This window comes from Patiria miniata, unplaced genomic scaffold (assembly GCF_015706575.1).
Source record: "Patiria miniata isolate m_02_andy unplaced genomic scaffold, ASM1570657v1 HiC_scaffold_14, whole genome shotgun sequence".
Classification (NCBI taxonomy): Eukaryota; Metazoa; Echinodermata; class Asteroidea; order Valvatida; family Asterinidae; genus Patiria; species Patiria miniata.
The window spans coordinates 13813018-13957196 of NW_024037052.1; the positions used below are offsets into that span (position 1 = coordinate 13813018).

The following is a 144179-nucleotide window of genomic DNA, read 5'->3' on the forward strand; positions in this document are numbered from 1 at the left end:
ATAGAAAGTAAATCGCAAACTAAAATACAAACCAATATGCATTATGATTTCGACTTTCGTTTTATTTCAAAATAACTATCAGAGACCTCTTACACAATGGACTCTTGGCCATACGCATCACATATCATGCTGTACACGGAGTGTTTGTACTTCCGCATGAGAAAGTTCCCTTATAATGATTGCAGAGCGATTGCGAACGTTGCGCTATCGCTGAACTCGTCTTGGGTGCAGAATTGTCCATTACTCCCACCATCTTCAAGTACTGGAAGCTTCCTTATTATTTTAAGGCCAAAATTTATAGACGGGTTTCCAAGACGCAATCCATAGTTTACGACCAATGACTTCTGCTCATATCTTTCCGTTCGAAAGAAATGACGTGGATCATGTACCGCTTTGTCTTTTTATTTATCGCATTGTGGATACAAATTGTCTGAACAAAGTTCAAGTTTATCGTACATTTCCAGTATATTTTAAGTAAAACTTGCGTGCATTTATGTACCGAAATAAATAGTCTCTACGCAAGCGCCATATGTATTCCTCAGCTGCTGGAGTGGACTTATAGAGTCGCAAGTAAATGATGCCACCTCACCTTCAGACACGGTCAGTGAAGGACAAGGAGTGATGGGGACAATTGTGGGCACCTGTAGCGGGGTGATGGTGCACCGGGGCCCTTTGTCCCGATCTCGGCCAGCTACGCAGGTGAACTCCTTGTTGTTATCTCTCTCGGTAATCTGTAGATTCACGGTGAAGTCTTCTCCAGGATTGGTTGGACCCGTCGGTCCTGGAGGAACTATTTGACCGGACTCTGACTCGAACCAGGTCAGTGGGCTTGGCGGATCCTGCGATGAAAGTTGGCATCTTAATTCAACAGTCATCCCAAAAGAGGGCGCTCTCGGAAGAACTTCACACGAAGGAGGGTAACTTGGTAGTGCATTTACTGTCAAAAGAGCAGTCTCTGAATTGTACGTGTAACCATCATAAATGCCGTCGTAATATATATAACAAGAGTAATAGCCAGTATCTTCGGGGCGTACTTTGTGAATATTGAGAGTGTAAAGACCATCGTCTTTTGTAACTGTCATTCGATCATTGTAAGCAGTTTCAACTGAGATACAGTTTGTGAGGTATTCCACCAAAGAAGTTGGGGTATCGCTCCTCCTCCAGTAGTATTTATACCTAGCGCACGAAGATTGAGCATCATAGTGGCTTGTTTCTTCACAGGTCAAAGTAACATTGTCTCCTTCATTCACTGTCACACTCTCAGGGTTTCTTACGAATTCGGCTCCAATGGCCGTACACAAGGCGACCAAGATAACCACAGACAACATGGTTAATCCGGTACCAATTTCACAAACACGTCGATGCGTCTTGGTGGTAAAACCTCGGAACGAGCAGTTTGAAATCTTTGAGTTTTTATCTATTGTACACTCGGTAATCAAACTCCAACAAGTTGCAGGACCTTGGTTGTTTCATCTGAAATTCACTGTGCTTTATACTGAGTATAAGTCAGATGTCAGTTTCATACGGGAAGTGAAACAACTAGCGTCCACGCACACGAAGGTTATAGCCGTCTGGTAGTTGATTTCGAAACACCCCCCATTTATAGCACTGCGGTGGTAGGAACAATCACCACCGGAAGTGTGCCACATTCCCTTGAAACGTGAAACAAAGGAAACTGGTTTCAATAGTTTTACTCTTTGTTTTTGCATAATTCTTTTTCCAAGTACAGCTTTGTTCCCATAGTCTCTTCCTCCAGTCCTTTGCATATGCAGAAGCGTCGATTTCTTGTCAGCAATAGAGCCTGAAAGTACGCCATTTGTCTTTGAGCTTCCGGACCTTCCGTGACCCTTCTATGGGCATTTTACACGGCATTGCCCCTTCTCTTGCTATAATTTTTGACAGAATGTTTTTAACCGTAATCAGCCCCGAGTAATATTCATGTTGGGATTTGATCTTGGCGGGCACAAAATTATGAATAATCAGTTTCAGATTGGTAAAAAAGGAATTTTACTTACGACCTTCAAATCCAGATTTTCGTACTGACGTCTCCTTGTTCGATCTCGTTTGTATTCACATTGCGTACTTGCATGAGGACAAAAAAAAACGATGCGAAGATTTATACCTCAACCTCGTCTCCAGTGCTTACTTTATTTTCAACCTCATTTCCAATAGTAAACGCTGGGATTGGAACTTACTTCATGAATCCAGATTCGAAACTTCAATTATCAAGAAATGGAATTATATCGTGTACTTGGTGCTGTTATTTCGTGTATTACGTGTTTTCACGTTCATTGCAATTATTACGTTTACACCTTCTTAAAAATAATCATTTCGTATCCAATTTGCTCATATTAATATGAAATGTGATACTGCATATTGACTGGCTAAGATTGTGACATTTCAACTTGAAAAAAAGTTTTTCGAAACTCACGCCATGCTCACGCAGCGACGAATTGATTCTGTGTTTACCCCAGACACCACGTACTAAAACAAACGCTTATGTAAGGCACAGCACGGCGCCAGACTATTCCTCATTTGCAAACGTGTTCAGGGTGAGAGAGCAGGTAGTGGTGGGAGCGTACTGTTCGACACCCTGGGAACGAGGCTGTTACCTACCTACATCCAATGGATTCTAGATCTAGCCTGGTTTGTTTGAATTACGCTTTAATACAGTTCTTATCAACGGTCATTATATATTTATGTATAAATGACAATTAGTCCTTCAAGTTTAATCAAACAAATTGTGTGTCCCAAAAGACATTTTAGTCTCCTAATTAAAGTTGAAGTTTTTACCCAATGACTGCCACAAAAATTGTTTCATAAAAGTTCAACTAGTTGGCCTGTATTTTAGATTTTCGGAAGTGAGAGGCAATTTTTTGGCATGATATGTCTCGTTCTCGTCATGCGATTTTTCAGTTACCATAAATTGAGTTGCTAGTTAAAATTGTGCAAAAACCTTTTCCGAGGGTGATTTTCTTAAGAAATAAATGTACCAAAAATAATTTCAAAAACTCCGACTTTTACACACTATTTTTTTTATCCTAGGGGTTTCGCTCGTACCCCCCGCCCTGCAAACAAGACGCTGGGAAGGGCATATGAATTCACGCTCTGATTGGATAGATTTTGCGCGACCTGTGACCCACGCGTCATCACGGTCATGACTCTGCAAAGTTTGAAACTGCAGTTAATACTGATTCATTACTCTTTTATTCCAGTTAAAAAAAAACTATTCTGGTTTTGGGTTAAACTTGAAAATAGCACCGACATTACACTTTTACGCGCAAAGTGAATGCGGTGAGCAGTTCTGTCAATACACGTCATATAGGCATCAGTCTTGGAACACGCACGTTTAAATTACCTTTGACATAACAAAAGTGTAAAGGAAACTGTTTTGTTGTTGATAATCTCTTCCTATTTGAAACAGTGCTGTTATTCAAAAATTTCAGCTAACCCCTCCCCAGAAATTTTCCCCTAATGTCCGGTGTCTCTCTAAGGTATCATTTATATGACGACAAAATGTCTCCTATAAGGTATCAAAAAATGACTGTCAAAGTTTTAATAGGCCTCTTTCATTTAATGTTCCTTTTTACTTCCAATCTTATCCTGTATATAATACCCTCTCATACTTAAACACATTTACAACAAAAGCTATCAGTTTTACGCACACAGCTAACTACAAAGCTATTTAACAATGTTCAGTTAAAAATAAGAGTTAAGTCATCCGTATAATCATTGTCCTATAATGTCACCTTTGCCTTTTGCCTTTTGCAATGATCTTTCAGAGGTATACATATTTGCCAAAGTACCGGGTTCAAAACATTAATTACAATACTCTATATTCCTAAAAGCAATTAATAGTACAACTGTGTGGATAATTGCAGATAAATATAACTATTCATTTCACTTTGCTCATATTGCTCACGAAAATGTACAAATAACGATACAAATGCAATCTGGACAAATAAGTTTGAAACTCAGTGGACTCATATAATTTGTGTGTGTACACAAAAAAACTCATACATGTACTTGCATGATTTTCGAGTGAGGTTATTGATGTAAAATCCCACCATACAAAGTTTTAACTCATATTCAATTCGTTTGATATTTGAAATCAATGTTTGGATTTGTAAAAACACGAACAATTCGCACCATGTTTTATTTAATTAAATGTCAACTCGCCTGGTGGAATTTTCTTCAATATTGAAATATAATGTATTTCAACCAAGTAACTCTTCCGTTGCAATCTGTAACCTATATGTCATATCTTTTATCTGTTTCCACACTAGATTAATACATTTATTAAATGCGAATGAATATTTAATAATCAATATTGCAAATTACACCTTCAGATTAAGTTTACATCTCAAGCCCTCGGAAAAGAAGAAGAAACAAAAAGCAAAAAAGAGGCGCGAAGTCATAGTGGTGTTAATTTAATGGGTTGGGGAGGGGGCAAAATGTCCCTGCCTCCCTCTAAAACTGATAAATCGAGAATATGTTGAGAAATGCAGGAATTTATTTGAGAAAAATATGTTTTGCCCTCCTCCAGAAAAAATCCTGGCGATGCCCATGTGCATTAACTCAAGTTGTGAACATTAAGCTACAAAATTCTTTCAAAGGCGTAAATCCGAAGAAAGATGGGGAGGATGTCCCTTTTCTCGACTTCACCTGGAATGGGCCGTACGATCACCCCTCGGGTTTTGTACTGAACTCAAAATATGCCGTGATAGTTGTGTTTTTCCCCAAAAAAATACCGAGATCTTTCTCAGATATTCTTCATCAGGGTTTCATTTGATTTAATGCATGTATGAGGTATAAGAAGAAATGAAAAGTTTGTTATTTTTTCCCTTGATGAATTTTCACCTTGTATGATTTAATAAAACAAAACATACTACATGCAGTTTTCTAATCTAGACGTCTGAAACCTTCTAAATAAGGTGTTTAACGTTGTTTTGGGGGCTGCCTTTGCGCGCAAACAGAATCCGCCAGCGATTTTTTTATTTTATTTACATAACAGTCTGGGGTATACCGTGTATTTTCCTACCAGACCATTGCATATCAGCGCTTATTGAGCCGAGACTATAGTATCCATATGGTATTTGCGTTGAACTTGTTATACAAAGAGTGAACACTACACAACTGAGTTTATATTCAAAATGACAATTTGCAATTAAAGGTTAAATTATCTCCCATACATGAAAAGTGTATTGAAAATGTAGTTATTTCAACTAAGTTACTCCTCCGTTGTAATTATTTGTAGCGTTTTCTTATCTTTTATTCTTTTTACTAAATAAATGCAGCATGTATTGTGCCGTAGTGCTCCAATTGTTTTAATTGCATTATTAGATAACAAAGAACGTTGAATTTCAATATGCAAATTACACTCACAGTGTTACCTCTACTATACAATGAAAGCAGTAACATGCACATTAAATAAACAATATTCTTTCTATCAACCAATTCTTACAAAAATGTATCTCAAGGGCTTTAATTAGGGGGAAATTGTATTTTCCCCATTTTTTTTACCGGAAGGGTCGGGTCGTAGGATAATCATGAAAGTAACTTCCTCCTGCCTTTTTTTCTATTTTTACATACCCTTATGAACTGAAACGAAAATGAGAGTACGAAAGAAAATGTTATGGTGTACTATTTACGACACACTGCGTTGCCTCTTCACAATGGCGTACAGGGGGTTGGGCACGGGGGGGGGGGGGGCACGTGCCCCCAGCGAATGTTCATGTTCCATCGGGTGCCCCCCCCCCCCCATTTACAATTTTGAATTGAACAAATGTATATATATCCCACGTGCCCCTAAGTCGCGTGTTGAATAGGCGACGCGGCGTGTCATCTATAGTACACCATAAAACTGTGATGAGGACTAGAACCAACGGGGGCCGCCCGATAGTCCGAAGGTTCGATAGTCCGAATGCACCAAATTTCCATAAGAGGGAGTTCGTTAGTCCGAAAATGAAATAAGGTTCGTTAATCCGAACATTTGATGCAATAGTCCGAAGGTTGATTAATCCGAAGGTTCATTAGTCCGAAGGTTACTTTATCCGAAGGTTCGATAGTCTGAATTTAGAATAAGGTTAATCATTCCGAAGTTCAATAGTCCGAAACAAAAATAAGGTTCAATAGTCCGAAGGTTCATTATTCCGAATTGACAATAAGGTTCGTTAGTCCGAAAAGACAATAAAGTCCGATAGTCAGAATCGACAATCAGGTCCGATAGTCCGATAGACTATCGAACCTTATTGTCAATTCGGACTATCGAACCCTACCGTATATTCGGTCTATCGAACCTTATCATCTATTCGGACTATCGAACCTTATTGTCGATTCTGGCTATCGAATCCCATCGTCTATTCGGACTAACGAACCTTCGGACTAATGACCCTTCGGACTAAAGAACTTCGGACTATCGAACCTTCGGACTATCGGGCTGTAACCGAACCAACACGTATATGTTCGACAGTAGCCGCGTCTGTTGTGTGGTGTAGATATAAACTTGAGGTGAAAATGAAAGTATAATTTAACTTGTCTGGGCCCACATGTCATCTTGACATTGTGCCAAGTTCAACACGTCTCATCCTGTTTACCAGACATTACTCACATTTTGTACAAGGAAATAAAAAATATCTATGTCATCATGATTGTCTAAACAGACATGGTATGTAAGAGCGGTTAGTCTATAAGCCCATGATATATTAGGGGTACAAACACTCAATCCCTAAGTTCGTAACATATTGTAAGGCGAATGTGAAACAGTTAATTATGAAATTTGTTTTAACCTTCGGTCGTGTCGTTTGAAGGAAAATACAATTTTATCCTGATTGTCTAATTAACAGAAATCGTATGCAAGAGCGATTCTTATATAAGCCCATGAAAGATTAGGGACACAAACACTCCGTCCTCAACATTTGCAATGCCACTGTAAAACAATTAATTAAAAAATTAAGGATAATACTTGAAAAATATTTTGGATAATACCTACCACAATGCATCATCCATAACTACGGTGTCCCGCAGAACATTGGTCACTTTTAGATTCGTTTAGATGCGTTCATACATTAAAAACAAATAATTGACCATAATATCACTTGATTAAGTTACTTCTAAATATGAGATCAATTCAAACTAATTGATGCCAGTTGAAAACGTTTGAAACGACAGTACTTCAAAGACCACCGCCTATGCTTTCCATTATTAAAGCTACAGAATGTCTCATTGGATATATCGTTATAAGCTGTAAACCCTTGTGTGTGATTTTTGTGTTCAACGTGTAAGGAGAGGTAATAGTGAGGTTGAATCAACAGTTCTCCACAATCAATTGTCAGGTTCTGGTATAGAATATAATGTGACTTAAAAGCTTTAATAGCCAGCTGATCCTCAGCTGATTCGAGATTATTGCGTTAATTATTGCAGTAATTCCCATTTCCCCTAATACAAAATCACACCCAATGGTTTTACAAACTTATGTTTTGCTTAAAATACGCGTGGAAGCCTATAACACTGTTGGTTACATTAGACCTATAATTGCAGTTTTTAATACTTTCGTAAGGGGTTTTATACATCACCACGAACTTCAGCGTAAAGTGTCTCCTCAGCGCGGTCGTGAATCATCTGATTGGCCTCTGTTTGCTCCTTGAGATCCAAGTCAGCGTAAACGAGTCCCTCAGCATTCATGTGCTGTCGACCTGTGTCTTCTGGCCGGGCATGCTCACCATCTGTCCCGTCTGCTCCTGCCGTATCCCGTGCGGAGGTAGAGTGGCAGGTTGCGTAGATGACTGGGCCGCTACTCGCTGCGTCTGTCCCCTCGGTGCTTGGAGACTGGCCGCTCACATTATGGCTGTCGGGGTTGGTTGGAGATGATACCGCGTAGTGTTGTACCACTCCTCGTTTAGACTCGTCGACAGCGGCATACAAAACGGCCTGACTCTCTACCGCTGCCTCTGGTGATGTCTGACTGTTACAAGGACCGAGGTGTACCGTCGATTCTTGCGGCGGTTCTTCGTATGTGGGCGAAATTTCTGGTGCTGTCGTGAAACCGGCGCGTCTGTCTTCTCGAGAGGGTCTCTGGGCTTGGCTGGTTCCGTCAGCATTTTGTTTATTCTTCTTCAAGTAGCACGAGAGTACGATTATAGTGAAGATCAGGAAACTCACCCCAAGGGTACCTGCCATGATCACCCCCGAGGGAAGACCTTCAGACGCATCATCAGCACCGGAATCACTGTCGTCGGTATTTTCTTCAGTTTTCATTACTCTAGTGGTTTTTGGATATGTTCGTGCAGGCGGAGTTGTCGATGGAGATGGAAGAACAACCAGTAGGGACTCATTCTCACATCGTTTGGATTCGCCGTCGAGAACTACAAAGCATATTACACGAGAGTTGTTGTGTTCTTCAGCTGACACTTCAATAATCTCTAGAGTCTGACCGTGTCGACTTAAGTTAAATTGACCCTCATAATCGACCAAATTTGAGAGGCTAACCCTCTTTGCATCTTTTCCATCGTGTGGTTTAACACGCCATTTGTAGTCGTCTACCATCACTTGGGGTGTCGCCTCTACGTAACAGGTAAAAGTCGCCTTCTGCCCCTCATGCAAAGTGACCGATGGAGGGGAGACAGAAACAACTGTTGGTATTTGGAGAGGTGTCAGGGAGCAGTTTGGACCACTGATATCGGGACCGGCTACACATGTGAACTCCTTCATGTTGTCAGTTTTGTTCAGCATGAGCTCAATCGAACTGACATTTCCTGGATTCGTTTCACGTGCAGGACCTATTTGCTCAGCAGGACCATATGATGGTGTTTGGTACCATGTCAAGATGCTCGGTGGATCTTCCTGGGAGAGAGTGCATCTCAATGAGATATTTGTACCGATGGTGGGATGTGGAGGGTCTACCTCACACGAAGGAGGAATCCTTGGTGGTAGATTATTGACTGTCAGTGAGATCTCATCAGACATATAACTACCGCCATTGTAAAGATAACACCAGTATTGCCCACTGTCTTCTGGCTTTACGTTACGGATATCAATCTGGTAATGTCTATTTTCATTATCACGGGCGTCTATTCGAGGTGTTATCCGTTTCTGAAGCCCGGCAATTAGCACATTTGTACAAGAGACTAAATTGTCTTCGGTTGTTTGCCTGTTTCGTCTGTAGAACCACGATAATCCAAAGGGACAGGAACTGGTTGCAAACTCGGACCAACAAGTCAGTGTGACATTGCTGCCAGCATCAACCGTCAAACTGGATGGCTCTGAAATTCGGGTGAAAAGGTTGTTTGCATTACAAAGCGCTGCTCCGATAAGCAGCAACGTGATAAACGTAATTTTGGATACCATTTTTGATATACGTTTATTTTGTTTGAACAGCAGGTTCTAAGAAAAATAAACCTTCCAGTTTCCCGTGAAGGTAAGCTGAACTGTGGACACCTCTGTGTGACTAGTTTGAAGTAACGGCATTCCAAAGCGTGAATAAATGTCCTAAAAAGTCATACGCCAAGGACAACATCAATTGCCTGAACCGAATACAGCTCTGGGCTCAATGCTCCCTGCCCATCGTCACATCCGTAATGCCACAATAACTGACAGTATTTCCTAACATACATCTACTGCTGGAAAACTATTAAGTGTAACCGGAAACAATGTCATGACAAGCGGAAGCCCTTGGTTTTTATGAGCCCATTTTCAGTTCCTGGTTCAGTTGTATATACATTCTTTCATCTCTCCAGCTATGAGGAAATTTGAAGGATGAGGTTTTGCAGGATTTTGCCACTGAGTGTGATCTTGTTATTAATTCGATTATTTATTATCAATTTGTGTTCAATAAACATTTGCAAACCGCATATTTTTTGATGTAGTATGGTTATGTACGAAATCCCCGTTAGTACCAACATTTTTATTTTGAAATTGTTTTTTTTTTTTTTTTGGAATTTCCTTTGGGGGGGGGGATTTTTTTTTTTTTTTTTTTTTATTCATTTTTTTAATTTTTTTTTTAAATTTTTTTTGTGACACTTTACGAAACGAAGGTTTGGTACGCGGGCATTGCCGTACTTCATGTCTACTATGTACAAGAACGATTTCAGGCCATAGCGGAAGTGTCGTACGGTCCATGGTTTCATAAAGGCCGCGCGGTCTATATTAAGTAACTTTTGGAAATTTGGGGTTTTTTTTTAATTTTTATTTTTTTTACCTACCTGCCGTCAGCGGTGCCCTTCCCCTGAGTAGTCTGGTTCCAGATTCATCAGGAATATTCAGAATCTTTGGTCTGGGAACCAGACTTCTCAGGCCGGAAGGGCGCCGCTGACGGCAGGTAGGTAAAAAAAATTCCAAAAAAGAAAAACATTTAAAAAAAAAAAAACAAATCGAAAAATACCCAAATTTCAAAAAAAAAATCAAAAAATCAAAAAAACTAAAACCTTTTCAAAAAAAAAAAGTTGGCACTAACGGGCTTTCGTAGGATTGTAATCTGATTCATGATTGTATATAGCTCCACCGCGCCTGGTTTCCATTAGCCCAAAACAAATCAGATTATTCTGACAAATTTAAGGTCAGATAGCCGCCACCGTTAATGACCCAAAAAGGGAAAGTGTCCGAAATACATTTCGTTGAAACTCCGATTATGCTCGCAATAGTTCGAGTATTTCCGGTCATAAATATTTATTATACATATTTATCTACAACAAAATACCTGTCATGTTTGCTACCGATAAAGTTCTTAGCTTATTGCTTGCACATAGATATTTCAATGCCGTGCGTATAATGTTGTATTAATTGTCCGAACAGACGTTGTGCCTTTATATGCACCCAAAAGAGGGCGGGCTTTGCAGACTTGTATGACTCGTGACTTGGACTCGGACTTGAGTCACGATGACAAATGACTCGGACTTGGACTCGGACTCGACCTGGGCGACTCGGGACTCGACCAAAATTATCATAAATGGCTTATTATTTTTCAATAATCACAAATTATTTTGAAGACGATCCGCTCCTGAGCAAGCGATACAGTCTGTGTAGTGGCGATATGATGCGCATCTAACATACACTGCGCATGCGGCCGGTTAGTTTCCGATATATTGATTTGGGAAATCAACGTATCGAAACATGTACCCCAGCATCCACACTTGATATTGCGTAAATGCAAGCTTGATGGTGTTCGGTACCAGATTATCCTCTCCAGACACTGTTGTCTTGCCTGTACATGTATTACCAGTTCATTAACTTACGGAAAAGCTGTGAAAAATGGAAACATTTATTCTTTGAAGTTTTAGCAGTGCCTCCAAATCGGACTCGGATTCGACATTTGTGACTCGTGACTCGGACTCGACCTGCATGACTCGGGACTCGGACTTGGGAAAGGTGACTCGGACTCGGATTCCATGTTTTTTTTTACTCGAATACAAGTCTGGGACTCTGTACGTCATGTTTTAGTTTTTGAGTGTGACGGTTACTGTCGCTGGAATGCTGCGATCCCACCTTGAGAATGTACATTTAAAGTCTCCACATATATAACATTCTTGGTAGCTTGTCACTCTAGAAGTAAGTTAATTATTCTAGAACTAAAGTTAATTATTCACGCAAGCCGTACACATCACGTAACACACATTCATGGGTTCTTAGGAACTTTTATTCGTGTTTAATCAATGTGACTGAATGGTCCCTTATAAACCTGGGCGTGTCGTGATCACGCTAGAGGTACTATTCCTCACGAGGGATATGTCATCGCTGCCGCTCTCCAGCCAAATACCACGGTCCGGCCGTCTACATGGTCCAAGTCCAACGGACCCATGATCAAGCCAAGACCAAGACCAAGACCATTACCATGAAGGCCAAGACCATGATGTCCAAGATCCAAGCCTGAGGCCCTACCATGCCGGGGAACCAAGACCTGACTCTCTGATGACCTCAAGCCAACAACACGGATCTCAAGCCGACACACCGCTCCGTCCACGCCCCTCATTACACCCCTCTTTCGTTATGGATACCGGTATCCCCTTAGTTTATTTATAATTCATTGTATTGTATTTTGGGATTTAATGTAGAAGTGTTAATTTTCTTGATTTGAGAGAAGGTAATTTAATTTCGTTCTTTGAAACTTAATCTTCGTCTCAGTCGTCCTTTCTTTATGGGTTCTGTTTTGTCCGTCTCATTTTACATTATTTATATTCAACCCGAAAACCACAACAGCAAATATCTGACTTCGTAACAGTTACGGTTACCCGACCTAATAATTCTCAGAACAGTCTGAATATTTTGTTCTCGGAAACAGAGTACATTGCACTTTGCTGTATCGAAAGATTTAGGGTAGGCTTACCGTATGAAAATAAATTAAATACAAAGATGTTTGGTTTACAACTTTCTGTTTGGAAAACAAATCACGCGGATCGTGTACCGTTTTGCTTTACTAAGGGAATAAATGTGTGCTCCGGAGGTTTTTATCACTCTGTTTAATACCACTTAGAGTCTGGGTGCTGATAATTACCCGAGCTGGAGGCGAGGGTAATTATCAGCACCCAGACTCGAAGTGGTATTAAACAGAGTGATAAATACCGACGGAGTACATATTTATTCCCATTCATAAATACCTTTTCGGTAAAAAAAAATCATATAATTCGTTCAAAACATCCCGATTTTGTTCAACAAATTCACTTTATGCTTTTTGAATCATCCCTCCTGCAAAATAATGGAGTGTTCAGCTGGCGAGTAAGATGAAAACAACCCTTTTATGGAGATTGACGCGCGCGTATCATGTTCTATGCGATGTCGCGCAGAACGCACCTGGCGCGTTGCGTTTTGAATTTAGAACTATAAAATTCTAACTCCCTGGTAGTGTTGCGCATGCCTACGTGAGGATTGTGAACGTTCAACCAATGAAACGATAAGAGGCACTGGATTTTTAGGAGTCCACATTTTATTGTGACACTGGAAAAGTGTTTAAGACCAGCTAGCCATGTCTTTATCATCCGTTTAATACCGGCCACGTGACGGGCTCTCGACCAATAGGAATTTCTAAACTGTCTGAAGTATTTATGAATTTTGCTTAATGTCTTAGAAATACTGAAGTTCGCCGCTTGGCTCCACAATGTGGATACCCGCGCACTTCGCGCTGATTCTTTAGTGATGATAATAAAACATAAACTTTTGGTCATCACATTCTGTGGAAATGGTCACAAGTATCAAGAAACAAGTGACACAAGTATCAAGTGTTAGGTCTCCAGGTTTTTTCATTAAACATCATGACTGTGCGAGAAAAAGTAGAATTACTTAATTGTTAAAAAAAAAAGTTTGATTACTCAGTCCGTGTTTTATTTTCACTCAGAAAAAAAGAGTTAAATTCTTAAACCGCTGTTTTGTAGCAACGCAAAAGTTATTTTGAACGAGACGCCCAACATCGAATGAAATTGCAAACTATACACAAGTTGAAAAAAGTCAGGAGAAAAATAATCCAGTTTGTTGGAGAGCACGAAAGTGCAACTGTAACAAAAGTTACCAATACAAGGCCGTGGGAAGTCGAGAAAGGTACGTGTTTACAAAGTGCTTCGCTACGTTGACGATCTGTTATTTCCTGCTTCCTTCAATTTGATCTTGCTTTTGACTTTTGTTTTAGTATCAGTAGCCTCTTTCGCAATATTCATGTTACTCTTGCCCATACAAATCGCATACCACGCTGATGTACACCACAGCACAGTGTTTTACGCGTGAGAAAGTGCCATTTCGAATGATCGCTGATCGAGTGCGAACGTTACTCTAGCTCTGAGATCGTATTCGACGCAGACGTTTTCATTACTTGTTTTAATCCCATCATCAGGTAAGTACTGATAACTTGAATTTCCTCATTATTTTCCTAAAATCATTCATGGGGTTTTCAAGGCGCGATCCAAGGTTACAACCAATGATTTATGTTCATATCTTTCTCTTCGAAAGAAATGACGTCGGGTCATGTACCTGTGTTGTAGCCCATGTTTACATTGCATTGTGCACTACTTTCGTTTGAAGCAACAAAATTGCTCAAAATCTTCAGTAGGGCGCATAGCAGCAAACATGCGGAAATTTCAGCTCAGTGGTTTATATTATGCATTTTTTGGAAAAGAGGGAAAACATTTAGGGGTCTCGTAAAAAGGTGTGCCCGCCACCTTCACGATTGCTTCTTCCAAAACGATACTATTTCAGGCGGAATAATTTCACAGGGTATCTAGTAGTATTTATCTGAGTTCCCTTTTAGCGGGGATTTTCTCTGTAAATGGGTATAGATCCGTAATTATCAGTGACGCTGTATGAGCCTTAAATGAACTAATCTACCGAAAGCTGAGGTTCAGGAAAATTCTTTTTGGTAATTTATGTTCACAGGCTAGTCTGGCGATGGCATCCCTTGTTGTTAGTTTGTTGATTCTGGTCTGGTTCCTAGAACCATCGACTCTGGGTTCCGCTTCACCGCTAGACCATCAATCCCTATGCGACATTGACGCGTGTGAGTGCGAGTTTGAATACAACCAAACCGCCGTGACTTGCAAGGTGCTCTATGCCGGCTTTGACTTCACCAACTTACGGAGTGTGAGCCAAGTTCCATCAGGTCCATGGACTCTCAAGTTCCAGGCAGCGCTCTATAACGGATTTGGCACGCCGAGCGCGAACGGTTCTTGGTATCCCCTTGCCATACCAAGCACCGTGTTCCCCTCACTGGATGAAGCATCACTTCCCAAGTTCAAGTTGGTCATTGAAGGGGTCAACTTGATATCAGTGGCAAACGGAGCCTTTTCTGGCCTGGCTTTGGACAGTGTTGAGTTCAGTGATGTCCGGATGACCGATTTACCCTTAGATAGTTTCTTGGATCAGAGCGCGTCGTTGAAACGCATCCGCGTCTTCAAAGTGCTCCAGCTCAATGATACTTCAATAAGACCTCCAATGTTTCACTCTTTCCAAGCTCTCGAGGAAATCGAAATCGACCACGTGCAATTGCCTTTCCAGTATCTCCGCAATCACTCTTTCTACAACTTGCCATCCCTGAATTACGTTCGTCTCATCTATTCACCGCTAGCAGCAATATCGCCGAACGCATTCGATGGCGTCCCAAACTTGGCGTTCCTAGAGTTAAGCAATTGCGAACTCCAACGTGTACCCACTGCCCTACTGAGCAAGCTGGACAATTTGACTCTGCTGAATCTCGCCTGGAACAACATCAAAAATGTAGGCCCAGCTGACGTGGAAGCCGTGAAGCAAGCACCGTCACTCTTTACGTTTATCGTGATAGAGAATCCTTTCAGTTGTACATGCGAGCTGCTTGAATTTGTGAATCTGCTTAACGATGATATTATTCTGGATTTCATGGGATGGTATGGCTACCTGTACGATGCCAGCCGTGATGCATTTGGTATCGGTAAGCCGCGGCCTGGATACCACTGCGCTAGCCCCGTACAGACTTTCGGAAAGTCCCTTCTGGATTTCAGTCTTGTGGAATACTTGAAATCCAACTGTGACTTAAGAAGCACAGCACAACCCGTAAATAATGTATCGCCTCCTAGACAGGATTTCGTAGACTCCTCTACAGTCAAACGATTGGCTGTGTCCATCATTTCCGCTCTTGTGGCGTTAGGTATCGTAGTTGTAGCAGTGGCGGTTATATTGCACAGAAAGATAAAGATAAGATGGGTAGGGTTGTTTAGACGATATGAGCGTCAATATGACGTCTTGAATGAAGTCAATCATGAGGAATACACATATGACGCTTACATCTGTCATCATGAAGATATGGACATATTTATCGCTGAAAAGATGATTCCACGCCTGGAGGAGGAGCCTAATAACTTCCGGCTGTGTCTGTCGTTTAGAGATTTCCTCGTTGGTGCAGACAAGCTGGACAACGTGGCGACTGCAATGGCGAATAGCCGCCTAGTGATCGCTCTCCTGGATGCCAATTTCATCGCCAGTGGCCAGTGTATGCTTGAATTGAACATGGCGTGTTCACGCATGCTGGAGGCCGGCGTAGGCGCCTATCCAGCCGCAGCCGAGGCCATCCCTCCACATGCTCCAGCCCAGGGCACGACTAGTCTTCTGCTTGTGTTGCTTGACGCACTTCCAGTAGACGCATTACCAGGCACCGTGGCGGCGCTTCGGGACAAGATCACGTGTCTCGAATGGAAGGAGAATGAAGAAGAGAGATGCTGGCAGCAGTTATCAACCTCGATCCAAGCCGTGCGACCCCAGGCAATTCAGCAAGTGGACATTGCGGAAAACACCTAAACTTTTGACTTGGGCCTAACTGCACAGACTGCACAGGCTGAGAAATTGCCAGGGCAAATAGCAATGAACCAAATATCACAGATATTTGAATAATTTTGTACATATGCAAAAGATAATGTAAGTTCACCCTTGGTGCCGCGCTTCTGGAACCCTCGAATAGAGTAAAGTGTGAAAGTTTGTAGACTTTGCATTTACTTTGTATTAATTGATTCAACCCCAAAACGGTATTTGTAAATTACACAACACTTACTGAACTGATAAATTACTTTATTTGTAAGATATTTGTCGTGCCAAACATGATCTCTCGCTTATGGTGAATACATGCAGGCTTTCAGCAAATAATCACATTCCTAAATCGGTGTACGTAGGGAGAATAGGATTTGGGTGGTCATCGGGTGTCAATTGAAAGTAAGTGAAATAGAAAACTAAAATACCTTGGCACGGTTTTCATTATTGTCTGAATAAAATTGAAAGAGCAAATATGTATCAAACAAAATCTAAACTTATTGATTTATCCTTGGTTCCAATGAGTCGTTTACATGAGTTCACCAATACGCCTAATTTGCTCAGGCCAAACCCACCAAACGTAAAACACATCGGCTTTAGGTGGGTAAATCTTTGCATCGTTCAACATCCTCTTTTTCACGCATTAAAAATTGAAAACAAGAATACGTCGCCGGTTAGGAGACAAAGGGTCAAGATATGAAAGTTCGTAGGTCTCGATGAAATTCGTTTTCTCCGATCTCCAAGTTATTATTTTTTTCCAAACGGAATGTATTTTGTGGTTTGTTAAAACTCGTTCTACCAAAAGCCGGGCCCACACCTTCCCAAATTTACCGCTTTCCCGGATCACCCTACCACTGGTATGTTTTTTCACCGTTGTGGTTAGACCGCAACGTATACCCGCACACATTGCCCGATTCCGTCCTTTACTCGGTCACATGACAATCAGTCACATGATGACCAGTCACATGATGTCAACCATGTGACTTCCTTTTTTAATCGGATTGGCAAACATAAGTATTGCGTCCAGTGAAATCGGAAACAGTGAAATCGGATGAGAAAAGAAATCAAACATGTTTGATTTCATCGGGTCGCCCGGTACGTACACGGTCAGATCGGTACGAATTTTCAGCGCACACCTGTTTACGATTGCCCGATGATCTGGGAAACCGGTAAAATCGGGAAGGTGTGCGTTGGGCTAAAAATGACAAATCAGTCATTGTATTAGTACAACTGTGTTGATAATGGAAGATAATTATAGAGATTCATTTTCATATTGCTCCTGAAAATAAATACAAATAACGACACAAATGAAAATTAAAAATTTAATCATAATAGTCTTTACAAAGTCAAGTAGTGAACAATATATTTGTGTGAAATCTTTCAGAGATATTCCTTATTTGAGTTTAGACTTGACATTGAACGTTTTGCGTGAATAACAAAACTTCTTATCCTTAAATATGAGTAATTAAGTGAATTTGTAAAAGCATCTTTTTCCGCAATACCCTAGCAAAAAACAAATATTTTCCAACCCGAGCTTTTCTGACTGTTTAGCCTCCAGTCTTGCGCATCTTTTGATACCAAAAAATTCTGACCATGGGTTACCGCGCAGCGAAAATTACTGAATTTCCCCATATGTAGTGTATACAAAGCAGAATTACCATTGGTGATATGGATAATTAATTAGCCATAATTCCAAAACCCTTGAACTTTTAGTTCTGAAATTTCTTGGTTATGTTTATATTAAGTTGTTATATGCATGCACAGAGTTTCATAATTGTTCGTCACTCGATGGCCGAGATAAGAGGAGGGGGCCTGAACTTTTGGGTGAAAAGCGTTTTAAAAAGTGAACAATACACACCTGACTTTTTATACAACATGACAATTTGCAAGGTTGAACTATCGTAATTATTGTAACCAACTTACTTGTTCGTTGATATTTGTAGCCTTTTGCTTTTCATTTGACTTATCCTTTTCCAAACTAACTAAATGCAGTATATTGTGACTATGACGGAGTACTCAATTTTTTATTGCATTATTAAACAACACACTGTCGAAATTTACAATATGCAATTACAGACTCAGCATTACCTTTACTATATGATGAAAGCGATATAACATGAACATGAAATAAGCAAGTTATTCTTTCTAATAACCGGTTCTTACAAACATTTACGTCAAGGGTTTTAATTTGGGGAGATTATAATATCCCCATTTTTTTTCGGACGGGCTGTAGGATAAATTCCCAGATTTTGTTTTAACTGAAGTAAAACTCTGTTGAACATGAACTTCACTTCCTCCTACCAATTGTTTTCAACATACGTTCGTGCTCTCGGCACCCGGGTGCCCCCTCCCCAACCAATTGAACATTTTGAATTGAAAAAAATGCGCATATCATTTGCCTTCAGTGCTCCCTCCCCTTGAAAAATATGTGCACCCCACGTGCCCCTCAGAAGTGCAACCCTAGTTACGCCACTGCCTCTTGAACTCGTTGCTCCATTTATATATTTATTTTTCTATTTCAAAATATTTATACAGGATACAAAATATCAGCTCAAAGGCTGTTTTTTTTACATAATGGTCCTGTGATAAGAAATAAAACTAAATATTGAGAGAAAAAATAAAATGGTAAAATAGTAAAATGGACAATTACGATCGACAATTAAGAGGCGACGCAGTGTGTCGTCTATAGTGCACCATATGAAACTGTGTTGATGACTTAAACCAACACGTATAAAGGACAGAATATATTGGACACTAGCCGCGTCTATTGTGTGTTAATGTTGTGGATAACTTGAGGTGAAAATGAAAGTATAATTACACTTGTCTGGGCCCACATGTCATCTTGGCATTGTGCCAAGTTCAACACGTCTCATCCTGTTTGCCAGACATTACTCACATTTGTACAAGGAAATGAAAACTATCTATGTCATCATGATTGTTAAAACAGACATGGTATGTAAGAGCGGTTATTCTATAAGCTCATTAAATCTTAGGGGCACCAACACCCAGTCCCTTAGTTCTTAACATATTGTAAGGCCAATCTGAAACAATTAATTATGAAATTTGCTTTAACCTTCGGTCATGTCCTTTGAAGGAAAATACAATTTTATCATGATTGTCTAATTAACAGAAATCGTATGCAAGAGCGATTCTTATATAAGCCCATGAAAGATTAGGGACACAAACACTCCGTCCTCAACATTTGCAATGCCACTGTAAAACAATTAATTAAAAAAATATGAAATTCGGTTTAACCTTAGTCATTTTCTTTGAAGAAAAAAATAGAATTAAGGATTTTATATTTCCTTGTGTGTGACCCTTGACTGATAATCAATGGAATTATTTTGGATAATACCTACCACAATGCATCATCCATAACTACGGTGTCCCGCAGAACATTGGTCACTTTTAGATTCGTTTAGATGCGTTCATACATTAAAAACAAATAATTGACCATAATATCACTTGATTAAGTTACTTCTAAATATGAGATCAATTCAAACTAATTTATGCCAGTTACTTTGAAACGACAGTTCTTCAAAGATAATGACCACCGCCTATGCTTTCCATTATTAAAGGTAAAGAATGTCTCATTGGATATATCGTTATAAGCTGTAAACCCCTGTGTGTGTGATTTTTGTGTTCAATGTGTAAGGAGAGATAATTGTGAGGTTGAATCAACAGTTCTCCACAATCAATTGTCAGGTTCTGGTATAGAATATAATGTGAATTAAAAGCTTTAATAGCCAGCTGTTCCTCGGCTGATTCGAGATTATTGCGTTGTTAAGATCTCGTCCAGTAATTCCCATTTCCCTAAGTACAAAATCACACCCAATGGTTTTACAAACTTATGTTTTGCTTAAAATACGCGTGGAAGCCTATAACACTGTTGGTTACATTAGCCTGTAAATGCATTTCTTAATACTTTCTTAAGGGGTTTTATACATCACCACGAACATCAGCGTAGAGTGTCTTCTCAGCGCGGTCGTGAATCATCTGGCTGGCCTCTGTTTGCTCCTTGAGATCCAAGTCAGCGTATACGAGCCCCTCAGCATTCTTTTGTTGTCGACCTGTGTCTTCTGGCCGGGCATGCTCACCATCTGTCCCGTCTGCTCCTGCTGTGCCCCGTGCGGAGGTAGGGTTGCAGGTTGCGTAGATGACTGGGCCGCTACTCGCTGCGTCTTTCCCCTCGGTGCTTGGAGATTGGCCGCTCACATGGCTATCGGGGTTAGTTGGAGATGATACCGCGTAGTGTTGTACCACTCCACGTTTAGACTCGTCTACAGCGGCATACAAAACGGCCTGACTCTCTAACGCTGCCTTGGGTGATTCCTGGCTGCTAGAAGGACCGACGTGTATTCTCGGTTCTTGTGGAGGCTCTTCGTATATGGGGGAAATCTCTGGTGTTGTCGTGGAACCGGCGCGTCCGTCTTCTCGAGATAGTCTCTCGGCTGGGCTCGATCCGTCAGCATTCTGTTTACTCTTCTTCAAGTAGCATGAGAGTACGGTTATAGTGAAGATGAGGAAACTCACCCCAAGGGTACCTGCAATGATTACACCCGAGGGAAGACCTTCAGACGCATCATCACCACGGAAATCACTGTCGTTGTTGGTTTCTCCCGTTTTCTTTCCTCTAGTGGTCGTTGGATATGTTCGTGCAGGCGGAGTTGTCGATGGAGATGGAAGAACAACCAAAAATGACTCATTTACAATTCGATTTGATTCTCCTGTTGGAACCTCAGAACATCTTATACGAGAGTTGTTGTGTTCTTCGGCTGACAAGTCAAGAATCTTTAGAGTCCGACCTCGTGGACCAAGCTCATATTTACCCTCATACTTGTTCAAGTTGGAGAGATGTACGGACACTGATGTTTTTTTCACCAGCCACTTATATATTGAAACTTTCGCTTCAGGTGTTGCGTTGAGGTGGCAGGTAAACGTTGCTTCTTGCCCCTCGTGCAAAGTGACTGATGAAGGGGAGACGTAAACAACTGTTGGTATTTGGAGAGGTGTCAGGGAGCAGTTTGGACCACTGCTATCGGGCCCCGCCACACATGTGAACTCCTTCATGTTGTCAGTTTCGTTCAGGACGAGCTCACTCGAATGGACATGTCCCGGCTCTATTGTACGTGAAATGTCTTTTCGTTCACTTCGATCACTCGGTAGCGATTCAAACCAGGTCAAGAGGCTCGGTGAGTCTTCGGGTGAGAGAGTGCATCTTAACAAGATCCTTGTGCCGATGGTCGGATGCGAAGGGTGTATCTCACACGAAGGAGGGAACTTTGGTGGTAGACGATTGACTATCAGTGAGATCTCATCAGACATGTATGGACGATCAGTGTAAAGGAAACAGCTGTATTGCCCACTGTCTTCTGGTTGTGCGTTACGGATGTCAATCCGGTAATGTCTATTTTCATAAACACTGTCGTCTATTCGAGCTGTTATCCGTGTCCCAAGCCCAGTAATTTGCACCGTGGTACAAGACACTAATCTTTGTTCTGTCGTTTGCCTGTTTCGTCTGTAGTACCACGATAGATGATCGTTACAGTCACGGGTTGCATACACGGACCAACAAGTCAGTGTGATATTGCTGCCAGCATCGACCATCAAACTGGGTGGAGAAATTCCTTTAAAGTAGCCATCCGCGTTACAGAGAGTTGCTCCAATAAGCAGGAACGTAAAAAAAAGCATTTTGTATTCCATCTGTTTTATAAGTGTTACCTTCTTTTGTTTTAAAAGCAAGTTTTAAGAAGAAAAAAACAGTTCATGTTTTATGAGTTTTGGCTCAACGCTCAATTGTAGATGCAGCTCTGCGTATTTGGTTTGAACTAACGACATTTCCAACGCTTGAGCAACGTCCTAAAAAAGTCACAAATCAACGACAATTTCTCGCTGTGCATTAATAGTATAGTTCAAAGGAAGATCGGTCGCCTGAATCGAAAGCAGCTCTGAGTTCATTGCTCCCTCCCCCTTCCCATCATCACATCCGTAACGTCACAGTCACTGACATTATTCCCTCAAAATACATTCTTTTTGGCTGGAAATCTATCAAGTGTAACCGGAAACAATGTTATGACAAGCGGAAGCCTTAAGCCCATTTAAGTACGAACGTTCCTTGTTGTATATATATTCTCTCATCTCTCCAGCTATACGGAACCGCTCCGTAGAAGTTTTGGGGACGATTTTGCCACCCGTATGATGCTGAGTATTAATGAACAGGGTTTTTTTTATTATTAATTAACAGTTTTCGTAAAATATAAAGAACCGTTAGCGAACAGCAAGCTCATTTAAAGTAGTTATGTAATGTAATCTGATCTAAGTTTGTAGGCATATAAGAAGTGGCGTAAATCTGTGCCAGCGAGTGGGGGGGGGGGGGGGGATGGGGGATGACCAAAATCCAAAAATTGCACGGCCGTGGAAATTCAAAAGGGGGGGGGGTTGTATTCTGTTTGTATTCTGACAAAGATTAGTCAGTTATTGGCCCAAAACGGGAAAATGTCCAGTTACATTCACCGACACCACGAACTGACATCCGGTGGTCAGCGATGCAGAAATACAAATCGGAGAAAAACGCTTTTAAAGGTTGGACACGAATTTACTCAGTAAAATAATCATCTATTTTAGAGGTTTTAGTATCACTTAACGTGAAAATGCTTTAACTACTCAATTATAAACGTTATATTGTGAAAATATGCTTAGTTAATTAGCAACTAAATGATTAAGATGGGTGTCAGTTCGTGAAAACGAAAGCTTAAATGTTTTTGGAGAGTGCATGCATGCAATAGCGTTAGGGAGTGTCAGTTCGTGAAAACAAAAATTGACGTGTTTTTCTCCAACACGTCAATTTTCGTTTTCACGAACTGACACTCCCTAACGCTTTGCATTCGCGCACTCTCCGAAAACACGTAAATTGTTGTTTTCACGAACTGACACCCTGTGCAGTGTCACTTCGTGGTAACCAAAAACACCAGAATTAACCAATTTCTTGAAAATTCATCAGTAAAATTGCTTATTTTAGATGATTTCAGCAATTTTAACTTCGTCATGTTAAACCTCATGATACAAACTGCTAATATCGGCCAAAAAAAAAAATTTGAATTTTGCAAATTTTTTGTACACATGTGATGCAGTTCGTGGTGTCGGTGACGATTTTGTTGACAATCCGATATGTTCACAATACACACAGCTGGGATAAAGGGTACATTTTGAGTTCATCAATTCATTGATTGCATTAAAAAAAAATTCTATGCCAGGCGTTCTACCCAGTGTCTTTATTGAGTGTCCTAAGTAGACGTTGTGCCTTATATGTACATGTATATGCACTCGTAAGAGGACGGGCTTTGTGCGTCACGTTTTACTTTTAGAGTGTGACGGTTACCTCACCTAGGATTGGTCAGAATAGTCTGAATCTTTGGTGTGTGAAACAGTTACCACACTTTGCTGTATCGAACGATTTAGGGTACCGTAGGAAAATAAGAAAGATAATTCATACCAAAGATGTTTGCAACTTTCTGTCGGCGGACAAACATGATGCGGATCCTGTATCTTTTGTGTGTGTGTGTGTGTGCTTACCAAACTGACTTCAAAATATTCAAGTTTGCTGCTTGGCTCCAGATTGTGAATATGTCATTGTCATTGTGAATATGTCAGTGTCAGAATATAATAATCTTTGGTCTCCGAAGTGTTTTTTTTTTTAAAGTATAGCCTATTGAAGACATATGCCAAAAAGTAGAATAACTTAATTGTTTTATTAAAGATGCTGTGTGTTTTATTTGAGTTCCAATCAGAAAACAAGAGGTAAATTCTTAAACCGCTGTTTTTGTAGCAGTGCAAAAGTTGTTTACTTTTGGACGAGACATCAAAGGCAAAAACTCGGTCCACGTTTAATAATGGGATGACTACTTTACAAATGTTGTTTTAAATCAGTTCTCTTTATAGGGAGATACAACATACAACGAAATGATGAAATTATCACAAACCAGCGTTGGAGAAAACTGTTTTTTTTTTAAACTGCTTGCAAACTCTTTGCTGCAAAAACTGTGCAAATACTCTTTGTAATTGATCATGTGAAAGGGTACAAGTGCTAGACTGATTCTCTGACCTTACAATTCCCTGAGTCTATAAATACTCCGTTTCGTCTTAAGTGGGTCAGGGAACCAGACTACACGAACATGAATGATTTTTTTCCCCAGCATCTACAAGCCCAATACGTGAAACAAGTCATTCTAACAATATTTGTAAATACATACTAATCCTCCAAATCTATTTATTTCTAAAAATTGAAGCAAAAGCAAAGTAAGTTCTTTTTAAGGTAGACTGCTTCCAGACCCCTATCCGAATTTAATAAAATATTGACTGGGAACCAGTTTCACTCTCAAAACTGATCTGTTTGTGCACAAGAGCAACCCAAAAAGTTGAAAAACGTCAGGAGAAAAAAAATCGAACGAAAGTGCAACTGTAACGAAAGTTACCAGTAAAAGGTCGTAGGAAATCAAGAAAGGCGCGTGTTTACAATGTGCTACGGAACGATGACGATCTGTTGTTTCATTTCCTGCTTCCTTTAACTTGATCTTGGCAAAGTCTCTTCTTTTATTTCAAAATAACTATCCGTGATCTCTTTCGCAATGTACTCTTGGCCATACAAATCACATACCTCGCTGATGTACATGGATTGTTTTACTTCCGCATGAGAAAGTGCCATTTCGAATGATCGCTGAAGTTTTCATTACTCCTTTTTTATCCCATCATCATCAGGTAAGTACTGGTAACTTGAACTTCCTCATTATTCTAAGACCTAAAATCATATTGTTACATATTGCTTTGTGCATTTTTTTGTTTGAAGCAACACAATTGCTCAAAATATTATGTGTAGGGTGTATAGCAGGGGTCAAAGGGTTAGGATGGGAGGGATGGGAGGGAGAGTTGAGCAGCTCCCTGTCCACGAAATATCCCATATGACCGGCGTCTCAAATAGCCTCTCCTAGCCAAACTCCTACTGCTTGGCTTCTCGTGCCGGCCCCTGTTCATAACCGATGGCAGAGGTGTGAAAGGCGAGTTTCTGGCGCCTTAAAACCAGATCGCTCCGGGCAGGTAGGACTCGTTAGCCATAAGCGGCAACCTACCTATAGGAGAAGGACAACTCTGATCGCTAACCCGGTTAGATGGAGCTCGTTAGCCTAGGTCGGCAGTCCATCTAGGAGAAGGAAAACTCTGATTCCAAACCCGGGCATATGGAGCCCGGTAACGTTAAATCGCATCCACATTTCCAGCTATGGGTTAAATAGTGAAGCCACGGCAGCAGGTGGTGGATTCTCCTCCCTGGCGTCTTTGACATTTCGGAGTAGCGACAGGAGGACTTTGGCCAGGTGTCTTTATCGTTTGAAGTAGCAACTGGGCGAGATCATCAGCATCATGAGTCTGATACTGCGGGGCAGTCATGTCGCTGGCCAAGTCGTCTGGTTCTTTTTCCTGCCACTTGATTCCCCAGCCACATGACCCAGAGGGTGGGAGAGTACCTGCAAGATGCTCTCCCTACCTAATCCTTGTGCAGGCCACTTCGGCAACCTTGACTCCAAGTCGCAAAGCGACAAGGTCTCTTGTGGTACTGGCAGGCTTGAGAAGCTGGAAGCCGGTAGCAAGAACTTGCATTTACGCGGCCCAGGAGTGATGGTCGCACAGCTTCTGATGGGTGACAGTGCTGTGAGGTCCTTCCTGGGTGACCAGGCGGCCTTTTTTAGGGATGCCCCGCCTGCCTCAATACGAGGACGCCTCTAGAAAATGTGAGGTAAAAAAGGCTCACCCTCAATTAACCTGGCTGGCTGCCCACGGTCAGCGGGTTCTCCACTTCAGTGGGTGCAACTATAAATCAAAGCTACAGATCACATGTTGGAATGTACGAACTCTCCTTGACAACAATCCCAACCTTCCCAAGAGAAGAACTGCTTTGCTTGCCAAATAACTCGACGCCTTCAGCGTGAACATTGCTGCTCTCTGAGAGATGAGACTCCCGGACACGGGGGAAAGGACAGAAAAGACCCACACGTTCTTCTTGTCTGGTAACCCTAAGGGATCAAACCTACAGAGTACATCCGGCACTGGTTTCGCCATTGCCAACCGGCTACTGACCCAACTGACCGAGATGCCTCGACCAGTGTCTGACCGATTGATGACCCTTCGTCTCGCTATCTCCACCTCCACGCACATGACTTTGATCAGTGTGTACGCTCCGACAATGACTCATGACCCTGTCAACATAGCTGCTTTTTACTCTCAGCTTAAAGAGGTGCTGCAAAACATCCCCAGCACAGACACAGTTGTGGTGCTTGGCGACTTCAACGCCAGAGTCGGATGCAATCAAGATGCATGGCCAGAAGTCCTTGGCAGATTTGGACGGGGATCTTACAACAGCAATGGAGAGCTCTTATTGCAATTGTGCACCGAGTTCTCACTCACAGTGACCAACACCCTTTTTAATGTGCCTGCTCATCATTACTACTCATGGAGACATCCAAGGTCTGGACACGCTCATCTTCTGGACTATGTTCTGATTAGTCAGAACAAGATCCGTGACGTGTGCATCACTAGAGCCATGATAGGCCCAGAATGTGGCACTGACCACTACATGATAAGATGTAGGCTCAAGGTCTCTATCCATCGGCCTAGACGGAGAACAGCCCCTCGCCCAAGCAAGAAGCTTAATGTCAGTCGACTCAGGGAGGCCAGTGCTAGGGAAGACCTCTCAACTATCTTCAGTCAGCGCTTCTCCCCAGCTAGCAGTCCCACTGCCGCTGAGAAGTGGCAGAACTTCAGCTCATGCCTTTACGAAGCTGCTAAAGAAGTATTGGGGCACCCAAAGTGCAGGAATTAGGACTGGTTCAATGATTCGGACTCCTGCATTTCAGAGCTCCCCGAAGCTAAGCGTAAAGCCCACCAGGCCTGTCTTGCCAAGCCCAGATGCCAGAGAACCAAATCTGAGTTCGCCAGAGTGAAGGCAGAACTGCAACGCAAGCTCAGAGACATGGAAGACAAGTGGTGGGATCAGAAAGCTGAAGAAATTCAGAGAATGGCAGACATGGGGGACACCGGAGGATATCACCAAGCACTGAAGACTTCCTTTGATCATGGAGGAACACAGTCCAGCCCTCTCCTTGCACCTGATGGCACTACCCTCTTGACTGAACAGGGTGACATTCTTAACGATGGCGGATACATTTCGATCAGCTCCTGAATCGAAGATCAAATGCTGACATCTCGATTCTTGAGAGAATACCTCAGCGTCCAGTGCTTCTCAGTGCTGATGACCCTCTGCTCATAGATGAAGTGTGGCAGGCTGCACGAAGCCTTGCCTCCAACAAATCCCCCGGAATGGATCGTATCCAGGCGGAGATCTACCAAAATGGAGAACAGATTACCAGTAATCTATATGATGTGCTCTCAGCCATTTGGAATGAGAAGTCTGTACCACAGGAGTTCAAGGATGCTGTCATCATTCCCATCTTCAAAAGAAAGGCAACAAGCAAGAGTGTGGCAACTATAGAGGCATCTCACTCCTGTCAGTCGCTGGCAAAGTGCTTGGCAAAGTAATTCTGGAGCGCCTCGTACCGATCCTCGATGCAGTCCTCCCCGAGTCGCAGTGTGGCTTTCGTAGATCCAGATCGACCATTGATATGATCTTCACACTGCGCCAGCTGCAGGAGAAAGCTCTGGAGCAGAACATGCCCCTGTACATCGTGTTCGTTGACTTTACCAAAGCATTTGACACAGTGAACAGGGAGTGTCTCTGGTCTCTCCTGCGTCGATATGGCTGTCCTGAAGGCATTGTCAGCCTCATCTCTTAGCTCCACACTGACATGATGGCTCAAGTCTCTCTCAACGGCACACTCTCAGACCAGTTCACTGTGATTCAAGGTGTCAAACAAGGCTGTGTGCTGGCTCCCTCCCTGTTCTCCATCTACCTCAGTGCTGTCTTAGAACTGTGTCCAAAGCACGGTGGTGTTTATCTCAGAACACGTTCAGACGGGAAGTTGTTCAGCGCCTGCCGTCTTAAGGCCAAGACCCTGACCAGAATTGTTTGTGCTCGCGAACTGCTTTATGCAGATGACTCTTCCATGGTGTCACACTCTGCGGCGGAACTCCAGGCCATGCTTGATGCCTTCCACTCAGTCGCCCAAAGCCTCGGTCTTACCATCAACATCAGAAAGACCGAGGTCATGCTCCAGCCTCCTAAACACACTGCCTACGTTGACCCAGAGCTGTCCCTCGGTGAGAATCCACTTCAAGCTGTGCACAGCTTCACTTATCTCGGCAGCACAGTTTCCAATGATAACAGCCTGGACAAAGAAGTGGAAATGCGCATTAGTGCGGCCGCTGCAGCCTATGGGAAGCTCCAGTCAAAGGTTTTGAAGAGACATGGCATCCGGCTAACAACCAAGTGCAGTAGTCCTCACCTGCTTGCTCTACTCCTCTGAAACCTACACTCTGTATCGTCGCCACATCAAGAGACTCCAGCGCGTTCAGATGTACCAGCTGAGACATCTCCTCAATATCTCCTGGCGAAACAGAATTAGTAATGTGGAAGTAAGAAGACGAGCAAGCATCCCCAGTGTTGAGGCACTACTCACTCAGGGCCAACTGCGATGGAGCGGCCATGTAGCCCGCATGGACGACCTGCGGCTTCCTAAGGCTGTCTTATATGGTGAACTTATCAGAGGCGCAAGAAATAGAGGCAGACCCAAGCTGAGATTCAAAGACTGTCTCAAGAGACACCTGAAGGCCTGTGCCATCGACGTCGACTCCTGGGAGGTCACAGCAAGCGACCTTTTACGGTGGAGATCTGCTGTCAGAGGTTCTGTTACCCTCATTGATGACCGCCTGGCTGAAGCGACAGCAGAGCGCAGTCGCAAGCGTGCTGCCAGGGCTGCATTAGTGGCCAACCCTCATGCTCACATCTCTCGCTTTTGCTGCCGCCACTGCGGCAGACAGTGTTCTTACCAAATTGGACTCTATGCCCACGAACGATATTGCCGAAGTCGTCCTACTCCTCAGGAGTGACAGCCAGAGAGTATAGCAGCTAACCTGTGGAAATGTCAGCTCATTTATTACTGTACATTTTGGGAGAACCTAGAAAACATTTGCACAATTTGGGGGTCTCGTAACTAGATTCCGTTGCTAATGACGCACGTAAAAAAAGAGTGCCCGCGGGCACATTTTAAAACCACCTTCAAAGATTGTTTTCTTCCGAACTATAGTTTTTCAGGGGGGAATAATTTCACAGGCTGACTGTTTTTATTCATATCTTCACTATTAGCAAGGATTTTCTCACTGAATCTGTGTGTCTGTTTCCAGGTATTAATTACCACCTACGTGCCCTTAAAGGGAATATACATCATTTGCTTTTGCTGTAATTTTCAGAAATGGATGGAATTGGGGGGTTGGAAATATATGGCAAAAATAGTTACACTGACTTTTTTGAGGTTTTGGGTTCGAAAATGCTATAAAAACCAAGAAAAACAATCATTTTCCTGTAGTCTGGTTCCCTGACTCCATATAAAAAGAAACAGAGCAGTTTACATACATTGGGGAATTGTAAGGTCAGGGAACCAGTCTAGCTGGCTTGTACCCGTTCATAGGTGTGTAATCGATTGCAAACAAGTGCGATGGTCAACTGGGGCCAGTATTTGGAAAAAAAGGCCAGTTTTTTCCAACGCTGGTCGATCAGCGTTGGAAATTGATACAAAATACCACTTTTCTTGAAAATGACAGTATACCAGGTGCCATGATTTTACAGGATGCTTTAGACTGTCGTTCACTAACAGTCCAGCAAGGTATTTCAAAATGATTTGGTAGTTTTATTTTTTGATGTTTGCAAATGTTGTATTTTCCCTTTAAATGAACTATCAACGACAATGGATATAAAAATGTGTAAAAAAGTTCAGGTTTTCGTTAATATTAGGTATAGTCGTGTTCCCTAACGTGGCGCACTTCGAAGCTTACCCAACTTTCCTCATGTAGTGTTGCCAAACCTCTTTGTTGACAAACCTCAAATTCATGCAGTGAAATACTAGTACTTTTACCTTATTAATGATTGCTATTTAACCTCTGTGAACAATTTCGGTTTCATAAAATTTAATCCGAAATTCAAAAACGGTGACGTCCGGAAATTGGACACAAATTGGCGAAGTGTTCCCTAACGTGGCGCACTTGAATAAATCTCGGAAAATTCCAAATTAACATTTAAGAATTTCTGTAAACTTGATAAATTCTGATTAATCATTATTATCTCTACTTACATACCCAGCCAGATGTTTTCAGAAAATATTTTTTTCTTATTTTTCGGGACATTTTCAAAAAGGTTCACCTTGCACTTGAAAATAAAATCGGACGAATCACGCCAAAATTATTTTTCTTATAACTTTGTAACGGGTAAATAAACTCGAGATTATGAATGGGAGTGTTTAGAACTTAATGAAACTTCACTTTATGTGAAATTTTAGTTAAAACTTTTGCTCTAGCTAGGCGCTACAGGCGAAAAATCAAAGTGCGCCACGTTGGGGCACGCGCCATGTTAGGGTACATCAACAATATTAGTTTGAAGCCAAATTATTTTGTGGTCATTTATGTCCACAGGGTAGTCTGGTGATGGCGCCCTGTGCTGTCAGTTTGTTGATTCTGGTCTGGTTCCTAGAGCCATCGACTCTGGGTTCCGCTTCACCGCTGGAACATCAATCTCTATGCGACATTGATGCGTGTGAGTGCGAGTTCGAATACTCGACCCACCGTGACTTGCAAGGTGCGCCATGCCGGCTTTGACTTCACCAGCTTACGGAATGTGAGCCGAGTTCCATCAGGTCCATGGACCCTCAAGTTCCAGGCAGCGCTCTATAACGGATTTGGCACGCCGAGCGCGAACGGTTCTTGGTACCCCCTTGCCATACCAAGCACCGTGTTCCCCTCACTGGATGAAGCATCACTTCCCAAGTTCAAGTTGGTCATTGAAGGGGTCAACTTGATATCAGTGGCAAACGGAGCCTTTTCTGGCCTGGCTTTGGACAGTGTTGAGTTCAGTGATGTCCGGATGACCGATTTACCCTTAGATAGTTTCTTGGATCAGAGCGCGTCGTTGAAACGCATCCGCCTCTACAAAGTGCTCCAGCTCAATGATACTTCAATAAGACCTCCAATGTTTCACTCTTTCCAAGCTCTCGAGGAAATCGAAATCGACCACGTGCAATTGCCTTTCCAGTATCTCCGCAATCACTCTTTCTACAACTTGCCATCACTGAATTACGTTCGCCTCATCTATTCATCGCTAGCAGCAATATCGCCGAACGCATTCGATGGCGTCCCAAACTTGGCGTTCCTAGAGTTAAGCAATTGCGAACTCTAACGTGTACCCACTGCCCTACCGAGCAAGCCTGACAATTTGACTCTGCTGAATCTCGCCTAGAACAACATCAAAAGTGTAGGCCCAGCTGACGTGGAAGCCGTGAAGCAAGCACCGTCACTCTTTACGTTTATCGTGATAGAGAATCCTTTCAGTTGTACATGCGAGCTGCTTGAATTTGTGAATCTGCTTAACGATGATATTATTCTGGATTTCATGGGATGGTATGGCTACCTTTACGATACCAGCCCTTATGCCTTTGGTATCGGTAAGCCGCGGCCTGGATACCACTGCGCTAGCCCCGTACAGACTTTCGGAAAGTCCCTTCTGGATTTCAGTCTTGTGGAATACTTGAAATCCAACTGTGCCTTAAGAAGCACAGCACAACCCGTAAATAATGTTTCGCCTCCTAGACAGGATTTCGTAGACTCCTCTACAGTCACACGATTGGCTGTGTCCATCATTTCCGCTCTTGTGGCGTTAGGTATCGTAGTTGTAGCAGTGGCGGTTATATTGCACAGAAAGATAAAGATAAGATGGGTAGGGTTGTTTAGACGATATGAGCGTCAATATGACGTCTTGAATGAAGTCAATCATGAGGAATACACATATGACGCTTACATCTGTCATCATGAAGATATGGAAATATTTATCGCTGAAAAGATGATTCCACGCCTGGAGGAGGAGCCTAATAACTTCCGGCTGTGTCTGTCGTTTAGAGATTTCCTCGTTGGTGCAGACAAGCTGGACAACGTGGCGACTGCAATGGCGAATAGCCGCCTAGTGATCGCTCTCCTGGATGCCAATTTCATCGCCAGTGGCCAGTGTATGCTTGAATTGAACATGGCGTGTTCACGAATGCTGGAGGCCGGCGTAGGCGCCTATCCAGCCGCAGCCGAGGCCATCCCTCCACGTGCTCCATCCCAAGACACGACTAGTCTTCTGCTTGTGTTGCTTGACGCACTTCCAGTAGACGCATTACCGGGCACTGTGGCGGCGCTGCGGAACAAGATCACGTGTCTTGAATGGAAGGAGAATGAAGAAGAGAGATGCTGGCAGCAGTTATCAACCTCGATCCAAGCCGTGCGACCCCAGGCAATTCAGCAAGTGGACATTGCGGAAAGCAACTAAACTTTTGACTTGGGCCTAACTGCGCAGACTGCACAGGCTGAGAAATTGCCAGGGCAAATAGCAATTAACCAAATATCACAGATATTTGAATACCGTACATATGCAAAAGATAATGTAAGTTCGCCCTTGGTGCCACGCTTCTGGAACCCTCGAATAGAGGTATGTTTGAAAGTTTCTAGACTTTGCATTTACTTTTTATTAATTGATTCAACCCCCAAAATGGTATTTGTAAATTACACAACACTTATTGAACTGATAAATTACTTTATTTGTAAGACAATTTTCGTGCCATCGCATTCCTAAACATCACAATAGCATTCCTCAATTGGTATACGTAGGGAGAATGTGATTTGGGTGGTCATCGGGTGTCAATTGAAAGTAGGTGAAATAGAAAACCAAGATTTAGAAAACTTATTGATTTATCCTTGGTTCCAATGAGTCGTTTACATGAGTTCACCACTATGCCTTATTTGCTCAGGCCAAACCCATCAAATCTAAAACACATCGGCTTTAGGTGGGTAAATCTTTGCATCGTTCAACGTCCTCTTTTTCACGCATTACAAATTTAAAACAAGAATACGTCGCCGGTTAAGAGACTTAGGGACAATCAGTCAAGATATGAAGGTTCGTAGGTCTAGATCAAATGCGTTTTCTCCGATCTCCAAGTTATTATTTTTTTCGCATATTAAGACTGAAAAATACCAAAATTCCAAACGGAATGTAATTTGTGGTTTGTTAAAACTTGTTCTACCAAAAGCCCGGCGCACACCTTCCCAATTTTACCGGTTTCCCGGATCAGCCCATTGCCGGTACGTTTTTTCACCGTTGTGGTTAACCTTTTACGCTGAATTAGCATTAAAATACAGTAGAACAGTTACAAAAAGAAACACGTTTATTACTCTCTTCACCATTCTAAATCAATAGATTCCTCAACCAGATTAGTTTTTTTTAATTAAACGAACATGAACAGAACCACATAGAAGTTGACGGTTCTACCGATAAAATTGACAGACATTCACTTTTTTAGTGGGCTTGACCTTACGGAATAACTCTGAATCAAAATGTTGAATGTATAATAAGCACTGCAAGGAATGTGCTAAATAAAAATGGTATATTTTCTGCTAAACGAACCCCTAATTTCAGCCATGTCGCCAAGGATCATCATCATCATCATGGCCCGTCCCGTCAGAAACGACGATGGAGACGGCGACTGTAGGGTTACAGCCCGATAGTCCGAAGGTTCGATAGTCCGAAGGTTCGATAGTCCGAAGGTTCGATAGTCCGAAGGTTCTTTAGTCTGAAGGGTCATTAGTCCAAAGGTTCGCTAGTACAAAGGTTCAATAGTCCGAAGGTTCGATAATCCGAATGTTCGATAGTCCGAAGGGCCCATAATTAGTCCGAAAATAGAATAAGGTTAATTAATCCGAAGGTTCGATAGTCCGAATAGACGATAGGGTTCGATAGTCCGAATCGACAATAAGGTTCGATAGTCCGAATAGATGATAAGGTTCGATAGTCCGAATATACGGTAGGGTTCGATAGTCCAAAATGACAATAAGGTTCGATAGTCCGAATAGACGATGGGATGCGATAGTCCGAATCGACAATAAGGTTCGATAGTCCGAATAGATGATAAGGTTTGATAGTCCGAATGGGCAATGTGGTTTGTCAGTATGACACTTCGGACTATCGGACCTTACTGTTGATTCGGACTATCGGACCTTATTGTCGATTCGGACTATCGGACCTTATTGTCGATTCGGACTATGATGATGGACCTTATAGTCTTTTCGGACTATTGAACCTTATTGTCTATTCGGAATAATGAACCTTCGGACTATTGAACCTTATTTTCGTTTAGTATTGAACCTTCGGACTGATTAACGTTATTCTAAATTCGGACTAACGAACCTTCGGATAAATAAACCTTCGGACTAATGGACCCTCGGGTTAATAAACCTTTGGACTATTGCACCAAATGTCCGGATTAACTAACCTTATTTCATTTTTGGACTAACGAACCCCCTCTTATGGAAAATTGTGCATTCGGACTATCGAACCTTCGGACTGAAGAACCAGCGGACTATCGGGCGGCCCCCAGCTCGAGTCATCTGTGTACAGTTGTGCTGAGATAGAGCAACCATTGTAGATAGCAGAGCGCCAATGGAAACGGTTGCTGGCAGTTGACTCCCAAGTAATGTTTCGTAGGCCAAGCAGTGTTTGGTAGGCCGATAAGTATAATAGTCAGGTGTGTCAGGGATATTTTGGTTCAGATTTTTCCAAAAGCACCAAATTTGACCAAGACGCTGCCCACACCTCATATTTTCGAAATTTGGCGCATAGGCGTAGCCAAAGGGGGGGGGGGGTCATCAGCCACTCCCGAATCACCACACGAATTCATCTCGACAAAAGAGCCGAACGACAGTTATTTCGCCGATGACAATTCATCTGAAGGCCTCACGTTTGGGGTAATCTTTGCAGGTACTCTTGCGTTGAGTTTTCTTCTGCTTTTCGTCGTACTGTCATGGTGAAGTATAAAAAGTTCTTCTTTAGCCAGTAAAATCACCTCTACTGATATGCACTTCACTGACTGCCTACCCACTAATTACACACCCACTTCGTCTTTCACCTACAGACCCTTATAGTCCAGCTTGGAAACCAACTCAAGAGCGGGACCAGCTGTGGCTTCGATGAAGTCAGTCCTTCAGTTGTTAAGCATGTCATTTCTTTTATCTCGAGACCGCTCGCTCATATATTTAATTTGTCCTTCTCAACAGGTTCAGTTCCCTCCCAACTCAAGCTCTTGCTGTCTGCCCCCTCACGCTATCAGTTGAAACCTTTCATTCTGTGTAATTTGCTATTTTGTATTTTGTCCTGTTTTTGTCTTTGTCCTGCCCATGGTCCTCAGTGTCTGATGTTTGTTTTGTGTCTCAAAGGCTTTCCATACAAGCTTAGCTTTTGGAGGTATGCCTATACACACCCTACTTGTTTCCATATAATCTATTCAGCGGCGTAGCTACGGGGGGGGGTGGCGTGTGGGCGGGGGGGGGGGGAGGGCGCACTTCCTCCCGTAAAAGGTTCGCGCCCCCAGTCTCCCCATTGAAAATTTGGCATCCGGAGAAAAGTACAGTGATATGAGTAACCATGATTAGCTGGAAGAACAAAACATCCCTTTTCTGCGATTTCGTTTTTTTAACAAAACTCTTTTTTTTGTTCGAGAGTGGCTGTTTATTGTAACGCACCTTGGAAAGCGAATAGCGTAGTTATTGTCTAATGTAGCCATGATATACGTTTAGAACAGCGCCCCCTATGGGAAGATGTTGCGTTACGCGTCACGCATGAGTGAGCAGGACAAGTAGGCCAAGCAAAGTGGCACAGGCAAGAAGCGTAACAACCAATAAGATATTAGAAGCTCGAGGTTGTTGCCTGTCCTCATTATACACGTGTGTTATGAGGTAAGGTCTCAGGTCTGCTGTACATGACGCTTTGTGACCATGTACAATTTTCCCCCATTCCAGATTTTCTGATGAGAATGATTTCCTGAACGTGGATGCGTTCCTGTCCTCGGTCTTGTCTGGGCAATCGCTTTGCCCTGGCTGAGATTAAAATTGCTGAGATTAAGATGTGTGTGATATTCCAAATTTTTTAATATTTGAAAGTACAAATATTTGAATAATCGATGAATTATTATAATTACAAAACATTCAGAATGAAATCAGGGTAAATCCAGAGTGATGTTTTGGCAGCTTTGGGGTGTGAGAGTGGGTTTGTTTCTGCATTCAGTAGGGGACGTTGAACAATAGAGGACAATAGGGTCCCCAATTTCCGAGAGGTCCCCAATTATGATTCGTGTACAAAACGTATGGGAGGTCTTCCGAAAAAGTTATAGTACAAACAAAATAGGGACAAAAGGGGGTCCCCAATTGCAGGCAAATACACACTAGCGTGGGTGTGTGTGGGGTCGGGACAGCAGACAATCAATGATTCAGTGTGGCAAGTTTAACATTATTAGGTGTTGAGCCTTGAGCCCAACACCTATTATTATTGTAAGAATTTACTGTTTTTGTTCTCCTCAGCATATTCTCAGCAAATCCTTCTCCAGAACTGTTTGGAAAAATGGAAACATATATGAACTTCATTTGTCAATACATGAATGACCAATCCACCGCAGATGTTGTTTTTTGCATTTACGTCATCATGACGCCATCATGGGTCACGTGACGTCACTTGAAAGTTTAATAAATTTAATCTTTGAAATTCCATATAAAATCAACCGTGAGAGAAGGTAACCTGAAATTTGCGGGAATCGAAATGGTAATACATGATCTTCATTTTATCTTGTGCGCGTAAAATCACGTGACCCTTCCTTCCGGTCGAAACCGGAAGTGCCTAATAATTTAAAAGTGGAAAAAGATATGAACTTGCTTTTAACGATTTAAGTGTCTGCCTGGATTGACCTTTAACAAAAATAATGGGTGACGCCATGAAGTGTTGGAGCGCCCTCTAGCGGCAGGTTAAAAAAACATCAAAAACGCATTTTCACTTGATGTCTGTGGCGAAGTTTGCGGTAATCGCTTTAAAATTAATGTACATGATGACCATAATGCAGACAACATCTGTGCGCGAAAAAAAATTGATTACGTCATTAGACCGGAAGTTACAATAAAAAGACCTTTAAACCTTAAAAAATTGCCAGAAAATATACCGTGATAGATATAATCAAGATTTGGCTGTATACAGCACAGTAAATATAGCTCTGGAGGTTTCTGGTAATGACGTCATAATGACGTCATCAAGTGTCGTATTACAAGCAATCAAAGATTTCTAGATTTAATCTTTGAAAATCAATGTAAAATCAACTGCTACAGATTTGATTTTGTTCTTTATGGCAATTGAAACAATATTGCAGGGTCGTAATTTTCGGTATTAAGTGCAAAATTATGTGACCCTTCCTTCCGGTCGAAACCGGAAGTGCCTTATTTAAAATTGACAGAAAATGCGAACTTGCTTTCAACGATGTGAGTGTCTGCCTAGGCTGTACTTCAGAAACATATTACAGGTGACGTCATAAAATGTTAGAGCGCCCTCTAGCGGCAGATTAAAAACGTCGAAAACGCATTATCACTTGATGTATGTGACGAAATTTGCGGTAATCGCTTCAAACTTAATATACATGATGAACTTAATGCAGACAAGACCTGAGCGCGAAAAAAAATTGATTACGTCATTAGACCGGAAGTTACAATGAAAATCCTTTAAACCTTCAAAAATTGCTAAAAAATCAACCGTGATAGATATAATCAAGATTTTGCTAAATATAGCACAGTTAAAACAGCTCTTGAACTTTCTGGTAATGACGTCACAATGACGGCATAAAGTATCATATTACAAGCAATCAAAGATTTCTTGATATAATCTTTGAAAATCAATATAAAATCAACCGCTACAGATTTGATTTTGTTTTTATGGCAATCGATACAATATTGCAGGGTCTTCATTTTTTGTTTAAGTGCAAAATCACGTGACCCTACCTAATAAGTGCCTTATTATTTGAAATTTGCAGAAAATGCGAACTTGCTTTCAACGATGTGAGTGTCTGCCTAGGCAGTACTGTACAAAAAAATTACAGGTGACGTCATCAAATGTTAGAGCGCCCTCTGGCGACATGTTGAAAAATTCAAACATGGATTTAAACATGCATATTTTGAGTTATGTGCATATGTGTGTGGCAAAGTCTGCGGTAATCCATGGCCCAACACCGTGTGGTTGTTCTTACAACCTCTAGTTATAATTTGGTTTGGGGGTCCTTTCACGCTTAACCTGCAATAAATGAACAAGAACGGGTTGGTAAGAGATGAATATATATTTGTAGTTTTCTTAGGTAACAGGGATCACATTATGGCTTTTTCTGTCCTTACCTGTTGTAGCAATCGTTGGAACTTGGAAAAGTCGTGTTCTTAATTCGTTGTCACCCTGTATACCCTTGGAGTCCGTCCCTGTTGCTTGAAGGGGCCCCTTAAGAAGGAGAAAAGAAAGCAAGATTAATCATAGCCTTTAGGGATCCTTTATGGTTTTGGAGGATTGTGTAGTATAATCCAGTCCAGTCACTATAAAATTGAGCTTGATGTTGCTTAAAAGTTGGAGTTCAAAGAATGTGCGAGTGGTTTTCTACAAAAAAAAAAATAGTTTTGGAGAATTCTTTCTGGAATGTTTCTGACCAATAAGCCAAACTCATGGAGTTTGCTTCGAAAAATGCACGTAGATGTGGCACTTAGTGTGGCATTATCTTACATAGCATGTTTGGTTTGTCATCTTGTGTGGTTAAAACCCCAAAAACTGTTTGAAACGAGTCCGACACTGGAGGAAATAATTGAAAAGGGTATAAAAAGGATTGGTGGGAAAAAGAGAGTTTATTTAAGCAAATAAACTAAAGTAAACTCTCAAGGGCAAGAACTATTTCTGGCCAATGGTCATGCAGACATATTTGTACAGAAAACAAACCAAATGGAATTCTGTATTTTCATTTGATGAACAAGTTTAGCACTTAAATAAAACCACTTCCCAAATTGGAATTCCCAGGATTTTTTAAAGACTTCATCGAACCCAAACTAGGGTGAGACCAGTTTAGATGCTACAATCCAGTTTAGATGATTTAATGCTGAATTATATGTAGATGTACATTACAAACAAGATTTTAAGCGCATTATGCGGCAAGAAAAAACGTTAGGCCAAAAAAGGAAAAGAAATTGGCAAACCTTTTAATGCAGCACCTATGTTCGTTTCTGTCTCTTTGTCAAATACGCCCTGGGGCGGCAATGTAGTCTGTTGTTAATTATACTTCTGACAATACTGGGGGGTTTTGATTTGTGACGTGGAAATTCCCAGCGTTATTCCTGTTAGAACCGGTGTTTACTAGGCGACCACGGTACCATAGCTAGCTGCAGTTTAACAAGACATCACCACACATTTTCTCTCCAGCACCCACAGAGAAAAAGGTGACAAAAGAATGGCTCCTTTTAACTTGCAAGGGAATTCCCCTAAAGAGTCCGCGTTCATATTAATGTGTACAAACCTCATTGAAGCAATTCATAATGTGATTTGGCTTACTTTCAGCATAAAATACACCCTGTCCATGAGGAAATAAGTCCCATTAATGGTGTTTTATCTCCGTAGTCCTATCCGTACTTTTTCATTCATAGTCTTTTTTCCCTAAGAGTCACGAGTTTATTAGATGCCGTCGGCTGAACCATGGTGGAGCACTATGACTCATAGGGAATACCCTTCATGGGACCAAGTACAGCCCTATAACTTGGGTAACACTTTCTTGCTTAAAAGCGAGCAATCAGACAATGGTACAAATGTTACTGGAAAGAAATACGGTTGGATGCAGCAAGGAAGACAGTTTGAAACCTTGCCACTTGGCGAAAGAAGAACGAGTCCGAATAATATTAGTCAGCTACCATACGAAAAAACACCGGATTTTCATTTTTCCAAACATTTCCGCTTACCAGGTTTCAAAATACAGGAGACTGAGAAAAATTCGACCTCAACCCCCTGCCCCAATATATCACTGCGATTACTTACAGTGATTTAATGTCATTTGGGATACCTCTGGGAGATCCGTAAGACCTCTGCCCGTGCAGATGACTACGGGTCCCTTGCATATCGCACACATCGCACCCACAGAGAAAAAGGTGACAAAAGAATGGCTCCTTTTAACTTGCAAGGGAATTCCCCTAAAGAGTCCGCGTTCATAATAATGTGTACAAACCTCATTGAAGCAATTCATAATGTGATTTGGCTTACTTTCAGCATAAAAAAACACCCTGTCCATGAGGAAATAAGTCCCAATAATGGTCTTTTATCTCCGTAGTTCTATCCGTACTTTTTCATTCATAGTTTTTTTTTCCAAAGAGTCACGAGTTTATTAGATGCCGTCGGCTGAACCACGGTGGAGCACTATGACTCATAGGGAATACCCTTCATTGGGGCCAAGTACACTTCTATTTTACTATAACTCGGGTAACACTTTCTTGCTTAAAAGCGAGCAATCAGACAATGGTAAAAATGTTACTGGAAAGAAATACGGTTGGATGTAGCAGTTGGATGAAGCAAGGAAGACAGTTTGAAACCTTGCCACTTGGCGAAAGAAGAACGAGTCCGAAAAAACACCGGATTTTCATTTTTCCCAAACATTTCCGCTTGCGTCCAAAATACAGGAGACTGAGAACAATTCGACCTCAACACACCCCCCCCCCCCCATATCACTGCAATAACTTACAGTGATTTAATGTCATTTTGGATACCTCTGAAAGATCCGTAAGACCTCTGCCCGTGCAGATGACTGCGGGTCGCTTGCATATCGCACACATCGCAAGCTTTCCTGTTGGATTTACCGCAACGGTCGTGGTCAACATCCCAAGAAGCTGAGACATTACCACAAGACCCATTGCATTATTTGGACTGCTTCTTCTGTTGCCAAGCGACATGAAAACAAAAAAATGGATTTTCATTTTTCCAAACCATTCCTTTTGCCGATATTTTAAATACAGAAAATTATGAAAACAATCTCTCCCCTGCCCCATGGCCCATCTCCCCCCCCCCCGAAAACTCAATGCGAGTGCGCTTGCCTCCGTTACATAGGGATATCGCTGGGCAGTTCCGTAAGACCTTTTTCCATGCAGATGACTATGGGTCCCTAGCATTCGTACACCCTGCAGGCTTCCCGCGTTTGATTCACCGCGCGCGATGGCCGTGGTCATATGGAACGCCAAAGAGGCATTTAATGTGATCATCGAATCGGTGATGCACTTTTGCAATCGGTGATGCATATTCACGATCGGTGATGGACTTTTGCTACCGGTGATCAACTTTTACTTGCGATGCTTATTCACGAGTGGTGATGGACTTTGCAATCGGCGAAGGACTTTCGCGATCGGTGATGGACTTTTGCCATTGGTGATGGACTTGCACGACCGGTGATCCACTTTGCAATCGGTGATGGACTTTCGTGATCGCTGATCAACGACCAGTGATCGCAACTTTGATCACCGATCGCGAAAGACCGTCACTCGATTGCAAAGTCCATCACCAATTGCAAAGTATCACCGATTAAATGCCTCCGTTGGTGGAACAAGAACGCCAAAGAGGCATTTAATCAGTGATGGTCTTTCGCGATCGGTGATGGACATTGCGATCGGTGATGGACTTTCGTTAAAGGACTTTCGCGACCGCCGGTGATCAGTATTACAATCAGTTGTTGTGCGTTGCGTGTAATCATTGGCACGTTTCACACTGATTTATCATTTCCTTGCTCACTGACTTGTAAGAACTGGAGCAATTTTTACAAACTTTGTATCATTTGTAGATTTTATTGAACTAGATAATGAATTAATTAATGTGGCCATTGCAAATGTGCAGAGACTTAGTTTGCTCTTCTAGTTTTTCATGCCTTTCGCTAGTGATAAGTCACTTCATGAAGAGTACGTAACCGATGGAATTTTCGAATAATTTTTTGGCATCAATTATAGTGATTTTAGCTAAATAGCCGACTATAGTTATAGACTTGCAGTTAAATTTATAAAGGAAATGAGATTTTGGTCCCATGGTACAATATATACGCTTCCTTTATTACAGTTGAACACAGTTCAGTATTGAAAACTGTTTATGGGTTGAAGACTCATGGGTTAAAGCAATGTTTGAAGAAATGAAGGTTTGATGGAAGAGTTGATAGAAGGAAAGTTTTGTACCTTGGGGGTGTTGCCAAAAGTGGGTGTCTAGGTGTATAAAATTATGTGTTGTATTATTCCTCATATTTGTTATTAATGCAGTCTATATGGTCGTTTATTTACTGTTTATTTACTTATGGGCCTGCCTGTCAATTCAACTCTTTTTTGTGTGGTCTGCTGTTCCCTTGTGGGTCGACAATTCCGATTCCTTTCCCAAGTAGAGGCTTAGATAGTGGATTCAAATCCAACTAGGGGCCCAAGTTGATTTAAGTTGCAGTTTGTATCAGACGTTTCACCACATTTTCAATCCAGCACCTACGCTTAAAAAAAACTAGGGACAAAAGGATGGCTCCTTAGAACTTGCCAGGGAATCCCCAAAAGAATCCGCACTTTACATCTCAGTGAACAGACCTGGATGAAGCAATTCATACTGGGATTTGGCTTGGCATTGGCACGAATATTGGAGAAAGATTATAGACGTGTGTTTTTGTGGGCATACAAACACACCCTGTCTAAGAGAAAATAAGTCGCAAAATGGTGTTTTATCTCCGTAGTCTTTAATAGCCGTGCTTTTTTATTCATCGTTTTCTTTTGAAAGAGTTGCAAGTTAAATGGAGGTTGTAGGTCTATGGTAGTCTGAGTATCACCCGTTATCCACGGAGCAAGACTCATGTATAGTCCGGTGGCTTAGAGCTTATTTAGGGGAAGATCGAAACACGCCGGATTCAAGCACTAAATTTGGTACACTTACTGTACCCAAGAAGTCATTCTAGAGGGGGTTGCCCGGTTTTGGCGGCCTAGGTCAAGGTCAGATCAAGATCAAAGTTCAAAAGGTGTACAATATACTGCATTTATTGTTGTCGGAATTTCCACAAAGGTCTGAAATTTAAAGCTCTGAATGGCATAAAAAATTAATAGGATGTCAGGCAACTATAGGACCTACCACATCAGACAAAACAAAAATCTATCAAAAAAAACTGTGCCCAACAAAAATAGTGGAGTTTACGCCATTTCCAAAAATGCTGTGTCAGCACTTTTTAGAAAGTTTGCTTTCTGTTATGGTAATGTTATAGGAAAAAAACTTTGTTATTTTTCATCATTTCGTTGGAATGTGAAAAATTATCTCCGTAGTCTTTAATAGCCGTGCTTTTTCATACATCGTTTTCTTTTGAAAGAGTTGCAAGCTAAATAGAGGTTGTAGGTCTATGGTAGTCTGAGTATCACCCGTTATCCACGGAGGAAGACTCCTGTACCTCTGATATGTCTAAACATAAACATTATATGCAAGCCGCGCGCCAGCCAATCGGAGTCGACTTTACAATCGTGACGTCATTTCATTCCTAAATCAGGACTAAATGGTTTGATTGGTCAATTCGAATGTAGTGTTTTGTAATACAACAACAGCCGGGCGCGATATCGCGTACATGATACAGAGCGCGGTACACATTATTTTATCTATTTTCTGCGACGCGCAACGGTGAATGACCGAAGACCCGATATAGAAAGCGCCCGCTGATTGGTCAAAATCTAGGAGGTCAAGAGGCTGGGTCTTGCCTAATTGATCAGCGAATCTGCTCAAATATCATAGACCATGGCATTCACCGTGCTATATTACATAGTCTAGGTCTATGGTAGTCTGAGTATCACCCGATATCCACGGAACCAAATCCAGGAGAACGACTGACATCTCCTGACATGCAAATTTATGCAAGCCGCGCGCCAGCCAATCGGAGTCGACTTTACTAGATCGTGACGTCATTTCATTCCCAAATCAGGACTTAATTGTTGATTGGTCAATTCGAATGTAGTGTTTTGTAATATAGGTTTTCTCGGTCAATTTTGGCAAATGAGCAGCCAATTTAACCACTACGCTATTCTGTGACGCGAGAGAGATTCGAGGAGTTTCTTGCGGACACAATTCAAGAGTGTGATGCAGTTTTCCCAGACGACGAACCCATTTACCTCATATACGACAATGAGAGGCCTCATGTGCGAGCCCAACTCCCTGAAGGTGCCAACCCAATGATCCAGCTGAAGCGCCTCCCTCCCTACTCCCCATTCCTGAACAGCACGGAGATGGCACACTCTGCATTCAAGGCTGCAGTTAAACGCATCCTTGGGTTACCTGAGTGGCAACAACGTGTCGGAGACAGACAGGCTGCCCAGCAAGCAGGAATGAACATGCAGCAGTGGAGGTGCGATCTCCTTCAACAAGCAGCCTTCCAGAGCGTTGATGTCATCACCCAAGTGAAGTGCATGCAGTGGTACAACCATACCCAAACATATATGCCAAGATGTCAGGCACGCAAACAGATTGATGGTTGAGGAAGAAACAACATAAACAATAAAAAACCAGGAAAAACATAAAGAAACACCCCATTCAAACACAATACAAAATTAGGTCTTGGTCAGTTAACCAATAAAGATCCTCCCCCCCAAAAAAAAGAATGAAGAAGAAAACAAAGAAGAAGACAAAACCTCATTGGCCCCATGTAAAGTCTACTGGAAGCATAAATAAAGAAAACAAGGTTTGCCTGAATTAAAGTGAAGATACGAAACAGTTGCCTAGTACAGTTTATCTGTTTATTCGTATTTCTTTAGTCGTACTTATTTGAATTCTCTTTATAAAGCGAAATTGATTGCCTCTTTACGAAATTGAATCAGTAAAATCTCCAGTCGAACCAGCTTTGCTAACTTGAATGATGATTGTGTGTCACGAAAAAGAATGACGATATGCTAAATTGAACACAGTGCTAAGGGAATTTGAATGCCTCAAAACGAAATTGAATCGCCGAATTCTGAATTTGAAACGCAGTAACAACTGGAGAGGCAAAATAGCTTCAATTCGAACGCACGAAAATTAAATTGGCTGCTCATTTGCCGAAATTGACCGAGAAAACCTATACAACAACAAATGGCCCCATATCCCGTAGCATGATACAGAGCGCCCGACCTTTTTTTTAATCTACGTGACGCGCAACGAGTGAATGATCGAAGACTCGATATAGAATGCGCCCGCTGATTGGTCAAAATCTCGGAGGTCAAGAGGCGGGGTCTTGCCTAATGAATCAGAAAAATCTGTTCACGCGAAATAGACCACGGCGAATGTCTAATACATAGACTAGGTCTAATGTCTATGGTCGAGTGACCATGATTGAGCAATACTGGTACATGATTCATAGGGAATACCCTTCACACTCAACCAGTGCGATTCTTTGTGACAGCACCCTAGGCTTGGGTATATAACTCACCTTGCTTATAAGCAAGCCGACACTGGTGAAAACTGCCTCGGAAAAGCAATACCGGTAAAGTTGGATGTAGCTATAGAAAGCCTGTTATAAATATACCATGTCGCTTGGCAAGAGAATAACGAGTCCAAGTGATGCAGCCATGGATCTCGTGGTCATGTTTCAGCTTCTTGCGATGCTGAACACGGCCATTGCGGTGAATCAAACGGGGAAAGCTCTTGATGTGTGCGAATGGAAGAGACCCCTACTCGACTGCACGGGGAGAGGTCTTACGGAACTACCCAGAGGTATCCCAAATGGGACGAAAGCACTGTAAGTAATTCCATGAATGGGGAGCTAGGGCCCAGTGGCTCCGGGGGGGGGGGGGGGGGGGAGGGGGTACAGAGTCGCAATTTGCAACGTGCAAATGCCGAATATTAGACGCGGATCCAAGGGGGAGGGTAGGGGTCACACCGCCCCCCCCCCCAGCTCTGTCGAAAAAAAAGTTCATAGAAATTCCTTAAAAATAATGCACCCCCCCCCCCTGCTCTGACACCCCCCAAAATGAGACTGGTAATAATGTTCGTCTGTGCCCAAAATACGGACAAAAACGGCGCTTTCAACAAAATAATGTTAATCAGAAAGAACATTTTAAACTAGGATATAAACATCCAAACAACTATCCTTTAAAAAGTTGGCGTTTTTGTGTTATTACTGTATTATGCGTGCGAGAACGACTTTCGGGGTCCGCTTTTGCGACCCCAGATAGTCGAGCTGTTTTGGTGCTTGTTGTGATTTCATCAGTAATGTGTTCGCCTTTTGCGGACGTGTATGAAACCATATTTTGTGCATTGGTGATTGGTCACCGCTGTTCGTGAGCTCGGTGCTGTATACGTACGTATTAATAGACACACACAAAGTGTATATCGTACATTAAAACGACATGAAAAACGTATTCGTACCCCGTCGTGTCCGATGTAAACAATTGGGTTTTGGTTCGTCTTTTCTCGGGAACAGTAAATTAGGTTGGTTTCCTTTCAACCAGATGTTTGAAATAGGATAAGTAAATAATCCAAAACTTCACATTTTTGGGGATTTCAGGACCTAGTGCCCCTTTAACTACTTCGCAATTAATTGTTCTATTATACTCTATTGGTACATATATTATTTGAAGTTTACGATCTCAGCTTACTATCTGTATCACAAGTTAGTCGGCATGTGCTCCAAAAATAGGCAAAATCTATATTTCAAAAAGTGACCAACTTAAAATCAGTTTTTTTTTCTCAAAACCACTTTTCAAAACCCCGTGGCCCAATTTGTCCCTTCGTGAAAACGCCAACAAAATATGCCCACTTAAAGGGAAGATACAACATTTGCAAACATCAAAAATCGAAATGATCAAATTATAGCGAAATACCTTACTGGATTGTTAGGGAATGACAGTCTAAAGTATCCTGTAAAATCTTGGCTCCTGGTGAGCTGACATTTTCAAGAAAACTTGTATTTTTCCAACGCTGGTCGGCCGACCATCGTTGGAGAAAACTGGCTTTTTATCAAAAAGTGCTCCTATTTTTTCATATTTAGTTATCCCGCATTTTCTTTGCAATTAATTACACATCTGTGAAGGGGTACAAGCCTGCTAGACTGATTCTCTGACCTAACAATCCCCCTCAGTCTATAAATTGCAACATCTCATTTTAAGTGGAGTCAGTGAAGCAGACTACCAGAACATGGTTGGTTTTCTTAGATTTTCCAGCTTCTTCGGTCCCAAAACGTGAAACATGACAGTTTAACAACATTTTCTATAGCATACTAATCCTCCAAATCCATTTATTTCTGAAAATTGCAGCAAAGACAAATGATGTATATTCCCTTTAAAAAAGGCTTACGTCGGCCAAATCAAGATTTGCATGTCCTCAAATTCTCTACAATTGGAGCATTTTGTAGGCCTTGAAATTGAGGATTTAAAAAAAAAGAACTTGTGTTTGTGCATTCGTGAACGGTACTGCGAGGATGTATTTCTGTGACATTAGATGAAATTGGGCCCTTGCATTTTTACAATAGAGCGTACCCCTATTATTTTTAAATGTTGACAGGCTTCAACACTAATTTTAGGATTGAACAGTTTGAAAGGCAAATTTCTCCCAAAAGTAATCAGATTACTCCCATATAATTAACAGAAAATGAAAGATGATGATATAAGCTTTAATTTGATGTATGTCGCAAACACCTTGGATGGCGTGAGTGTTTTTCCATATTTTTAGTTAATTTGGGGCTGTATCATAAGTCCCACGCCTCATAAGTCCGACGCCTCATAAGTCCGAAATTTCGGACTTATGAGGCGTCGGACTTATGAGCGGACCCCGTTAATTTACTGCTCAGCAAGTTTATTTACTGATTTGAGAAGCCAGTCTAACGATTCAACAATTTCTGCAGTCTGCTGTGTCCTTGTGAGTTACAAATTCCGATTTCTTTCGCGAGTAGAGGCTTTAAAGGGTTCGAATCCAACTAGGGCAACACGGTGCTTCATTTCCAGTTTGTACCAGACGTTTCTACGAGGCCGTATTAGGGACATCTCCCTTAAACTAACTCGTACGTACGACTTCTATCTTGAAAGAACGCCTTGGGAATCATAACTCGTACTTACGCCTTATAACTCGTAGGTACGACTTATAACTCGTACGTACGGCTTATAACTCGTAATCACAACGACTTACATCTCGTACGTACGACTTATGAATTGTAACTCTTTAAGTACGACTTATATGTCGTACGTATGACTTACATGTCGTACGAACGACTTATATCTTTAAGTTACATGTCGAGCTTTCATGCAGGAGTCACAAAAAAACTGTCATTCCGAAAGATTAAGAATTCCTAAGGGTGAGGTAACTATTAATTAAAGGAATAAAACCAGCAGAGGAAATGAAAAAGGCTGTTTTTAAATCGATGAATCTCGTCTCCCTTTTAAGGTTATGAGAACTATGAATAAAAAAGGAAAGTTAGCAAGCGCGGTTCTAGAGCCTATATTTTTTTTTTGGGGGGGGGGCTACAAGGGGTGGATCCAGACAGTTTTGCAGGGGCGTGCTGAAATGAAGGCCTGTTTTTTTCTCCGGACACTTAGGCCTCGGAAAATCAATAGGTGTGTGCCGGGGGGGGGGGGGGGGAGAGATATAATTCGAATAGGACGTCAGCGTCTAAAATTGGCGACTGCCATTTTTTTTTTGGGGGGGGGGGGCTAGACAAAAATTGTCAGGGGCTAAAGCCCCCACTAGCCAACCCCCCCCCCCCCCTAGAAACGCGCCTGAACACATTCGAAACATTTAGCTGGCAGATTTGCCCCTTGAACATTTAGTTCTAGGTCTGCGTTCTTGACGATAAATTGCCTGAAAGCATGGACCTCTTGTGGATAATGAAAATGCTGATAGTGTAACCAACCCTCCTTTCGAAAAAGTATAGCTCGCAAATACGTTTAATTTTTCTTTGATCATTTTTTTCTTCTTTTATTTTACATTTTTAACAGTTTACTCGGAGAGAATTTCTTGCGGGAGATACCTTACGATGGTTTGCTGGAATTGAGATCCCTGGTCAGAATGTGAGTTGTCTTATGGTCGTGTTGTCGTGTTTCCTTTTTATCCATATAATATTATATTGTACTGTTTTTCGCAACAGCTCTCATTGGTTTTGTACACGTTTTTTTAACCGAGGAGTCCTCGATTTGGTTCCTGTCCTCAATTCATTGATGACGTTGCACGTGTGTGTCCTCGATTAACACCATAAGCAAACGCATGTATACATTCAAGTGCCAACCATGGACCACTAGTGGGGTACCTGTCCTTTGTTCGAGGTACCCCGCAAGTGAAATCTTTAGAAAATGAGGTACCCCGCAAGTTAAATCTTTAGAAATAGGGACAATGAGACAACAATGCACCTACCCCAGAAGTGTCCGCCCGCTTGAACGTAGGCACGTACAGGCACACCCAACCAAGTGTGTATTTACCTGCAATCGGGGCCCCCCTATTGTCCCTCTTTTGTTTGTACTTTTTAGGGATACCTCCCATATGTTTTGTTTACGATCGCCAATTTGGGGACCTTCCGTTAATAGGGGACCCCATAGTCTCCAATTGTTCAACGCATGTTTGTTTATGGTGTGTATCGAAGATTTTCTTTTGTTCTGCGTCCCTTTTTTTTGTTTATGTTTCTTGCAACAACTCGCATTGGTTCTGTACACGTTTTCGTCGATGATGTTGCACATGCGTGCCCTCGATTTACACCATAAACAAACGCACACATGCTGGAATTTGTATCCCTGTGGAGTCATTTCTTCGTTCTCGTTTACTAAAATTTTAGATTTTGCAAGTGTAGTTTCAATATGCTCCTATTTTAACCAGAATTAATTTCCTGGGCTGAAATTCGGACTTAATATCCCTTACATAAAATACTTCAGTCTGCGACGGACCGACACACCTTGGAAATTCCTAGTTTTTGAGTAAAATGCATATATCTATTTCGTGATAACCTTGTAGATACGTATTCATCTATAGAAATTGCCCTGTGGAGACGTATACAATCTTTTGTTCCCCGTTATGCACATGTCTCCACAGGGTACCGTGTATCAGATCACACGCATCTTTGTAAACACCGGCAATCGAGCACCCCCTATTGTCCTTAATCCTCATTCCTTTGTTTGTACAGAATTTATAAATTTACTGAACAGATATAAAGTTCCAACCGAAGGGCAGATTCTGATGCTAATTTTAGATTATAAACCCAAGGCCAGTCCATCATTATGATTGGTTAGCCACCTTAGCAAAGAAGACCTTAAATCAAGTGAACAACAAATATGAATGCCATATTTATCGGTTTCAATTAATAAAGGTATGACCCTACAAGCACGAGTTTCATGAATCTGTCTCGGGAGACCACAATGCAATTTATAGCCCTTATCTCCAAATAACGAGGAAAAAGGGACTTACCCAGTTGTGTTATGATTGCCCCCCAAAAGGAGAGAAAATCGGATTAGTTTGTTGCAAGTAAAATGGCAAACTTGCACAGATGACAAGCGGTAAAGCGCGCGAAACAGCGGCCTTTAGCATTGAGTAAAGCTAAAGCGCAGCAAGTGCAGTGTAGCGCCCTCTCGCGGCAGGAAGCAGCAAGTTCCAACAACCATTCTTCTTATTATTTTTATTGGATGGGCTCTTGAGTGTCTTTAAAGGAAAACGAAAGTCCTTTCTTGTTAGTATGCGACGCGCGTCCATTGCAGTTGCCAATGCTACCGTCAGCCTTAACCCATCTGCTCGTCTAATCATTGATATTGCAGATGGGCTTAATCGTTTCAATATGAATCACAATAATTAAAACGTTGCTTCTTCTTAATGTCGGAGTTGTAATTTTCCTTTTCCCTGGTTTTGATATTGATATTGTCAGCTTAAATAATTGTACCTATATTTCTCGCTATGGGACATCTTCTCGTGTAAATATCGTTTACATATATCGAAGTTAGTGTTCTAATAATCCAGCCTATTTCACCCTTCAGAAATGTAACCAACAACTTGATCGAAACACCGTTTGAATTGCCGGAGTCCGTCATGATCTTGTAAGTTCAAAATATTGGATTATACAAGTACAGCATGGTTTGAAGGGAAGTAGTGGGAATTACTGGTCTCGAGGTGTAGGTCAGCTTGACTACCTCCCGACGCGAAGCGGAGGGAGGTAGTCAAGCTGACCTACACCGAGGGAAAAGTAATTCCAACTATTTTCAAGAAATAAACCATGCTGTATTTGTTTTACTGCACCTCATAAATATTTAGTAGCCTCACTGCCTTTTTTATTATCCTCACTACTGCCTTGTCGATAACGACCTTCGTAGATTTTGCATCTTTATTCAGCACAATTCAAGTTCTTCGTCACAGTAGTCGGGTGCCAACACTCTTTAATGTGTCTTTACTGCAGTAGTAACCAGGATAGCAACAACAGACTGGTTCTGTAAAGATTACATGCCATAGACTACATGTCTACGAGGAGGGTTACAGAGGGCATTTTGGCTGCCAGAAAAACTAGATACCACACACGGCAGCGAGTTGGATATTACCCGGGATGACGTCACCTAAGCGCGTATCATTTTTACTTCCCAAACGCGAATCGGCCAATGACGTGCTCCAATTTGATCATGAATATTTATGAGGTGTAGTAATAGGTTACGGGGCTTTGCCTTGCCTGCGACGCAGGCTGAGGGAGGCGGCTCTTCGCCGCCTTTCACCCGCTTCGCGGTAGTCTTGGCCCAAGACGCTAGTGATCAACAGCAGACCGTAGGCTACATGCGTCCGCAATTATTAGTGCGATACAATAATCAGACCACGCGCCTGCTCACACTAACGTCTTGGGTATTTTGTAGAGGCGGTTTAACTTTTTCTTTATTTTCTCCCTAGGCTTTCCTAGGGACCCCATCAGCGATCGCGAAATGGTTTATGGAGTACGGAAGTGTAACGTCAGTTAGAACCAGAAAGTATAGCGCACACAAATGAAGTACTCGCGTGTCACGGGCTGAATCACGCGCTAATGTCTTTCACACACACATTTTGTGCGCGTAACGTATTCGCGTTTTACGCGCCAACGCCATCTTTAAATTGTTGAAAGTTTTGTTTTTGAAGAATCATTGCTTTCAAACATAAGGTTTGGACGTTGCGTTATTTAGCAAAGATTTGTATTAAAGGTACGTACCCCTTTCGTCCCTTTACAACCGCAGATACAGGGTGTTTTTAGCGAAAAACGAGGCTGCCATAATCCATCTCCGACTGGCTATTCAGAGCGTACTGCGCGCGCATTTTGAAGATTGCACGCCGGTCGCGCATTATGCGCTCGCGTGCTTTGCGCGTCACGTAACGTACGATTTTTTTTGTTATTCAAAACTTGCTGCTTTTGCACTTGAGACCTGCAACTAGGTCCTGAGCTCCAGCTCTTCCTCTTTCTGCTTGAGTCGCAGCTCTTCTTCTCTCCTCCTGGCTTCAAACTGGAGCCTCTCCTCCTCCAACTTTCCTTTCTCTCGAAGTGCTTTAGTTCGGGCCAATAGTTCACCAGTCTTCTAATGCTCCATTGCTCTGGCTATCGATATGGAGCTGGAAATACGGGTCCCAGCAGAACGAGAAGTATGTGACCTCTCTGACCTCCCGCTGTCCCCATCGTATATGCTGGTGTGGTACACTAGCCATTGATCTAGTGTGGCCTTAAAGTCCTGGAAACTGCCGAGCTCAGGCTGTACTGTAGGCAATTAGATATATTTAACTTCTTTTTACTACTTCGAAAAGCCATAAATGTACATTTTTTTCAAGTTAAGTGACAATCTGTTAGCCTGAAGCTATAAACCGATACTTTCTTTAATTCAACATTGAGAACATTTACAATAGTATATCTACATTTTTGTTATTACTTGAGTAAAATATATTGGTGTCGTCGGCAAAGAGGATAAAAGAAAGGACCGTCGAAGCATTGCAAATATCGTTTATGTACAACGAAAATAACAAAGGCAGAGATCCTTGTGGAGCTCTACATGTGATAGTTTTCAAAGCAGAAGAGCAATTCCTGTTAGAAAGATAACTACAAAACCAGTCCAAAGGAGAATACCTCATATTCCATAAAAATTGAGCTTATGCAACAGAATATTGTGATTAATAGTGTCAAACGCCTTTGATAAATCTTTTAAAAAAATACCAACAGATATGCAGTTATTCTCAAAACCTTTAGTGATCTTATGAACCATATCCATTGTCGCCATGTCAGTAGAGTGATTGCTTCTAAACCCATATTGACCATTGTACAAGATGTCAAATTTAGATGAAAAAGTGAATGAATCGTTATCTTTTCAAGTAATTTAGAGAAGCATGATAAGACAGATAATATCTATCCCAATACGGGACGTTCGGTCGATCGTGCAGGTATTGTTTGTGCCCTAACCCTTTTGTCCTTTGTCCACGATTGTCGCTGTTTACATACTCTCGCAGACCACGAATTCAATGCTTTGGGCCAATGCACTCCACACTATTGAAGATCGACTCTCTGCGTGGTCGATCGACTGCGGCGGTTGAGCAATCATAACGCGCTGTAATAGCGAGCGAGCTCTGTATGTGCATACACTGCAGACATCGTTGTGTGCAATACATTGAGTTTCCTTGCCCACGATGTGTGCGCCCTTCTGTCCACGACGGAATGAGATACGTCCCAACGGTGGTGGCGCTACCCGTCCTGTCCCCCCCCCCCCACATCCTCCTTCCCCGATGGATACTTTATTTCGGAAGGTGTAGTTAGTGACATGACTTTTTTATGTCAAACGCGTAGACTTTGATGATATCATTGTACACAATTACTTTTGAAAGATTAACTGGTGACGTACATGACTTTTTATTGACTTGACGACGTCTGAATCGAACGGATTGCCATCTGTGTCAAATCGTTTAATGATTGTTCACGTAGAGAGCTGCTGCGTTCTATTCAAATTCCGCGGATCCCCACCCCCCCCCCCCCAAAAAAAAATGTCAGATGGGGGAGGGAATTATCTGAATGTTCACCTTGTAGGGTAATCGTTTTATAAACTTAAAGTACAAATACAAATGCAAGACATCAAAATGTTCGTTTCGTATTTTTGGCAGTACTGCACACGGGAATCAACTTCAAGACATCAAGCCAATAGTGAAGAACGGTGTGAAGCTGGCATCAGTGTAAGTACTCTTTGGGGTGACAGCCGAATGATTATACACGGGCTACATCCAGCTTGGGGGAATTCGGATGAGAACCTTTAAGTAACAAGTTGATGATCCGTGACGTAACTTGTACGCCTTCGCACTAATAACAACGTGCAAACACCTCTAGTCAAAAGATTGTCAAAACGTCATGGTCCCCTGTTTTATATTATGATGCCCACGGCTATAATTGGTAACCAGTGGAACCGTGCGTCCGAAGTTGCTCTCAGCTACATATGAAATGTTAGTTTTCTGTATTGCCGATTATTTTTCTTGCCGTTGAGAAGTTCTAGAACAACACGTCCAGTACGAGTGCGATCCTCCTCACGGTCTATTTCTGAAATTTAATTATTAAACATGTACTTCACTAAGCTGTATTAGCACCCAAGGTTTTAATTCTGAAAACTGAAGTACAGTCGTTTTCCTAGTTCCGGATATCACTAAGGCTGCTTTCAGCTCAACTACTCTGCGAATTCAAGTGACATTGATTAAAATGTTACCTTGCGTGATGGAGATGCTACAATATAATTTTCCAAACTTAAGCTCCTTTTAATTTGACTTGACGACGTCACCGATGCCCTGTTTCCTAGTTCCGGATCGGTTCAATCAGTTCTGAATCGATTAAACACTGCTTCGTGCGAAAAAAAAATCGCGCGAGAAAACTAGTTTTTCAGCCAGAAAAACCCCGAATCAAACACATTTCTGATAAAATATTATTTGATTTACCAAAAATCGTGATCATTCAAGAGAATTCCTGAAAATTTTAAAAAAGAGAAAAACGCAAATGATTTTGAAACTTTCGTCTGCAGCGCAACGGCACGAACTCACACACGGACCGAAAACATTTGACACGGGCACAGAATAGGTCACAAAAAAATCGATTAACGCGCGTGTAGTTGGGTCGTAAGTGCACGCGCGATCTAGTCTATTATGCGCGAACAGATTTGCTAATTAATTAGGCAAGACCCCGCCTCTTGCCTTCCTAGATTTTGACCAATCAGCAGGCGCTTTCTATAGGTCTATCGGGTCTTCGGTCATTCACCCGTTGCGCGTCATAGCCATGGATTTCTTTTTTTAAATGTCACCGCGCGGCGCTCGGTATCATGTTACGCAAATGCGCTCCCGGCTGTTGTTGCATAACAAAATGCTGCATTCGAATTGACCAATTACGGCGCGCGGCGCTCGGTATCGTGTTACGCAAATGCGCTCCCAGCTGTTGTTGTATTACAAAACGCTGCATTCGAATTGACCAATCACAGCATTAGTCCTGATTTTGGGATGAAAATGACGTCACGATTTAGTAAAGTCGACTCCGATCCGATTGGCTGGCGCGCGGCTTGCATAAATCTGCATGCTTTGACAAATCAGACGTTAGACAGGAGATGGCTCCGTGGATAATGGGTGATGCTCAGACTACGCCCGATCCGGAACTAGGCACAAACATACGGTCATTCATCAGCAAATTTTCAAAAATTAGAGACTCTACTACTTATTTTGATTCAACAAACGTCCTATGGAAGAGTTTATACGACAGTAGTGTATGAACAAAATGTTCAAATCCACACGGTAGGAGTGATGTACCGAGGAGAAAATTTATCGTCGATTCGCAGCTCCCGCGATTTTCTACAAACCATCCAAATAATGTCAAAGGGCGAGTCGAAAATCTGGCCAAAATTTCTCTTCTAAAGATTTTATCGAAAAGATCTTTGTGTATGAAGAAGCGTACATTTTCCTTTTCAAAATGTACTTCGTCAGAAAAAAAATATTGGAGACTAGTCCAAAAGAGAACCCAAAAGTAGAAAAACGACTGTATAACTTTTTTTACAACAATAGTAAATTCTTTCACGTAGAAAAAAATACAAAACCTCAACTTTAACTTTATTCACAGTGATTTTAGCAGGAACAGACTGCAAATCATCGAGACAGATACGTTCAAAAAATGTAATAACCTAGTAAGAATGTAAGTATACAGATTGTTTTTTTGTGTGTTTTGTTCAAGAATAATTATGAAATAATTGTAATTTGTTTTTCTGTGAAATTGTACAGAAGACGGATAGTGCCACTCAATGAGTGTGAATATATTTTTTGGGTGCGTGTGAAAATATTTTTTTTGTACAGCGGCCGCCACATAAAAAAGTGTGGTAGGCCTATATTCTTTTGTACGTGTGAAAATATGTTTTATTGTACAGCGGCCGCCACTTATTATGACGACTTATGTGGCGGCTGACACTTATTATCTGACGGCCGCCACATAATAAGTGGCGACTGCTGTACAAAAAAATATTTTCACACGCACCAAAAAAATATTTTCACACTCATTGGGTGGCACTCAAGGGCGGATCCAGGGGGGGGGGGGGCCAAAGGGGGCCATGCCCCCCCCCCCCAAACGAAACCAATTTTTTTTTTTTTTATGTGACATCGCAATAAAGGCAGGCAATCTTTTCCACAAAAAAACATTGGTTAAAGTGGTCAGAAATTGCCTCAGATTGCACCACAGAGCATCTAGAATCCAAAAATGTTTCGGGGCCCACGCCGTTATTTTTTGGACCCACTTTTTTGGGGGACCAAATTTTTTTTGGCCCCCCCCCCAAAATTGTGTTCTGGATCCGCCCTGGTGGCACTATCCGTCTTCCGTGAAATTGGCTATGGAAACTTGCTTGAAATAAGAATTGAAGGCCAGTTGCCTTTGATGGGACCATTTACATTTCCATGTGAAACATGAAAATATAACTAAAGAGTTATTTTAAGTCAAACTGTTTAACTTAAGAAAGGCTCGAAAAGGACGGAGGGGGCGGCCACTACGCCTCTCCATGTATATTTTCGCTTACATCGTCGCTATTCAATTTTTTAATCAGCCTCAAGCCCCAAACTAATGGATGCTATTGTTTTTGTTAACTCGTCAGCTCCAGCTACCTGTGCATTTCAAATAATAACTATTTTTGTACGCGAAAGTTGAATATCCCTGATGAAATAACACTCAAACATCTGTACATCTAGTACACTCTTAAAATACATTTTCATTTTCTACACTGAACTGCCAAGGCATCAATGTAAATGGTTTTATTTTTGTCATGTTTTAATTTTGTCCTTGTCACTCAAAACATGAATCGTAAAAAACAAATTTATCTTCTTCATACATGATGAAAAACATTGTTTCACGTGTAACGGAGACACCAAATTTGGTGTCCCCGTTACACGTTACACGTCTTTTTTGGTTAAAAATATCTCCATGATTACACTTCAAAAGTTTGAAATTCATTTATTTCATAATAAAGTAATTGATAAGATTACATACTCAAGAAACTGAGACATTTTAATGAAACACTTAAGATTATATGGAACATAAAAATTACTGAATTCACGTCACGTATGTTTCAGCCCCATAGACCGTGCGTGCATTTAGTTCGTCTTCTCACGCATGCGCAATAGCTTCCTCCGCGTCGTCGGCATGCAAACAGCGCTAGTAGACGACGCACTGAACGATTGGTTTTCATGTCTTAAAGTGTATCCTTTTCAAACGTACTACAAAGATGAATCAAACCAAATATTATCAGTAGACCAGTGAAAAAAGATATATATTGTCTCTACAGTGTGGTAACGGCGCTAAAATCTTTTTCAAATGTATAAAAAAAATACGTTTTTAGGCAAATAAAAAAAAAATAAGTCGGTCTCTGGTCAGTGCGCGCGTCGATTTTAATCATGCGCGTCAATCTTTTTTTTTTCCAAAATGTTCCGCGGTAGCTCCAACAGCGCCCTCTATTGCTGCACCTCCTCAATTTTTTCTACCTAAGAGCACCAAGGAATGGGAAATTGCACCAAGGCAAATGATCGAGAGCACCAAGGCAAATTATGGAGGACACCAATGTACATGAGGACACCAAAAAAGCAAAAACCCCACCTTGTCTGTACAATCCAAGCTTGAAGAAAAAAAAAAAAAAAAAAAAAAGCCGCGTCGCCGCGTCAATTCCGGAACTTTGGTCTGACCAGAGACCGAATTTTTTTTGGTTTTTTTGGCCTTATGGACAAAACCTTACAAAATGAAACAGAAAAACATCGTGTGTTTTTGAGTTTGGTTGTGACATTTGGACAATCTGCCGGGTTTACCTCAGATCAGCCGTAGTACCATCGGAAAGGATGATAGATCATCTCCATTTCACAGGTGATTTAATGTAAGAAGGAAACCTGTAGCTTATAAAAATCGTCATTTTTCGAGTAAACCCCTTTTGAATGCTTCGTGCACAAATAGACTGGTCTCCAGTGCCCTCTATGATCGTACTTAACTGCATTTTAGGGGCGGGAACCAGTCAGTTGTAAATCGTTTCGACTATGTATACATTTCCAACGCGTCGATCGAAAGTACAGTCCAGAGAATACAAACGGAGCGTGGCGTTTCTAGCCATGTTTACGGGTCAGATCCAGGGGTCCGTGTACAGTGACGCCGTGCACAATAACGTTACATTCAACGTAAAAACGTATCACGTGAGACCTTACTTTTCCCATTCAAACGGTTTCCGACTGACTTAAATGATATTTATACATCGCACGTGCCGTGGCATCCCTCATCATTTGTCAGTGAAGACAAGTTTACAGATACTCGGCAAAACTTAAGCGTTATCCCCTAAACTGTCGCCTGTTTTGAATTTGAGACCCAATGCTTTTGTACGACACGGACAAACAAAAATTTGGCAGCAAATACTCTCTGCTAATGATACGCAAAGGTTTGCAAATGTGACATTGATTGCCTTAAATTCCTGTCCACGTGGAAAGAAAAAAATATTTCGTTATAAAAAGTTATTCGAGCGTGATGTTGACCGATACTTCAGTGGGTCAAACTGCGACAGCAGGCATCCATGTTTGCTAATTATCAGTATTTCATACTTTGAGTGCGCATGCGCGCATGCTAAATGAGCGGCTGAAACATACGTGACGAGTAATGGGGACTTCAACCTCTAAATATTGAAATAATCGCTATTTTGTGCAATATATCCATCTGAAAATGTCTAAATATAGAAGATTAAGTGTCATTTATTAGCTTATGAAAGTTAAATAATTTAGAAATGTTCAAAGAAAGCTAACAGATTTATGGCACAAAATGATATTTTGCTTCACACTGTAATGGACATTAATTTTGGGGGACACTGTCTTGTTACACGTCAAAAAACTAGCAACTTATGTACGCTGCATTTCTTAAGCCTTCTCATTGAAAATTGAAATGTTGATAATAGACACAAGAATCTTCACTGTTTTATCTATATATGAAAGTTTGACGTTTTAGATGAAAACCAACAGAAATATATGGCACAAATAAGTCACCAATTTCACGTGTAACTGGAACGGTGTCCATGTTACACGTGAAACCAGGTTTTTCGTCATGTAAGAAGAAAATCAAGTCCGAAAATGAAGATATAAGATCAACCAGTCCTACAAATTTATACTGCAAAGGTTAAAGAAAATATTTTGCACCCAAACATATTTAACTTTAACAATGTCACACTTTGCACCTGGAATGACCCATGTACATGTAAATTATCAATGGGCAAAGTTACGCCTACCTGTGTTGGAAAATTGACATTTTGTGACAAACGTACGTATGCCCCCTATTTTCATCAACTTGGTGTCAAAATAACTGCAAGACATGAACAAACCTGTCAGGGAAATTTGGCACGATTTAAAAAGAGCTGAGCGACGATTACAGTGAAAATGTACAAATTAATTAGTCTGACCTAAAATCACTCTTTAGTTATAATTATTTTCATGTTCTGTAAGTGCCAAGGCATCAATATAATACGGTTTTCATTTTCTTCTCTATCGTTGCGTTGCAACGTTATCAGCCGGAAAAGGAACAGGAAGTGGGTGACGGACGCGCCCCTTCCGCGCTTTTCTCGCCGATCTTAACTAGTCTGATCTAAAATCACTCTTTTATTCTATTATCTACAAGTGCCAAGCTATCAAGCAAAACTGGTTTCTTTCTTGTTCTTAAAATTTTGATTAAATGTAAAATTGGCCCCATTTGGCTTGGCGCCAATGAGCCTCAGTCTGATCAAGCGAAACTTAAGACTGGCCATTCTGTGATCATGGTCGATGATAATATGCTATGGGATCATAAGGGGATTTGTTCCCGAAATTCTGATTAAACGATATCCAGCTCTCCATTTATAAGAAAAATCATCTCACGAACGCTTTAATGCTTGACAGTCACAACAGTTAAGGACATCATTCATCTCCGTGTGTGTGACGCCTACCGCTTTGCTCACTCCAAATGCGAATATACATGTACCATTCAATGTATTCTCATATTTAATGTGTTTGTTATTTTGTTCCCTTCGACAGAAACTTAGATGAAAACTCAATATCGGAAATACAACCTAGAGGGTTTGCAGGACCGAAAAATGTTAACTACATGTAAGCCACAATTCATTTTCTAGTTTGGTTGGTGTGGTGTGGTGTGGTGTGGTACATGTGTGTGGTTGGTGGGTGGGTGTGTGTGTGGTGGTGAGCTTGTCTTACATACGCAGTGTGGACTTCCGAACAAAAGACGTCCACATAATGTAGGTAGCACCGACGTTGTGTGGACTTGCCCCACGTCCACACAGTGTTTCCCCATTTCTGGAAAACAGGTTTAGAGGCATTTTTGGGTTAGGTTTATCTGTAGCAGAATGAAGAGAAACACTAAAGGGAATCATAGAAAAAAAATTGGGTTGAAAGAGTTTTCACAGTTTGAGAAAAATGAGTTTTTTCACTGGTTTTTCTTAACTACACGAAAGCAATGGAAAGTCCACACTAGTCATGTGAAACAAGTATGTGTGTGTGTGGGTGTGTGTGTGTGTGTGGTGTGGTGTGGTGTGGTGTGGTGCGTGTACAAACACTGCCTTGTGGGGTACCGGAACAATGGGACGTACCCCACAAGGAATGCCCACCGACTTGCGGGGTACCGTTTTGGTACCCCACAAGTTTTTCACGAAATAGATCTATGGATTTTACTCAAAAAAATAGGAATTTCCAAGGTTGGTTGATCTGTCGCAATGGAAGAGTTTTAGAAAAGGGATATTAAGTCCGAATTTCAGCCCAGGAAATTAACCATGATTAAAATAAGAGCATTTTGACATAAGTGTGCAATGTTGCAAAATTTTAGTACACGAGAACAAAGGAAGTACCCCACTCCTATGCCTATGTAAGCGTGGGTGTTTTTTCGTGGTGTGGTGAGTTTGTCTTACATACGCAGTGTGGACTTCCGAACAAAAGACGTCCACATAATGTAGGTAGCACCGACGTTGTGTGGACTTACCCCACGTCCACACAGTGTTTCCCCATTTCTGGAAAACAGGTTTAGAGGCATTTTTGGGTTAGGTTTATCTGTAGCAGAATGAAGAGAAACACTAAAGGGAATCATAGAAAAAAAATTGGGTTGAAAGAGTTTTCACAGTTTGAGAAAAATGAGTTTTTTCACTGGTTTTTCTTAACTACACGAAAGCAATGGAAAGTCCACACTAGTCATGTGAAACAAGTATGGGTGTGTGTGGGTGGGGTGTGGTGTGGTGTGGTGTAAACATTTCGCTTTTGCACTGAAAAGATTTGGATGCTAGGGCATTTTATTTCCTACTACTGTGAGCTAGAATTTTCAACATACAAGCGCCTCAGTCCGAAAGGAGGATAAATCCCATACTTTAATTGAGGGGTTCGCATCCATTTGAAATCAATATTGTGTGTAAGATTACAATCAACTATTTTGGGCTTTTTTCAATTATTCCAATCTTGACAGAAATAAGAGTATTATAGAACAGACTGAAGAGTGCAAGATAGCGATATTAGAATCATATTAGTTAGTCGACCATTAGTTTTTTATCCTAAATATCAGTTAAGCTATTAGGCAGAAAGATTAATTTCTCGCCACTTGCTGAGTGGATGTTGACCTGTCTCCGATTTTAATTTTTAGGCGTATGTCTATGACCAAGTTTGAAGAACTAGGACCAGACAACACAGAAGGATTACAAGTCTTGGACTTGTAAGTACAAACATCTACGGTTTCCCTTTTGGTTGACAACCCGATCACCATTTCATAATTCTTATAATACATCTTTATTTCTTTCCGCATTTCCTTTTTTTTTCTGATCAGCAAGTTTTCTTCGCATTGTGTGGGACATTGCTTAGGGTATCAGTTTGGATCCCCGAGCTCACAGACAATTGACTTTTAGTTTCGATGTTACGGGAAATGCAATGAGAATCGAATGTAACGTAAAAACAGAAGCATTTTACTACAAACAAATTATAAAATGTTTAGTGAGGGATGGCAAGCACAAACAACGATATTATGACGTCATCATCCGAAATGACGCTCCCGAGCGGCACGTCAAAGAAAATTGAACTTTTTTGAATCTAAAACGATTCGCCAAAATTTTACTCAATTGCCCATAGATACTATTTTAGGATTTGGGCAAACGACTTTGCGAGGTTTCAAGGGGAGAATATGAAACTGATCAATTGTCTTTTTTGAAATTAAAGTCACCATTTAATCCGTATCCTTGTGTCGATGTTCAAGGCCCACATGATATCAAGTACAATATTGACATTGGGCTACCTAATGCTGTGACGCCATCAAACCCGAAGTTATAGGTCTTATCAGTAAACACACCTAAACATTCGTAGTAAATTTTATATTTTCTTTTCACTTATGTATAGTGGCTTATTTACTGAACAAGAGTTTTGGTGCATCTTCTTTCGTTTTTAATTTCGTTTAAACAGATGGATGGAATTTTGTCACTTGAAGGTGTTGCGGCCACATACCTTTGGGAGAATCCCCAAGCTGATTGTTTTGTAAGCATTGATCCAGTGACTCTTGATGGAACATTACGGTGATGTGTTTTCAAAAGAAAAATTATTTCGAATCGTAAAAGTGAACTTCAATATGACACAATCAAATAAAAAAGTAAACTAGCGCTGACTAACAGTAGATTGAAAGTTTGCATAAGCGTTCGTGGCTACTACATCAGATGCATGAAGAGGGGCATCAGCATACAAGGTTAATATAGGGGTACATGTCCAGTGAAAATAAAAATTGGTGATCAATTAATTATCAATGGCATGGTCGTCGCCAGGATTTCAAAATTCTTCGCTTTTTAAACAAATTCTCCATTTTTCATTTTCTGAGCGTGGGCAGGGGACAGTGGCGTACGCAGGATTTTTTCAAGGGGGGTGTTTCAAAATTGGATGTCGTCATTTATGACGCTAGAAATGAAGATGGTAAATTGTGTTGGCGCCAGAAATAAAAAATAGTATCAGTGGGCTAAACTTTACGCTTAAATAAAAGTCAGGAGTTTATGTTGGCGCCAGAAATAAAAGAGGGTATATTTGGACGGGTTAAACTCGAAGGGCCGGGAACCCACGACCATCAGTTATCTTTTTGAGCTAAAGCATAGTAAATCGGGAAAAAAAGTGTTCTGTGTCTTAAGAGTATGATGAACATATGAGTAAAGGGGTCAATGTGGGCAGTCCCCTCCCTCAACAGCATTTAAACCAAAAAAAAGAAGAAATTCAAGAAAAAAAGTGACACGGGCTGCGGAAGTGCTAGGATCTGTTCTTGTTATTGTCTAAAATCACTCAGCTTCGTCCCCTGGATCTCATGATTCTCATCCGTTGGGAATCTTTGTGTAAACCGCCCCCACCCCTAAGGCCAAACTTCAGATACAGGATACATATGCGCTCTGGTCACAGGAGCGGATTCAGACTGCCATTTGCCGGGGGGCCTAGAATTATTGTAATGAAGGGTCCAGGACCTGCGAAGCCCTTACGGCGTGGGGTCCGGGGCCCGCTTAAGGGCCCCGGGAAAAAATGGGATTTTAGATGCTCTGTGGTGCAATCTGAGGCGATTCCTGGCCACTTCCACCGTTTAGAAAACGTTTTAAACATCGAAAATTCCATTTAAATTTGTTATGTTTTTTTTGTTGTTTATAAAGTTTGTTACGTACTCAAAGTTGAGAACCATGTTCCATCTCCGTATTTTTTCACAATTTTCTATTTTGGAAAGGGATTTATGCCACTTAAGGTACAAAATGGTGGGGGCACCGCTAGGGTGAAATTATAGCATAGAGGGAATTTGAATCCCGGGACATACCGTTATTTCGTTTTACCGTTTTGGATTTCCTCAAAAACAAAAACAGTAAACGAATCATCGACCGTTTTGTCGTTTTATAGTGTTATAAGACGACAAGCGGTATTAAGATAAATACGGTTTCTCCGTTTTATAAGTTTAGTAAAATTCATTATAGCATAACGATCAATGATTTTTGTTTTACAGATTACACAAATACAGACTTTTTTTTTATTCCAGTGTCATGGTTAACAGTCCGTGGTGCATTTTGTGGCGGTGGGCAAGGGGGTGGAGGGGGACCATTACATGTTTTACACGAAGAAGTGTTACCTCAGCATAATTAATGCGTGATGTGATTCCTGGCGCGGACCCTGACCCCTTTCTCATGCGATTCAGTCAAGTTGGTGGGGCTTAAAGAGTTCCAAGCAATATGGCGCTAGAAAACTTCAAGGGAGGACATTACTTTTCACAATGGAAACAGGATGGTAATAAGACGTTTGATGAAGTTGCAGACATTTTGAAGGAAACTGGGGTTCAAGTCGACGCGGCTCTTCAATAGCCAATTCGCAAATTTTGTCGTGAGAACGAAATGTAAGGAGCGGGGCCCAGGCAATGAGTCGATCCCAAGGGCGCATTAATTAACATTCCGGTGCATTGCTTAATTGCCGAACCTAAAATCAAAAAATGGTCGGTAAGACTATTGACCGTTTTGTCATTGTCATGATTTTGTAAAACAACACTCTAAAAATAAAGCAACTAACCGTTTATCGCTTTCTACAATTAAAAACAACAACAAAAAGTATTTTGTGTGTGTGACTTAATACCGTTTGACCGTTTTACAAAACTGTAAAACGAGAAAACGGTCAATGGTTCGTTTACTGTTTTTGTTTTTGAGGAAATCCAAAACAGTAAAACGAAATAACGGTATGTCCCGTGATTAATTTGGCCGGAGGACCAATGCGAGCGCGGAGCGCGAAGCACTTACGGCGTGGGGTCCGGGGCCCGCTTAAGGGCCCCGGGAAATTTTGGATCGTAGATGATCTGTGGTGCAATCTGAGGCGTTTCCTGGCCACTTTCCCCTGTTTTTTTTAGCAGAAGTTTTTTAAATTATAAGGGGATATTTTGTTTCATTTGTTTCAAATACATATTGGCCTATATACTCTTGCTCTTAAGTGTCTTCTGTATTCAAAGCTTAAAGTTGAGAACATGCACATAATTTGTAATTGTTCCGCGCTCGGTCACATAACTCTCTTTTCCCCTCATATTTTTACATGGCAAAGGGGGGTGTTTAACAGCCAAAACACCCCCCCTGCGTACGCGCCTGGCAGGGGAGCATTTGCCCTACCCCCCATCAAATTAACAGCAATATGGCTTCGCACCTCTTATTTCTTTTCTTTTTTGTTTTCCTCCCCCTTTTTGGGGGGAGGGAGGGGCAAGCCCCCTCCCCGTACGCACCCCTCGATCCTTATGAGTGCCTTTTTAAGAATTGTTGACATAAGTTTCTGTTGTGTATTATTCAGAATACTTACTGGGTGTCACGTGGAGGAAATTCAACCTGGTGTGTTTCTAGATTCGACGAAAGAGCATATTTCTTACAAACGCATGAACGCTCTGTAAGTAGTGGTATGAAAAAGACCGACGTGACTTACAGAAGAAAGATTCATTACAAAGTAATGTAACAGAAAATTCAGCTGCCCTTTGATATAAAAGCAGTGTTGAAGTTAAGCTTAGTAACACATGTGGAAGTGGCATTTGATTATCCCTAGCCTTTTGTATACCCCCCCCCCCCTCCCGGGTAATCCATGGCAGACGTGCGTTATTGAAACTTAATGTGACCTGTCGCAACGAAATGAGCTTAAAGTTGGAAATTGCCATTTTGCAGTACAACGGGGCAAAGCCAACAATTGAAGGGATTTTTCCCCCAGGTGAAAGGTTTTTTTCCCCTGTAAGTCTTCTTTTACCTTAGTTTCTCCATTTTTGGGGTTCTGTCAAACATCCGTAAAACCTATTTCCTTCCCATTTTATTACTTTACTGTTCATTTTATTTCAGTGTACCACAAGTAGGCTAACAGGATTATAAAATGTCATTTCCTCAAGAATTAGTTTTACTACGTACTTCAAGAAAGCTGATGGTATATATTTCCATTACTGAACTCACTACCCCTACACATTATACCACGGGAAAACTCTTTTTCTCCAGAATCTAGATAAATAAATATGTCACTTACATAAGGTCGGACTTAAGCTCATAATTTCGTGACTTTTCACCTCATATTTCGATAACATAATTATGTGGACACAATGGGAGGGCGCTATAGATTGACGGGGTACGTCAAACGCTTTTGTTAGACTTCTGTCTTGAATACTGTATTTTCATTGGCCTAGAACGATCACGTGTTAAGTTTATAAAAAGTCATGGCACACTCTCTGTGGGATATCACGTAAATGATATCCCACAGGCCAGGAGTGTGCTTTGATTTTGTACGTACGGTACGTACGGGGTGAAACGCTTGTACCGTTGGTACCCACGCTATTTTCACCATTATTTCACACATGAGTGGGAGCAGCGAACTAGCAGACGATCAGCTGTTTCGGGCACTATACGCGACATGCTTGTGAATTGACGTTCGATTGTCATGATTGTTGTGTTTACTGCTGTTTGTTTTCGTGTATTCAAAGTCCAAAGAATCCAAGACAGAGGTATAACAAAACAATTGTTGACTGCTGTGATGTGGGATATGACGCATAGCACCATCGGGTGCTATGCCGGCTGCGCCCCTCGGGTGTTCAAAACATCATAACCCACATCATAGCAGTCAACAATTGTTAATTGAATTAACCTTCATTTACCGATTGCAAATATCGCCCCTCCTATTGTGTCCGCCATATAGGCCTACCTAGAAAAAGCGAATAAACATAAGGGAGATTAGTGTGTTTTGAATTTCAGTAGAAGGCCCTTTAAATTGTTTGCAGCAATTTGATAAGTTGTTCATTCAATATTTCTTTTGAACGTTTTAAAGTTCTTTCAGCGAAAACAAACTACAGCGGATCTATCCGGGTGCGTTTCATGGAGTAAAAAGTGTCACAGAGCTGTAAGTATTTTATTTGTTTACACAAGAGCGACATTATATGAAAGATGCATCGCACTTCTTTTGATTACAAAACTGAATGACGTCTCCCCTTTGTTCTAACTCAGTTGTCAGATTTTTTTAATCACTAATCACCTGATCAAGTCCATTCTAATTTGACAAAAGCTTTCGAAATAAAGTAAAAACAGCCAATCATGCTACTGCCAGCGTTTGTGATTCGTCATTTTGTCTCTTTCCATCAATATTTTCAGATACTTGAAAAAAAACGAGCTGACTTTTCTCCCGAGCAACATGTTTGAAAATTCGACAGAAATCGGAACACTGTAAGTGAATCTCAGTGTTCTTTTTCTTCTTTAAGATGGGCGGATACAAAAGTGTCAATAGTGTGAGTCAAAAAGGAAGTGACTCGGATTAATTTGTTTTTCCCCCCTAAAAAAAACATTTAAAATTGATACACAGATGAAGTATGTCTGAACAGAGCATGTTATTCCCACTCCTTTGAATAAAAAAAAATACTCAAATTGATCCATGCTATCAGAAGTTATGTATATTTTACTAAAAGTACCTATTGTTATATAGCTGTCCATGGAATGTCATTTGAAACTACTGAGCAAAGTGAGAATTACAGATTACGTACAACCATTCAAATACAGATGAGATTTTAATCATTTAAATCAAGACGTAACCTAATTTTACTGTCAGATTTTGTTTTTTGAAAAGAGTTGTTTGTCTTCTCTGGCATACCAAAAACACGGTTCAAACTTCAAATTCATTTCAATTGTATTCCGATTAAATCAACATCAACATACTTCAGTGCAAAGAAAAAGAAACAAGGAACGGTTGATTTCGTTTGGAACAATCACCAAGGCTTATTGCCACTGGGGATCCATAAGACAGAGTCAAACATGTAAAACACACAAAAAACAATCAATCACACCTAAGCCACGAGCAAAAAAAATAATATTGCAAATACGTACTTATTTGCAATCTTTGATCCTCCATTTCAGTCGACTTTCCAACAACAAAATCGATTCTGCAGGCCTGCCAGAGGATACGTTTCACAACACAACAATAAATTCTCTGTAAGTAAAACAGCTAAAAGAAAACTTTATGAAGACCATCATCTCTGATAATGCTTTGTTTTCTACATATTGTAGCGAAATTTGGGGTGGGCTTAGATTAGGGCGCCCTATTTTAATCACAGTGTATATCCTATAATAATGTTAATTGTCTACTAGCCTGATGCCTTGTACATAGAGTGCAAGCTTGGCTAGCGCCCTCTGTCTGTCTGACGCGTGGGTATATAAGAGACCACGTGGTACGAGTTCACTCTCTTCATTCTGGCCGTCGCTCCCGGTGACATCGAGTCTATAGTGCTGTAGTTAAAGCTCGGCGCACGCCTTTCCAATTTTACCGGTTCACCAGATCATCAGGCCATTGTACAGAGGTGTGAGCTGAAAATTCGGCCCGATATAACCGTATACCAGGCGACCGGATGAAATCAAACATGTATGATTTTAATTTTTTTTGCATCCAATTTCACCGGATCCGATTATGACGAAAATTAAGTATAACGTATAAGGACGATTCTTTTAATATTTTGCCTGTGTAATAGTACCCCCCCCCCCAAAAAAAAATGCTCAATCCATTATAGAATGTTCTCCATGATTTAGAGTAGGGACCAGTTTGTAACGCTGACGACTGTTTCCAAATTTAGTTATTTACGTTTATTTTTAGGGATTTGTCGTCCAATCGACTGACTTCTATTCCAACTGGACTTTTCCGGTCGCAGACTGGTCTTCGACATATCTACTTACAGCGGAACAAAATCAGTGTCCTGCATGATAAGGTGTTTGCAGGACTTCGCTCTCTAGAAGAACTGTGAGTCGAGTTCGTCCTTCAAATTGATACCAAACTATACGTCGCCGTATGCCGTGACGTCACTGTGATTGACTCGTTGCCTTGGCGACTGGCTCACGATTGTCATAACGCACACGGGCAAGGGCTGTCTATCTGCCCCAGTGACAATTTGTTTTCCACAGTCGGGTGAAGCCGTTTTTGTCTTAACATGAATGATCCAGTTCTTACTAGACAATCATTGCAAGACGCGTACACTAACATTGTCGGACTGTCTCTTTCCTTTCAATTATAGGTTTCCCTGCCAATTTTCAAAAATGTTCATTCACTTCTGAAAATTGGTAATTCATTTTCGTCTGAAATTGAGAATCGCTCTGAACACGCGTTTCATTTTCGCTATGAGCATTCGATTCCATTTCAGTTCAATCAATGAAGTGATTGAGCAGCACTTTCGTTTATGTCCATTCAGATTTTTTTACAAGACTTCTTTTTCGCTTTTAAGAGGGCGATTTCAAGCATTTACCATTCTATTTCACCTCTAGCTTAATGTCATCAGCACCAGATACAATAAGGGGTTTCTTTTTCATTAACCGAACCGTCAATCAAATTAGCTGTACCTGAAAGCAATTTAGAAAATGTATGCTTGCGAATATGAATGCACAGGTAACGTAATTGGCCGTCTGTTTCTCAAAACCGAATGCACGGACAATGAAAACGATTGAACTGTCGTCGAATTGAAATGGGATTAAAGACGTGCATTCAAATTTAGACGAAAAAAAATGATCGATTTTCAAAAGGGGATGAACATTTCAGGAAATTGGCCGACAAAACCTATTTTATCCAAACGATACACTTGAAGGAGGAACGGGATCCAAACCAAGGCCTAATCTCATGGCGCTTTTCAAAGATTATCGCTGAGCATTGTTTTAACTTTCTATACTTTCTCAACTGAAGTCGATTGTGTTGACTTCATCGCAACCGATTGTATTTTCGTATTCTAGCTTGTTTTGCGTAGACATCCATTTCGCAAAGCAACCTGTCATATCTCTCCTTATTTGTATGTGTGAATGGTGAAGTTCTATCAAGATGTGTTAACATATAGTACAACCTTAATCGTATCACACTGTTTTAAACTAAAACTTGAAACCTGAAAAACTCCGATTTGACCAATTTTGAGTATTTTAATTCCAATAATTACCATTTTAGGATGATATTTGACAACCCACTCACTGCATTAGTGGACTGGCTGTTTTACGAGACTCAACTGGCAAATCTGTGAGTATATATACATTGGTAGTCTAAACGTCTGCATTCGTTGGATCAAAGCAAAGCTTTGAAATATTACTATAATTAGAGCGCCAAATTGTCAAAGGATACAAGGCGCTAAACAAAGAATGGAACAGGGAGAGAAGACAAAAAAAGAGGACTGCCAGCCATGATCTGGGAAAAGGTTGGTCTTAAGAGTCTTTTTGAAAGACAAAACACTGCCAAAATTTTTGACGGGGATGGGTAGGCTATTTCAATGGAGAAGCCCCTGTCACCAGAATATATGTTAACGTGATTGTGGATGACAAGGGACTCTTCCAGCAGAAAAAGGGGAGCAGTAAGGACGGGTCTGAATTGTGAGAAGACAGGCGATATAATTGTGCAGAGTGTTTCAGTGATTCGTAAGTGTGAAGCAATGAGCGAAACTGTAATTGTTTGAGCAGAGGAGAGGTATGGATGCGTTTTGGCGTCTGAAAGATATTGCATTGCCTTGTCTTTGTTAAAGACACCGTTTAACAACAAGCAATTATAGTCCACCTTCGACAATATCAGGGCACGGGCAACATTGTGGCAAGCATTTAGGTCAAGAAATTTCCTGTTCCGACTAAGGTTACGGATATATCAGTTAATTAAGGGAGCAACAAAGTTAAGTGATGTGATCAGACATTTCTTATTGTCATGGAAAAAACTGACATAGTTTCTGACCGAGGTGGAGGATGAATTTCAAAACCATGCAGCTTAAAAGTGTAGTGTTGGAGACGTTTCAGAAGTGAGCGGGAGAAGACGCAGTTGTCTTATCAGGATTCATCCAGAGTTTATGAGAGATCATCCAAGATTGAAGTTCTTTGACACACTGAGATAATTGAAACAGAGCATAGACAACATCTCCTGGCCGAGTTGGGTCAACGGTCTAGAATAGCTGAACATCGTCAGCATGATGTGGTGTAATGAATAGAGTGTCGACGAACTGTTTGAGCAATGATTTGGGATAATAATCTAAAAGAGACAATTGATTATAAACACAGGAATGCACAAACAAAGACAAGCTTAATTCACCTTCATTATTAATCCTGTCATCACGGTTCCCATTATAACCAGTAGTGCTTTTGTAATATACTACATTATACGAGGGTTAATTTTCTTGACTATATTTGAATATTAGGTACATATTCCAGACCGAACTGTCGTCGATAGGGGAGCGGCCATTTGCGACCATGAACCACACTCTCCAATATGTGTGAGTATTACAGCTCCAGCCTTCCAACCTTACAGTGTCAATTGGGCAGATAAATATTTATGAGATATTGCCTTATCAGAAAAGCATTAAATTGGAGAACTACTTTGGTATTTCAGATCATTGTACGGCAGTCGCTTGAGGATGATTTCGGATGCTGTCTGGCAAGACCTGGATAACCACTGTTACGTGTAAGTCATGTTTTTGCTTAGGAAAAGGCAAGTTTGGAATGTCTTACTCCTTCCTAAACTATCTTTAATATAAATCCGTTTGAACTATAGACTCCCTAGGTGGACAAGAAATCGGAAAGCTTCAAAACGATGAAAATATAAATGAATATAGATGCTTTTACGTCGCAAAAACGATGTACTGATGGGACACTTTCCAGTCATTCTGTATGCAGGTATTCCCTTATATGTCCATGAATGTGTGAACAATGGTTTTAAATTGCTGTTTTTTTATTTCCTAAGTGTCCGCCTGAATTCCATAAAACTGGGACAAAAGGGTAATTAAGTAGCAAAATGCAATATATTTCAGGTCAAAAGCCAAAGGTAACAAGTCAACTGAGGTCTGTAATGATTTTGCCAATAATTCATAAACCGTTTAGGTTTTTTTTGTCGGGGGGGGGGGGGTCTACAACTGTGAACATGCTTCAATGGGTTTGAAACTGAAATGCGTGAGCCTTGGGTGGGAGTCACAATTCTTTTTTGGACCTTTGAGGTCAAAGGTCATTTGTCTGTCTTTTTAACTTGACCGAATTTTGTATACGTGGATGGAGTGATGCCTCGGGGATCGGTAGGGGTGATGCCGTTCCTTTAGATATTCGAGGTCAAAGGTCATCTGGATTTGAATGGGCATGAACGGTTACTACACTTGCTCGGAATAGAACCACGAATAAGGCGAAACGAGTGATCTGTAGAAAGTCGTTTTATTCAAATGTCTTTGATCAACACTGCAATCGTTTCTAAGCTGATCTATCATGACCTTACTTAACGTGACCTGGACAGACCTGGCTTGACCTGTCGTTAATGACTTACCTGCCATTGTAAAAGTATCAAAGATCGTATTCCTGTTTTTCTTCTTCAGAGCAATCGAGAACATTTTGGAGTTCGCACCAGTCACAAACAGAACTGACCTCAAAATGTGAGTATCGATATGACGGTGTATGGTAGTGTGAAATTATCTGACTATTATAACCTGGATATTTGGTAGCGGGACTCAATGCAGCACAACGAGTGGGATAGACTGGTGTTTTGATGTAACGCACATTTTCTATTAACATGTAGCCTAATTCATAACAGGTGCTGCCTCTATGCGGAAGTCCCCGTCCACCGTCCAAAGTGAGACGGAGATGGACAATAATTGGGTGTCACTGCCGTTGAATGCCCACACTCAGCGAACACACTTGGGGCTGTATGTGTTCGCCTTTCAGTTTGAAACTTGGTCTTGATGAGTGTTATGGAGTGGCATTATGCGGCCACCGTATCCCTATTGTATGATGTGATTACAGGTTATATACCACTTTCAGTGAATGCTTTACTGAGTCCTGCCGTCTTTAATACGGGTGTCCGCCTGGGGTCCGCCCGATAGTCCGAAGGTTCGATAGTCCGAAGGCCCAAAATTCTCACAAGAGGGGGGTCGATCGTTACTCCGAAAATATAATAAGGTTTGTTAATCTGAACATTTGATGCAATAGTCCAAAGGTTCATTAGTCCTAAGGTTAATTAGTCCGAAGGTTCAATTGTCCAAAATTAAAAGAAGGTTTGCTAGTCCGAAGGTTCATTATTCCGAATTGAAAATAGGTCCGATAGTGCGAATCGACAATAAGGTCCGGTAGTCCGAATCGACAATAAGGTCCTATTGTCCGATTTGGACTATCGAACCTTATTGTCCATTCGAACTATCGAACCCTATCGTCTATTTGGACTTTTGAACTTTCGGACTATTTAACCTTCTTCTGTTTTCGGACTAATGGGTCCTTCGGACTATCGAACCCGTGGACTATTGAACCTTCGGACGAACGAACCTTCGGACTAATGACCCCTCAGAATAAAGAACCTTCGGATTATCGAACCTTCGAACTACCGAGGTGTAATCCTTTAGAACGTGGTGTCAGAAATTAGATGAATCCAGCGCTATTACCGCAAAGAACCGGCAAAATCTTCGGCAATCTTTGAGAACGGATCACCAGACATCCGTCGGCAGTACAGACTAATCCTGTCACTCACGGTAGGCTGTGTCAGCGAACCATAAAACTGTACATTTCCACGCAGAGTTTCCGCCATTGACAACGTGCTTTACGCTGTGAACAACTGTACATACATGTATACAGGGTAAGTAAAAAAAAAAAACGAAACCCAAATGTTCAGACCATTGTTTTAGTGAAGTTCTGCATGTAGCACGTTCAAAATCTAGGATATGAAACCCCGATTAATAAGCATTTTTTAGTACAAGAATCATGCAAATCACTCATGTAATTTTCAAGTTTTAAACAAAACCACTGTTTTAAAGTTCTGTCCGTGGATCACGAAAAGGTAAGTGTTCTTTCAGCAAAACGAAAACAAATCACATAGGGATGTGTGTGAATGGTTTTCGTTTTGCTGAAACAACGCACACCTTGTGTGTGATCCGTGGACATAACTTTAAAACGGTGGTTCTGTTTAAAATTCCGTAACGTAAAAACTACACGAGTGATTTGAATGATTCTTGTACTGAAAGAAAGCTCAAGAATTGGGCTTTCATATCCTAGATTTTGAAAGTGTTACATGAAGAACTTCACTAAAACAATAGTCCCGACATTTGGGTTTCGGGTTTTTTTACTCACCCTGTACAATGCACGCAGTCACTCTTCCGTACATAGGTCCAGCTTCTCATCATCTCCAACGAACCCTCCGACAGGCCGGTGTCAAGGTGTACCACTCATCTGGTAACAAGCTCCAAGGTACCCTCCACACTCACAAGGACAAGCAGCACTCCTCCCCCAAGCCGGGAGTTTACCGCATTCCATGTGAATGCGGCTAAGTCTACATCTGGGAAACTTGTCGGAACCTTCCCACTAGGCTCATGGAACACAGAGCACATGGACGACGAGTAGATTTTGACGAATGGGCCATTGTCACACATTCCCGCATCAAGAGCAAAAAGTTAATTGGGATGCGGCTGAACTCATCGCCCCAATCCAGTTCTTGCACCCAAGACGCATACGAGAAGCCATCGAGAACCGCAAGCACTACACAGTACAAGCACAACACAAGACATCGGATTTCACCTCAACGACATCTGGCTCCCACTCCTCCAGACTGATGGGTCTCCTATACCCTAGGTTCTTTGCTATTACCTAGGACTAATGGGTCTCCTATACCCTAGGTCCTCTGCTATCACCTAGGACTAATGGGTCTCAACATACCTGGGTCCTCCCTCTATTGAGACTGCAGCCCTACTGTTCCACTTTAGTGGACACACCAAGCTTGGACGCCTTACAGGCGCTACCGTTAGTTGAGGATACCCTTCGGCATCTCATTTGCACCAGAAGAATTCCAGCGCAGGCTCCTTGAGTGCCTAAAAGGCCTGGAAAACATCGCAGTGATCGCAGATGACATCCTAGTCTACGGCTCAGGAGAAACGCAGGGAATCGATCACAAGGACACATTAACATTTCAAGGTGTATTGCTTAATTGCCAAACCTGAATCAAAAAAAGGTCGATAAGACTATTGACCGTTTTGTCATTGTCATGTTTTTGTATTAAAAACAACACTCTAAAAATAAAGCAACTAACCGTTTATCGCTTTTTACAATTAAAAAAAAATTAACAAAAAGGTCATTGTTTTTTGTGACTTAATACCGTTTGACCGTTTAACAAAACTGTAAAACGACAAAACAGTCAATGGTTCGTTGGCTGCGTTTGTTTTTGAGAAAATTTAAAACGGTAAAACGAAATAACGGTATGTACCGGGATTTAAATCCTTAAGACCATAGGTCATCACTTAGTATAGAAAGATCACTCTTGCAGTTTAATTGTTAAAGTTGTTGTTGTTACTCAGGTCGTCTTAAGCTTAAATTGTTACTAAGCTGTGTTAAAGATTTAAAGCTGTTCCAAATACGTTCTAGTGTTAAAGCGTTCATATTCTTTGCTGAATTGTTTCTAAAAGATTAGTATTACTGATCACCACTGTTTACACCCAGTCTCATGTGATAGTTCAGCAAGCAAAATTTAGCACCGACTGCTCCTTATCTTAAGGAAGGGCATGTTATGGAGTGTCATTATGCGGCCAACGTATCTCTATTGTACGATGTGATTACGGGCTATTGATAAACCACTTTGAGTGAATGCTGCATTTGAGTCATGCTGTCTTTAGAACAATGAGTACCTACCGTACTTGCCCCGTGGCATAAGCGCGCAAATGGATCCCCTCACACAGTGGTTATCCTTTCTCACACACTGACCATCGCATTATAGTAAAGGTATTACTCGCGTAGGTCATAACACGGTACCCTCCCAAACTTTTAGTATGGGCTCTGCGCACAGGTTTCCCCCTCAACGGAAGAAAGGGAGCGTTGGGGGGGGGGGGGGGGGGGAGAGAGAGAGAGAGAGAGACAGTAATAATACTGGGTTGATGAGAAATGAATATGGTTGTGCGGTCTCACCATTTGGGGTTCGCTATGCGGGCCGCCATGTTTGCACATTCTATTCATGCATGCTTGTACATACAGAACGTGCTGTTCGTGACACAGAATATACGCCTGTCACCCTGTCCTTCTTTGTTCCTCCTATCATTATTCTTTCCATAGCCCTCTCCGTCACCCTTCGTGTTTTTTTTCTCTAGACGTTTGGTGGTAGCACCATATCCATTGACAATCAAAATTAACCCCGTAATTATTGCGTTGGAAAGCGTCACGAAATCTACCCAGAGAATCGATCTGATTTGCCGACAATGAGTGTCAAAATAATTAGGATTCGAGCGTAATACGACTGCCTTAGCTAGCTACAGTACATGGGCATATGTGACTTGAGCTCTATGGGTTATGCTACATAAAATGATGTTCACTACTCGGATTCCTTAATAAAAGGTTGACACGTCTCACCCCGTGTCAAATCCGTGCCAAGTGAGCTGACAAGCTCGTGCCATAAGGTAGCAGGTCACCTCACTAAAGTGAAGCAAGGCTGGTGACGTTATGACTAAGAAACTGACGATGATGATTAATAATTATGTTGTTATTGTGCCATTACTTTTTCAGCGAATTAGTTGGTGACGGATTCGCCCAGTCAATAAATGTGACGCGTGATCTGGCCGACATATTAAGCATTTCGGGATTTAAGTGTGACAAGCCCAAGACTGTGGATTGGGATTGTAAGCCCTGCCCACAGGGCACATACGGAAACTCCTGGTATAACAACAGCTGTACTGCATGCCCTCCAGGTAAAACAGCCAATTCCAAGGACAAGTGTAAATCTAAAGCTTCGATTAATTCATGGAGTGAAGGTGACTGCAAAGTTTCTGATCATGACGTGTTTCTTATTAGCCATCATGGGAGAAAATTGAAAATCGTTGCAGTCAATTGTGTTTGAAGATGGATTGAAAGGCGGGGAGTTGAAGTTTGGCGGCAATATTTGGGTTGTCTGTCTGTTTTCCCTTTTCCATTTGGTGTATGCTACATGATTGTGTAAAATGTCCGACCAAAGATGAGTTTGTCATAATTATGTTAAACCAAGTTTGTCTCGGATTTTTGTTTTCTCCTTGCAATACAGGGGGCTTTTACCAAATCAAGACGGGGCAAGTGGCTGACCCCTCTCAAAGTATCAACTGTCAGAGATGCAACAATGGCACCTACGTAACGCCTGAGGCGCACCCTGGTACCAGTCCTGCGAATTGCACGGTGTGTCCTACGGGTACCAATAAGAACCTTCACGCTGGCTTCCGAGCCTGTCCGTGTCTGCATGACTACTACCGTACTGACCGCTTCGGTGAATGCAATCCATGTCCGACTGAAGGAGTCAACTGCTCAGATGAATATCAACACCTACTGCCTGGCTTCTGGTGGACCTGGGACTGGGGTTTATCGGATGATAACTACCTATCCTACGAGCGATTTGTCCAAAATGTGCGCACTGAAGATCTCGACTATGACAACACAAGCAAGCGGTTTGGGGGCGTGTTACCCAAAGTGCATAAATGTACTCGCAGTGAGTCGTGCGTGAATGCTGTGCTGGGCGGTATCAACGCAACATGCGAGGAAGGCTACACGGGTTGGCTTTGCTCCCAATGCAGTCTTTACTATTACCCATGGTTCGATCACTGCTTCGAGTGTCCCAAATGGTGGTGGTTCCTGCTTGAAGTCATTGCTGTATGCATGGCCATTGCTCTGATTGTCATCATCATAGCTTGGCAGGTGCGAAAGGTCAGAAGAAGCGGTCGGTCTGCCGTCAGCATGCTGCTTGCTCGAGGGAAGATCCTACTGGGTTTCTACCAGGTCATGGGGGAGATATTCTCAGCGCTGGATGAAATTGCCTGGCCGAATATATTAACGAGCGTTGGCTCTGTCTTTAGACTGTTGGAGGTGAACATCATGCGGTTGTTTATCAGTCCAAGATGTTATGTTCCCAACTTCACTTATCCTAACATTTACATTGAGTTCTTGGCCGGCATTAGTTTTGTGGTGTTCGTTCCGCTTGCAGCCTGGTGTTTTTACAAATCTAAGATGTGTTACCTGAAAGCAAAGAAAACATCTTTTGTGAAACAAACGGCTCTTCTATCGCAGACCAAGCAGAGGTGTTACTTGTTTGTGGTGATACTGCTCTTTATTTCCTATCCCAGCCTGTCTAGTGTTATCATCACGTTATTGCCCTCTGGGTGTCACGTCTTTTACGTGGACGAAAACAACACCCTCAATGTGACCAGACTTCGAGCTGATTACTCGATCGATTGCCAAACAGAGCAGCATGTTCAATTCAACTACGCAGCTGAGGTCTTCCTCTTCTACGTTGTTGGGTTTCCCTTGGTGTTGTTTCTCCTCTTGTGGTGGAACATCAGAAAACGGAAGAAGACCGGGGCTGTCGGTGGTAGACAGGAAAGTGAGGATCAGTATTTGCTCCATACTGCTAGTCGATGTCGTTTGAATGCCGGTTCTGTCGCCAGTTACAGAAACGAGGTGCCTGATGAGACAGACGATGAAATCATACAAACGGGGCCGCCAAGTCAGGCTGAATTCAATTGGGAGAGTTTCCTGTGTGAGAATTACAAGCCAAGGTTCTGGTACTGGGAGATTCTGGAGCTGGCGCGTAAGATTGTCCAGACGCTGTTTGTGCTGTTATACGGGCCCGACGATCACTTCACCATGTTCGCCACCATAGTCATATCGGTGGGCTTTCTGCTCCTGCATGCTTACGTCAAACCCATGAAGGTTGCTGCCGAGCATCGTCTGCAGATGTGCTCGCTTGGTACCATCTTCCTGAACCTGTTGGCTGCGTCGCTGCTTCTGTTGCCGAGCGAGGATGCTCAATCAAGCCAGAATAGAAAGGATGTCCTTTCTGTTATTCTTGTGCTGATGAACCTCAGTGTCATCGTATTTGTCATTGGTAAGAATCTATTTCCATCTACCTAGTTGTTGAATCCAAACGATCTGTTTACATCTTGCAGCTGACGATAATATTCTGAGTAAAACAAAACAATGAATCTTTGTTTGGTATTAAAATTTGGTCATAAGAGCTTTATAAAATCAGAACATTACATAACAAAAGTCTAGTTACAATAAAACTGATATCTTTCCATCTGCTTTCATCGCTATAGCTAGCTTGATCTGGACCGGCGTGAAGGCTATATGGCGTCATGGCTGCTTGCATCGCTTAGGATCGTGCATCGCTGGGGCGTGGGCTGGTGTTACATGTTGTGGACCTCGCCATCGTGGGCTGGAGGTGAACAGCAATGTCTACGATGGCAACGACGAACAGGATTCATACACAAAGACATACAACTTTGAATACTAGACCTGATTGTGTAGGTTTCACATGCAATTTAGAGTCAACCGAATGCAGTGCAAAGGGGCTCCTTAATAGTGCTTCCTGAAGAACAGTTGATAGTAATTACTCAAGAACAGTTGATTGTCACATCTAAAAAACAATTGATATTAATTCCTCAAGAACAGTTGATAGCAAAGAATATTTGAGGAATTCCAGCGCTTTTAAAGGGAATGTACAACATTTGCTTTTGCTGAAATTTTCAGAAATAAATGGATTATGAGGATTACTATGTTATCGCAAAAAATGTTAAAATAACTTGTTTCACGTTTTGGGCTTGTAGATGTTGGAAAAACCAAGAAAACCAATCATGTTCTTGTAGTCTGATTCCCCGACCCCACTTAAGATGAAACGGAGCAATTTATAGACTTTTGGGAATTGTAAGGTCAGAGAATCAGTCTAGCAGGCTTGTACCCTTTCACTGGTGTGCAATCAATTGCAAAGAAAACAATGAAAAACTAATTATGAAAAATTAGAAGCAGGTTTTGAAAAAAACCCAGTTTTTTCCAACGCTGGTCGGCCGACCAGCGTTGGAAAAATACCATTTTTCTTGAGAATGATAGCACACCAGGAGCCACGATTTTACAGGATGCTTTAGACTGTCATTCCCTAACAATCCAGTAAGGTATTTCATGATCATTTCGTTTTGTGATGTTTGCAAATGTTGTATCTTCCCTTTAAGTCCAGCAGGAAATTCCAATGGCCATTCCACTGGTCAGGAATGTGGTTGGACTTCAGCACGAAATCCATGTGCGGGACCAAAAGTTCGTTGCAACAAAAGGGGGACTATACGTAGGACGATCACGGGCTATTGGCCTATTTTACTTAAAGTGAATTGCTTGAACTTTAAAGTATTTACGAATTCTTAACAATAATAATTCCTCAAGAACAGCTGAAAGTAATTTCTCAAGAGCAGTTGATAATAATTCCGCAAGAACAGTTGATAGAACAGCTGATAGTAAGTCCTCATGATGACGGGGTGTCAGCTCACCTCGGATCTAGGTTGTCTGTTAATTCGGTACGGGCAATAATGAGCGGATTGCGGAAGAAACTAGTTCATGGTTTCGTTCTTAAAGTTTTCTAGTTTAATGTAAAAACATTAACTCAAATTACCTAAATATCCAGACGCCTATTTTGTATGTTCATCAGTACACCTAGTGGTGTGGTTGCTTTCAATATAATTTTTGTTTAGAGGTAATGGGTTCCACTGTAAAGTTTATGATTAATTTGGAATGTAGGCTTATAATATTTGTAAATAATGTTTGTAATATAGGTTTTCCCGGTTATATTAAAACTTGTATCACACGAATTCCCTATATATATCGATACTTTAATTTCGTCCCCGAACATTACCAAGCTTAATTCTTAATTTAAATTTCAAAAAGCCACCTCTAGATTTCATTTAAGGCTCAGTATAATTAACAAATTTTAGCATACCAATTCGTCCTAAATTTGTAAAATTCGTCTTGTGTAGCAATCGGCGTTGAATTGAAAAAGCAAATGCGTTTTTTTGTCATTCGTTTTACTGTTGCAGTCGTTAGATTTCGTTTCTGGTGACTCAAAATGTTACAATTAGAAATTGTGCAAAATCTTTGGACTTAATTAAAGACTTGTGCGCATTAATAAATTATAATTTCAACATATATTCCCTTAATGTATAAATAACTACGGGGCTCTGGAAGTGCCATCCGACTTGTTCAGATACTAAATTATTTTATCCCAGGATAACGACATAATACAGACAACATGACGACATCCTGAGATGATTGATTAGGGGATGGCGACATCCTGAAAGTAGGATGACAACATCTCGAAATAATTTATTATGGGACGACAACATCCTGAAAATAGGATGACGATATCCTGATATAATTTATTATGGCATGGCTTCAATGCACCCTGTGATGAATTATGTCATGATGTCGTCACCCTGCTTCCAGGATTGCGTCATCCCATAACAAACTATTGTTTCGAGTAGCAATCGGCGTTAAGTTAAAAAAAAAAGCAAATTCGTTTTCCGTCATTCGTTTCAATGTTGTTGTCATTACATTTCATTTCCGGTGACTTAAAACGTAACGATTAGAAAATGTGCCCAAATCTTTGGATCTATTTAAAGAATTGTGCGCATTAATACCATTTTATTTTCAACATATATTTAGTAGATAACTGTAAGGTTTGAATCTTCTTTTTCTGTGTTTCACAATCATCATTAGAATCAGTTAAAAACCTTGAACAATATGCTGTTTACTTATAACATGAAAATTAAGCATAAGGATCAAACACCTTCGTAATTTTGCTATTTGATGAATAAAACCACAGAAGTTAGGTCTGTCTATCAAAGAGCAATATTACGAAGGTGTTTGATCTTAATGCTTAATTTCCATGTCATAAGTAAAGAGCATATTGTGAAAGGTCTATTCCTGATTCTAATGTTAATTGTGAAACACAGAAAGGAGATTTGAAAATCACAGCTAAGGCCCAAAAAAGTCTCCGGTTTCTGGTATGGAGCTTGCCAAAAATTTCACAAATTTCGGACGAATCGGTATGCTAAAAATCTGAATTATACTGAACCTTTAATGAAATCTAGTGGTGGCTTTCTGAAATTCAAATTGAAAATTGAGCTTGGCGATGTTCGGGGATGAAATTAAAGTATCGATGAAAGGAATTTGTGTGATAGAAGTGTTAAAATAACCTGGGAAACCTATAGTATCCTGTCAATTCCTTAAGGTGTATTTTCACTGATTTGTAATTGGTATATGTAATTAATGTTTCGCATGTAAATTCAATATCCTTGATTGATGGCTACAACAAAACTGCAGATATTAATTCACCAGGTAAGATTGGAATTGCAGAGTTAGCTTCGGTGGAAAAACTGTGCCTGGAACAAGACAAGCACCCCACCAGAAGCGAATTCAGCCCCTCCCTCTTTTTCCTGACTGTATAGATGCTTGTAAAACCTCACTCAAGACAATGCAATTACAGTAAAAATAGTCCAAGAGCGCACATATTCAATTAAATATGGTTATTCACCGTTTTAGTGGCACAGTGCACAATGGACCAGCTTTAGCCCTGATATTGGCGTTTAATTCGGGATAATCTCATACTTTGAACTTTGGGCCAAGTTGAAACTTTAGAAAGTCTGATTCAAACGTGACATCCAGTCACTTAGTCGGTCAGGTTAAAAAAAAATTACATGTATTACATAGGCTGGCCTCTTCTCGGAGTTAACCCCACCCTCAAACGTTTCTGTCTGTTCTATTTTTAAGCACAATAACATCAGCATGTTTGAAGCCTGGTATGATTTTTTTCGATGAAAACTGACATGATGGACAGTGTCTCAAATTGTAAAATCCATAACAATCTAAATCGACTAATGCAAAACAGTTGACAGTAATTCCTCAGTATGATTAGGGGGTACTAGCTCCATTCGGAGCTAGGTTGCTTACAGCAACTGGTACAATATTAATATCCTTGGTATAATTTGCCTGTAAATTGGTTGGTGTGACAGCACCATAATGAACAAAAGACGCAAGTTCACGATTTTTCCCACAAGTTTCGTAGTTTAATGTTAACGTTTACAAAAATAATCAACGTATACCCAGACGCAAAGTGGTTGGTTGCCGTGAATACAGTTTTTGTTTAGAAGTGGTGGCTGTCACTGTGGAGTTATAATTAATTTGCGGTGTATTCAATGTTTTTACATTATGTAAACGCTATTAGTTTGTTCAATTTTATTTCTGATTTGCATTGTTATTTTGTAAGTATTTTTTTAATGTAACTTTTGAAACAACATGCAGATTTTAGTTCGCCACGTAAGATTTGAATTGCAGATTTAGCTTGAGTGAATAACGGTGTCTGGAACAGCACCGGCACCCCTTCATCAGCGAATTAAGCCCCGCCCATTTCTTCCTCAGGCTGAATCTGCCACTGTGTGTGTTTGACTGTATGATGGGTTGTATTCATTCGCTCATATGTTAATAAATGATAACGACGCAACAAAACTGGTCCCAGAAAACTCAAAATTACATTCAACCCATTCAGAACGTTTGTTGAGCCTTTTCATGTATATGTGGCCTATAGTTAGCTTGAGTAACTCCAGCTTAACAAGCTCATCAGGAATTCACATGTAACGCTGGAGACAGAAGTGAGATCGTAAGAGACCCTTAAAAAACGGCCTCCACGAAATGGTCCTTTGCCCCTCTATCCAAACCCAGTTTCCATTAAACATACCTCATAACATGCACTCAGTCATTCACGATGCTAATGGTCGACGTCAAAAAGAACAAAAGTTACTAAAATATGAAAAATAATGATGATTTCGGTGGCTCTGCTTCAGAAAAATCGTCCAGTGCTGCACTGTCATGGCCGGCTGTGGCGTGGTTATTGCGTGCTTGAGCCGATCAGCCAATCAGATTAATCCTTGATTATTCATGCTGAGTAGGACATCCAACAGCCGTCGGGTCATGGCCAATGGACGTACTGTGTATATGCAGAATGTACTCAGTACTGACCCGATGGCTGTTGGATGTCCTGTTGGAAAACCTGGAGAGCCCGGAGACAACCCTCGTTGCACAGGAGAGAACCAACGCACAACTCTACTCACGTTATGGCATGTATGGTCCGCGGCTGGGATTCGAACCAGGGCCACAGTGGTGAGAGGCGAGCGCATTACGCACAAGCCACAAGTGTCACCACTCACTGCTACGTCAATGAAAGGCGCAGGCGCGTTGCTCTTGCAAAGGCACTACTGCACTAAAAAACTGCAGGTTTGTGCCCATTTTGTTTGCACACACAAAGTAGCAGTACACGCACATCAGGGTGCAGACCAGTAAATCGGTCCGAAATTGCCTGCGCCGGCCAAATCACGATTTGCATGCCCTCAAAATCTTCGGTATTTGAGCATGCTGTGGGCCATGAACTTGAGGGTTTTTAAAAAATATGGGTGGAAGCCGTGCACAGGACTGGGAGCTTGCAGTTCTGTGTAATTTTGATGTAATTTGGACCCTAAAAGCGCTCTATTTTGCAATGGAGTGTAGGCATCGTTTTTCAAAATGGCGATGGGCTTCAGGACTATTTTTAGGGGTGATCATCTTCAGATGGAAATTTCTCCTCAAAGTCATCAGTTGACCCCCCGAAAATTGAAAAGAAAATGAAAGATGATGAAATAAGCTTTAATTTGATGTGTGTCTCGAGCACCTTGGAGAGTTGTGAGTATTTTTCCCGAATTTTTGAGGTGGGAGCATTTACCATTGGGGTCTATGGAAGTTTATTTACTGGTCTGCTACCATCATGGGCACTCATTGGGCTCTGATGGATTAGTTGCACAGCGCCCTCTACAAGGCTTAAGATAGGAGTCCATCGTGATATGAATCTGCGCAGCAACTGTAGACTCCAATGTTTCACTCTTTTCGAGTTCTCGAGAAAATCGAAATCGACCATGTGCAATTGCTTTTCCAGACCGAAAACGGTCTTTGAAATTACACTACACTTTTTGAAACGGACAAATTACCTTTATACACGTAAGATTATTTTCGTGCCAAACATGATCTCTCGGTTATGGTAGTCCACAATACACGCAGACACTCACAGAAGCGCATTCCTAAATCGGTGTACGTAGATGATAATAGAATTGTGGTGGTAATCGGGTGAAAATTGAACGTGAAATAGAAAACCAAGATGCCTTTGCACGGTTATCATTTTTGTCTGAAAAAAATTGACCAAATATGTATAAAAAAATGTAAACATATTTATCACTTGTTCCAATGAGCCATTTAGGAGTGCACGTATATAATGGCCTGCTCAGGCCAAAACTACTTAATCTGAAACACATCAGCTTTAGGTGAGTAAATCTTTACGCATTACGAATTGAAAACAAGAATGCATCGCCGGTTAGGAGACATAGGGACGATAATTCATGATATGAAAGGTCGTAGGCCAAAATGATATTCGTTTGTTCCCATCTCCCAAGTTAATTGTTTTCTCAAGTTTACTTTGAAAAATACCGAAATTCTACAATGAATGTTTTTTTGTGGTCTTTACGGTTAAAACTCGCTCTACCTAAAATGACAGACGCCAGAAAGGCATCCCAATGTTGAAATGCACATATATGCAGGCCACGCGAGGGTCCCGGAAGCTCGCCGGGTGAAATTTTGCTTTCGGGCTCTATTTAAAGGAAATATACAACATTTGCAAACATCGAAAAATAAAACCACCAAGTTTTTAAGAAATACCTTAATAGGATGTTGGTAAATGAGAGTCTAAAGTTTCCTGTAAAATTATGGCACCTGGTGTCAAGTCATTTTCAAGAAAATGGTATTTTGTATACATTTCCAACGGTGATCGGCCGACCACCGTTGGAAAAACCTAACTATATTTCAACTACTGCTCCAAATTTACCTTTTTTCAGTCCAAATTTTGTTTGGTATTGGTTACATGTTCATGAACGGGTGCAGGCCAGCTAGACTGGTTCCCTTACCTTACAATTTTCTGGCAACTATAAATTGATGCATTTCATCTTTAGTGGAGTCTGGGAACCAGACTACTTGAACAATTTTGTTTTTCTTGGTTTTCCAGCATTTTCGACCATAAGACTTCAAACATTGTCATTGTAACAATATTTGATATATTATACTAACCCCTCAAATACTCCATTTCTGAAAATTACAGCAAAGGCCAATGATGTACATTCCCTTTAAAGAAAACTGGAGGTTGATATACAGTCCAGAAGGTTTATGTACTGGAATGCCTTTACTTTATTAGCCAGGATGTCTGCTCCGTGAAGGCTGATTTGTACACTGGCTCGACGTGGCAATGAACAAGTACATTTTGTAACAAAAGGATCTACTTTAATCCCAAGTACAATGTCTGACAAAAACTCAGTGGCACATTTCAATAGTAAACAGTTTGCAGTTAATTTGAAGAGCATTAATTTTTTTTTAATATTATACTTATATCCAATAACATATGTTTATGCATAGTAAAATCGATCAATCTTTTAAAAGTAATAGCTGTCAAGCCAAACTGTGAATGTGATCAGTATACAAAGTTAATTAAGATTCGAAAGATAAGCTCGAATTGTACGTGTTCCTTTTGCAAAAAGAAACACGCATTATAAAAGACTCGTTTGACCTCTAACATCCGTAATGGACTCGAAACATGTTATAGTCCTCACTGAACCCCCATCGGATAAGAATATCTGTGTAAATAGTTATTTTCTTTAAGGCGAATTATTGCAGTGATCGTATCACAAATTATGACGCTGTTATGGTTCATGCGATGAATTTTGCGTAGGAACACATTTTGTGCAACTTTCTACTCCTCTTAAATGTATGAAAACTAGTTGACATCCCTTTAGGTTAATTTGATTGAAAGTGCACTTCATTAAACATTGAACATTTTTCATGTTTTTTCGGACAACTGAGGGCGCTGTTGCTGTGATGTCTAGCAACTTTTTGTGCTGAAATAGCTGTAACATTAATGTTTTTGCCTGGAATGACATCACAGTATGCTCATAAATATGGAAATTTGCATTGGCATAAAAACCAAAAAGGTACCAAAATACTCTGTCCAATAGCAAAACAAAAATTTAAAATTAGGTTAAATTGGACACAAAGGTAAATGTTCGAGGACAGCATTACAAAAAGTACATTACATGGACACTTTAAGTCATTCCAGGGCCCAAGACAAAATAACAAAGAAGCTGCTAGAATGTATACGTATTAATTTCACTTAAAATCACTTTAGGCACAGAAAGTAGATTTCCAACATGTCCTTCTTTCGGTCACTTTTCTTCAGCTGGCTGAGTAAATAGTCCCTTAGGCCTACAAAATTAACCCCTTTCGCCGAATCAGCTGTAAAATACATTACAACAGTTACAAAAAGACACACGTCTATTACCATCTTCTTCGTTATATACATCAATTGGATTACTCCAGCAAATTAGTTTGTTTAACATAAACAGAAATTCATAGTAGAGTGTATTGGTGAATGGGACCAATCCCTTCAGGCAACTTATCTAACAATACAATTGATAGACATTTCTTAGAGGGCTTGACCATACAGAACTATTAATCAAAATGTTGAATTTATATGAGCACTGCAAGGAATGTGCTTAATACAAACGGTCTATTTTCTGCTAAGCAAACCCCTAATTTCCGCCATGTCGCCACGGATAGAGGCGTAATTGATGGGATTGTCCGGTTGCTCGTTCTCTTTATTAGCTGCTTGAGGGCGCTGAAGATCCAAATCAGCGTAGACAAGCCCCTCCACGTTCTTAAGCTTTGGGTCGTCCAACGGTTCAGCCTCGGTCACCTCCGACCCGACCGGATCTGGTCGAGATTTATCCCGCTTGTCTGGCACGGCGTAAGGTGAGTGACTGTTGGAGACTCTCTTCTCTTGGCTGTGACTACGTGGCAGGTTAGCGTAGCCTGAGCTATTGGCGTAGGTAGGCGATGCAGAGACATCAGATCGAGCCTTCTCCCGCCTAGCCTCGTCTGGGCTGGCGTACAGATGTGACTGCGCATGCGCCGTGTCATCCAATGACCAGCTCCTGTCTAGCTGGCCATTGTGGCAGTTGGTGTCTTGTGGTAGCTCTTCGTACGTTGGAGACGCCTGTACCACCGACATACCAACCCTCTCGTGGCCTGGTGAGTTTTGGAACCGAGCCCCTACAAACTGTGGCTTGTGTCTGTTCCTGGCTATGTACAGCCCAAGGACGGCGATTAGTACCAATAAAAGTATCACCCCGAGAACGCCCCCAACGATGATGCCGGTACTAGTGCCAGCTCCACCGGAACTGATGTCGGTTCGTCCCTTGCTAGCTGTAGTTGTTGGTTCACCTTTTGTGGTTGTTTCCATGGCGACAACGATGAGCAAACTTTCACTGCTGCTCTCTGGCCCCAATGAGTTGATTGCAATGCACCTTACCATGGTGTTGTTGAAGTTAGACACTGTCACGCCCGAAATCTGCAAGTCTTGTCCATTAGCACTCAGCCGATATGTTTCTCCCTGCGACGGCAAAGTGTTCATATTGACCTTTACCTCCGAGTCGTTGTCTCTGCGCAAGCGCCATCTGTATTCCTCAGCTGCTGGGATGGACTCGGATTCGCACCTGAATAACGCTACCTCTCCTTCAGATACGGTCAGTGAAGGAATGGGGAAGATGGAGACAATTGTGGGTACCTGTAGCGGGGTTATGGCGCACCGGGGTCCTTTGTCCAGATCGTGGCCAGCTACGCAGGTAAACTCCTTGTTGTTATCTCTCTCGGTAATCTGAAGATTCACGGTGGAGTACTTTCCCGGATTGGTTGGACCCGTCGGCTCTGGTGGGACTATTTGACCGGACTTGGACTCGAACCAAGTCAGTGGACTTGGCGGATCCTTCGATGAGAGTTGGCATCTTAGTTCAACAGTCATCCCAACAGAGGGCGCTCTGGGAAGAATTTCACACGAAGGAGGGTTCCTTGGTAGTGTGTTAACTGTTAAAAGGCCAGTGTCTGAATAGTAGTAAAAAGGCCCACCGTAATATATGTAACAATAGTAGTCGCCACTATCTTCGGGGCGTACGTCTTGAATTTCGAGAGTGTAAAGTCCATCATATTTCGTAACTGTCATTCGATCAATGTAAACAGTAACTGAGATACAGTTTGTGAGGTATTCCTCCGAAGCAGTTTGAGTATTCCTCATCCAGTAGTAAAAATAATTAGGGCACGAAGATTGAGCATCATAGCGGCTTGACTCTTCGCAGGTCAAAGTAACATTGTCTCCTTCATTCACTGTCACACTCTCAGGGTTTCTTACGAATTCGGCTTCGATTGCCGTGCATAAGGCGACCAAGATAACCACAGACAACATGGTTAATCCAGTACCAAGTTCACCGACACGTCGATGCATGTTGGTGGTTTGAAATCTTGGAGTGTTCATGCAGTCGACAATCAGGCTCAAAATTGCAGGCCCTTGGTTGTTTCCATCTAAATTTCACTGTGCTTTCCAGAGTAAATTTAGTCGGATGTTAGTTCGCTGGGGCAAGGTGTGAAACAACCAGTGTCCATTGGCATGGAGGCTAGTTACATCCGCCCGGCAGTTGACTTTGAACACTCCCCACATTACGCATTACTTTCGTAAGAACGTCACCAACGGCTCCAGGCTTGTTAGAGTAATCCTGAGTTCATGAGCACGCAGAAGGCGGCGAGAGATGTCTTTCCAGTATTCAGTATGGCAATACCACCAACGATCTAATCATCACTACAGGTTCCTGTAGTATGTACAGTGAAGCAGTTCTATCTGCGTAAGCCCAGTGGTGTACTAGTACTATTTATGGGACATATTTCCCGGCTGATACCATTTCCGGGATGTATTGTACTCCACCACAATGGCACGATTGCACTGACACAAAGGAAACAGTTTTAATGGTATCGGGGAAGTAAGGTCACTGTTTGGTTATACTACTATTGAGTCCTTTATTGTAAACGAGTATTGTACTGTTTTCAAGGGCATATTTATTGTGGTTTGGTGGTTGATGATATACATGGACTTGAACCGTTTTAAATTTTCCAGAAATTGTGGAATTAGTATGGTGTAAAAAAATGTGGACTTCATGAAAAAACTTGTCACTCGATCATTTTCCCCAGCTTTTTGTGAAGGCAAAAGGTCGACGCGGTCCATCAACCACCGTGTAAACATCGCAATTTGTCAGTGAGCGTGAACAACGTCAACGTGTCATGGCTGGAAATATTAGCTGGGGGGAAAAGAGTGTATGCAGTGCATGTTATAGGAAAATGTAGAAGTAATGAACTGGTAAATATTTGTCGGCAATTCTGTCACTGTAAAAGTAGTTTTTTTAAAATATGATAGATCTACATTGGCTATGTACCTTCCGTAATCTTACACTTCTTGTTAAAGGCAGTGTAATTGCCAGCTTGATTTGAAATGGCCGGATATACCATTCGATTCCCGTCTGATGTACAGTCTTCCGTCGATTGTGATGATAGTTCAGCTGATGATTCAAGAATGGATAAATTCTGTGTAAATTAAATGTGGAAGCAGCCTAAGGGACATTTTTATTCCCCGACGTAAAGCGGGTATGCTGTATGATGTCAACTGATAAATCCATTTAAAAACATATCTGAATTTTTTCTACGATTGTTTAAATGTTGTTTTGGTGTATCTAAGTTTCGGGATCACGTGACCTCACAAACTGTGACAATATTTTGAAGCTCTGGCAGGAGCTTCTATACATGCCACTTGGTGGTCGGTCTGTCTGTCCTGAAAATTGACCAAAAGTATGGTGTTCCATATGTGCCATCGGCGTCGCATTTTTTGGAGGTCGGTCTGTCTGTTCCGAAAATTGACCAAAAGTATGGTGTTCCATGTGTGCCATCGGCGTCGCATTTTTGCTAGTCGGTCTGTCTGGTACGAAAATTGACGAAATGTATGGTGTTCAATAGGTGCCATGGCATCGCATTTTCGGCGTCGCATTTTTTCAGCTCTGGCATGGATCAATTTGATCGAGATCATGCACGAATTTCATGCAAGACTTGTTGCAACACGGCCAGAGCTTATTGGGCACTCGCATTAATTTTGGACTGTAGCCTAAGATCTTCCTCGAACAAGGTGGACGCCTTTTGTGTAGTGGTTGGTCGGTATCCAGAAGGGGAAATGTCCCCAAAAGGTGGACGGGAGCACTGGCAGGAGCTTGGTGGTCGGTCGGTGGGTCGGTCTTATGGTCTGTCTGTCCTTAAAATTTACTAAAAGTATAGTATTCCATATGTGCCATCGGCGTCGCATTTTTCCCCAGAGCTTATTGTGCACTCGCACTTGTTTTCAAGGCATCTGCTCATCCCCAGCGTCCTTTGACCTCTCCTTTATTTATTTCCTTGAGTTCTCATCATACACACGGTTATCACTTCCGCGTGCGCACGACCCATGCGCACCGAATGTGCGTGCAATGATGGAGTTGATCTACCCACAGTGCTTTGCGACACCTGCGTTTCACTCATAACATTTTGTGAAAATTAGCTGCCTTCAGCGCCATTGTAATAGGGCTGGGGTTAAAGGGACACTTGTGACTGGAGTGCGCCATAACTGGGCTCTACAATCACGTTATTGCAGAGATGATATTGCGCCTATCAAATGTTCCCCCCCCCCCCCCAGCTGTCCAGGTCTGATTTGGGGGTTTGGTCACGTTTTTCTTGACCCAGGGTGAGTATTTTGGTCACTCAAAAAGATTGTTACCATTGGTCAACTACATGGAAAGGCAATCACTACTCTAAATCCCCCTAAATAAATAGAAGGGTGCATTTGTACACTTTTAGTTAATATAGTGTGCCTGATTGTAGGATTTTATCGGCGCTCCCCATTGAAAATATGGCACGAGCCCGCCCTCCCCCCAAATTGATTTTCGGAGGCCTAAGTGTCCGGAGAAAATAACCAGTCTACGTTTCAGCGCGCCTCGACCCTGAAAAAAAAAACTGGATCCACCCTGCCAGCCCCCCAAAAGTATTGGCTCTAGACCCGCTTGCGTTAGAGCCTGTTTTTTTTTATCAAGTTCCCTTGTTGTTGCGCCTTTTTCTGTTCACAAAAGTTGCTTCAAACGCGTGTGCGCCGGAATTGCAATTTGTGAATCTGGACCTAGCATGGCGCTAGATTCACTCAGTGGATTTTGACTAATGTGCTGATTTGTGGGCGCCAGTCTTTATGTAGACAGTGTCGCTCAAAATACGACGGTTTATTCTGGAGATACGTGTATGGAATGCCAAAAATATTAAAAATTAATAAGTAAAAACAAAAGTTTCGCGTTGCATGTATGTAGTAAACAAACAGGGTTTTCAAATCGTTAAGGATCATTCTCCGTAAATGTGAAACATTACGTTGTGTTATGTGACCAAGACCTTTGGAATGTGGCTACTGATCAGTATGAAATACTAAATTATGGCAATCTAAGAAAAACAAAGCACCTTCAAAATTTCCAGCGGATCATAAGCGCGGAGGGCCTGGGAACTGACTCAATCTGCGATTGCACTAACAAGTCGCTGGCCTTCTATGCCTATACACATTGATTCCAAAGTGTGGCCGTGGAGGGCGCATTTGCATGCCTTGCAAAGAAGGATGCCTAATCTACCCCCTTTCCGTCTGGGCATTTCTAAGGACACTTTATGACCTTTATCTCCATGCATTATTCCCGCAAGGTATTTGGGTGTCTGCAGAAATAACGTGACTCTAGATCACCCGCAAAAACAAATCCAGACTTTTTTGTAAAATGTACTGACATCGGGTGCCGCCGTTTCCGGCCCAAAGTCCCATTGAGGTCGTTTGCTATAGCCTCGTACCGGTACGTCATGCATGAAACAGCACAATTTGTAATATCCGCTACTCGCTAGCTTGGAAAGACGATTTCCCGAGAACATACACCATATTCACTACACTATCATGGTACATGCAAAGGCTTGCTCATTGCTGTTAATGAGTCAGGCAGACAGGCTAGCTATCTCTGCTTGGGTGATTAATGGTAGCGGCATGGGACCTAGTTAGGTTTGTCTGGCTTTTGTTTCAATTGTTCTCCACTTAAGTTAACTTTAGGTTCTTTATAGTTTGAAAAAAAATACATTTCTGTGAAGTACAGTTTAAAAAGCTGAGGCTGAAAAGAAGACATAACTACATTTTGTTATCGTTGCATGTGAATTGAGTTTGAGGGTAATGAGAGCAGTAGAGTAGAGGGTTGAGCGGATCTGAAATTTGCACTAAATGAGAGTTATGATGGCGCTGGCAATGCGTCCTCGTGACTCACGATTGTCAATATTTTGTATTTGCAAAGCTGGACAAAATTGTGCCCTCGACGTTGCAACTTATATATCACAGCAGCTGGACACAAAATTGTGCCCTCAATGTTGCAACTTATCCCATAGCTGGACACAAAATTGTGCCATCGGCGTTGCAACTTATATATCCCATAGCAGCTGGACACAAAATTGTGCCCTCAATGTTGCAACTTATCCCATAGCTGGACACAAAATTGTGCCATCGGCGTTGTAACTTATCCCATAGCTCCATTCATTCACGGTGCATGGCCAGTTATCGCACCATTTAGGGGTTCTAAAAACGGAACTACTTGGGTGGTCCGACTGATGGATGGTAGGACGGGTAATGCACACAGGACATTCGCATTATATCTTCATCCATTATACACTTCTACAGATAAATATGGTACCAGCGTGAAAATAAGCCGACCAACAGGAAATAAGCTAAACTGTATGGTTTCCTGACTCCAATCATGCTCAAACTTGCAAATTCACAGGTCATAGTCGGGTCATTGTTATTGTGTTTATACACAATAGGTGGATACAAGTTTTAACAAAGACCCCGACTTCAGCTAGAGAAAAGAAAAAGAAAATTTTCGAAACATTAATCAAAAGAAATCAACAAAGCAAAGAACTTATCAATGCTCTAGACTTTTGAAATGGCAAAAATAATCCGAATTGCAAATGTTTTTCGCTGACTTTAAGCTACAATTCCGCTTCTGATACGTGTTTCTTTTTTCCACACGGAGGCTGTACAGGGAATGGAGATATATTACTGACACAAACCAAACAATTCCACCTACTCTCCCCCCCCCCCCATTATTTAAAAAGGAATTCCTTAATGTTTCGAACAAAGTTCGGAAAACTTCTGATATACATAAACTACATGATATGAACCTGCTAAAAAATGCATACACGGAAGCACAACCATTTTCGTGTCTTGAATACATAAATATCAACGCCACTTAGAAAAAAAGAGTCGAAAAAATTGAAAGAATACAAACACCGAGTTATCAGTTTGCCACGCAAATATGCGAGATCGGATAATATTAGCTTGCAGGATCTGCCCAAGCGAGGAGAGCACTCACCTCGGATTTGGAAAGTATGTATTATTATTATGTATGGGTTTGTGTTATGTCGTGGAAAGGAAGGAATATCGGACGCAAGAATATCGGAACACACTGTTTAATGCAACATGGCGGAACACCTCAATCCTGCCGATAGAGGGCGCACTATAAGGACACAACAGTTTGGTCAATAACATCTCTGTATTAAATTAGAACTGACTTTGGTAAATTATTGCCTGAAACTCAGACTTAAAATCACAATTGTATGTTCTATAATATAAATGTTGATTGCTTCCTTAACGGGAGACTTTTGAGACGTTGGTGGTAGCAAACACACCAGTCTTTTTTTCCATTGTTTGCGTCATACTGGGCATGCGCACTTAAGCTTAAACAATTGAAATGACCGATGTGTTTGCTGCCACCAACGTCTCAAAAGTCTCCCATTCAGTATCCTCTTACGGATTTCCACATTCGCATTTCCACCTCGAGTACAGAAGCAACTGTTTTCTTCCCCATCCCACCTGGTTTCGATTCCGCATGTTACTGCTACCCCTGTTTTTGTACAAGTACCCTTCCCTCCTTTTCATTACCCATATTATACACCTTCATCTCTAACGAACCACAAGTGGCTAAAATTAGAGTTGCATTGACGTAGTTGTTTGTCACTGGCTCAGTCCGATTGGTTTGCTGTAGGATGTGCGAATTAACTCTGGTGAGGTTCTTGACAAGCAGAGCGCAGGTTGCTGCCCCACGCGGGGGACGATTATGCGCAGTGAGTCATGATACGTGCATGCTGTGGGGTTGTCTTCTGAAACTTTAAAGCAAGTTGTGCGTGCTGTAGATTGTGTACACGCTTTCGGCTGCTGTAACAGGACGCCATTTTCCTAATGCCATCTCGCAAGCACATTTATGCCACAAAGAAAGACCGACGCAGATCAACATCTTAAGTAGACGTTCAGTATGGAATCCAGACTCATTTTTACCAGCCTTGTTCTTACGGCGGTATACGCTGCCGAACTGCGAGTGAAACCGTCCGATTCCACAGTAACAATCGGCCAGCCGCATACTTTTGAATGCATTATAGCGGGTGAATACCAGAGAGGCAAGCAGCATGTCTATTGGGCGTGGACTGGACCCCGGAACCAACAGAAATTCCTCAGTGTGGATAGGACACTTTACCCGGCCGTGGATGCCGACAAACGGAGCCGATACAGCATTACCGGAAACATGAACGAAGGGGAGTTCAATCTTCACATCTCGTCGACGACAGCAGATGATCAAGGTCAGTTCCGGTGTATCATGTACGATTCCGGCCGTAGCGCCCGAGCTTCTGCGATGCTGAGCGTCCAGGAACTCCACCTTCCGCATCAGGGGTATCCCAAGTGTTCCATTACCCCAACCAATCCACAACCTGGGGAGTACGCGACGTTCTCGTGTATCTCGGCAGGTGGCAATCCGCCGGCCACGCTCTCTTGGGCACGGCGGAAGAAATCCGACATTCCGGCTCACCACAACTCGACCGGTCAACAGACGGGAGCGTACTTGCACCGGCTCCTGACTGGCCACGACAACAATGTGACATTTACATGCTTCTCTAGGTCCGCACACTCTGCAGACTTTGGAAGCTGTACCGTGGTCCCCTTTGAGATTCCTACTCATGTCACCATCATGCCTCCACAGATGGTCGCAGTAGGCGACTATGCCGAATTCTTCTGCCTGGCCACTAGCGTGCCGTCTTCCATTAAATACCGGTGGTTTGTGGGAAAGGGACAGTCCATGACTAAAGTGACAAGGACCAAGGGACGTTTCGTCTTAGCCAACGAAGGAGCATCTCTACGAATACTGAACATCACTCAAGATGACAACGGGATGCCGGTGCAATGCGTAGCTAGAAACCCGCTAGACATCAAAGGAATGGACGAGGATATAGTCCGAGTTGTGGTCCAACGGAACCCCATTCCTACGGTAACTACCACTAAACCCCTACTAAGAAGCACCAAAGCCACGCCCACCACTTCAACACCGTTTGTTCCTCCGCGAACATCACGAAAGACTTGGATGCAAACCTTGACAGTCCAAGCTACCGAGTTCCAGACCCCAGCCCCACCCAAACTCCCTCCGCTACGGACTGCGCCAAAACGGGTCCCGGAATCACCCAAACCCAAAAATTCGGCGGCAATTATCCCAGTCACTACCAATGAAGTGGATGAACCTGTTTCTCCGTCACCACCTCTCGAGGATGATACTACCAGACAACCCCCGGACTCTGTCCAGCAACCCGGCCCAAATAGTAAGGGTTTCACCGCCGGTGCTGCAGTGGGATTCACGATGCTCATACTTATCGTTTTTGTACTGATAGGAATTTTGATTAAAATCAAGATTGTGGACAAACAAGAAAAACCCGCCGAGAGAAAGACTCTACGTCCGGCTTACAAGCCTCGTATAGACAAGCTGGATATTGTTGTCTTACCCAACACTGCCCAGGAAAACGATAGCAACACGAGCGATGTTCAGCGGTCTAGCAGCGACGATGCCCCTCGTAGCAAACATAAGCAAAACAGCGTGAAGTCCGATAAGTCACCCAGACGATCATCCTTCGTGCATCCTGATTTCCTGGAGCAACTAGCATCTACGATCCGGTCCAAGAGTCACTGCTCAACAATGTTCAAGAGGGGATCGATCAGCTGGCGAAAGAGGAAAGCCTCCACCCTGGACCGACCGTCTGCCGTCAAAAGCGAGTCTTCACTGGCTGAAGAAGCCACGAGCACGGTCAAGCGGTACTCAGCGTTCTTCAACGCCGTACCAAAAGTGCCGAATGAAGAGGTTCCAGTTGCGAGTCCAAGGAATATCCAGACGCCGGAATCTGTCTACGAGAACACTGAAATCGGTTTGAAGCTGCAGGAAGAGGCGAATCGATTCAGCAGGGAGTCTCCATACGAGAATACGCAATACCCGATGAATGATACGGCGCTCTCTTCAGATCCTGACAATCGCAAGAGTGAAGCTAGTAGCTTGTTGAATCTGGTGTACGCCGATTTGGACTGGACGGGGTTCCCCTCCCGACATGAAGACGTCAACGATACTGAAGAAAGGACTGAGTATGCGGCCATTAGAACCTCAAAGGTTCTGTAATGCAACTTTATAGTCTCTGTGCATGAACTGTAGAGGGCGGTGTGCAAAAAACGCAAGCGAACGCTTGAGGTATTGAAAAGCTCGGCTTCGTTTCAGTTTGGCTTCATCTCTGGCTTCCGAATAATAATTATTAGAAAACAAGTCCGTAGTAACAGAATAGCTAAAAATACTGCGAAATCTTGACCTTATACTACACTAGCTTTGTTAATCGTGGGGTAAAGCGGGCACTTTGGCACTCTGGGTAACATTGACAGAAGCCTTACCCTTACTGATAATGTCAGTAATTTAGTGGTAATTTCAAGATAAAATTGATTCTATAAAAGACATTTCCTAAAAAGAATATTTCCGTTCTTCAAAGGTTATAAAATCATCATTGTTATAACTACACAGGTTTTGTGCATACATGTATTATGTCTGTGGTCAGGGGCTTCAAATCTCCGGCACCCGTGAAACGAAGTCGAGGCTCTCAATCAAAATCGGTTCTCCTCCCGTCAAAAAAAGTAAATTGAAAAAAATATTGGAGGTGGATTTTATTAAACCTTTCATAATATTTTGCTTTTGTCTAAAAGATTAGTCCATGCTTGTACATTCTTGTAAAGAAAACAATGGTGCGCGTTAGGTATTGACTGAATTGTGAAGTTGTTCAAAACGATGACAACGTAGTTTTGGGATTCTTGGGGGATTGAATTTTGTAAATAATGATAAATGATAAACAGAATATTCGAATGTAATATTGCATGAGACTTGAGGTACTTCGAATAAAGCATTTCGCCAAATATTTCATAACATATTACTATTTCTTGTTTGTTGTTTTTTTATGCATGAGTTTTTAAGTTCGAGCTTGCTGCTCGTATCGACTATGCGTCCGAATTCATCTAATTGGTCCAGAATGTTTGAAGCCTGTGTTCTGATTGGTCAAATTGACCATATGATTGTGCTTTGTCGCCCAATCGGGGTCTGCAGAACTGTCGTTCAATGGATTGCATGGATATTCATGGATAAAATGACTTTGACAAAAATAGAATGGATGTCTTCGACGAAGCAAAAAAAAACACACCAAAATAGCTTACCTAGGAAGTAGAAACACTGTAACCATGGAAACGGAAAGTAAAACCACCCGTGCTTGGAAGTAAAAATGGAAACAAACTCTTAAAATCGAGGATATAGATAATTACATCATCCGCCAGCATTGCGCTCTTTGACATTTAGAAGCTTCTGTAGAAGTGAATGTGGAGCCCTACGGCGGATGTGACCCTCTTTTTTGGGTGGGGCTTGTGGGGTGGGTGGGTCACAACTCAGTGGGTAAAATTTCAACACATTGAACATTTTGAATGGCCCCTTAGGGGTAGGGGTAAAGGTTCATGTTTCAAATACTACTCTGAGAACCTGTGTTTGGGGATTATTTGGGATAAGGGGTGACATATGAAACGAGAGTAAGATTTACGAAAACAATTATAATTCGGAAGTTTCATTTTGTTGCGCGTGAGACGTCTACATTGTGTACTACTTATACATTGGCGCCATGGGCGTCACCAGAATTTCTTCTAGAGGGGGAGGGGGGTGCAAAACAAGACAAGGGGCCCGGCACGGGACATTTGCCTTTCCCCCTCCCCCCAAACCATTAAATGTACAGCAGTATGACTTCGCGCCCCCTTTTTTTTTTTTCCCCCTTCTTTTCCCCCTCTTTTTTTTTGGGGGGGGGGGGGCTCTTCCGGGGGGGGGGACCGCCCCTTGCTCCCCCGGCCCCTTCGCGACGCCCATGATTGGCACCCTCGGTTTGCTTATAGATACCAGTTTGAGTGAACTCTTCTCGTGACCACAGTTGTTGACGTTATTAATCGTGACAAGCCGATTCAAGATGATTGTTGTTCGGTTGCCCTCGAAAAAAAGTTGAAAACGAAATAAGGAAGTCGCAGATAAATAGAGACGAATTACAGATAAATACAATGTAACAGATAATAGACAGACAATCTGTAACGAACATGGTCCAGTTGAGAGTGTAATTAAGTTATGAAATCGAGATGAATAAGACTGTTGGCCTGCACTTCTACGAGGAAAAAAAAATAATTGTCGGAAGGGACCGGGCATTAGTGATAGCGCCCTCATACAATTACTTGAGTAACTGGGTGTGCAATAGACTTCATTTCCAGCCTGAAATTTCTGGCTGCAGAGACCACAGTGTCATGCCGCCTGGCCATTGCTGTACGCGGCGGGCTATGGTTGAAGTAGCCGTCCATGGCGCAGGGGGTGGGGCTTGGCTAAATTACGGGACTATAATCAACAAGGCTCCATCTCAGGTCAATTTCTTTCAAACAATATTATTATTTTGATTGATTCACAGTTGTTTGTTTAGAGATTTTTTAACGTTTTAATTCTTTTATTCCATAGCGTTGGTTTTTTTTATTTCAATGGCTCCATGGTTTTTAATACCCATATAAAACGCCGAGACCATAATGGTTTTTTTTATTCTGTCAATTTATTATAAGAGGTTGTAATAAGCTCAAACAATAAAATTTGCCTTTTTCTTTAATATGACGATTTCATTACTAATGTTGATTCTGACAGGCCTATAAAATGTCATCAGTGTATTGCTGAAAGGTAGTTAAAAGTCAACTTTAACGTCTATAATGGAAGAAACACGGGGAGAGTCAGAATTCGTCAGTGCACTCACTGTCCACCGTTCTCATTTCCGTACGTGACAAAATTAAGTGTTTTCAATTTGGTGATTTGTTTTGTTTGGGGGGGGGGGGGCGGTTGTTTTACTTATTATCATATCACACATCTGGGTCAAATTTAACCACATAATGTATAAAGAAAAACAAAATTCATGTTTTCAGCAGTGCATTTATATGATCGCACCACTCATTTTTATATACTCCTTGAAACGGTCATAATACATACATGGTCCAAACTGCAATAATTTGATAAACGTTTTAATTAAAATATTTCAAAACAAACACGCTTTTCGAGCAGCGTTTTGGCATGCACCTCAACCTGTATGTGTGACTGGAAAATGCGAGTAGCGTTCAAGGACAAAAGTTTGGGGACCATGTGTGACTGGAAAATGCGAGTAGCGTTCAAGGACAAAAGTTTGGGGACCAACATTTTGTAATCATAAAACCGCACTTTGAACTATATGAGCTTAACGACGTGGACTAAAATGTGTTTTTTTAGATCATGCCGATGAAGCTAACTAAACTGTTGGTCCACTCCGTACGACAGGAATCCAGTATGAATTTAGAGACTCGAGGAAATTCGGGAGGAAGATTATTGATAACCTTACGACTAATTTATGATGTTAGCAAGATGTCTCGTTCTTACCACTGATTAAAATCAGCAGACGACAGAATTCAGCAGGACCACCCCTGGAGACTAGCTACTCATCAGCACTTCCGTACCCACAGGGCAGCATTAAGGGCCCCTTATCTCACTCTCATCAATCACAACACGTGACACATTCGTAGGATGTTGACCCGGAAGTGATTAAGCCCATTAGAATTTCAAGGGGTGATCTCCAGCTGTAGTTGGTGCGCGGCGGTTAGGACCGTATTTCTCGATTGTGTGTTCGTGTTGTGACTGTGAGTCAGGGAACAGTGTACCTGTATTATACAGCACTGAACACGTATCTGCCTACGCATTGCATTATGTAAACCTCTTCATGCGTGTGACACTGACGTACTGTATCGGTGGTTCATATGCATTGTACAGAATTCGTCGTAAGAGAGACAGCTTGTTTACAACCCCTAAGTCAAATGTCAATATTTGCTATCCGGTATCCGTGTATCGGCAGTGAAGGGAATGATTCTTTTGCTGTCATTGATCAGTTAATCGAGTGAACTTCTGCCTGATTTTTACGGAGCGGAATTTCGCAAAATACACAGCCAAGTGAGGTTGGACTTGAAGGCAGGGCAGTAGATTTCAACCATGGTGTGCAGTGTTTTATCCTCTGCAGTGCAGTTACTCGTTTTGATGTTGATCAGCAGCGGGACTATTTCAGCTACAAGCCCGCTACGAGAGAACCCTACCGATGCTTTCACCACGCCGGGCTCTATCGTCGTTTTACGGTGCGCCGTAGACAACCGCCCCGGTCAACCCGAGTACAACGTGTATTGGTACCGTCACAGCCCCAGCAATGCATACCTCACTAAGGGTACTCGAGTGTTTCGGCAGTCTTTTCGTTCGGGGACTATGTGGCAGAGACTCTCAGTGATTGGGGATACATCGGCAGGGGAGTATTTCCTCCAAATACGGGATGTCGGGATGGAGGATGCTGGTGAATATGGCTGCGTCTACTTCCAAGGAGATCGATATTTGGGAGAGTCACGAATTGCCACAATAACTGTGTATGAACCTCCTGATGAGGGGTATCCCAGATGCAGTATGGAACCCAGTGGGGTAAACCTGGAACCGGGGCAGAAGGTAGTGCTTACTTGTATATCAGCAGGGGGAGATCCTAGACCCCGATTAGACTGGATGAGTTGGCATGAAATTCTGCCAGGGAGAGTTCAGGATGATCCCCCTAAAGCCACTTATGAACTTCAGCTGATGGAGACTGACAATGGGGCAGTGTTCACTTGCGTTGAGAACACTCCTGCCACTCCACAGCTTGCAAGGACTTGCAGTCTGAAGCCCTTTCATCGGCCGACCAATGTCTCCATAGTCACTTCCCCCGTTCATATAGGAGAAGATGCTGTCTTCAGCTGTACGGCTGCTGGCATCCCGATCATCTCCAATTACACCTGGACAATTGCTGGGCAATCCCCAGAGAAGTTTACTTCTGCCTCCGGGGAGAAGGTTGTCGTTGAAGGCAGCAACCAGATTTTACGAATTGTGAATGTGCTTGCAGAAGATAACGCGACCATTGTCAAGTGTTACGCCAACAATGAGGTCAATGAGGAAGGAGTAGCCAGTACTGAGATACTAATCGCCCAGCTTCTACCGAGTTTTCCAAGTGGTAAAAATATGAGTCCTCGGGATAACAACGATGAATCTGGGGTCAATGCTGGCATCGTTGTGGGTTCTGTCCTTATCTTGCTGATCTTGATTGTCGTCATCATCATCCTGGTGCGGAAACTTCTCTGTCTCAACAGGAAGAGAGCACCCTCTGGAGAACAAGACCCTGAAATCCAGGAAGCAGAGAGCCAACCCTTAAAGACTGAACTAGACGAGACTCCTCCACCTGTCGTCAATATACAGTCCAATCCCATTCACCGTCCGGTTACCATCTGCCTGACGCCCCGGGATGCTATCGTCGAACATATACGAGAGACGGAAGAAGCTGGAGGTGAGCCCATTAGACCACCTGACAATACCTCCCGAGTAACTGTGGTGGGTCGGCTTTCCTGTGCAGGATTGACAGTTGATGTTGGAGACATTGCAGCAATGTACTCCAGGCCAGTCAAGAAGACAGAAGCTCAAAAACAAGCTGATGTTGTCCCGGATCCAGAACCCAAGGACTCCAAACCTAAACCCAAACCCAGGCCTGCTTCTAAACCACCTCTCCTACCCAAACCCAAACTCCTTCCGAAACCAGGAACACCATCACCTGTCAAACCAAAAGAGGAACTGGTGAGTCCAAAAGAGGAGGAACAGCCAGAAGAAGATGATGAAGAGGTCATTTATGAAAACACTTATCGTAGACCAGACATCACCATGGACCTAGGCGAGGAAAGTGATTCTGTAAATTTATAAAGAACAAATCCTCCGGCTTGCATGGGAAGCAACTAGAATTGTTTGAAGATCCAAATCCTCCCACTGGAAAGATAAGTAACATCAGAAAAAAACTTTTAAAAAAGTGCATGAAGTGATATTGGAAAGATACATGTGCCCTTGTAAACTCATTGTACAACTTTGTTAATACTTGTATATATCTAAAAAGTCATTTATCCACATAAAAAGGGCATAATAATATTTTCATAAATGTCTTTTTTTTCTCGAAAAAAAGGTCATCACTCTTGTGATATGTAATTGCCGACTACGTGTATTTATAGTTACGTGTATATATAGTTACTTTTCTCTTTTGTTGAATACTCACAGCCGTGTTAATTTTCATTAATTCAAGAAAATGCACAATGAAAAATCATGCTCATTGCAAATATATATACATAATGCCATTTTCATGATATAGGCCAATAGCGCCTTAACATGCTAAAAAAGAAATTCCAGTTTTGAATCGAACATGGTAAATTATTTCTTTGAAACAGAGAGACATCTCAATGTCCCTGTTACTTTGTGCCTATATGTTACAAATATGCTTCAATAGAAAACGTCAATAATATAACTGTAAGTAATCTTAGTTTATGCATGTTTACATGTAATGTTTACAACGTTGAACCGTACGGTTTCTTTACCGTTTTTCATATTTTTTTTATATCAATACTGATGCAGCATTAAGATCAAACGATTGATTTCTAGTGCCTTTGATTTATCGAGAGAAAAAAAGTTTGTAGTGCAAGGCACCATTACTTATTATAAACAACATGCGCTTTCATTTTCAAACGGATTTCCTTTATAACTTCTGTTTTTATAGGCAAGCACAAACTAACAAGTGCTTGTAAAAAGGTCTGCTGGAAATGTTTTTTTTTTACAAGGTACTGACTTTTACTCTCTATGGATGTGGTCCTAAAGTGTTCTGTATTTGTGTTGAATCGTTAACAACATACCATAGCAGTATTGAGACCCACAATAGTTGCTTCTGTGACTTTTAACTCCATCGCAAATCTGTGTAATCAGGTGCGATCTGTAGATAGTTTATCCACTTGACAATGGACTGTTCAAACACTATTTCCTATTCCAGCTTGTCAAGTTTCCTCAAACACTTGACATGTTTGTTTATTTACAACACTTACACTACTGGTGTGTGGACTGAGCTTCGGGACCAAAAACATGTGTTTTGGTTTTTAAATAGGTGAGGTGGTTAACATGTGCAAGAACAAAGTAAGGATCGGCTCTAGTAGAGGAAAAATATACGTTTGGAATTTTTGGCAAAATGTTTTATGCAAACATTTGTTTTGTACATTATTTTGTATTTAACCAAGGTTTTCACATCAAGCATTGCATGTAATTGTTTAAACCTGTCTGACATATTGTAGTTTCAAGTCGGTCTTTCATTTATGTGCACACTGCTTATACGTGCGCGTGGATCATCGGTTATGGGATATGGCTACATATTGTGGGTTCTCTCTTGATAAAGGCAAACCCTTATCTTAGGATATTGAAGAATGATTGCCCTGTGCTGTGCTGGAGGTCATGACCATTCAAGGTCCCCCGTGCTTTTGCAACAACTGGATGACGACTTGCATTCGTCAAATTTAAATGACATTTGGTTGTGTGGGCACGGGCAGTAAAATTTTATTATATTATAAACAAACTTTGATGGTAAATAAACGTTTTCGTTGAAAAGACACCATAGTATTTGGTAATAGCAAAGCCATCGTGTTTGGCGGAAGTGATAGTCCTCCGTAAAGCCAATTAACCTTCGAATGTAAAGTTTTATGAATAGACATGTCTTTTGTACATCAAATATTGCCGTTGCTTAGAATAGTTAGATATCAAAGCTCACGTTAAATTTTCAGGATTCCTCTACATCTACTTCAATAAGTGATGCACAAAGTTGGCTTCCCAAATTTTTCCTCAAATTGTTTCATTTTGGGCATATCATGTACATGTGTTGGCCACAGGAACGTCCAGATATGGCAATTCTGTAATGTGTTTACCTTTGATGTGAGTGCCCCTTTAATATTTCTACTTAGCCTTTCCCTCGTGCCTTTTACGACCCTCGACTCATGCAATTATATTCAAGGTTTGGTCCTAAGTAAACACGGGGAAAACTGCTACACTGTCACACAAGGGTACTATTGTGTGATCAGGGTTCAGTTGGCCAACCCTTATTTTAGAGGTGTGTTCGTTTATGTAGGCAGTCTGTTTTCCTTTTCGTCCATATGCTGCGCCCCCAAAGCTAATGCTTTGTTCAAACGCAGAATTTTTTTATTTTTTTTGTCAGTGTGATATTATTACGTTCTCAACCTGTTTGGTGCTATTTGTATAATGTACAATAATTCAACAACTCCTTAATCATGATGGTGCTAATATATCATTCTATGAATAAATAATGATTGTTATTGTGCCCTTACTACATCATTTCTTATCTTGTTTAAGGTTATTTGAGTTGACTATCTGCAGAAACTTTAGTTGAATAGCAACAAAGATGATCAATGTGCATGTTATATTGCCATACCTTCTTTTGAAGCGATGTCTATATATTTAATAGTACGGATCATTCTCTTATCTGTACATATTTTTTTCCGATGAGTTTTTCTTTGGAAATTATATCAGCATGATAACTGATATTTTCACACTTAACATAACTTCAGGCCAAACTACCATCGAATTTTTCCTTGGTAAAGCGACAAATATATATTTTTTCTTTTACAAAAGTGTATAGCTTTAAAACAAACTCAGATAATTTGAGCGAAGGCATTTTGACGGGATGTTGGAAATCTTTGATTCTAATGAGGACTTCTTATCTACGCGGTGGGTTGTAGTAGCCAATTTCCCCTTCCGGATATTCTGCACATGCAGTTTCGTATGTCTCCAGACTTGAAAGTGCGTCAGTTAGCATTTATTTATTGAATTGCATTCCTGCGTTTCAATTTCGGTTCCCCTTTAGTCTTTTGGTTAAGGCATTAGTATATGTATATGCAACTTTGTAAAAAAGCATTTTGAATTCGATTGAAATTTAGAATGTAAGTAACAAAAGGTTAATGCCACTTTACGAGTGGATTGAATGACGTGCAAATTTAACATTTTATCCTAAAATAGAGACATCTCCACTTTAGTTGAGATATCTCTAACTTAGAGATAGAGATATAGATTTCAAATAGAGATATCTATATTAGAGACAGAGATATAGATTTCAAAATTGAGATATCTAGATTTTAAATAGAATTGTCTCTTTTAAAAATAGAGATATCTAGATTTCAAATAGAGATATCTCTATCAGAAGTAGAGATCTACATTTAAAATTGGGATATCTAGATTTCCGAGTCAAATAGAGATTTCTCTATTAGAAATTGAGATATAGATTCAAATAGAGATATCTCTATTAGAAATATAAAATATAGAGATAGCCTATATCTTATTTGAAATTTATACGTACTCTCTAAATTCAAGAGTGAAAATTCACTCCATTCGAGTGATGATTCACTCCCACAGTCAGAAACTAGGGACTAGACGTTTTAGAGTGAAAGGCCTTCAATCGTAAAGATCTAGTTTTCACTCGAGCTTCGTCTGAAGTGGGTTTTTTTTCCAGACTATTTCAATCAACCATAGGAGTGATTTTCACTCTAAACCATCTAGTCCCTCATTTTACTCTTTGGAATTTAGAGAGTATCCATTTTTAATAGAGTAGAGAAGTTTCTATATCAAATAGACATATCACTACATAAGTTTTTATAAATAAATATCTCACTTTCGGGATTAAATGCTATTTTGGCACGTTTGGAAATAGAGACATCTCTGTTAAAATAGAGATATCTCTATTTCAGGAGTACGTGTTAAATTTGCACGCCATAGGATTTATTCTAATACATAGGGTTAACTGTTTTTAGTTTCTCTGAACGTTTATGAACCTCAAATTGAGGAAGAAATTTAAACTGTACATAGTTAATCCTCGCAAGTTCGATTCTTCGATAGACATACAGTTATAATTGAGACCTATTGGGCACTCAGAAACCATGCTTTTGAAACTCGAGTTGCGTGGACTTTCAATTTCGTGTTTTCTTTTCGGTGATACAGTGAAACATTGTGAAGAGTTGTCTGGTAATGGGCAATGACCGAAGGGCGGATGTCCTGGTTTAGTGAACGGAACAGTCGTGGTGCGTGGAAAAGGAACTTTCGTTTCTTCCGTAACTGCTGCTTAGAAAGCAATTACAGTTCCATGTAATGAAATGCGAAGCAATTTTTGCCATGGTTTTCATTCTGTTTGTTTCTGAATCACAGCAGACTTTAACAATCGTTTGCTTGGGCTGATGGTAGAATAAAATCAGCGTACATGTATTTTAAGTTGTTTTTGTAATGCAAACCCGGCACACAATAACTAAAACCACGATCAATTAAGACCGTCACGATACATTGAAAATATAACTTTTCCCTTAAGTGTGAAAAACTTGTATAACTCAAAAGTCAAATTATAATAAAAGGTCCTGTTCCCATTAAAAAGAGCCCAACCATTTTTATCAACCAAAATCTTCAGAATAATGTAACGTAAAGTCAATGTATTGAAGAAAAAAAAAAGGAATGCGATATTTATTGTGTAAACAATCGTCCCATTCTTGATTTTTAGCTATGAATTTGTTTCGAAACTCCCGTAATGCCTACACAAAATTGAAGCGGTTTCATTTTAGGCCAACTGATTATCATTCTCAGCTTCTCGTGTCATAGGTGAATCGTAGACCACACGGTGTATTACTTATAAAAATGTCTTGCTTTCCCATCGGTCGTGGTTCATCGTTTACGCGGTGTGCCCGAGATACGCCAGGATATCTTCCATAATTGGCGAGAGGCTCCGTGTGGGGAGTAAGACGATAGCAATTTTGATGGCTATGCATCCTATGGTTGCAGGCCAGTAAATAGGCACAAAATTGCCTACGCCGGCCAAATCACGATTTGCATCATGCCCTCAAATTCTCTACCACATTAGAGTATTTTGTGGGCCATCAGCTTGAGGGTTTGTAAAAAGAAAGAAGGGTGAAAGCCGTGAACAGGACTGTGAGCTTCTATTTCTGTGGATTTTGGATGAAATCGGGCCCTAAAATTGCTCAATTTTGCAATGGAGCGCAGGCATCATTTCAAAATGGCGATGGGCTTCAGCCTTATAGTTCAGGACTACTTTTAGGGGTGATAATCTTTGGGTGGAAATTTCTCACAAAAGTTTTGGCTTACCCCCTCCCCAAAAAAAATGAATAGAAAATGAAAGAATATGAAATATGCTTAAATCTGAAGCGTCTCAAACACCTTTGAGAGTTGTGAGTATTTTTTCCCTGATTTTTGGAAGTGGAGGTAGTTATCACTGGAGTCTAGTATAACAGTTTATTTACTGGTCTACAACCATAAATTATACATCATAATACATGTACGTGTTTATTACAATGCAAAACCCAGGCTGTGGATTTCAATTAAAACCGAGAGCTGAAGCTATATTTGATCATACAGGCAATATAAAAACGCAGTGCATTATCTTGAGGTATATCGTTGCTATGGATTCCTCCCAAAAAAATCAGAATTGAGTCAGGTTGACACGCCGGTGAAGTTATCGGTAATGGATAAGGACAGACTTAGCCCATGCTTAGCCCTAGTACAATCGAAAGGAAATCAGATTTAAGAACTGATTCCTTTGGTTATAATAATTGTTCAAAGACATGAGTTCTTTATTACATGAATTTGTATATAGCTCGCGGTCGGTATTTAATTTGTGGTTTGCTAGTCTTTTCTTTGTATCGGGGAGGAAAATAGGACCTAAAAGTTCAAGTACAAGCAGCATGTGCGAATCGAGGGCACCCGAGTGAAAACAATATTATTAAACTCGGACCAATATCTACATGTACAGGTAATAGTTTTTGTGAAGCAAATTAATCAAATTTACCCAGCGCATTGTCTTCTCTCTGATCTCAAAGTATGATACTGAAAGAAAGAGTAAACCTTAGTGAAGACTATCGGGTTCAAGGCAACCTCGTCCCAGTGCTTACTTTATTTCCAACCGCGTTTCCAATAGTAAACCCTGGATAGGAAACTTTCTTCCTGTATCCTGATTGGATACCGCAATTGGCTAGTAATGGATTTTTTATCGCGTACTTGGTGCTATTATTCAAAACGTGCAGTACGTGTTTTCGCGATCATTCGTCCACGCCTTCTCGAAAATTCTAATTTCCTTTCCAATTTGCTCATATTAATATGAAATATGATACTGCATGTTGTCTGGATAAGATCGTAACAGTTTGATTTCAAAAATCGTGTTTTCGTAACTCACGACGTGCTCGCGCTGCTACGAATTGACTCTGTTTTTACCCCAGACACCGCATACAAAAACAAACGCTAATGTGTAACGCATATCCAGGCACCAGACTGTTCCTCATTTGCATACGTGTGCAAAAATCTTGCACATGCAAATGATCCAATACCAGGGTGAGAGAGCAGGTAGTGATGGGCGCGTACTGCTCGACACCCTGGGTACGAGGTTGGGTTCAAGGAGACTTGGTGACCTGTGACCTGTGGTTACTTTCAAACATGGAACTCAGAGCTTGAACCATGTCAACAATGATTTCTTTGTGAGTGCTGTGGTTGGCAAAGCTTATGAGCAGACGGCTCAGTCATAATGCGCGCATTGTTCATTTAGGGAACTTCGGAAATAACGGTCGACTGTCAGACTGTTTAGTGCCTAACAGTGGGTCGTTTCATCAGTCCTCCGGAATGGATTAAAAGGACTACGACGAAAGACAAGGGGATCAGTGTGGATTTCAAATTGGGTAAAACTTGATTGAGCACGTTCTTGGAGTGGACAGGGCATGGGGCTATTAATAACTCCAAGGGACAGAGTAACGTTTAAGAGGAGAACCGCAAAGAACTTGAACTACGGAGTCATTCCCTGATTACTATAGCAATCCGACACAAATTGGACGTGGTGGAGGGAGAAACGAATATTTCGGCCTCCTTTCCCATATGACGATATGACTGATAAGATGCCAAACTGATTGTATATCTGATTGTCTTGCATGTTATTTCCAATAAATTTCCTCACTCCCAATATTGATCAAGTGTCTACAATTGCCAAAACTGTTTGTCTGTTATAAAATGGAAATGGTTGAAGGTAAGATTGGTAGGCTACATTTCCCCCCTACCCTTTATCTTATACTCCTATACTTGGATTCATTTTCATTTCCGCGATAGACCGAAATGAGCGAGACTGCCAAAAAAACAGGAGCAAAACCATGACACCTTTTTCTTTTCAAGTAAAGATAACAAATCTTTAAAATCACATTTTTTCCAACATCACCTTTCCCACTTGAACTAATTTCCCAAACCCCCCTTTATAGTCCAAAGTGTTCTTATTTTAGGTACAAACTATGAGCAGTCTGACTGTCTGATCTTGGGCAATAACGCATTTTTATTTGAAACTATATGTACATGTATACAAATTGAATAGCCAAGCCCCATTCCGTGCCTCTCTTATGCGAGCAGACCTAAAATTAGGCTAAATCCAGACCGGGGCTCGGCGCTGTTACTCCCAGGCATGGAAATGAAGTCACCATCCCTCTTCAATCAGTCAGTGCCATGTTTAGCATCTGTTGTGCCGTGACTTCCCCACGACCTCTCCCTCGTTGCCCTGTCGTATATAGCAAGGGTTACAGTGGAGAAAATCAATTCCATCTGGCATCTTCATTTCCCGTTTAAAGATGACTGTCCGTGCTCTGAAAAAAAATTCCATCGTGTTTCTTCTGACGAATGTTACATTATATAGCACAGGAAGGAAAAAATGCTACAATCCTGGCCAAATCTAGCGGGGCGCGAATGCGCGGTGTGTGCTCCATCATCAGTTGGAGAGACCAGGGTAGTGGGGGAGTAGGTGACCGTGGAAGGCTTATTTCCAAGTGTCCCAACCATTGTGGCCGGGATTGTAGGCCTAATCTCCTATTATAGGCGTCTGCAGCTATCCTTCAAAAAGGGCTTGTATTTTAAGAAATATAAGTTGTATGAAAATATCCATTTTTACACAAACAGGCCCACTTCGCGAAAAGACTGGTTCCCGGACTCTACATTATTAAAGATGGACGGGAACCAGTTTACCCTGCAAGAGCAGCATTATTGTCACTATCAGGCCGAAAATAGTTTGAAATTTGTACAGTAATTATTCCATGACAAACGTAGGACGATTTGTTTTCTTTTGACATCTCACCTAAACGTGAATAACTTTGGCATTGCTAGAAAAATAGCAACTTTAAAAGGAATCTATTTCTTGCAGACGGTAGCGAGGCGTTTTCACTCCTTGGTTAGAGCAATACTTCCTCTATGATAAAACCATTTGCCTGGGAGTTTGCCAAGACTGAAGTAAAAATAAACATAGGTTGTAATTTGCAAAGATAACATCAAAAATGTATCATCATGTAAAAATAGGCTGGTGGGCCCGAAGTAAAGGAACGGTTCTTCTAGTGTTAGTATCAGAGTTACACAGCGACAGTTTTCTTTAGAAATGATACACTTTGTAATTTAATAGAATAAATGACGTCAAGACATTTGGAGAATATCCAACAGCTGTAACTACCGACATGCTTCTCAGTGAGGCTGATGGTGTAGTTTGACCATCTCACTCCTCGTCTAGTCTTGCCTTTTCCACCGCGTGCCCGATATAGAGGCGGTCTATACCGTGCCTGGATCGGTACTGACTGCAAGGTTCTATACCCTGGATGTAGCGAGGGGATTAGGGGCGAGAGTGCCTCACCGTTTCCGTTCGGGAAGATTGAAATGGGGCAGGTATCAGCATCAGAAATCAGATCAAAGTTAAAGCAAGTCCCAAAATAGAAGACAACGACAGTTTTCTGGTTAATTTACAGGTTGAAGCTATTTTGCTTCTTATATTCGAAGAGAAAATGCTCGGAGTGCATGGGAGTGGAAGCTAAACAGTTAAATCACCAAATCAAATAACCCAGAGGTTAGTCTTTCTCAAACTATTTGTACCTGAACCCAAAGCATATCATCATCAAAACTGAGTAAATTGTATCGCAGCAGGAAACTTAATTGCTTCCTTTTCGATATGTGAATTGCACAGTGCTGGCGCATTATTTTCTTCTGCATGTACATGTGTAGCTTTATTCTGCTGTGTGCAATTCTAATTCCGGTAACTGACGTGTGACGTGTTTTAATTTATGTTATTTCCATTTGTGTCTAAATTTAAAAACCGTGTCCAGTGTGTGCCACATTTCATAATTATGTTCCAGCTCCACGCTTCACTGCGTACAATATGTTCCGTAACACATCATCAGTTTCTTAATCCGAAACTGCTCTGGTGGCTGTCCCCATTAATGAATAATGTAATCAATCACCCATATTAACAGTTCTAATATCAATTGATGTAATTAGCAACAGAGCAGTGGCACTGAATAACCGTAGAGAAAGGACAAAGTTTACTCCCCAGAAATGTAAAGAAAGAGAAATGCATCCAAATGGAGCCATACGATAAAAGACTTATTTTTGCATGGTAATTAGACCGTAAAAGTATATAAACACTGGCAGATGATACCGCAAAATAGCCGCTTTGTTCTAAGCATGAAATGGATCGTTGATGTTCTATACGCACTCGCCTAATTCTGCCGCTCCAATTACAATGGAGGGTTTGTATTGTGTTTATACTCTGTAGGCCAATTTATCAGAAATCCTGACAAATCACCCTGCCCATCTATCAATGCTCAAGGCGTGAGCAAACAGCGCCCCAGCGGGGCAGCTATGCCCACCAAGCGAGGAACGCAATGGGGTGCTAGCGCTAATGGGTCTAACTTTCTGCAACTCTATCAGGCCGTCTCGGCATAAATCGGTTTAGACTTCCATTTTGTTCGCAGCAGTTGCCCACTTTACGGCTGTTGTTAAGTGGCCTGAATCGTTGCAAACACATTGGCGATTTGTCGAACCTACGGGGCAGGTCACCATGTCATGATGGCTGCATGGGTCGAAGTTATCATCTTCGTCTTGGAACAGACAAAACGCAACAACCATTATAAGTTACCGCGCATCAACTGCCCAAACCACGGCCCCCGCGTTTATGCCAGTTCCAGAATTAACTGGTCACTCATAAGTCAAAGAGCACCAGCGGGATGCCGATAAATGTTGACCAAATTGGACCTATGTTGAAATGCTTATAGAAAGTTCAGGAAAGTTTGAATTAAAAGGCTTTTACACGAGACATTTTTGGTAGGAAGACGAACTGGGGGAGGGGTTCGGAATTTGTAAACTTCCCCTTCGCAGTCAACCCAAGACGCCACTGACATGTGTACGTGTGTTCATTTTCAACATGAAGATCGTTACAACATAAATACATGACAGGTACCCTATTTTGCCCTGAACTCGAAGAAACACAACCCCACTCTGTATATACAACCTTGACTTTTGGCTTCTGCCAGTAAAATGTTAATTGTGATCGTCGACCGACCGTCCTATGGTAGTTATAGTAGGCGCCTAGAGCAAGACGTGTGCTCATTGGCAGCATAAATCACTCCGATCCCTTGGGAACCAGACAACACGTCATCTTGTCTTAGACGGAAAGGTCAACCTCACGGGGTCGTAGACGGGTGGTTTTTAGGGGGGGGGGCTGAACCGCAAAAAGGATAGGCTGTGTCTCGACATAAGCATTGCGCTGCGTCATGAGACTGTAAGAGTTTTTGGATAGTACATGGTATACTGTTTAAAGTGATGAAATCAACTTGAGATGAATAGTTAATTAATAAGAACAAGTTCCAGGTACCAACCATATTTGATGAAAGAGCAGATGCCATACTACGGAATACTCGATCATCTCCGGGTCATAAATACAAACCGAATCAATCATTAAATGTATGCCAGAACCAGAACTTCAACAACAGGATGTTTTCCCAGGACAATGGGGGTTGGAATATCCCTCACCTTTACATGACTGTAAAAAGGTAGCCTAGGATGAAACATTGTTGGGTAATGTAATTTACCCAGCATTGGTATGATACCTCATATTGGGTTGAATTGGGTAAAAGCTATTGGAAAGAATTTGCCCAAGAGTGTAGACAGCTGATATTGATAATTCGACCATCACTGGTCGAATTATCAACCCATTTTGCCCAACTTTAAAAGCATCATGGAATCTGGGAAAACATCACACTCAATATTTAGAGCTGAACTTTTTAAAACATTCAGTGGTTCTAAAAAGATATAACTTGACATTGTTTCCGTTCTTGAAAATACGTCTAGCTCCACGCCCGAAACTTCGTGTGATGTTTCCCGAGTGACTTTGGGATGCCTTGCCAACTCTTCTCTTCAGAATCAGTCCAGATACCTGCCGCACTAAATTAAAATAAACTTGGTCCAGTCCAGACCGCTTAAACACGGCTCTTCAAGTGGCCCCATCCGCTCATGTGAGCTAGGGTATATGTTTTCTGACTTAATGGGGAACAAAAACTAGAACTTAAGAAATTCCAGGGAGGGGGAGTTTCTTTTGAAATCAGTTTTTGACCATGATGCCTCATCAGTCGCCCTAAGTAATTGGTCACAAAACATTCGGTGATCTGTCCATCCCCGGGATTTTGAATTGGCACTTTGGGCTGGATTAACTCCCAGACGGCTTTAGGTTTTATACTGACATTTTAGTAAACACAGCAATATACTCAATGTTTAGCGGGGAAAGCTCATTTTGAAGGACTGTCGCCTGGTTAAAAATTCAGACTCGGGTCAAGGCTAAGTTACTCTCGGAGGTGCTACATCGCAATTCAATCATTCACCATTCTGACAGTTCTTCCCTCTAGGTGTAAAGAAGATGTATCAGATTCCGGTATGGCGCCCTCGCTGTCAATTAAAAACAGATACAGCCGGTCATTCGTCTTATAGAGATTGTCCCATCACACCGTATCATCCTAATTAGCACCTCAGGGCAACTTTCATCTTCCCTCTTGCCTTGACGACAGATACAAACGATGTGCAGGTGTTCATCTGAAGGTGGGCGTGGCTTGTCTATCGTCCCTGGTTATTGTTTTATGATAACTGCCAGACGAAAAGGAAACTAACAATCAAAAGAGCTAGACTTTGCTCAAGTCTGAGAACTTGTTCTCAAACAATCTGTGGCGGTGAACCATGAAGCTAGTAAAGCTCCATAAACCAATGAATAAACTTTAAGACGGATATGAGACAAAAGGCCGGTCGTAAAGAATTGAGAAAAAAAATTGTGTTGTTCCTGTGCTACATAAAATTATGTGTCCCAAAGATGTCTTTCCCCAATTAGGAATCTTTGCTGGTAAAATCGCGGATGGTCACTTCTGTTTCTTGCTCTATGCTTAATTGAAGCTTAAACACAGAAAGACACCAACTTAATTTTTGCGGCCATTTTCCAATTTTATCAATAACAGCACCTACAGTCTTTCACGTCCTGAGGGAAAAAAATGTGCGCAGGGTTCGATTTTTTTCAAGGGGGGGGGGGGCTCGTTCATGAAACATGGGACGCTGTTGATAGATGGCAGAAAGGAAGATATCATGTTGATACAAACTGCATTGGAACCTTAATTAAGGGGCACTCAAAGCATTGACAACATTCCAACACTGATTGCCGACGGATCATGACTTTCTTCATTTATTAATTATACATTCAATACAAACCCTTAAAAATATATGTTCTTATTGTCATCGCATCACAAATACAATCACTCTAAGGCTATTTGCAATACTACATATACAAAAAATCATGATTGTGTCATTTAACATTAAAACCATTAACACCATTTCAGTTGATTCACATATTTCAGAAGATGTAGCCTATGTAATAACCTTTAAGTTAAAATAAATATAGTTTATCTGTTCTCAAACAATGTTTATGTTACTGTTATAAAGTTACATTTTGAATGCAATGTCTGTTTCAGGAAATATGTTGCTGAAAAGTATCCAGAAGATGTCCCACTTTGATTTGTTTGGGCTTGAATTCAACCTTAGTTTTTGTGTGTAACAGAGGCTTGCCTAATAAAGACGTCCACAGCTAGTTTTATTTCAGACGTCATGAACATTCATGAGTGTGCTACTATATTTGGGCATCACAGGGTTATCAATGAAAGTCTAAGTACAGCTGCAAGTTCGGAGTACATTTAGGAATTTTTGTTTGTCTTTAGGTCGCTCAATTGACAATTCTAGACGGGAAAAGCAGTGTTGACGTTTATATTTGATTTTGTGATGTTTCCTTAAAGCTATAGTCCATCATTTGCAGCCATCCAAAAAGTAACTGGCGTAATTATTGTTGAAAAACAAACTTGGTTGAAAGATAGTAAGGGAACAAAACTCCCTGTGAAATTATCCTTTCTGGGAAGCTGTCATTTTGAAGTAATCAACGAAAGAAGGCATTTCCAACGGTGATTCTTAAGAAGCACCGTAGGAAAATTTAAATTAGTAGTTCGTTTTGTTATTCAGCGCAGCGCGCACAAGTATTGGAACGACGCACATCCGCGCGCGGTTGTTATAATTCGTCGGATCAGTGCGCTACGTCGCGTATAGCTGCAATTCAAAACATGATTCAGTAACTTTTGATTTGAAATTGAGATCTTAGAATGCTGTTTTTCTCGGAATGTACAGCTGAAGCTTAGCTGAAACTTCATCAGGTTAGTTGCTCAGTATCCTTCATTAGATTTTGAACTCTTTTGTTGCTTCAAACGAACAAAATGCATAAATTACAAATGATGGACTGTAGCTTTAAACATGAAGCAATCGGCCTTAAATAAGTGAACATTCGTTTGTGATACATGGCGATACATGGCCTTTAATAATGCATTCTGGATTTTATTGTGCCATTATCTTGTCAACCTTTACGTACATAAATTTCATTATATTTGTGCATAATATTAAGTTTTTATTTTCTGTATTTTCAGTTTTACCGCACTCACGCACATGCACACACTCAACGATGATCATGAGCGTCGCGAGGGGGGGGGGGGGGCCAAGGGGGGCACTCCCCCCCCCCCGGAAAAGAAAAAAAAAGAAAAGCAAAACAAAAGAAAAAGAGGCACGAAGACAAAGTGGTGTAAATTTAATGAGTTGGGGGGGGGGATGTCCCTGCCCCCCTCTAAAACTGATTAATCGAGAATGTGTTGAGAAATACAAGCATTTTGGGGCAAAAAAATGTTTTGCCCCCCTCTAGAAAAAATCCTGGCGACGCCCATGACGGTGATGAGGACAATAAATAAGTAGAGTCATTATCTGAGTCACTGGTTAATTGGCTGAAAAGAGGGCGCCCTGGCACCCCAAGTCTTACACAGTAAAAAGAGTTCTCCATGCTCAAGATGATTGAAGAAATCGACTCCGACGACGAAGTACATGTAAGTGCAACTTCCCACCGAACCGGGTTGTCACAAGGACACACTTCATCCTGGCGATCCAATGGAATTTTTAAGGTCAACCACGAGCTCAGCAGCTATACTTGCTTGTGCAAAGGCTCAGTCCTTGAAAACTAAGATTGAGTTCACTCGAAAAGAAGCTGATCTTCGTCGCCAAGAATCTCACCTGAGGCGTTGAGAGGAAGATATTGCCCATGCTCTACTTCTCCTGGGTGCGGAGAAAGTATTTTCTATGGCGGAGGCAGAAGCAGAAGTCCTGGAGTCAGCTGCCTTGAAAGAAAATCTTCCTATCGTCCAAGAAGATTTGCAGCTGCCTATGGCCAACTCCGCCGACCGCAACTGCGATTATGTCTCGGCGCATTTCCAAAAAAAGTAATTTATTGGAAAAACCTGAGACAAAATGTGAAGAGTCAAAAGAAAAGAAGTCACAAGAGAAAGTGGGAACTGATGACAGGCCTTTGTCAGAAGTTAACAAGTCACAGAGTGAAGACAAAGAGGTCGACAAAGAGGCAAAAATGACGCAACCATCCCAGTCACCCAGTAAAGTTGACCAGTCATCAGAATCCACCAATCAACCTATGAAGAAGCAGCTCAACCCCAATAGCAACATGCTGGTAAAAAAAAGGAGCTCTTGAAAAGCGAACTGAGAAAGTTCCCTGGCAACGCAGGAGACTACAGATCTTGGAAAGGCAGTTTCTAGCAGGCAACTAAAGACCTCGATCTCAAACCCTTCCAACAAATGAATCTCATGCTCGATTCCCTTGAAGGCAAAGCTTAGTCCCTTGTTCTGAAGATCAACGCTATAAATGTCGACAAGCCTGACTGGGGTCTTCAGATGAGAAGCATGGCTCACCCGAAGCAGTCGAACGGGATTTCGTGAAGAGAGTGGAACCTTCTTCTTGAAGTTTGGGTACCTTCTTCTTGAAGCTCAATACATTATAAAGGAGTCTAAACAGTATCCAGGTCTACTAGTTTTAGGAGTCTTTAAGGGTGTTACAGCCCTTGGTCCAGAAACTCCCAGAGTGGCTTCAAAATAAGTGGCATGAGAAGGTTTCCCAGTACAAAGAAAAACACTCGGTATCGTTTTCACCATTTTGAGGAATTCGTCAAATTTGTACAGGGACAGATCGAGCCTTGCCCGTGTATACAGAACGATTAAGCTTCCAGTTCTTAGACATTTTCAAAGGTGCAGGCGACCGCACATCACAGAAATCGGCGTTTACCGTAACAAATACTGGAGTGAGTGACAAACCTTCAGCCAAGGAGTCACCTCGTTCCCTATTCACAACACTGCGCATGAACTGCAAGACTGTTGGGTCTTCAAAGAGAAATATCAAGATGAGAAGATTACATTCCTGAAAGAAAACCGTTTGTGGTTCCTATGCCTTGCCAACCCATCTTATCATGAATTGCAGGACTACAGTAAGATGTGATCTCTGATGCAAGGCCCATGTCACGGCACTAAAGAAACCAACCAAGCTGGGCAAACATGAATTTACAGAAGCTACTGAAACCCCCCCAAAAAAGTAGGATCAAATTCTGGCAGAGATTCCAACCATTCTGACGAAAAGGATGTTCCTTAGCCAGCTGAATGGAATCTTTTACCCACATGTGGCACCATTCAACATGCAAGGCAAAGATTCTGGAATATGTGGGGATTGAACCTTGGAAGGCATGATGAAGCACAGTCTGAGGCAAGAAAGAACGGGTAATTTTCTTTAAGGATCTGTGTGAGACTGCCAGTGTCTCCTTCTGTCAGTGCATCAAAACAGATGGAGCTGATCCCACAGCAAAACTGACTCTCGTTGTCTTCTCTAATGGCTCGCAACAAGCTTTTGGCACTTAGCCTACATTCGCTGGCTACTTTAGGATGGCAGATATGCCTGCAACTTGGTGACTAGCAAGAGTCGCATTGCTCCAATCGAGATAGTCAGCATTGTTCAGCTTGAATTGAGTGGAGCAGTACTCAACAAGTGACTCACTTGCTTCATCAAGAAGGAGATGAGATTGCACTTTGAGGGAGAATTTCACATAGTCGACAGTGACATTGTTGGATTGATGATCCAGAAGTAGAGCTACGGATTCAAGACAATTGTTGCTACACATATTGGCGAGATCCAGGAAGCCACTGAACCTCAAGACTGGTGGTGGTGCAGAAGAGGACTGAATGTCGAAGATTGCATCACCAGAGGCATGACTCCACCTGAGATTGGACCCGACAGTGTCTGGCAACAGGGACCAGCATTTCTGCAACAGCCTACGGAGCATTGGCCAGTTGAACAAAGTTGTTCAGAGCATTCCCTTCCTGAACGAACCAAGGTGGTGATGGTTGCTGCTGCTTGCTGCTGCAAATGATACCTTAGCCAAAAGAATAGATGTCAGGATCGAGGTACAGCAGCTATGACCAGATCCAGAGTTCTCACCATGTACAAGAAAAAGAGTTTGACAGGTATAAACAAAGTACTTACCGCGATATAAGACAACTGAATCAGCATAAGACGACTGAATCAGAAAGAAAAGGATATATAACAGCCACTCCACCCCTAATGAACAGAAAGAGGTAGAAATGCACATCGTAAAATCAGTTCAGAGGCAAGTCTTCCCACAGGAAATCCAGTCATTGAGCAACTCAAACAGAGTGAAGGCAACCAGTAGAATCTGCAGCTTGAATCCATTCCTAGACAGTGAAGGCATTCTAAGAGTCGGTGCCATCTAAGAAATTCCAGACAGCATAAAACACCCAGCAATTTCGCCAAAAGAGGGGCATTTAACGAGGTTGCTCATCTGGAACTTCCCTAACAAAGTACAACACCAAGGAAGAGGAATGACCTTTAAGAGCTAGTGGATACTGGATAATCGGAGGAGTCAATGTAGTTGCCACCCACATCCACAAGTGCACAACTTGTCGCCGTCTGCGGCGCCCAGTGAAAGAACAGAATTAAGATGGCTGCCCTTCCAAAGGATAGGGTAGAGCCTTACCCACCATTCACATTTTGTGGTATCGACTGCTTTGGACCGTTCACTATCAGGGAAGGCAGGAAGGAGCTCAAGAAGTATGGAGACCTGTTCACATGCATGTGCTCACAGGCGGTGCACACTGAGATGGTAGATGATATGACCACAGATAGCTTCATCAATGCACATCCATGCTGCATTGCCTTGAGCGGTCCTGCACAGCAGTTGCGTTTTGACAAGGGATCCAATTTTGTTGGAACAAAAAATGAATTTCGAGAAGCATTGAAGAAAATGAATATGGAGAGAGTTACCACCTCCTGGAAAATGTGTGAAGGAAGCTAGTACATCAAGAAATACTGGAGAAGGAAACGCTGGAGAAGGGTTTATCTGGCTAAACAGGTTTGGGGAAAATGGAGGAAAGAATACCTCTCTTCTCTCACTTCACGTCAGAAGTGGAACACACCAAGACAAAACATCAAGGTGTGAGATGTGGTGCTGCTAAAGGATGAAGAGACCTCTCGAATGGAATGGCCATTGGCTATTGTGATTGAAACAACAGGGAATGATGACGGCCTTGTCAGGAGAGCCAGAGTACGGGTTGGCACAAAGAAGATGGGCAAAGAAGGGAGAAGAGCAGGCAAATTGTCCGTTCTTGAACGACCTATCTAGAAGCTACTTCTCTTTTTTGAGACGAAATAGATCGATTACCTTTGTGGCAATGTCCATCCACTCATCCTGTACGAGACACTACTAGCGTAAACTGGCACCCTTAAGGCATATCTTCATCTTGCCAGTTTATTATAAGGATTTTGCAAGTTAACCAAAACTGTCATGTTATTTTGTAGTTGAAAGTAGTTTTTAAATTACTATAATTTACTCCAGTTGTTGTTTCTAATTGGTGTGTAATCTTGCAACGTATTTTCTTTGTGAAATATGCAGTTGCAGTGTCTTTCCATGAAGTTCCATTAATCATTAGTAATTCGGTGGGAGTGTAAAAGAATATGACACAATGTCCCCATTTTATTGACACCTGGAAGTTCTCCATGGCAGATTCACCATGGCAGAATGGAGTAACCAAAACTCTCGTCAAAGGCATTAAAAAGGCCATAATTAAAGCCATTGGGGACCAACGATCTCCAGACCATTTTATACGAAGTAGCCAATCTAGTGAACGAATGACCCATCGGACAACACCCCACCAATTCCGAAGACAGAACATACCTCTGCCCCAATATACATGCTGCTAGTAGGGAGGGTTTAGGGTTGCCACGACCGGGAAAAGGTTTCAAGATATCCTGACACTACTGCGATTTGATGACAAGGCAACTAGAGTGGACAGAAAGAAAAATGATAGGTTTGCACCGATCCGGGCATTTTTGATGAATTTGCAGAGTCCACCATTACAGCGCGGGGGAGTTCATCACCGTTAACGAACAATTGCTTGCTTTCAGAAGGCGGTGCCCCCTTTAGACAGTATATGCCAAAGAAGCAGGCAAAGTATGGCATCAAGTTTTTGCTTTGCGTCGATGTGGACAGCCATTATGTGCTAAACATCTTCCCATACCTAGGGAAAAAGTAGAAGGGACGCAAACCTACCTGTGTTCAAAAATTGTCAAGGAACTTGTGCAGCTTCTGTACAACACCAGAAGAAATGTAACTGTGGACAATTATACAGCAAGCAGCATGAATCATCAAGACGAAAAGTAAACGACGTCCAAGTCTCCAGTAAGACCGAGGACAACTGTTCAGCAAGCAACACAGAGGAGATCACCATAGACGAGATTACATCCAACAAAAAGGATCAAGAAAGGTATGTAAATATCAATTTAACATACTCACATGTAAATGGCCAAACTCACTCAAATAAATGAAATGAAATGTACTCAATCGCCACATCAAGGATCTTGAGAGCCAAGGCTTCGGTATCGGAGTGAAAGCTGTTTACAAGCTTGTTTATGATAATGGCAGACTAGAGCTTGCTGGTGTGAAGCATGGATATAATCATCCCAGTCAGATTGCAGGGTACGACTGGTACCAAGGCTTCATGCACTGTCATCCTGACTTGTCACTGCAGAAGCCAGAAAGTCTGTCGGCTACAAGAGCCTTGATGCCCAATCTTACCACTGACCATTTCTTTAAAGTAAGTCGAATGAGGTCATGGATCGTGCTGATATTAAGTGTAGCCCAGCTAAAATATATAACTTTGATGAAACTGGTTTGAGTTCGGTACATGTACATACTCCATCAAGCATCATTGCAGCCAAGGGGAAAAACAGTGCAGTCTCATACAAGCAGAGAATGAGGGGAGAACGTAACTGTTCTCATATGTGCCAGTGCCAGTGGCTCCGTACTTCCCCCGTTCATCATCTTCAAAGGTCGGCACTGAAAATTCAGGCTTGACTGCTAATGCACCACCAGGAACCCTGTTTGGCACAAAAAAATCAGGCTTCATTGATGAAGAGCTGTTTGCAACGTGATTTACAAGGCTTGATTCAAGTCCGTAAAGAGCGCCTACAACCAACGATGAGAGAAGTTTATGCGTGATAACCAAACCGCATCATCACCAGGTACCACTTCAGTCTCTTCACAGATGTTTACCACAAGGTATTCACCATGGCCAATATCATCAGCCAATTCCGATCCCCTTGTCAGGAGAGCCAGAGTGCGGGTTGGCACAAAGTAAGCCATTGGGGACCAACGATCTCCAGACCGTTTTATACGAAGTAGCCATTCTGGTAAACGAGTGACCCATCGGACAACACCCCACCAATTCCGAGACGGAACATACCTCTGCCCCAATATACATGCTGCTAGTAGGGAGGGTTAATATAGGGTTACCATGACCGGGAAAAGGTTTCAAGATATCCTGGCACTACTGCGATTTGATGACAAGGCAACTAGAAAGGACAGAAAGAAAAATGATAGGTTCGCACTGATCCAGGCATTTTTGATGAATTTGCCGAGTCCTGCTGCCGTCATTACAGCGCTGGGGAGTTTGCTTTCAGAGGGTGGTGTCCCTTTAGACAGTATATGCCAAAGATGCAGGCAAACTATGGCATCAAGTTTTTGCTTTGCGTCGATGTGGACAGCCATTATGTGCTTAACATTTTCCTCATACCTAGGGAAAAAAGCAGAAGGGACTCAAACCAACCTGGGTTCGAAAATTGTGAAGGAACTTGTGCAGCCTCTGTACACCACTAGAAGAAATGTAACTGTGGACAATTATACAGCAAGCAGCATGGATCAACAAGACGAAAATTAATCGGCGTTCAAGTCTCCAGTAAGACAGAGGACGACTGTTCAGCAAGCGACACAAAGGAGATCACCATAGATGAGATTACATCCAACAAAAAGGATCAAGAGTGGTATGTAAATATCAATTTAACATACTCACACATAAATGGCCAAACTCACTCAAATAAAGTGAAGTTTAAACAAGATTAAATAAGATGTTTAAACAAGGAGCACAATGAAATGTACTCAATCCCCCCAAATTTGCCATTATTTTATCATTTGTTGTATGACTGGAACAAGTCTACTTTTTCCCAAAGGTGGTTATGCTGCCTCATGAAATTTCTTCTAGATGTACCCTCTGTGGTGCTGCCCTGTGTCAGGCATGGTTCACTAGAATTATGTAAGACCACGGGAGACGCAACTGCTGACAGCTATCCTTTTCTTTCATTGTATAAATTATTGTAATATTCTGTGCATTTTCATTTGTGTTTACATTATCCACTTTCTTTGATTTCATTTTGTTTCGAACCTAGAGTTGAAGAGTGTATGAGTGAATTGAATTAAAAGTCCTTTTTAATTCGAGCTGTAAATAAGCCTATTTCTGAACATTTTTATTTCTTTGATTATTTTGTCGAACTGAACCGGTTGGTATTATATCATTGGGGTTTTCCTAACTGGAATAGACCCCGCAACAAAAATTGGAGGCACCACCCGGATTAAGGTTATATTGCTAATCAAATTTATTAGCAATCACAGTTCACATTTGCTCACACACTCATTTTTTTTTGCCATTGTATTACATTTTTTTGCCTTAAGTTTGTAAGACAAGTTCTATTTTCTTTTGGCTGTAATTTTGTTGAGTGACCATGTCTGACTCAGAGTTCAAAGATGCTTTAGAAGATTTCTTAGTACTCCGTCTTAACCCAGTTCATCGGACCAGCCTGTACCCAAAGCGGTTAGGGAAGCAGTTGTGAAGCATGTTCTTTCTGCATCATCTACACACCGGCGGCGGCTTTGACTGTTTTCTGGCAAGTCCCCTGTACCATCCGGCGAGTTCGACTATGAGAGCTGGAAGAGGCCAGCACGCCAGCTGGTGGAGGACTCAGGCATCTCTTTGTCAGAAAAACTCAGCCGAGTTTTCGAATCACTTCTTCCTCCGGCGAGCAACATCGTGTGGGCCTTAGGGAAAGGGGCCACTGCTGAAGAATGCTTTGACAGACTCGAAAAGGCCTATGGTGTAACCGCTGATGGCGATGAGCTGTACTTGCGATTCAGCGAATGTTTACAGAGACCAGAAAAGGCAGCCTCCGAGTACCTCGTACGATTGCAGGAACTGCTGACCCGGGTGCAGGATAATGGTGGCGTGAATCCCGATCGCTTCGACAACGTCTGCATCCAACAATTCACCAGGGGCTGCCTATACAATGAACCACTGCTGATGAAGCTTGACCTGAAAAAACGCCCAACTCCTCCCAATTTTGTATCTCTCCTGCAAGAAGTGCGGCTTGAGGAGCAGAGAGAGAATGTGAGGAGCAGAGAAGGGTTGGCGAGCAGAAGGTGGCGACGAAGCGAGTAGCTGTTGTAGCGGAGGCATCCCCCATCCCAACATATGATGTGAAGCAGCTTCAAGAAGCTGTAGCTCTCCTTCAGCAGCAGTTGGCTGCAGTTCAGACAGCGGATCATCACCACGGGATTTCTGCCAGTTCTGGCCAACAGACCTAGCTGGTCACGCCCACATCCACACTATCGTCAGGTGCAGAAGCCGAGAACCAGATATCCACTGATATGCTTCAACTGTGGACAGCAGGGGCATCGGCTAACTGACTGCACCAACAAGACCAATACACCTCTGGTCCAGCAACAGATGGCCTCGAGGTGTAAGTCCACTTCCACTTCGGGAAACGAAGGTGGCCGCCAGTACCTGGTCAAGATGCGGCCAAGAGTGTATGAAGTCCCATTAGGCGAAATGTATCCAAGAAGACTACTTTCTCCCTCAGCGTGAGCAGTAGCCCCCTCCAAGGGCTACCGAAGAAACTGGTGGGCAACCCGGCCATTCTTACTGCTGAGAGTGAGGGTACTCAAGTCCCATGCCTTATGGATACTGGGTCCCAGGTAACTTGCATCACTGAGTCCTTTTACAGGACTCATCTTCTTCATCATCCACTACAGCCCATCACCAATCTTCTTGTGGTGGAAGCAAGTGGCAATCAGTGCCTTACCTGGGGTACTTAGAGGTGAAAGTGCGATTTACAAAAGAGACGGCTGGAGTTGACATGGAGACCACTACGTTGGCACTGGTCACCCCCGACCCAGATGGCAGCAACCAAGCACCTCTCTTTCTAGGCACGAACACCAACATTGTTGGCAGGCTGTTGGAAAGCTGCAAACAAGAGGCTGGCCCAAACTTCCTCCAGAAGTTACAGGTAACCAGCGCTTCGGTGGCAGCCTACCTCCAGATTGAAGCTTCTGCCATGACGACTAGGCCAGAAGGCAAAGTATCAGATGTGCAGCTTCTCAGCAGTCCTGTGTCGATAAAGAGGGGCAACCATGTAGAACTGCAAGGCTCGATTGATAACCCATTCCAGGTGGAGGCAGTGATTATGGTTGAGGCCGATAAAGGCTGTTTTTCCCCTGGTGGTCTGGTCGTCCAACGGACAGTAGACATCATTTCCCCAAATTCTGGAAGCAAGGTGGCAGTGATGGTGAGAGGGTACCACCATCGCCCATGCCTATGCTGTGGAGGTTTTACAGTCCTTACACCCAGATAAATTGGATGAGAAAGTCACATCCCCTAGACATCGACCAGTTGCACAAATATTGAGGTCCCAGACTGAGGAGAAACCACTTGAATTTGACTATAAGGGTTCACCAATTCCAGGAGACAAAAGAAAGGATCACCCGGCTCTTACGGGAGAGGTCGCAGGTGTTCTCAAGAGGCGATTTGGATATTGGCTGCACTTCAGCAGTCAAACACCAAATCCACCTTTCTGACGACTCGCCCTTCCGTGTGAGGTCAAGGAACATCGCCCCGCGCAGACTACTTAGACATGAGAAGACATCTGAGGGAGCTGATGGACCGTGACATCATCCACCCTTCCGAGAGTCAGTTCGCATCACCCATTGTGGTCGTTCGGAAGAAGAATGGTGATGTGAGGCTGTGCATTGATTACCGGAAATTGAACTCGAGGACCATCAGGGATCAGTACACCATACCTAGGATTGAGGAAACCCTCCACGCTCTAAATGGTGCCCAGTAGTTTACATCCCTGGACTTCAAGTTCGGGTATTACCAGATAGAGCTGGATGAGGTCGACAAAGCCAAGACCGCCTTCTGGTGTCCCCTGGGGTTCCTCGAGTTCAACCGGATGCCACAGGGCATCACAAATGCCCCAGCGACCTTCCAGAGGCTTATGGAGAAGTGTGTTGGAGATCTAAACCTGATGCATGTAATGGTTTACCTGGACAATCTCCTCATCTTCTCCAAAACTCTGGAAGAATACGAGCAGAGGTTGATGGAAGTTCTTGGCCGTTTGCAGAAGTTTGGTCTCAAACTGAACCACGCAAAATGCCAGTTTTTCCAGACCTCTGTCAAATGTCTAGTCCACGTGGTCGCGGGATGGAGTCAGCGCGAGACAAAATCAACGCGGTGAAGTTGTGGCCCACGCTGACAAATGCCCGAGAGTTGAAGTCCTTTTTAGGATTCATGGGCTACTATAGGAGATTTGTGGCGAACTACTCATCCATTGCCCGACCCCTAAACCAACTGACCGCTGGGTGTGACCTCACCAAGAAGAAATTCAAAAAGGGGAGAAAGCAGAAGACCAGCTACAGAAGTGCCACCGACCCCTTTGGGGCCTTCTGGACACCACACTGCCAGGAAGCCTTTGATGCCCTGATTGGGAAGCTAACAACCGCTCTGGTCCTACAGTTTGTGGACTACAACTCCCCCTTCTGCTTCACACAGACGCCAGCATCACCGGCCTTGGGGCAGCGCTGTATCATGAGCAGGAAGGAAGGTTAAAGGTCATCGCCTTCGCCAGCAGAGGTCTGTCAAAAAGCTAGGCCAACTACCCTGCTCACAAGCTTAAGTTCTTGGCGCTAAAGTGGTTGGTAATTGAGAGGTTCCATGATTATTTGTATGGCGGTAACTTCAAAGTTTTGATGGATAATAATCCGCTGACCTACATCTTGACGTTGGCCAGACTTGGTGCAACTAGGCAGCGGTTCGAAGAATGCAGATGCCGATGGCCTTTCTAGACGTCCACAAGATGTTTTGCCCCAAGATGAAGAGTCCATTGATCACGACAAGCAGATCCAGCAATTGCGTGATAGAGTCCTAGGATTTGTTGTCGTGAATCTGGATGAGCTGACTGTGTCTAGCATTTGTCAACAGGTAGTCGAAGTACTAGGGGATGACCACACCCCTACTTGCGCCCTGTTGGAGACTTTCACAGATAGTACAAGTGCCGTACCTGATGATCTTTCCAGTGTTGAGCAACCAGACCATGACTCTATTCCTGGTCTGACCACCATAGATTGGGTTGGTTTGCAGAAGGGTGACACAGAAATAAAGTTCATGGTTGATTGCCTCAAGAGAGGAACACAGCCATCAACGGAGGAACGGTCCACACTGTCAGACGGGATCAAAATCTACCTGCGACAGTGGAAGCACCTGGTTCTAAAAGACGGGGTACTTTACTGTGAGAGTGCCAGTCCAGGAGAGTCACCAAGGCAACAACTGGTCTTACCCAAAAGCCAGCGTTACATTGCTTTTGATGGGGTACATGACCAGGTTGGACACCTGGGGTATGAGAGGACCCTGGACCTAGCCGAGCCCGCTTCTACTGGCCCAGAATGGCTGAAAACATTGAGAAATTATATCAGATGTGCCCCCAGTGTCTTCGTCGAAAGCAGAAGGTGACAAAATCGAAGAGCTCCATTGGTCTCCATCACCACAACCCATCCCATGGAACTGGTGTGTATGGACTTTTTTTCCCTGGAGCCTGACAGCAAGAATACCACCAACATTCTAGTGATCACCGACCATTTTACTTGATACTCGCAGGCATATCCTACAAAAGATCAGTGTTCTCCCATGCGGAACCAGTCATGGATCCGGCACTGTCTGAACCTCAACAGGAAGACTCCCCAGAGAGTTCTGTGTCCAAACTCCTCTCCATCGTTGCTGCTGAAGATCCGGATGAACCAGTTTGCAGCCCTGAACCCTCAGCAGAAATCACTTCCGAACCTGATTCTCTATCTTCAGATGAATCAACGACTGAGGACTCTCCTGCTACCCCACAGCAAAGAGGTTAATGGCCAGTCCGTCGCAGACAGCCATCGAACCGCTTTGGGTATGGTCGAGTGGGTAAATCAAGTACCAAGCTGATGGAAGAACAAATGGCTGTCCGAAAGCACTTTTTATCCATAGTACAATCTTGCTTTTTGCACATATAATTTCTTATGTGTTGACACATTGAAATGTCATGTCAGGACAACATGATTTATCATTTGTTGTATGACTGGAACAAGTCTACTTTTTCCCAAAGGTGGTTATGCTGCCTCATGAAATTTCTTCTAGATGTATCCTCTGTGGTGCTGCCCTGTGTCAGACATGGTTCACTTGTATTATGTAAGACCACGGGAGACGCAACTGCTGACAGCTTATCCTTTTCTTTCATTGTATAAATTATTGTAATATTCTGTGCATTTTCATTTGTGTTTACATTATCCACTTTCTTTGATTTCATTTCGTTTCGAACCTCGAGTTGAGTCCTTTTTAATTCGAGCTGTAAATAAGCCTATTTCCGAACATTTTTATTTCTTTGATTATTTTGTCGAACTGAACCAGTTTGAATTATATCAGTGGGGTTTTCCTAACTGGAATAGACCCCACGACAACACTTATAATAATGGCAGAGCATGCTATTGTGAAGCATCGATTCAATCATGCCAGTCAGACTGCAGGGTACGACTGGTACCAAGGCTTCATGCACCATTATCCTGACTTGTCTCTAGTATCTGCAGAAGCCAGGTCTGTCGGCTGCAAGAGCTTGATGCTCAATGTTACAATTATCACTGACCATTTCTTTAGGTTAGTCGCATAAGGTCATGGATCGATCATGTCGATATTAAGTGTAGCCCGGCAAAAATATATAACCCTGATGACACTGGTTTGAGTTCAGTACATGTACATACTCCATCAATAATCATTGCAGCCAAGGGGAAAAAACGGTGCAGTCTCGTACAGTTCTCATATGTACCAGTGCCAGTGGTTCCGTACTTCCCCCGTTCATCATCTTCAAAGGTCAGCGCATAATTCAGGCTTGACTGCTAATGCACCACCTCTTTGGAACCCTGTTTGGCACAAGAAAGTCAGGCTTCATTGATGCAGAGCTGTTTGCAATGTGGTTTACAAGGCTTTTCTTGCCATCGAAAACTGTGTTGAAACTGAAGTGTACTTGTCAAAACTCTGTTCACATGTACTGTCTGCCACCGCATACGACGAACCACACCCAACCCATTGACAAGTTAGTATTGAAGTCTGTAAAGAGCGCCTTCAACAAACGATGTGAGACGTTTATGCATGATAACCCAAACCACATCATCACCCGGTTGTGAAACCTTCACCACCCTGGACCTATGTCGACATAGATCTGTTTGGACCCTACACCACTAGAGGTGAGGTAAACAAGAGAGCTAGGGACAAAGCATATAGTGTCGTATTCAACTGCTTCTCCACTCGAGCCGTCCACATATGTCGCTGTAGACTACAGCACAAGAGGTTTGCTACAAGTCCTCAGAAGATTCCTATCCCCTAGAGGCTACCCCAGAGAGATGTACAGTGACAGAGACCTGGAAGTTTTCCATGGCAGATTCACCATGGCAGATTCACCATGGCAGAATGGAGTAACCAAAACTGTTGTCAAAGGCATTAAAAAGGCCATAAGTAAGCCATTGGGGACCAGATTCTTCAGTTTCACAATCTCCAGACCGTTTTATACGAAGTAGCCAATCTGGTGAGCAAATGACCCATCGGGCAACACCCTACCAATTCTGAAGACGGAACATATACCTCTGTCCCAATATACACACTGCTAGTGTAGGGTACAGGAACCCCCATCCCTAAATGGTACTGTTCAGCCGAGTGGACAGAGGGCCGACTGTGTTGGCTGTGCTGGTCATTTATGGCAGTGTATGCATTGAGTCAACAGCACATTCAACATAGTTTCCCCTCTGCCATCTCTTTTCAGAATAAACAGAATAAAGACCAGAGTAGTCCTGATACCCAAAAGTCACTGTTGAGGCGGCGTTTGATTTACCAGCCTTTGGACCATGCAGATCCAGACCAACAACTAGAGAAGAAAACCAATCCGAACCTATATAGCGCCCTCTTACAAGTGTCAGAAGTGGGATTGGTTTAAAAAGAAAACATTTAAGGTAGCAACCGGTGCAAGGAAGGAGGATCAGTTTTAGATTATTTCCCCACTGCAAGTGGCCTGTCATACAATGCTGAAGGAGAAGAGGTCGTTCTGCCCCATATTGACGACATCATCCTACCATCTGAAGGCGGGTGGGCAGACCATGAATACACCCCGTTGCTGATGAAGACAGAGGCCAAGGCCGAAATAAACAATCAGACAGTTGTAATGGCCCAAGAGCAGAAAGTACCCACATTTGGAGGCCAAGAGGACACCTCTGGGCGAGCCATGCCTGTAGATGAGTTTGTGACCTTGATCCGTCACGCCTTTGAACGTTACCCCGTCGCCATAGAACAACAAGGGCAGTTCTTGCTGGACTTTCTTCGGGGGACACCGAAGGTGGAGGCCAGGGCCCTTCTCGCTGGAGGGGCTGGAGAAGAGGCTGTTTTGAAACATCTCAAAGCCTCTTACGGGGAGCCACTGACCAGTGGTGAGTTACAACGGCAGCTTCTAGACCGCCGTCGGCAAAGGGGCGAGTCTGTTCGAGATTATACGGTGGCACTGCGACTTTTCCTACGCTTGGAGAAAAAGGACCTGCAGCTATACAAGCAGCCTGACACCTTGCTGAAGGAGCAGTTTGTGGATGGGCTGGACCAGGAAGGTTGCAGCATTCCAGTAGGGACCTGCTTGACAGGAATCCAACGATGTCTTTCCCGGAGCTGTGAGACTGGGTCATCTGGAGAGAGGAACGAGAAAGTGCACGCACAAAGGTTGGTCAGACCAGCAGTATTGCTGCCCAAGAGTCTAAAGAGAGCGACTCCTACATGTGTACCTGCAACTTGAAAAACAAATTCAGTCCCTGGCTGAATCAGTGCAGACGTTCCTAACAGCTGTGCAGCCCATTCCTAGGCCACCACCCTTTGATGTAAAGGCGAGGCACTGGGGAGCCCAAGCTCCTACAGGATCCTCACTTACATGGATGAGGTACCCCGGCGACGGTCAACCATCGCCAACACCACCACCAACACCAACAGCAACAGCAACCCTTTTGTGCTTCAAATTTTGGAAGCCCTAGGCATTTTGCACGCAATTGCCCGTTCCCACGCATGCAAAGCACTAATATCGAAGTGCTGAAAGCTTTCAGACCTGTCTGGTGACATGCTTTACCTTGTATTGCCAGTCGTCGAGAGCGACAACCTATTAGTGCTGGACGATTGTAGGGTACAGGAACCCCTGTCCCTATAAAATGGTTCTGCCCAGCCGAGTGGACAGAGGGCTGACTGTGTTGGCTGTGCTGGTCATTCATGGCAGTGTATGCATTGAGTCAACAGCCCATTCAACATAGTTTCCCCTCTGCCATCTCTTTTCAGAATAAACAGAATAAAGACCAGAGTAGTCCTGATACCCAAAAGTCACTGTTGAGGCGGCGTTTGATTTACCAGCCTTTGGACCATGCACATCCAGACCAACAACTAGAGCAGAAAACCAATCCGAACCTATATAGCGCCCTCTTACACTAGTAGGGAGGGTTAGGGTTACTATGACCGGTAAAAGGTTTCAAGATATCCTGATGACACTACTGTGATTCGATGACAAGGCAACTAAAGTGGACAGAAAGAAAAATGATAAGTTCGCACTGATCCGCGGCATTTTTGATGAATTTGCCGAGTCCTGCCGCCGACATTACAGCGGGGGGGAGTTTGTCACCATCGACGAACATTTGCTCGCTTTCAGAGGGCGGTGCCCCTTTAGACAGTATATGCCGAAGAAGCAGGCAACGTATGGCATCAAGTTTTTGCTTTGCGTCGATGTGGACAGCCATTATGTGCTAAACATCTTCCCATACCTAGGAAAAAAGTAGAAGGGACGCAAACCAAGCTGGGTTCAAAAATTGTCAAGGAACTTGTGCAGCCTCTGTACAACACCAGAAGAAATAAGACTGTGGACAATTACACAGCAAGCAGCATGGGATCAAGACGAAAAGTCAACTAGGTTCAAGTCTCCAGTAAGAACAAGGACGACTCTTCAGCAAGCGACACAGAGGAGATCACCATAGACGAGATTACATCCAACAAAAAGGATCAAGAGTGGTATGTAAATAAACGGCCAAACTCACTTAAATAAAATACAACTTCAGTAGTCTCTTAACAGATGTTTACCACAAGGTATTCACCATGGCCAACATCATCAGCGGCTTCCGATCAGGGGATTTATCCCAACAAACCTATGACAAGGGCAGTAAAGAACTGATGAAACCCTTATATGTTGGACAAAGTGTGGATACATAGAAATGACAAATGGGAAAAAGGAACAGTAGTACACAAAACTGATAATCCATGTTCCCATGTGGTACAAAACAGAAATACACACGGAACAGCCGGAACAGCCGACATCTCAAACAAGACAAAACCAAGGCAAATCATAAATTCTGTCAGATGACGATGAGGATGATACGGAAACTTCAACATCTACTTCCAAGGAAAAGACTTGCCCAGCACAAGATATGGAAGAAAGAGTCAGAAGCCCCAATACTTTGGATTTACTTAAACATGTTAAACCAGTGCGCACTGCGCAGCATCAATGTTAACTCACATTGCCTTAAGATTCACTGAATAATATTTCAATAAACATGCATTTGTATTGCATGATTTCCCCACTCATGATACCTAATGAGTTTTAAAGACCATGATCTACAAAACATTTCAAAGATGTACTCTTGGAAAATTCAATGCCATGAACTCAATTGGACAATCTGGAACCCTATGAATCATTAATGCAATGATTATGTTTGAATAATTGTCTAATTGTTTGGTTATAAGTAATTGTGGGGTTTTTTGTGTACGGCCGAAAAAGTTTGTTTTGTGAAAAACATTGCTACCAAAATTTCACTGTCTTTTCAAACTTTCAAGAGGGATGTGCTGATCTAAGCTTATTTCACAATACTAGCCACGGTCAACGTCTACAAGAATTGTCCATGTCAACATGCTGATTTTGCAATAAGGTCACAGACCATTGTAATAACCTTCACTTGTGACTTTGCACTGAAAAAAAAAATACCTATCGTACAGATAATATGATGGGATTCAAGCCTGTGTGTTTTAACACACACATAGATGCTTAAAAGCATCTATAATATAAAACCTCATGCTTTAAACACATGACACAGGATTAATCTTGCAATTATCCACGGCACAGGAGTCTATGCATTTGTAGGTGCTTTGCACCAGTGTCTGTCAGTTTGAGACTGCCCTTTGTTTAATGTCTGAATCCAACGACTGCTATCCAAGAAAACTTAGTGTCTTTTTCAGCTCAGGTTGTGCTTTACTGTGGTAATGTTGGAACCAGGTACCAATTGCTGCAATAGTCGGGTACCAAAGTATTTCTTGGGCCCAAAGGTCTTTTTTTCCATCCGCATATGAATCTGAAAAATTGTGTTTGTATGTACAAAGGTTTTGAGCAGTAACACCCCCCCCCCCAAAAAAAAGGAACCAGGTACCTATCCTTTTTTCGGTTTGGTTTCAGGGAACCTTGGTAGAATTCCAAGCGCCAGTTTCAGCTGATCTTATCTTAGGAATCCTTCGCTGATTGGGCTTGGGTGTCGGCAGCTGCTGGTGCACTCTGTGCACCTGCAACTTCAGATGGTGCATTCTGTGCTCCTGTTACCGATGATGATGCCCCCTGGTCATATGTATCTGCAGCAGTTTGATGTGTGGCAATCTTATAAATATCCTTGGGATAGAATATTTCAAAGGGCTGAGTTGGAAAGGCCACAATGGTGTTGATGATTGCCTTGGCAACTGTAGGAGTTGGTGATGTCATGGTTCCTGGTGCCAGGTACTCCATTGGGGTCAAGACTTTCCTTGCAACCCATTCGCCTGGCCGACTTTCCTCTCTGTCGCACAACAGCACACTGCCAATGACAAATATCAGGAACAATAAGCATGTCTCAAATTGTCCTCCTGCACTGCCCCACCCTTTTCGTTGGGTTCTGGTTATCTTAACCCTGTTGCTTGAAGATAACAATTTGGCACTCACCCTGGTCTGTATATTACCAATCTCTCAAAGCCTAGCTTTCGAGTCTCCTCTTCGACTTGTCCCTGAGAGAAAAATATGAGGGGGGAAATGACAATGTCATCTAAAAAGTGCCACAACTACAGAAGTGATAATGGCCTCTCCCCCTTTAAAATACTCCACTGGTCTTTTCTGCCAACGCTTTACGAAGACTGCCACCTGCCCCAGTACATGCCTGTCACACGCAGGAGAGGCACACTAAGTTATTTACAATGTGACCGGACAGATCCTGGTGATCAATGAAAATGTTTGAATAAAACTTAAAGGGATGTGATCAAATAATGGTGTTTCCAATGTTTAACAAAAAAATCTATTGAAAGGCATACTTGATTCTTTGTGAAACATTTAAGACAAATCACATGAATACAAGGCCCAATTTTTTCAAGGCCCAAGCCAACAAAGGTCTATGATATGCAAACAGATTTGGAAATTAATTATGTAAAACAGACTGTCTTGAGCTCAAGATTCTGACCATGCAGCGGGCGCCTTGTATCGGTCTTTAGCCAAATCGACCAATCAACAAATTGCCAACATTTCTGTTCGAAATGACATCACTGTTCTAAAGTCGACTCCAATTGGTTGGCGCGGGGTCGCATAAAATTTGCATGCTAGGATGTATCAGACGTTCGTTCATGTGGCTCTGCACTTGTGAATGTCTGATCCTCACACACTTGGGCTTTAAACTTCAGGAAAATGTGTGAACAGATTCTGAATTGTTTCTTGTAAACATTCAGTTTTGAAATTTGTAACTGTAACATCCTTGCCAGCATTCTTATCAAAGGCATTGCCTTTCAAGAGGTGCTAATGTAATAAAATCTGCTACATTCTGGTCAGTTTTATAGCCATTTCAGTTTTTATAATCCATCTTATAATCATTTCAGTTCTTTTTAAAATTCTTACTGTGGTCAATGTTGAGGGTGCTGCAGGTAATCTACCTTGATCTTTGGGAAGAAGAAATGACTCTTAGGATTAGCCATCCTAGATGAGACAAGATGATATTGCTGACATCCTGCTGCCTTGGCTAACTGACCAACCTTCATGACGTAATCATGATCAACCGTCTTCTGACTTCCTGTCATGTGATAAATGTAAAAATTGTCATAAATGAACGGAGGAATGGAAGGGTTAGGGTTAGGCTTACTCCAACAGAAAACAGCCAGTCATCAGGTTGGCGCAGTGGTCATATCCTTGCCTTCAACCCCTATGGCCTGGGTTCAATTCCCACCTAGGCCAACATGTGGATCCGGTTTGTTTTCAGTCCTTACCTTATTCTGTGGGGTTTTCCTAGAATATTTTTTTTCTGGGGTATTCACTTTTCCTCCCATCTTTAAAACTGAAAATGTCTTCATTGTTTTCCCTTGGTTTCATTACCAGAAATATATTGTATATACATGTACATGTAACAACTTGGAGATAGGAACAATACTGAGAAAAAGTCAATGTATTTTCTAAATATCTTCCACTGTGGAGAACATAGGCCAAATAACCAAGGGGAAACGTTCTGACCAAGTGACTTTTAAAACCAATTCACCTACAAAACAGTTGAGACACAGCTAACAGGCAGTCAATGTGCAACAACAGTAGCACAAGTTGCTCAAGATCAGTCCCACATCCTTAGCAGGGTCCCTACACAACTGATTCCGATAGGGAGGTGGGAAACCAGTCAGGGCTCGATTTACAAAAAAAAAGTTGCATGCACTGGTGCATGTAGACCAAAAAACCTACATGCACCAAGAAAAACCCACATGCACCATAATTGACTTACACCCGTCTGCTTCTCTGAAGGCATTCTTTCTCTTTGATTTATCAAACTTTCTACAGACAGTACAGTAAATAGCCTTTTTGACTCGATCGTGCTCAAGCATGTCAAGGCAAGCCTAGACCCGTGAACGTGGCGTTGTATACAACGCCACACTGTTGTGGCATTTCGAACATGACGAAATTGATCCGCCATACATAATTTCGTACATATATGTACGAAATTATATATATGTTGAGTACTCACATAGAAAGCTAAAGTTGCCTTCCCGTGTGTTCAGGATGTGTCATTTCGACGAAATTTGCCGTCGATGAAAACCCATACGAACGTAGAAATTGGATTTTAACCTGACAAGTGACACAAGTACCCAGGGTCATTTGCGTGCAAAATTATCGGAGTCCTCCGAACTACCCGTCTGCTTCATGTGGGGCATATGATAAGCGGCGTCCGATTGGCCAATAACGAGACCACGTGATAAACGCAGCTAATAATTTGGAATCAAACTTATGATCGGGACATATGGAATGCCCGGAGAGTAAACAGTAAATATATGCATGAAATGAGTATTTTGGCGGCTAAAAAAGTTACATGCACGTTGTGCATGCTCAGTAAAAAAGCTACGTGCACAAGCAAAAATCTACATGCACTGGTGCATGCGTGCACCCGGGTAAATCGAGCCCTGAAACCAGTCCATCCTGTGTGAGAACTGAATTACTGTCCGTCCGCAGATTATAATTCCAATATATAAGGTACCGGAAATTATTCTGTGACCAAATAAATTTTACGTTGGATGTCCCATTCAATTTGTATTACTACAAAAACAGCACTTTAAATTTTTTCCGGATAAAATTTGAAAACAGCACGGATAGTTCATCTTTAAAGTAGTTGCCGGTCATGTGAGGTGCAAATAAGTGGCTGACCTTTCCAGATTTTCCTTTTGATGTTCCCAATGAACAGATGCCAACACTATGGCCCTTGAACACATCAGCATAATCTTCCAGCTTGTCAAAATCAACAACCTTCTGCTCCTGAAAGTGTAAACAGTTAGCAAAATAACGAGGGGAAGTCTGCAGGGGGACATACAAGAATAACATTTTTTTGTGAGTGTGCTTCTTAGAAGAAACTGAGTGAACTCATTATTTCAAGCATTATTACCTATGCTCACATCATAAGATTATGGTGTCAACATCAGCAGTCTCACTGGGCATGTACAGGGTGGATAAAAAAACCAAACCGAGATATTATTGCTAATTGTAACAGAAGTAGGGCACATGTGAATCAAAGGGAGATATCCTCTGTTGGGGTTGAATCTTCTCTTTAAAATGACACCCTGATCATTTCACCGTTGACTGAGCAGTGACCAATTTTATGAAAGGGTCTATTTAGAGGCTTGTGCCACTTTTCATGATGAAAATCTCCTGCCTTGATTGGCAACCATAGCCTTTCACTCTGTGACAAATGACACCACAAAAACCACAATTAAAAAGTGACGCAAGCCTCTAAATAGACCCTTTCATAAAATTGGTCACTGCTCAGTCAACCGTGAATGTAATGACATGATCAGGGTGTCATTTTAAAGAGGAGATTCAACCCTAACAGATGATATCTCCTTTTGATTCACATGTGCCCTACTTCTGTTCCAATTAGCAATAATATTTCGGTTTCATTTCTTTTTATCCACCCTGTATACCTACGGGCGGCACTAACCCCTGCTGAAAAAAATGATGTTTATTACTCTGGATAGCCATTTAGCCACATAAAAAAAAAATTATTTTAACTTTCCCACCCTTACATGAAACTTCCCCCACCATCAACTCCGTCTGAACCCACCACTCAAACCCCCCCCCCCATCGCCTCCCCCAAATGCACATGATCCTGGTGAGACCAATGTCAATTTCTTTCTGATATCACCATACAAACCATTGCAAATCTTACAACAGAAATTATGTGAGAACGTACCATCTTAAAAGAGTTCATCATCATATTTGACCCGTCTCCTCCCAATTAAGAAAAAGGTTGCGAAAAATCTTGGTACGAGCCAGCTCCTTGACGACTACCTTGCCGACCTCACCGGTAAAACCAACCACAAACGCTGTCTGATTCTTCTCTCTAAATGCATCCATCTTGGCATCCATGTTGCTGGCCATTCTAATGAAAAGAAAATGTAAAAAAGGGTATTTTGATCAAAATATGAAATGACAAAACGATTATCCCGTATGTCTAATTTCGTAATGAGGATTACAGGAACACCTGAGGCCCACGATTACGATTCTCCAATGTTTTCATGAAGCCTAGGCAACACTAATAATTGCATACTAACTGCTAACATCTGCGCAACGAACCAAGCCAATGTCAGTACATTTACAAGCTTATATTTTTATACAACAGTAATAGATTGTGAATTTTTATTGGTCCATCATTGATCATGTGTCATGCCGCAAGTACGCATGTACAGCAATGTACGCCACGCGCCAGTGATGTACCCTACAGGGTACATTACTGTTTTCTTTCCCGCTGTTGAAAATGTCCTTTCCACCGCGTAGTATATGTTTGTGTGACCTCGGGTACGAGGTTGTAGCTACGCTGTCACTATGTAAATCGATGAATGTTTTTACGAGATGTGCCATTGGGGACAGTGAAGCAATATTTCCGCTATGACCACCATTGTTGTTTTCTTCATTTGTCACTGTTCGTCTGCTTTTTGTACTTTTTTTACAGTTGAACTATGCCGATTTTGCCGTAATTTCACCGTAATACTGTCAGCATATGACACAGTTCGCCTCCAATTGAAGAAGAGGTTTTCCTCTCGTTCCAAAGATCAGATCAGAAATTTGATTTTTGAACAGGACAGCATCCATAAGCATGGAAAAATACAGCAAATTATTTTCAAAAAGTTAGCCAATTCTGTACCGCAACAGGAAGAGACCCACAATTACTACCGTGGAATAACAAGACAACTGTTTGCCTGCTGTGACAGGGTCCATGGGTTAAACACCATGGACCCTGCCACAGCAGGCAACAATTGTATACAACTTTTTCAAGGTCAGGCGAGCATATCACTGCCAGCTGGCATTGGCTACAGCTTCATTTGCTTTGTCTCTTTTGGCCGTGCACAGCAAGATGGTAAAAATAGCGAATGTCATGTGACTCGCTCTCGACCAATCAAGATACAGAATCTGTGGGTGAGGTGTTATAAACCTGTATACATGTATGCCGTGTAGCAAGGGATCACATAATTATCATCATACCCTGAGTCATGATGCTGCCCTAGTAGTAACAAACAGTTCAAAGGGGATACAGCTTTTTATCACAGTCCATATTAATTAGTACAGATAATACATTTTTTTTAAATAAAAGTTGGGCACCTAAAATACATATAAGCCTTTTATCACACACAAAAATCATTTTGTACTGTTACCTGTTTACAGTGTCTTCGTTTCCTGTAGGAAGGTGTGCGAGATATCCGATGATCACCGAAATCACTAGGACAATGACTGAAGAACCGTACAGAAGACGACGAAACCACATCACCATGGATACTGCCTCATATCCGATGGTAAAGTGAAGCACTTGGCTGGGCATTCATGTTGATGTAGTGGCTGTTGAATTGAACAGACGAGTATGCTCAATGTACTTTGAACCATGAGTTGACATTTTTGGAACCAGAACTTGCCAATGTGCATGTACATGTATTAGCATGGCTGCAAAAAATCTCACACATCTTATTGAGATTAAAATGAGCAACTGCATACGGTTACGGAGCAAAAGTAAAAACAATTTGTGGGCTTTTTTGCAGTCGAAGATTTCTAATACTGTTATTGTTAAAGTTGCATTCCGGTCCCCTTGCTATTTTGAGTTTAAATGGGGGCAATGTTAGAATCCAACGATTATTAACACTATGTCACGGAATAATGTACATATACCCCCTGACCAAGCTGGCTTTGTACGTATTTTGTGAAAAGGCGGACATTATTACTAGCAAAACATTTTTGGGTCTCGGAGCAGGGGGGGGGGGGTTTCGCATTTTTTTTCTCATGAATTTCAATGGAAAACAAAAAAAATTGACAGAGCTGGGGAGGGTTTGACCCCCCCCCCCCCCCCCCCCTCTGGATCCGCGCCTGACGTCGTAATGGCATAGGGAGTGACGGGATTCCATGACGAAAAAGACTCATTCAAGTGATCATGAATTTGTGAATAGATGAGAAGGCGACGAGGAGATGAGAGGAGGGGTTTTCTAATATTCCTCCGAACTTCCGAAGACAGCTCTTCCGCCTCGTCATAGATGACACGTTAAACCATCACTGCCTCGCCACGGTTGTCGTTCTCATCACCGCTGGGGACCAAGTTCCCTGAGAGATATGGTGCCTCGAACCATGAGATATCGTAGGAGCCATCTTCCATTGCCCATCCATCGTTGGCGACTGTATAGTAAACGATCTTTTGCTCTGTTGCTTTTCCCCACATCCTCGCCACACAAGCAGCTCATTTTGCATGTGGCCTCAGCTCAGCTTGACAAGGTGGAAGGCTGCTACCATCAATGCCTTTTAGCTTGTGTAATGGATGTGCTGCCATTGCTTTCTGTGCGAATGCTTTCTCGAACATTTAAAGTCGGTACTCATTTCTCGGTTGTCGTCATCATTATCGCTGGGGACCAATCAATAAACTTTGTACTTCAAAGCAGCCCATCAGGCAGTATTAATGATATCATCACAATAAAGTTCTCAGTATTGACCATTGTCAACTTTAATGCAAACCTTGTCTGAACTGAAAACTACTACAAAGTTAAGATGCTATAATTATAAACTCTTTCATATTTCCCACATTACGTATGTATTACATCCATTCGTGATTGAGAGGGTACATCAAGGTAATTAGTTGCTCTCAACTTCATGATTGTTTGAAACATTTCGTAAGTGGTGTGTTTCGTTCCTGCGTGGGAGAAAGTACACACTGACGCTCGTTTTATCATTCCACTCCTAATTATCATTAGTTGAATGATAAGTTGAATAATTTGTTCTTATATTGTTCTTATTGGTGCTTCAGGCTTATTGACCCCTGGTGACCTTTGACCATTTCTTATGTATACACTTGAAAATTTCTTAAGTGATAAATTTTGCTCCAGCACAGTGTAAGGTAAACATCGACACTTGTTTTATCCTTGTAATTAGCGCTAATTAAAGACCTTCTTAATTGGACCTTGCACTACATATATCCTGTTCTTAATCATGACTTTTGTGATCCATGATCGGTTGATGTTAAACTGTTGATCTAGACAAAAAAAGTCATGAATGCGCCCCTGGTGACCTTTGACCCTTTTTTAAAGGGAATATACATCATTTGCTTTTGCTCTAATTTTCAGAAATGGATGGAATTGGGGGGTTGGAAATATATAGCAAATATAGTTACACTGACTTTTTTGAGGTTTTGGGTTCGAAAATGCTACGAAAACCAAGAAAAACAATCATTTTCCTGTAGTCTGGTTCCCTGACTCCATATAAGAAGAAACAGAGCAGTTTACATACATTGGGGAATTGTAAGGTCAGGGAACCAGTCTAGCTGGCTTGTACCCGTTCATAGGTGTGTAATCGATTGCAAACAAGTGCGATGGTCAATTGGGGCCAGTATTTGAAAAAAAGCCAGTTTTTTTCCAATGCTGGTCGGCCGACCAGCATTGGAAATTGATACAAAAATACCACTTTTCTTGAAAATGACAGTTTACCAGGTGCCATGATTTTACAGGATGCTTTACACTGTCATTCACTAACAGTCCAGCAAGGTATTTCAAAATGATTTGGTAGTTTTATTTTTTGATGTTTGCAAATGTTGTATTTTTCCTTTAAGTAGGGTAAGTAGGGATGGCACCGCTTGAAACTTTCTTAAGTGGCGGATTTTGCTCCATCAAGGTATAAGAAACACATTGACACTTGTTTTATCCTTGCACTCATAATTATGATTAAAACGTGTAATTAGCGCCAATAAGCTGGCTGCTTAATTGGACTTAGCACCAATTATACTTTTCTTAAGTATGCAAATCCAATTCAGTACACGATAAACTTTCAATCCATGAAGAAAGTTGGTTTGCACTCAAGATTATGATTAGATCGAATTTTTTGGGGGGACTATAAGGGGCTCCCCCCTCCCAACGCACCACTGGCGCAACTTAAGAAATCCCATTTTGCAGTTGTCTCGGTCACTCCTACATATCCCACGCTTCAAACCTTTTGCACTCGAAATTATGATTAACCCTCGCTGGGCTCCCGGACTACTTGATTTGAATCCCATCTGCTGGAGTACAACTACTCTGAACTGGCTATTGTGTGGCCAGGTTAATTGAAATGTTCGGTAACAGGTTTTTGTATGTCATTGTTTCTAATATAAAACTTGTGTCAATTCACACATTGTCTTATAGCAACTGTCCAGTTTGTCCAATGTATTCTGCTGTGAGGCATTGCTGACAGGTGATTGCATAAATCACATTGCTACAAGTACAGCTGAATGATTCTTTGATTGATAAAATAAATTTTAGGCCAAGTAAAAATAAAACATGTCTAGTGCCGACGCTTTTGGAAAAAAAAGGAAGGAGGAGGGGCTTTTATTTTTAATTAAAATATATTTTTTAAATGTCCAGGTGGCCACCAAAAAGCAGCGGGCAGGGACACTATACGTT

The 144179-nt window shown here is 41.9% G+C and overlaps 5 protein-coding genes, 1 long non-coding RNA gene and 1 pseudogene across 6 annotated transcripts; 5 read left to right on the forward strand and 2 right to left on the reverse strand.

The window, feature by feature from the left end:
* Positions 1-14361: 14361 nt before the first annotated feature.
* LOC119721814 (toll-like receptor Tollo) lies at positions 14362-16239 on the forward strand. The gene has a single exon (XM_038191770.1). It carries the CDS (start codon positions 14362-14364, stop codon positions 16237-16239), a length of 1878 nt encoding a protein of 625 aa, XP_038047698.1.
* A 29464-nt stretch (positions 16240-45703) lies between these two features.
* Positions 45704-54428, forward strand: LOC119721776 (leucine-rich repeat and transmembrane domain-containing protein 2-like). The gene is made up of 4 exons (XM_038191734.1): positions 45704-46046; positions 49237-49308; positions 51250-51309; positions 54356-54428. Exons 1-4 carry the CDS (start codon positions 45835-45837, stop codon positions 54426-54428), a joined length of 417 nt encoding a protein of 138 aa, XP_038047662.1. The 5' UTR covers positions 45704-45834.
* A 6347-nt stretch (positions 54429-60775) lies between these two features.
* Positions 60776-66136, forward strand: LOC119722168. Its single transcript, XR_005270424.1, has 4 exons — positions 60776-60847; positions 62379-62447; positions 63185-63256; positions 66050-66136. It is a non-coding gene; the product is annotated as an uncharacterized LOC119722168 (long non-coding RNA).
* Positions 66137-67880: 1744 nt separating this feature from the next.
* LOC119722169 lies at positions 67881-80110 on the forward strand. Its single transcript, XM_038192215.1, has 10 exons — positions 67881-67941; positions 68626-68700; positions 69356-69499; positions 70682-70750; positions 71904-71978; positions 72095-72166; positions 73062-73118; positions 77212-77393; positions 77723-79549; positions 79761-80110. Exons 1-10 carry the CDS (start codon positions 67910-67912, stop codon positions 79955-79957), a joined length of 2730 nt encoding a protein of 909 aa, XP_038048143.1. The 5' UTR covers positions 67881-67909; the 3' UTR covers positions 79958-80110.
* Positions 80111-87524: 7414 nt separating this feature from the next.
* Positions 87525-90337, reverse strand: LOC119722170. The gene has a single exon (XM_038192216.1). It carries the CDS (start codon positions 89906-89908, stop codon positions 88112-88114), a length of 1797 nt encoding a protein of 598 aa, XP_038048144.1. The 5' UTR covers positions 89909-90337; the 3' UTR covers positions 87525-88111.
* Positions 90338-95607: 5270 nt separating this feature from the next.
* On the forward strand, positions 95608-106113 carry LOC119721815. The gene is made up of 3 exons (XM_038191771.1): positions 95608-97975; positions 100150-100276; positions 101895-106113. The coding sequence occupies exons 1-3, from the start codon at positions 95808-95810 to the stop codon at positions 103668-103670; spliced, it is 4071 nt and encodes a 1356-aa protein (XP_038047699.1). The 5' UTR covers positions 95608-95807; the 3' UTR covers positions 103671-106113.
* Positions 106114-135088: 28975 nt separating this feature from the next.
* LOC119721816 overlaps positions 135089-144179 on the reverse strand; it is an 11555-nt pseudogene continuing 2464 nt past the window's right edge.

What these genes read in the sequence shown, in the direction of transcription:
- LOC119721814 (XM_038191770.1), top strand. Translation starts at nt 14,362, where the DNA reads ATGGCATCCCTTGTTGTTAGTTTGTTGATTCTGGTCTGGTTCCTAGAA.
- LOC119721776 (XM_038191734.1), top strand. Translation starts at nt 45,835, where the DNA reads ATGTCGCTTGGCAAGAGAATAACGAGTCCAAGTGATGCAGCCATGGAT. An exon ending in CCAAATGGGACGAAAGCACT is followed by an intron (nt 46,047 to 49,236) that starts GTAAGTAATTCC and finishes CATTTTTAACAG; the next exon opens with TTTACTCGGAGAGAATTTCT. An exon ending in TTGAGATCCCTGGTCAGAAT is followed by an intron (nt 49,309 to 51,249) that starts GTGAGTTGTCTT and finishes TTCACCCTTCAG; the next exon opens with AAATGTAACCAACAACTTGA.
- LOC119722169 (XM_038192215.1), top strand. Translation starts at nt 67,910, where the DNA reads ATGTTTGAAAATTCGACAGAAATCGGAACACT. An exon ending in CTGGATAACCACTGTTACGT is followed by an intron (nt 72,167 to 73,061) that starts GTAAGTCATGTT and finishes TTTCTTCTTCAG; the next exon opens with AGCAATCGAGAACATTTTGG. An exon ending in CTGTACTGCATGCCCTCCAG is followed by an intron (nt 77,394 to 77,722) that starts GTAAAACAGCCA and finishes CTTGCAATACAG; the next exon opens with GGGGCTTTTACCAAATCAAG.
- LOC119722170 (XM_038192216.1), bottom strand. Translation starts at nt 89,908, where the DNA reads ATGAACACTCCAAGATTTCAAACCACCAACATGCATCGACGTGTCGGT.
- LOC119721815 (XM_038191771.1), top strand. Translation starts at nt 95,808, where the DNA reads ATGGAATCCAGACTCATTTTTACCAGCCTTGTTCTTACGGCGGTATAC. An exon ending in ATTAGAACCTCAAAGGTTCT is followed by an intron (nt 97,976 to 100,149) that starts GTAATGCAACTT and finishes TTCTGGCTGCAG; the next exon opens with AGACCACAGTGTCATGCCGC. An exon ending in TCAACAAGGCTCCATCTCAG is followed by an intron (nt 100,277 to 101,894) that starts GTCAATTTCTTT and finishes GCAGGGCAGTAG; the next exon opens with ATTTCAACCATGGTGTGCAG.